Here is a 144,179-nt window from a genome sequence, read left to right as displayed (position 1 = left end):
TAAAGAGGAATTCCACAGAGTGGTAGGTTTGTCCTTTGTAGTAAAATCTATGATGTATATTTAATATGTAGTCATACTATTTATATCTATACATGTATTCATCCTGCACACACACACACTTGATACTTCCATATATGACTTTCTGTTTCAGGGTTTCCAAATGTAATTTGGAATACATGTAATACATGTATAGTGACAATAAAAGGCATTCATTCATTCATAATTGGGTGCATTGATGACACCTACATTCCTATTAAAGCTCCTTCAATAAATGAGGGAGACTATGTTACAGTTTTTTACAATCACTTTTGCACTAATAACAGAACCTTCATGTCATTTTTCAAAACTTTAGACACATAAATCACAATCAATGATCAAAATGCACATTTTTCAAAACACTTAACTCTTTTTTTCAGATGCTTGGATACAATACATATAAACCAAAGATCATTTGTTCATTGAACTAAAATCACTGGTTCAAAATGACACAACTTAACATCAAAGTATTACTATTTCAAAATGCAAATCACACATCACATCTGAGTTTGGTGTGTATTCATTTCATTATAAAGATCCAACTATCAATTGATACAACTGCTTAAAATGATAAGTAACTGTTGCATTACTCTTGAAGCATAGCTTTTATGAAAATTTAGTAATAATAGTCTATGTTTAGATTATGACAGTTTCAGGAAGGATCATTTGATACCAATTAGCACAGAATATGACCCCAGGTGGACTACATTATCTATGAATGTCATATTTCATTCTTTACCAGATATAGTGTCTATGGTCCCATGTACCACTTTTACAGAAGACATTTTCATATTCAACATTACTGTATGCAAGATGTCACTTTTTTACATACTTGCTTTTGTGGTTTTAATGAGTTAATGGCCACTCATTACTGCTGATTGATTTCACATATTTGTATGTATATATAAGTAAGATGAGAGGTATCCCACTGTAGTAGCCTACTCAACATAGTGAGGACATGGAGCCAGAAGTGGAAGGTGAAAGGCTAGGAATACATAGTGGTCAAAGGAATAGAAGGGGACAAGCACCCCTTTTGAGAGGTGGCCGTGGGCCTCGTCATAGAGGAGGGCTTAGGCCTCACCAGAGAGTTGGCTGTGGGCCTCGTTTGAGAGGGTGAACGTGGTAGAGGACAAGACCATAGACCTAGACACCGGCAGCAGCAGCAAAGGGTGTCGAATGAAATCAGGGCTATGGTTGTAGACTATGTCATAAATCATGGCATTACGATGACAGCGTGTAACATAATAGTCATAACACCATCACCGACAGGGCAACTTGAGAGAAGAGTCAGCTGTCAAGTCACGGTCGCTTGTAAACGCAACAAAACTGTCATTACCTGTGACACGTGCAAGCGTCCTGTTTGCGGCAAATGCTTGGCCAAAATATGCATGAGTTGTCAAACGAAAGCTAACTGAATGTTATTACATAAGTAGTTGACTGTAGTTGATTTATTGTGACTTGGTTATGTAGCTTGTTATGACTATTATGTTGTTATGTTATGTACTTGTTATGACTATTATGTTGTTATGTTATGTACTTGTTATGACTATTATGTTATTATGTTATTGTTATTATGACTTGGTTATCTAATTCATTTGCATGACATTACGTCAATTGACCCAGTCAGTCTTTCTAGGTATATACTGCTGTAAAATACTAATTTCACCAGCAACTTCATTTGTGTTACCATGTTCTGTTCAAGAATGATAAAAAAATAAAAGTCAGATTTTTTCAGATTTTTGTAGCAAGAACTTCAATGAGAAATAGCACTGATTTTGTTTGATTTGGGTCAATTGACCCAGTCAGTCTTTCTAGTGTTAATAAAGGTGTCTGTAACCTTATTAAAACCATTCTACATGGTGTCAGAAGTGGTATGTAATGGCTCAGGGACTTCGGCGAATTGATCCGCTTGTTTTTGACGAGCATATTGCTGACAACTGGCGCAAATTCGAAAAAGAATGGCACATCTACTGCTGTGCTGGGCTATCGGACAAACCGAAAAAGGTGCAGGCTTACACGCTCCTCAACCTGGCTGATCCCGATGCAGTGGAGAAGTCCGAAGCGTTTGTCTATGAGGAGGGAGAGGATAAAGAAGATCCAGAAGTCCTAGTAAAAAAGTTTCAGGATTTATGTCTGCCCGCGAAAAACGTAATCATGGACAGACACACATTCAACACCGCTTGCCAAAAGCCCGGTGAGTCGATTCAGTCGTACGTCTCCAATTTGAAAATTTTGGCAACAAAATGTAATTTTGGCAAAAAAAAATAATTTTGGCGTACTGCAAAGCGAACTCATTCGAGACCGTATTGTCTGTGGTATCGAAAATGACAGCGTTCGTAAACAGCTGCTACGTGAACAACACCTTACGTTTGAATCAGCTATTAATATATGCATGCTCAACGAGCAATCTGAAAGAAGCACAAGGGAATTAAAAAGAGAAGCTGAAGTTTGTGCCATACAAAGACGACGTTATGCTAATTGTAATGCGCAACATTCCCCTGTGAGGCATAAGTGCCTCGCATTTAATAAACGGTGCAACAGCTGCGGCAAGCTGAATCACTTCGCACGATGTTGTCGGTCTGCCCCAGTGCAGAGTACTGTCCAGTTCAGCAATAGGTCCAGAGGGCAGCCTGCAGGCAAAGTTGACCTCACCACTGAGAAGGATGAAATTTTCACCACCCTGACACTCATGAATGGTAGGGGGTATCTGAAAGTAAAAGTTGACACTGGTGCGAGGTGTAATGTCATTTCTAAACAAATTCTGGACAAACTTGCTCCTGAAATTTCTGTCAATGCTGCAGAGAAGGTACATCTAGTAGCTTATGGCGGCCAGCAAATCCATACAGAGGGTACTGCAGTTCTGAATTGTACCCATGGCCAATTCAAATTTCATGTGGTTAACCGTGATGTTAAGCCACTACTGGGTTTACGGGACAGTGTTGCTGTTGGTCTCATACGACTGGGACCTGACGTCCATGTGCTACAGCCTCAAGTACCAGAACTGATTGAGTATAGTGACCTTTTTGACTGTGTCACCATCGGGAAATTGCCAGTTGTGTACCACATGAGATTGGACAGTACTGTGCTTCCCACCACATACATGCCTAGGAAAGTGCCCATAGCCATGAAGGAGAAAGTGAAGGCAGAGCTTGACCGCATGACTGAATTAGGTGTCATCATACCAGAAAACGAAGCAACTGAGTGGGTGTCTGCTATGGTTGCTGCCAAGAAGCGTGATGGTTCTGTCAGAATCTGCATAGACCCAGTCCACCTGAACCAGGCTTTACTCCGTCCTCGTCACCCCCTGAAAACCATTGATCAGATCATTGCGGATATGCCAGGTGCAAAAGTGTTCAGTACTCTTGACGCAAAGTGTGGCTTCTGGCAAATTCCTTTAGATGAAGCACCATCTAAACTGACCACCTTTATGACCCCTTATGGACGATACCGGTTCTTAAGGATGCCATATGGCATCTCGACAGGAAGTGAAGTTTTTCAGCGTTGCATGGAGCAATTGTTCGCTGGACAACCCTGCGAAATAGTGGTGGACGATATTCTCATCTGGTGCCGCACACATGCTGAACACGATGTACGCCTGCGGCAGGTTCTCAACAGAGTACGGGTCTTGAACATGAAATTGAATCGAGAGAAGTGTAAATTCCGGGTCAGTTCAGTTCGATATGTTGGGCATCTTCTCACTGCTGATGGTGTGAAACCGGACCCTGACAAAACTGAGGCAGTCTGCCATATGCCACAAGCTGGGCCTTCAGCAGTTCCTTGGTATGTCAAATTATTTGTCCAAGTTCATTCCCCACTACAGTGAACTTACCGGCCCTTTACGACACCTGCTTCACCGGGATGTTGAATGGCATTGGCACGATGCCCATGACCTGGCATTTGAGAAGTTGAAACTTGCCATAGCAAACCTACCGGTACTTCGGTACTTCAATGTGACCAAGCCCGTGGTTCTCTCGGCTGATGCTTCTCAACATGGCCTGGGTGCTGTGTGTCTCCAACACGGCCATCCAGTTGCTTTTGCCTCACGCGCCCTCACGCCCACGGAGTCACGCTATGCTCAGATCGAAAAAGAAATGCTGGCCTTAGTATTTGCAGCACGAAAATTTCATGACTTCATCTACGCCCGCACTGTCACCGTAGAGACTGATCATCAGCCCCTGATCACCATACTGCGGAAGCCTTTGCATTCCGCCTCACCACGCTTACAGGGCATGATGTTGAAACTCCATCGTTACAGCCTGGATGTGACCTACAAACGTGGCAAAGATTTGCACGTGGCTGATACTCTCTCTCGTGCTCACCTCTCCACATCAGACCCCACTGCAGCTGATGACCTCTTGGAGGTCATGACAGTCCATATACTGTCGTCTCGTCGCACTGATGAGCTGAGAGATGCTACCAACAAGGATGTTACCTGCCGGCAGCTCATGGACATTATCCAGACTGGTTGGCCACCTTCTTCAAAAGAGCTCCCCCACAGTCTTCGGCACTTCTTTGCCATGAGGGAAGAGTTAACAGTCCAAGATGGGCTCATACTTCGAGGTCAAAGGTTGCTCATTCCACCCGCTCTGCAGAAATTCTATACTCAGCAGCTTCACCAGGGCCATCCAGGCCTTGAGGCAACAAAACGCAGGGCAAAGGAAACGATGTATTGGCCTTCTATATATGCTGATTTAGAAAGAGAACTTTCCTGCTGCGCACCCTGCAATGCACTGAGACCCCATCAGACAAAGGAACCTCTGCAGCTGCATGACGTTTCAGACCTTCCCTGGTCTATAACGGCAGCGGACATATTTGAGTGGAGGGGCAGAATGTATTTGGTTCTCGTTGACTCCTATTCTGGCTGGTATGAGCTGGATTACCTCCGTGACATGACAAGCCTCACGGTTATTGCGAAACTCAACAGGCACTTTGCCACCCATGGGGTTCCCTCCACTCTGATGACGGACAACGCTACCCAGTTTGTTTGCAAGGACTTCTTTGACTTCACCCACTCATGGGACTTCAAACATATCCGCAGCAGTCCCCACTATCCTCAGTCCAATGGCTTAGCGGAACGGGCGGTTCGATCCGCGAAACATCTGCTGGAGAAATGCCACCGTGATAAGACGGACATTCAGGCTGCTCTTCTGCATACCCGCAATCTGCCCCGTGATGCCCTTCCCTCTCCAGCTCAGAGACTTCTCTCCAGACAGACTAGAACCTTCATTCCTGTGTGCAAGGCTGCCCTGACACCAGTCGTCCACACCCAGGTGAATGCTGTCATCCTGCGCAAGCGACTTCAAGCTAAAGCTTATTATGACAGGTCTGCGCACCAGCTCCCAGCTTTGGAAGCAGGGCAGACAGTCCGGATGCAGACTCCCTGTGGATATGACCGGTTAGCAGTAGTGCATGGCCCTGCACCTCAGCCTAACAGTTATATTGTAGCCTCGCGTGGTACTGCCTATGTCAGAAACAGGCGACAACTCCTCCAGGTGCCGGAGCCTGCTCCTGCGGAGGAGGAAGACACACTGCCAACTCCTTCCCAAGACACATCTGCAGCTGCTACTGTTTCTGAACCTCAACTTCCATCATCTACCCCTTCAGCACATACTACTGTGTGCCCAGCAGGTCCAGTGAACAGAGAGAATAGCATGGAGAATCAGTCATCCCAACCAACGCTATAAGGACTACATAGTATCATAAGTTAACATATTAAGCCTCTCATCAATAAATGAATGAATATGTCAACATTTGATGTAATTAACCTACCAGTTCTTTGGCATTCCTGGTAATTGTTAAACTGTGAATTCCTGTCATGTATTACATCATCATTGTTGGGTTAATGTTATCTTTTAAGAGTTTCTTTTCTTTCTAACCCTCCCTTTACAGTAATGCTTGGTTCTCTGTTCTACAAAAGAGGGGATGTAGAGTTGTTAGGTTTGTCCTTACGGTTAATAAATATGACGTAGAGGTGTGCGACAGGAGGGTGGGAGTTAGAGGATAACGAGTCATTAAGAAGCTACTGGTCGCTCTTAATAAAGGTGTCTGTAACCTTATTAAAACCATTCTACACTTCTCCAGGCCATGGATGATGCATGCAATGACATCACAGCAGATCAGTGTCAGGCCTGGATTCGCCATGCCAGAAGATTCTTTCCCAGATGATTGGCGAATGAAAACATCCATTGTGATGTAGATGAGAACCTGTGGCCAAATCCACAAGACCGGGTTAATGGAAACATAGATCCATAGTGCAGTGAAGAACACTTCCGTTTACAGTATACTGTATTGTTTTTTGTTGTTTTTGGTTTTTTAAGTAATCTACAAATCTTATGTTGTGATTTGATCAGTAAATTCCACATTACAGGATTTCAATGATGCCACTGTGTCTGTACTATTCTCTCTAGTCTTCAATAAAATAATGAAACCTGAATCACATATTTTGTACACCTATATTTAATGATTGTACTAACAAATACACAATGAAGCTATGGGTATCTTGTGTAAGGGTGATCTAAAGTAATGTTCCTATGATATTTCATAATAAATTTGATTTTTAGAAACAATGCTTCTGCAAAAGCAAGGCTTCTCTAAAGATATGAATGCAATATGCCAAGTTTTGAACACTGGACAGCCTGTGTTAAAAATAATGACTGTTTTGAGTTTTGTGTCTAGAATTTTGAAAACTGACATGAAGGTTCTGTTATTAGTGCAAAAGTGATTGTAAAAAACTGTAATAGGAAATCTATTCATAGTATCAATGTGCAGGTAACTTGATTTTGTATCCTTAATTTTTTGCCTTGTTAAAATCATCAAACTCATTACTTTTTTCCACTAACTATACACTGTAAACCCGGATAAGTTGGTTGTACTTAAACCATTTTCGTCAAGTGATTGCCTCAAATGGTTTAAGTTATTGATAGTAGAAAAAATTAATTTCTTCAAGTATAGTCAACTTAAATGTACAATGGTCAGAATTTAAAAAATTGTTATATACACTTAAATGTTTTAAGTAATCAGCAATAGAAAAGAAAATTGGAGGCTACTTAAAAGTACAATAGTCAGAACTTAATATAATAAGTCAAATACACTTAAAATCCTAGTCTATTAAAATACAATAAATAAAATATTTGGGATAAGAAAATCCCAATTAAATTCTTTTGTCAATGACCACACAATGCAGCACTTTTAATTTATTTTATTGAAACACACAACAAACCAACAAATGCATTACCAATGATGCTCTGTATAAAAGACCAGATGAAAATCCAAAATAACAGTGATTAATGGTTTTTCCCACAGATATTACTTTACTACAGTACCTTTTTATAATGCAACAAATAGAACATGTGTATTGAAATATTAAACGATTTCAATCCAAATACAATCAGAGCACAGAATTTTAATTGTTTGCTCTATGAACAATTTTTAAGCTTGAAAAAAAAAAAACACAAAAAACCCACTGACCATGTAGCAGCATATACTGCATGTGCAAAAGAAAAAACACTGTAGGCTTTGTGTGCCACACAACAAAGCAGGCATTAAGAACATCAGCTTTAAGAACAACTATGCAGTAAGGATCAGAGTTGGTAAAAATAAACTTAATAATAAAATAATTAAAAAAATACAATACTAGACACATCTAGCACAAGAAAAATCAGATAGAAAATGAACAACTGCAAGACTATATGCTCTAATCAGTGCAAAGTAATTGTGCAACAATCCAGACACAGACATGAATAGCTGTGCCATAAGCATAATTGTGTCTTACCCTGCTAGCTCATTCTTCAGCTTCTGAACCTTTGGAGGTAGCTCACTTAGACCTAAATTTAGCATTACCTGCTGAATGAAGGTAAAAGTGTTTTTCAAGCACTTCGGGTACTGCAGATGGAGTGCATAGGTAAACCCAAACAAGAGGCACATTGCTTGAGGTAGGTTGGTGAGTGCTTCCATTGCAAGGTTGCCCTCTAGGATGATGCCCACTCTTGAGGGATTGAGTTGTGGCAATGCTGGACTTGCAGCACTGCTGTCCTCATAGCAGAGGATTCCCACTGGGATGTCCACGGAGTCTCCCTCAGTAAGACACTACAAAGTGCAAGAAACAAGACAAAAAGAGAATATTCAGGTTAACAGCAATTTGTCTGTATAGAATTATTTAATATTATGATTTTTATAATTCAATGTGATTTTATTTTAGGTACTGTAAACAAGCTATTAGAGCCATTTTGTGTGTGTTTATATATAGGTGTCTTTCATGTTGTGACAGTAGGTGGTATATTGCACAATTTGATATTTGAATGGTACAAATGGAGAAAGGGTTTACTCACCGAACTGCTCTTGAAGAACATAGATGCGTCATCTCCAAGAATGACTGGAAGTCCTCTCAGGACAAGGCATCTAATGGCTGTTGGCTCTGTGCTCTGCAAGGAGGTATAAAATACACTTGAATGTAGAACAAAGGAAATATATCTTATATCAGTTTATTTGTCCATACAGAGAAATACCACAAGGGAAGGTGGGAGAACAAGTTTATGTATTGAACTAACCATCAATACCATTACAAGAAGAAAAGAGAAATATCAACCCACCGTTGTGTGTTGTAGCAGGTCAGCTAATTGCTTTCCTATCCGACCTGTCTTCCTCTTGAAGATTTCCATCAAACTTGGACACAACCCATCAAGAACACCAAAGAACTCTTCTTTAAGATTTCTGCCAACAATCCTGTTGAACTCCAGGTAAATAGGGTTGCAAAGGGCTGGAAAATTTCTGGAAATTTTCCTGAAACTTTCCGTTCCATGGGAAGTTAAGCTGGGGAATTCTGGAAATATTCCACATTAGAAACTTTCCATGGGAATTAACGGGAAAGTATGGGAATTAACAAGAATATTCCTAGAATTTTGCAACCCTACAGGTAAACCTGAAAAATATAAAATATGCTCAGTTTTGATATTCAGGCAGAGTTATTTATAACACAAATAAACCTCTCTGAACATGATGTATGTAAAACAAATAAGAAAAAAAAAACATTAAAGGACACATTCACAAACCTGGCTTTCAGTGAAAAGCGCTGGCCAGCGTTGGATCATCTGTCTGATGTCAGGCTCATCCTTTACAACCTCCTCTCGTCTAAGGGCAAATGTGATGTCCATGTTCTTTCTAATAAGAGAATCATTTGGGTTTTTCCTCTGCATTTCATTGACCATGGCCTCTCGAATAGCTTCAAGGCTAGCAACATCCATTCCCTCAGGACATTCTGGAAGGTAATTAATCTCCCCCTTTCTTGGCTTCTTTATGTTTTTGTGTGAAGGCTCACCATCAGCATTGTTTTTTCCACGTTTACCGCCATTAACTGTTACATCAGACCGTCCCAGCTGGCACATTTTCGTTCTGTAATTCCCCATTTTGAATTTAAGACTGTTTATCCATCCCTGACAGCCAGATGATGAGCCTTGTTCTTTAAGACAGGGGTGTTCTGCTACCAAGGCTATTGCAACAACTTTAAACTCCTCTTTTGTTGGATAGGCTTTGTAGCCATAGATCGTTTCCGCCAGTTTTTCAAGAATGCTATGCTTCATATCCCTTGCCACTTTCAGATAAGTACCATCATGAAGATACTTCAGGTTTCCTTGGCGTAATCTGTATTCCACATCTACAGAAAACTTTGGAATGTCAAATACATCAGGCCACTGTTTGCGACCATCCACAGATGAGGTAGACAAGATCTCTGTTTCAACCTGGCTGCACCCCTCACTGCTTATTTCACTTTGTGGCACTGGGATCAGGTCAAGCACAGGAATAAGTCGGATGGTAGGTTTCTCGGGGAGGTCAGAAATGTCTGTTAGGTTACAGGGTGCATTGTTGAATTCAGGGTCCTTGTACTGTACAGTGAAGTTGTACTCAGGTTCAACTGATCTCTTGAGCCAGTTTATTAAATCATCAACTGTATTTGGACCAGGAGTCATTGTCATTTTTCGTATGTCCCCCTCACAAAAAATAACTCTCATGGTGAGTTTCTGTTGTGTAGCCATCTGAGGAAAAAAAAGAAACATTAACAGTTTTAGCAAATAACAAATCTCTTGAGAGTTACCATAAGCTTCCCTTGTACATTGTATGCTGAAAGTGGAAAGACATCATATACTGTAAATCAGACATGTTAACCACAGAAGGTTCTTCAGTGTAGCATAGCTGGTAGGACCGAAAGTGCTCTTGGTACCATGCTGTCATTTTTTTGCAGACAAACAAAATGTCTGGGTTAGCTGCAACAATCTGTGTAATCTGACCAAATTCAGGGAGACCTGAACAAGAACCAATACAGAGCATCATATCTATGTGATACTTGATTCGATCAATGCAGACAGATAATGCAACAAGCACTGACCCAGAAGTGGTTATGTTTTGAGGGAGTACTCTCTGAACATCACTGGGAAGAGAGGTGACCAAGACCATTGCAACCTTGGTCATATCAACTGCTGGCTTGAAAAATTAGTGCTTTCTGGTGTTTAGTAGCAAGTGTCATGGCCACATTTTTGAAATTCTGGGACTCTCTGACTACTTTTTTGAAGAACTTATGCTTACCCTCAAAGCGCATAGTCCAAACATCAGTCAAAGGACCAAATTTCTTTATCAGGTGAGGATAATGTTCCACATAGTGATGTTTTGGTTGCAACCTGAAATTTGGAAAGGTTGACTGCAGCAGCTCTCTGTGCTCTGCCAACTTGCATTCCAAAAAATGCAGAGTCTCATCAGTATGCTTAGGTGCCACAACAAGCTCCACGATATCTTTCAGAAGCATGAGAATTTCCCAAGAGTTATTTCCTTCAGGGACACAGTGACCAATAAAGAGTGGAAGAAGCCTAATGACAGACCAGTTCTCATGACCATTTCCACCAATGGTCCCTTTGGTTGAAAATCCTTTGCCAATTGTCTGAGGCTGATCAGTCTTGTCAGTAAACATGTAATTAAAGGATCTGGGGGGTATTCCAGAAAGCAGGTTATGTGACATACCCGGGTAAGTTTAAGGGTAAGTTAGTGGATAACCTCAACTTTCGGTTCCAAAAACGGAGGTTAACTTTCTGGGTATGTACGTAACCATAGCAGCTTACTCTCTGAAGATAACCTGCTACTGAGCAGGTTATGTTCCAGGGTAAGTTTGTTGCAGAAGGTTACTGAGCATGGCGTGCCCTTTTGATGACGATCCTGTGGACGTGGAGGCATAAATTATACAAGGTTTTTTTCGCCGGGAGAGAGTTATAAGACCGCGTATTGATGTCTTGTCATTTCCTAATGATTATTTGAAAAAGCGTTATCAGTTTTCAAAAGAATCGTTCATTTACTTAACATCTCTTGAAACCGCATATTGCAAATGTCACAAACCCAAACCGCGGGTCTGCGCTTAGCACAGAAAACATTCTGTGCATAGCACTTCGGTTTTTTGCGTCAGGGCATTTTTTGTACAATATGGGCGACGCAGAGCATATAGGAAAGGCAACTGTGTGTAGAGCCGTTCGCACAGTATGTCTGGTACTTAACGCTTCTTACACACGTTTATACAGTTCCCTGTCCATAAAGCTCTGCGTGTTATTAAAGAGGAATTCCACAGAGTGGTAGGTTTGTCCTTTGTAGTAAAATCTATGATGCATATTTAATATATAGTCATACTATTTATATCTATAGCCTACATGTATTCATCCTGCACACACACACACTTGATACTATCCCTATATGACTTTCTATTTCAGGGTTTCCAAATGTAATTTGGAATACATGTAATACATGTATAGTGACAATAAAAGGCATTCATTCATTCATTCATAATTGGGTGCATTGATGGCACCTACATTCCTATTAAAGCTCCTTCAATAAATGAGGGAGACTATGTTAATAGATAGATAGATAGATAGATAGATAGATAGATAGATAGATAGATAGATAGATAGATGTCTTTATTGTCACTATACAAGTACAGCGAGATAGCGGAGGAAATCTATTCATAGTATCAATGTGCAGGTAACTTGATTTTGTATCCTTAATTTTTTGCCTTGTTAAAATCATCAAACTCATTACTTTTTTCCACTAACTATAGGTAATCATTACAGGACAGTACAATGCTGGTTACCACTGGTTGCCCTCAGATGGGGTGAGGGGAGGTGGTGGTGGGCTCCCGCCAGTTAGACGGGCTTCAGCCTTTTTTCTATTAGCTACATGACAGAAAGAATATACTAAATCGTGTTTAATAAATAGTTAAGTGATCGTGTAATCAATTACCTTTTTGCAGAATGTTTTTGTGTTTCATTTTGACTTGGCTCAAAGTTCTTCTGTCTCCAGAAGGATTACACCTTATTAAATAAGAAACCATATATTCCTAGTCGATACACATTGTTATTTTAACCTAAAGAAATGAAAGGCAGGAAAAGTAAATGCTTTCATAGTGATTTAACAGTCAAAAGGATGCGGAAGCGGTGTTTAATTATTTTGCATTATAATAAAAGAGGAGGCGATGTCAAATTTGCAATTTAATACACACGCATTTACTCTGTCCGTTATTTTTTGCCAAGCCAACTCTCTTTCTTTAGCCGATGCAGCCGTATTGCTTTTTTTCATTATTATTGGCTTGAATTCTTCATATGCGTGCATTAAAACTTCCAACTCCGCCTCTGTGAAGTATGCCGCTCTCTTTTTTTCACTTTGATTTTCCATTTTGACTCGTGAAATCGGCGATCAATTGAAAATGTCTTTATGTATGCACGGTGCACGCGCATTAACTCTGGGTAACCAATAGAAGGTTGATTGAACTTACTCTTCTCAGGTGTTTTGGAACCGACATACTCATGGTATGCGGGTTTGGGGTATATCAACCCAGAGGTTATGATTTACCAAATGGTAAGTTAACCAAGCTTTCTGGAATACCCCCCAGAACAGAAGCAGGGACTTAAATACAGAAACCAAAACTGGGTAATAAGACTAACACAGGACAGGTGAGACTAATTAACAGAGACCAGGAAAACTGGGCACAGGTGAAACTAATAAACTCAAAGGAACAAAACAGGGAAACTAAGAACTAACCAAGGAAACAGGGAAATAGAAACCAACACTAGGGAATTATAAACAGGTAAAGACACAAGCAGGGGCACAAGGAGTAAAACAAAAACCAACTACAAACTAGAGAAACTTAAATGAAACACTAGGGAGCAAAATACAAAAAACAGGGGAGGTAGGATTCAAACACAGGACAAGGATCACAAGCAACCACATGCTCAACACATTGAACCATGTGGCCAGACAGGAAACAGGGGAGAACAAAAGACCAACATGAAGAACGGGATGACCAGCAATGCCTGCTGGCCAAACAGGGAAGGGACACAGGGTGGGACAACAGGGGCTGACCCTGACATGATGTGCACAAATGTTTGCTCCCAGTGGCTAATGTTTCTATTAATGGAAATTGGTATTTGTGAACAAGTGTCTAACTATGCTGTACATGCTTCCCCCCCCTTTATTTCTGTCTTTTTCCTGCTTTTCCTACCTCAGGATCCCATGTTCTGACTCTAAGTTTGTATGTGTTGCTGTACAGTGGTACCTGTTTGTGTGTGTTCCCACTAGGCTAGCCATGAACAACCCGACTTTCTCTTTGTGGTGTCTCACCCAAGGACTGGGACAAGGAAGCGTGATTTAACTGGGTGAATTGGATGCGAGACTGAAAGTATTGCAACATGAGGTGACAGTGTTGAGTAACTATTTAAATGATTCTTTTCATCTACAAGCTGACTTATCTAGATGCCGGCAAGAGCGGTGCGTTTAGCAGAGTGGTGATTCATGAATGCTTGTACTACAATCACTAGCTAATTCTAGAAACAAATATATCAAAATCATTAGGAGGCACGCCTCTGAGGGATATACGGTGGTTCTCTATAATGCCCAGGTGTCTTTTGTTTCTGATTTACTCCTTGGGGTGCATGAGCTTCATGCTGTTCTGGGCCTCCCCATGCCTGATAAACCGGGAAATAGGAACCGAGATGGGTTAAACAGCTCCGTTCATTGTTTCGGTTGCTTGCATCCCGGGGTTACGAAACAAACATGCCCTAAATGTAGTCCTGCACCAAGCCAGTCTGGTGAAAGGGTTTCACCTCCCACTAGCCCTGTGGTAGTTACTCTGCAGGCTTTCCGACCCACCCGCCTGAGTTTCAGTGGCGACCAGAGGGTGCGCAGTTGTAGAAGTTTCACCAAGCTTTCTTCTCAGGCCGCGGTGTTGTTTAATGCTCGGTCTTTTCCCAAGATATCAGATAACTGCTCGACTGCTTCATGGAACATTCCTTACAGGCAACCCTGGATATAGGGGCGTCGATCTCGGCAGTACACCCAAGAGTCCTCACGTACTCTGGTTTCGCCCACTGGCGGATTCTGCTCCGTGCTTTCTGCAGGGCATTCTATGGATTTCATTCTCATTTAGGGGCAAATCTTTCTACCACCGATTTGTAGTCATTCCTGGTCTGACTTCTCCTGTCTTCCTTGATATGGATTTTATGATCAGAGTTTCACTGAGTATCCACATTCCGTCTAGTTCTGTTACATTCGGTGAAGGTGTGAGCTCACCTGCTTTAGAGGAGGAGGCGTCTGCCGTGGGTGTTGACGACCTAGTGGATGCTGAGACTTTGGACAGTCCCGTTGTGGTCTCTCTCTCACCCTCATCTCCAGTGCCAGGGTGTAGCATGCCGGATACCGATAATTTAAAGTAAAATGTTTGCTTAGGGAGTTTGCCAACCTGTTCTCGGGCCAGCTTGGGCGCACTGACTTAGTAGAGTACGTCTTTGAGATGACCTCCACGAAGCTTAGAAATTTCCCCTATATGGCACTTCGCCAGTAAAACATGCAATCATTGAAGAGCAGATTCTGAACATACTCCATGACAAAGTTATTGAGCCATGTTTTAGCCACTGGGCTTCCCCCATTGTCATCGTTTAGAAGGTTAATGGTGAGCCTTGCTTCTGTGTAGAATAACATTACGGTGTGAAATCATTCCTGCTCCTGAGAATCGACAAAACACTTGATTTCCTCGTACATGGCAGATTAATTTCCACCTTGGACCTATCCAGAGACATTTGTCAAGTAGCTGTGGCCCCTGACTCCCAACCCAAGACTGTTTCAGTTTAGGGTTTTCCCTTTTGGCCTCTGTAATGCTCCAGCCACCTTTCAGCAGCTGATGCGTAAAGTTTGTTTGTAAATGAACTTGAACAGGCAACTGCAAACATGGAAAAATCCCTTCATAGCACACTAGATCTTGTAGCTCCACTTAAGAAGATAAAGCATAGAGATAAGAAACCTGCCCCCTGGTACTCTGATCATACACATGAACTGAAACAGGCATCACGCAAGCTAGAGTGCAAATGGCGCTCAACTAAACTAGAAGTTTTCAAATCTGCATGGAAAGAGAGCCTCTCTAAATACAGACAAGCACTAGTGACTGCTAGGTCTGTGTATCTCTCCAGATTAATAAACGTGAACAAAACCAATCCTAAATTCTTAGGTTAACACAGAATTCTTCATTAAACTTGCAAGTCCCGCAAGCTCTTAAGAGTGATGACCTTATTTGATTTTTTAATGGTAAAATAACTAAGATTAGACAGACCATCCAGTGCACTTCCTTTTCTACTTAAGCCTGCCAGCCTACTGCTAGTCTTATGCCTACCAAACAAACAACAACAAACAAATTTATTTTTGTATAGCGCATTATCACAACCTTACATCGTCTCAAAGCACTTTACAGCATCCCCACCCAAAGCCCACAGTAAGTAAGCCATAGGTGACAGTGGCAAGGAAAAACTCCCGAGAAGGAAGAAACCTTGGGAGGTACCAGACTCAAAGGGGGAGCCCATCCTCCAGGGGCCGGCAGGGAGAGTCAAATACAGGAAAATTTGAGACACAAACGGGGAGCAGGGGGGAGATGACCTCCCTCCAGTCGCCAGGCAACCAGAAGTAAGGCCGCACGTTATACATGGAAGATGACACAAGCAGGGGGATAAGTTAGGCAAAGTTAGCTGAGATAAGGGAATTTAATGCGTGGCTAAAATGGTGGTGTAGGAAAGAGGGGTTCAGGTTTATGGGGCACTGGAAGACCTTCTGGAACAGGTGGGACCTGTTCAAGCCGGACGGGTTGCACCTGAACCATAGGGGAACCAGTGTATTGGGGAGGCGTATGTGCAGAATAGTTGAGGAATGTTTAAACTAGGGACTGGGGGGGCAGGGAGGTCAGTTAAGAATTTATGTGGGGAGAGACGGAAAGCCCAAATAAATATTAAAAGTAGACACTGTAAAAGGCCTACCATTAGTGGTCTGTGTTTGAATGCTAGGAGTATTAGAAACAAAATTAATGACTTGGAGGCTTTGATTTCTTCAGACAATTACGACATTATAGGAATAACTGAAACATGGATGAGTGACAATGATGGTGATGAATATAATATGAATGGTTATACGTTGTTCCGTAGAGACCGGATAGGCAAGAAGGGAGGTGGTGTTGCAGTATACGTAAAAGAAAACTTGCAGGCAAGGGATCTCACTGATAAAAATAAAAATTCAGAAGCTGTATGGATAAAACTTGATGCTAAAGATTCAAATGGCCTAATTGTCGGGGTTTGTTATAGAGCACCTGATGTAGCTGTAGAGGAAAGCAGAATATTATATGATGATATCAGGATTATGAGTAATAAAAATGATGTGGTGGTTATGGGTGATTTTAATTTTCCTGGGATACAGTGGGACACAGTCTCTGGCTCTTCTGTAAATGAACTTGAGATGGTGGAATTAGTACAGGATTGTTTTTTTACTCAGTTTGTTAATACTCCTACCAGGGGAGAAGCCCTTCTTGATCTCGTTTTCTGTAATAACCAGGATAGGATTGGAAAATTAGAGGTTTTAGACCCATTGTACGGTAGTGATCATAACATGGTTAAATTCGAGGTTAATTTTAGTGTCCGAAGAGCAAAGTTGAAATTAAAAGTATACAATGTTAGGAAGGCTAACTTTAATGGTATGAGACGGAAATTAGAAACTGTAAACTGGACAGAGTTAAATAGCAAAACAGTTGAAGAGGCATGGGAATTTTTCAAAAGCACATTGTTGCAAGTGCAAGAGGACTTCATACCTGTTTCCAGCAAAACTAAATCTAGGAAACGACAACCAAGGTGGTTTACTAAGGAAATTAGGAATAAAGTCAGGAGGAAAAGGGCTCTGTTCCACAATTGGAAAATAACTAATGATTTCAAAATTAAGCAGGAGTATCTAAGTCTACAGGCAGAGTTAAAAAATGACATTAGGCTATCCAAGAGGGATGTAGAAAGAAAAATTGCATTGGAGGCTAAGCATGACAGTAAAGGTTTCTTCCAATATTTTAACTCCAAGAGAGCACTAAAAGCTGAAATCACTCATTTGCAGGATAGTAAGGGACTTATAATTGATAATGAAATTGATATGGTAAATGAGTTCAATGATTATTTTTCAAGGGTGTTCACAATAGAGAACACAAGTAACTTACCACCAATTAATACGAATACAGCATCGTCTATGACCAATATATGTATAACTGAGGTTGATGTGATACTAAGCCTAGCTAAACTCAAAATAAATAAATCACAGGGGCCTGATGGCATCTTACCTATAGTTTTAAAAGAGATGAGGGATATTATTAGCCAACCTTTAACTTTAATATTCAAGAAATCGTTATCTGCGGGTGTGGTACCATCAGATTGGAAGCATGCTAATATAACACCCATATTCAAAAAAGGGGATAGAAGTAATCCATCAAACTATAGGCCAATCAGTTTAACTAGCATTACTGGAAAAATAATGGAAGCTATAATTCAAGTGAAAATGGTAGATTACCTAGATGCAAATAACATCATAAAGGATAGCCAACATGGATTTAGGAGAGGTAGATCCTGCTTAACGAATCTACTTGAGTTCTTTGAGGAAGCTACAAGTGAAATTGATCACAAAAAGGCCTATGATGTGATTTACTTAGATTTCCAGAAGGCCTTTGATGTTGTCCCCCACAAACGGCTCTTACTAAAGCTTAAAGCTGCAGGGATTTTAGGAACTGTGGCAGCTTGGATCAAAAACTGGCTAACTGACAGGAAGCAGCGAGCAGTTATTAGAGGCACAATGTCACAGTGGGCCTCCGTTCATAGTGGGGTACCGCAGGGTTCAATTTTAGGACCACTATTGTTCCTAATTTACATTAATGATATTGACACAAATACATACAGTAAACTGGTTAAATTTGCAGACGACACCAAGGTGGGCGGGGTGGCAGATACTAATCTAGCAGCTGAGAGGCTTCCACGGGATCTGGATTTAATTAGCGACTGGGCTGATACTTGGCAGATGAAATTTAACACAGATAAATGCAAGGTAATCCATGCAGGGAGCAGAAATATAAAGTACAGATATTTTATGGGTTCCACTGAAATAAAGGTAGCTGATTACGAGAAAGATCTCGGTATGTATGTTGATGCTTCCATGTCCCACTCTCGCCAGTGTGGGGAAGCAATAAAAAAGGCGAACAGAATGTTGGGTTATATCTCTAGAAGTGTGGAGTTTAAGTCAAGGGAGGTGATGTTACACTTATATAATTCCTTGGTAAGACCCCACCTAGAATACTGTGTGCAGGTTTGGTCACCATACCTCAAGAAGGACATTGCTGCCTTAGAAAAGGTGCAAGGGAAGAGCTACGAGAATGATTCCTGGTCTTAGAGGAATGTCTTATGAGGAGAGGTTAGCGGAACTGAATCTGTTTAGCCTTGAGCAAAGGAGACTAAGGGGGGATATGATTCAGGTCTATAAGATTCTAACGGGTCTGGATGCTGTTCAGCCAAATGACTATTTCAATATTAGTCTAAATACTAGAACTCGTGGCCATAAGTGGAAATTAGCGGGAGAACATTTTAAAACAAATTTGAGGAAGCACTTCTTTACACAGCGTGTAGTTAGAGTATGGAATAGTCTTCCTGCTAGTGTAGTGGAAGCTAAAACCCTGGGTTCCTTTAAATCAGAGCTAGATAAGATTTTAACAACTTTGAGCTATTAGTTAAGTTCTCCCCAAACGAGCTTGATGGGCCGAATGGCCTCCTCTCGTTTGTAAATTTCTTATGTTCTTATGTAGAACGGTGAGCTGGATGCAAGGACGTCATGGGTAGTGGCGATGTCACATGTAGCAGGGTGTGCTGGACATCTTGATAGATTGAGGTCTCCAGGCAGCACCCCCCAGGAGGAGTAGGGGAAATAAAATGTGCAATTAGTCAAAGTAGGGGAGACTGTAGGCAGTGCTAACAGTTAGGTGAGTGCAATATGTAAGTGCAATGTATATGGTTATGGCAGCATAATAGGAGGGAGAGGCAAGTGGAAATGCAGGCATGGCGAGTCCCTGAAATGTCAGCACTCCAATCCAACAAGCGATTGTGAAGCTAGAGTGACAGCTCTACACCTCACACTATAGGACTAACTGGTAGTGAGGAGTAAGTTAAGAGCTAGAATTAGTGTTCCTATAAGCTAAACTAAACAGGTAACAGAACCAAGAGAGTGCTGTCCCCGTAGTGCCAACTACACCTTCTAAAAAGTCCAAGAGGATATTATGGTCCACAGTATCGAATGCTGCAGTTAAATCTAGTAATACTAACAGAGATATACAGCCACAGTCAGAAGCCATAAGTAAATTGTTCATTACTTTGACTAGAGCAGTTTCTGTGCTATGGTTTGGTCTAAAGCCAGACTGATAAGATATAGGGTTAGGGTTAGGAGATAGGTCTATAGTTTCCTAAAACACTAGGTTCAAGATTTGGTTTCTTTAGGACGGGTCTAATAACAGTCATTTTAAAAGGTTTTGGAACATATCCAAGCCTAAGAGATGAGTTTAACACATTTAACAGGGTAATGCTAACCTGCGGTGCAATTTCCTTGAAGAATTTTGTAGAAATTGGGTCTACGAGGTTAGTAGAGGATTTACAGGAGAAAATTAAGCTCAAAAGTTCTGAGTGTTTTATAGGAATGAAAGATTCAAAGGTCTCATTATTGGTACTGCTCAGTTGGCTATAACATCTGTAGGATCACACATGCACATATCACAGGGCCTAAATTCCAGGTGGCCTGAGACAAGGCCGAGCCTGGCACGAGAGGCACCAAAGGGGGGTTACACACACAAACACACACACACAGATAACCAGGGAGGCTAGCACTCCAACTTTTATTGCCCAAAGATTTAGGGACCTACAGACAAGCAGAGTGGACTTCACGGACAGGGGTCCCTCGACTTGGCACACAACCCCCTCCACATACACTCTGCCTTACATCTCACTCACCCAACAGACGAACACCCTAAAGGAAATTTCATTTAAGTTTGGCTTTTGTATACCCTGTATATTGATTTACTCACGACTACTAGTCTCAATATACAGATACGTTATGTTTGTATGTGTCCTAACTTTTAGAGAGTCTTCTGTGTTAAAACTCCCCCTTTTCTTCCAACATTCCTTTGTGGTCCTTATCTGATCTTGGTGGACGGTTACCAAGTTTCTTTGTTTCTACCATGCTATGTTAAAAGAACTGAATTAAGGTGTATTTTATCCATTCTGGAGAAGATGAATTGGCATAAGCCACACCAAACAAATTATGTTGTTTCCAGATGTGCAACTTATATTGATATTACCACAAACTAACGGCCACGCCTATCTATGGATAAGATGTGCTGTTTGTAATATGAATATTTGATGTAATATCTGCACAAGGGCACACAGTCAGACGGAGATGGTGGTGGCGTGTGGAGAGAGCACGCGGGAGACCAGTGGAAGGGAGGAAGGAGAAAGGGAGCGCATTTGTGTGTTGTGCACATTTACCTGAAAAAAAGGCTATTGTTGAGTGGAGTCGACTGCAGACACACCTGTAGATGGGTGAGGTAACCCTCAGAAGGAATCCTCCGAGGCTGCACACACAGCCTCAGCTAAAACCCCAAGCTTATTACAAAAAGCCATCACAGACTGGACCCTCAGACTTCATAGCATTTTGGAACTTTGTCTCCATCTGCAGGCAACATTTAGTTTAAGCTCTTTCATATTAGGAAACTGATATTGTATGTGACAGAGAAACATCCATCAAACTGTCCCATTTTCATAGCTACAACTTGTTCCTTGAAGCACAAGGCATGGTAAACTATACAAAATTAATCACTAGCAGGTTAAGCTTCACTACAGGCAGGCAAAGTTTTTAGCTCCCCTTTCACTCACAGGCCCTTAGAATCATCTTAACTCCCCCTTCATTGTGTTGTAAGCAGATTTGCAGTATTTGTTTTGCATGTGCTTTCAGGATTTGCATCACATCTGTCAGTTTACAGCATTTCGAAAATCTAGTGTGGGTATCATCATTTTGACTAAAGTGTTGTCTGAATTTTCAGCACATCTAATAAATTACCACATGTTTTGTTAATGTAGAGCATATGTGTGATTTGATTTAAAGATTTTAAGCACATTGACACTAATCGGTCACCATATATTATTGACCTTGCTTCTAAACAGTGTTGGGGAAGCTACTCTTAAATGGTAGCTTTTCAAGCTGAAAGCTATTTATGATTAAAAGCAGCTAAGCTACAGCCAAGCTACTGTTTTAATACAGTAGTTAGCTACACTACAACCTACAGAGAAAAAGTAGCTAACTACATCAAAGCTATTTCATCTGGTAATACTTAATATTTATGCTGTAGGATACTCTTAAAGCAGATTAAGAAAAAAAGTGAAAAGTGATCTTTTTATTAACAGTGTAATGTCAAATCACAATAAGATTTTAAAGAAAGTTTCTTTGGTGTAAACCAAGAGTACTTCACAATTGCTGTGTGAAAATTAGAAGGGCTACAACAAAAAAAGACAATAAAAGATTTTATTAAACAGCGATCTGTTCCAAATGACCAGTCGTAAGTTGATTTCGTTGGAAGTTGGCCCTTTATTTTAATATGAAAAAATCTTGTGCAAAATTATCATATGTATATTATACTGTATAATGAAAATATGTTATATTTTAGTAATACTGTTGTATTGTGGTGCAGTCGTGGCCACATAAATGGCATTGGTCGTCATTCGACAAAGTTGTGTTGTATTTTTTAAAGATGTAGCTTATAGCCACTAATAATAATTGATCCTTTATTGTCCCTGTGGGGAAATTCTTTTTCAGGCTTCCTTCAACTTGCTCTTTGTAGAGCAAACTGTCCACAAAGGGCAGCCACCTGTTGGGGTGCCCAGGGAGCTGGGGATTAAGGGCCTTGCTGAAGTACCCACAGATATGCTGAGGCTGGGTTTGAACTGGTGAGCTTGTGATTAGAGGCACACAGGCTTAGCCCATAGAGCCACTTGCTGCCCTGCTACAGCACTATTAAAAAATAAAAAGTTGGTTTCTGCAAATGCTACAGCGTTTTAAAAGAAGCTACACTACTGATAAGATACTGAAAAAAGCAGTTAAGTTAGCGTCGCTTATTGTAGTAAGATACTCCCCAACACTGCTTCCACCCCATCATTCAGCATGAGACAAAAAATACACATTGTAATGTTACAGTTGTTTGGATTTTGTTCTGTATGTGAAAAACTCTTTGTATTTCAAATGAAACTTGGATTACAAATTTTAAAAAGTCTCAATTTAAAAATGCCAGCAGCAGAATTTTGTCAAAGAAATTCCACATGTACATCATAAACATTGTTTTCTAATTATGAGTGAGACTTCTGGGTCGTAAAAATGAAACTGAAATAATTGCTTTTTATGCCAGCTTTCTTCAGAAATAAAATTCAGGCAATTTGTTCTAGTAGTCATGATTTGACTTAGTCTCACTTCCACTCTAGAATTTCAATAAACAAGTCCCAAGTAATTCAAGGTATTATTTAATATGCTAAATGGCTGAACATGAAGGTACAGTGACAATGAAAAATTCTTCTCAATATACAATTCAATTCAATTCAATTTTATTTATATAGCGCATTATCACAACATTACATTGTCTCAATGCACTTTACATTTCTGCCTCGTAAGGACCCCCCATTGAGTAAGCCAAAGGCAACGGTGGCAAGGAAAAACTCCCTAAGAGGAAGAAACCTTGGGAGGAACCAGACCCAAAGGGGGAGCCCATCCTCCAGGGGCCGGCAGATGAGTCAAACAAACAAGATGATATGACTAAGCTAATACAGGGGTTGAAATATATGTCTCAATGCAGCGGCCGACCGGTGCAGGCACGGGGTGCTTGATGCACGATGGCAGGATTAATAGAGGCACAGCCGCAGGGAAGGATGGCGAGGCATCGTGTTGAGCCAAGGGCAGGCAGGTTGGAGGGTAGTTGCCGGAGGTGGAGGTAGTTGTCTTGCAGGCAGCAGAGGCATAAATTCTTCAATATACAGGCTCAAGTTACAACAAATCTCTAAATATTTTTTTTCTGTTAACTATGTAAATACATATGTATGTTTGAATTTATGTATAATCTTGCAAGCATGTGCATGTGTGTTCTGCCATCCTACCCCCTGGAACCTGCACTGAACAAGCACCATCCTTCCCTCACTCGTGAACAAGACCCCGAGATACTTAAACTCCTCCACTTGGGGAAGGACCCCCTCCCCGACCCGGAGAGAGCACTCCACCCTTTTCCGGCTGAGGACCATGGTCTCCGATTTTTAGGTGCTGATTTTCATCCCAGCCGCTTTACACTCGGCTGCGAAATGCTCCAGTTAGAGCTGAAGGTCACGGTCTGATGAGGCCAACAGAACCACATCATCTGCAAAAAGCAGAGTCCTAATCCTGAGGTCACCAAACCGGACACCTTCAACGCCCTGGCTGCGCCTAAAAATTCTGTTCATAAAAGTTATGAACAGAATTGGTGACAAAGGGCAGCCCTGGCGTAGTCCAACCCTCACCGGGAACGAGTCCGACTTACTGCCGACAATGCGGACTAAGCTGTGTTGCTGGTTGTACAGGGACCGAACAGCCCTTATTAGGCAGCCTGGCACTGCATACTCCCGGAGCACTCCACACAAGGCTCCCCGAGGGACGCGATCGAATGCCTTTTCCAAGTCCACAAAACACATGTAGACTGGTTGGGCAAACTCCCATGCACCCTCCAGGACCCTGCCGAGAGTATCGAGCTGGTCCACTGTTCCACAGCCAGGGCGAAAACCACACTGCTTCTCCTGAATCCGAGGTTCGACTATCCGACGGACCTTCCTCACCAGCACCCCCAAATAGACCTTACCAAGGAGGCTGAGGAGTGTGATCCCCCTCAAGTTGGAACACACCCTCCGGTGCCCCTTCTTGAAGAGGGAGACCACCACCCCAGTCTGCCAATCCAGAGGCACCGCCCCCGATGTCCACGCGATGCCGCAGATGTGTGTTAACCAAGACAACCCTGCAACATCCAGAGCCTTGAGGAACTCCGGGCGGATCTCATCCACCCCCGGGGCCTGGCCACCGAGGAGCTTTTTAACCACCTCAGCGACCTTTGCCCCAGAGATAGGTGAGTCCACCCCCAAGTCCCCAGACTCTGCTTCCTCATTGGAAAGCATGTGGGTGGGATTGAGGAGGTCTTTGAAGTATTCCTTCCACCGACCCACAACGTCCCGAGCTGAGGTCAGCAGCGCACCATGCCCACCATAAACAGTGTTGATGCTGCACCGCTTTCCCACCCTGAGATGCTGGATGGTGGACCAGAATCTCCTCGAAACCGTCCGGAAGTCATTCTCCATGGCCTCGCCAAACTCCTTCCATACCCAAGTTTTTGCCTCAGCAACCGCCGAAGCCGCGTTCTGCTTGGCCCGCCAGTATTCATCAAATACTTTACAAAAAGGCCTGATAGGACTCCTTCTTCAACTTGACGGCATCCATCACCGCTTGTGTCCACCAGCGGGTTCGGGGATTGCCGCCATGACAGGCACCGACCACCTTACGGCCACAGCTCGGGTCAGCCGCCTCCACGATGGAGGCACGGAACATGGCCCATTCAGACTCAATGTCCCCCGCCTCACCCGGGACATGGGCGGAGGTAGGAGTTGAAGCTCCTCCTGACAGAGGATTCCGCCAGGTGTTCCCAGCAGACCCTCACTATACGCTTGGGTTTGCCAGGTCTGACCGGCTTCCTCCCCCACCAGCGGAGCCAACCCACCACCAGGTAGTGATCAGTTGACAGCTCCGCCCCTCTCCTCACCCGAGTGTCCAATGACAGTCCGATGACACGACCACAAAGTTGATCATTGAACTAAGGCCTAGGGTGTCCTGGTGCCAAGTGCACATATGGACACCCTTATGCTTGAACATGGTGGTGTTCATTATGGACAATCCATGACAAGCACAGAAGTCCAATAACAAAACACCATTCGGGTTCAGATCGGGGGGGGCGTTCCTCCTAATCACGCCACTCCAGGTCTCACTGTCATTGCCCACATGAGCATTGAATTCCTCCAGCAGAACAAGAGAGCCCCATGAGGAGCACAGCAGTTAATATACCTATATTTTTACTTCTCACTCCCTTTAATAATAAATAATTTTATCTTATTCAGCAGGAAATATATTCTGCCTAAAGGTCGAGTGTCTATAACTGTCACTGTCACAAACTCTTCATTCTCAGCTAACCTGGATGTAGCACAGGGGTAGTCGATCCTACAGGCGACAAAGGCGGCCACTTAGGGCACCAGCTTCTGAGGGGGGACTTGTCAGCCAGTTTCACTTTGCCCTGGATGGGGGGTGCAGGTGGTGATACTCACCTAAAGTGCCGCATCAGCTAGGACCAGCTCTGATGTAGCCTGTACCGTATCGCAGAAATTCACACACACATACTCACAATAATATTTAACCTTGTGCTTTACAGATGAGGACGTAACATGTGATTGATGATTTTTTTCCTCACAAACAGAATTTTAAAAAACTCAAAGGTAACTTATTATATTCCAATATGTGCCTGTGACTTTATTTCTGTGTCTCTGTGTTCCAAATTCTTGTCTGCAACAAGGTCCTTTGATTTACATGATTTCATGACTCATGTCTGTTCCATTTTAAACTTATATTGTGTCATGTGAAATGGTGTTTCACTAGCATTCAGTGTTGTTTCACACCCCCAGGGTTGCAAAACGTTTTGAATTTTCCACCAGTTTCTCTGTCTTCCCTCACAGTCCAGTGGTTAGGTGAAATGCCATATCAAACTTGCCCACAGTGTATGTACCATGCACTGGACTGCCATCCATTGCCAAGGGTCTCTTGCACTGTGCCATGGGCTTCCTGGGATGAGCTTAGTAGAACTGTGAGCTGGATGAGTGGTTGGAAGATGGATTAAAACTGTGTCCGATAAGTAGGTTCAATAACCTAAATGTACAATCATGTTTTGAAGCAATTACTTCCAACTAAATAGAAGTAGTAATTTAATTTTTAGTATAGAGATATTTCACTCTGATCTTAAAATCAAATACAGTTCAATGAAATACACATAAAGGAAATATCAGTGTTTCCATTTTAAAAAGAATTTTAACAAGTGAATACATTCCAGCTATATGGATTTCTATCAGTGGAGCCTAAGGCCACTTAAAATTAATAAATTGTTTTACATGGCCGCCCGCCTCAATTTTTTGGTGCCGCCTCGATTTTTTTTATATTTTATATTTTTCAAAAAATCCGTTTTTTTCACCTCAAAAACTGTGGGTGAAAAATCTTGAATGTCAGCCTCGGATTTTTCAATTTGACGCTTCTCGGACAATGGTTTTTATCATTTGTCAGATTGTGTGTGGGCCCACGGTATTAAAATCTTGGCAGGGCATCAAAATACCGGGTAATATTACCCTTCGCGAGCTGTTTGAGAACTTTTCTAGTTTTAGTATATCTCTGTTGCCGTTCGTCTTTTCGCTAAAAATATAAAATATAAAATCCCCTACTCACCAATATTTTAGAAGTTTGAGTCATGTAAAACAATTTATTAATTTCAAGTGGCCTAAGATATACTGCCGAGTAGCTGCTTATTATGTATTTGTTGTAGCACCTTAAGTTGAGGGAAAATCTGTACAGTGCATGGATTTCTTGTATTTCGTTTTATCATGTCAATCAGACAATTCATTGACTGAAAAAAATATTAAACGAATATAACGAAGCCAAATAATCCAAAAACATGAGAGGTGTCACACCCCGATCGTGCTGATCCACCTGTGCCACGCCCCCCTCGTTAACCTCATGTCGATTCCCAGTGTTTCACGACTGTTTTCAATTGTCTGTATTAGTTCGATGTATTTAAGTCCACGTCAGAGTTTGTTTCCCTAGTTCTGTCATTGTAGTGTCGTGCATTGTTATAGTCGTTTAGTTCCGTGTTGTTGTTTTCCCTGTTATGCCCCTTCGTTCTCCGATTAAATCCTTTTATTTAACCCCATTCCTGCTTTCGTCCGCCTGTTTCCCTGGTCCGTGTTTTACGTGCGATGACAGAATGACAGAACTCGAAAAGAAGACGCCGACCTTGACCGAGGATCAATACCTCGATCTGGTTAATGAGACTCTGCATTGGCTTGAGCGGTCGGAGGTAAGGGAGGACCCCCTGCTGCAAGCCCTTGCTATCCGGGCGAGGGATACCCGGTGCGTGAGGACCTGCGGCGGCTGAGACGTGGGGTTGCAGAGGCTAATATGAGGCAAGTAGCCACCGACTGCGGCATGCCTTTTGGTCTCCTGTCCCCACTTCCTGAGGTGCCTCAGACTGTGCAACCCGTGGCAGCAAGCAGAAGGAAGAGGCGGAGGAGCCGGAAAAAGAAAGACGCGACAGAGTCTTCCTGGGGACAGTTTTGCTCTCCACCGCCTGCTTTGCTGCGTGTCGGGAGGACCCGCCCCCGATTCTGAACCCGACGGTGTTCGCTCCAGAGATGACCGTTGCCACCATCTCACAGCAGCCGCTCGCTGCTTCGCTGCCCTCAATAGCAGCGCACCCCTTCTCCGGGACTCGCCTGGCCCTTAAAGGGGCCAGGTCCATTTGGGACGCTATACCGCGGATTCCGCGGTTTCGGAGGCGGGCGGTGCCCCCCGTGGTTCTCGTGCCTGCAGCTGCTTCTCCAGTGACTCTTGTGCCTGCAGCTCCGCCCGCCGAGGCGCCCCCTGCTGTCGCCACCACGCCCGAGGTGCACGCAGAGGCGCCTCCTGCTGGCCGCACGCCCGAGGCCCTGGTCTGCCAGACTGACGCCAGACTGACGCTCCTCTCTCCATAGTGGAGACTGAGGAGGAACTAGAGTAGGATCCCTCGGATCTTCTTGACTCCTCCCATGATATTCCCTGTGACTCCTTCCGTGCTTTCCCCAGTGACTTCCCCCTTGACCTCTCCAGTGACTCCTCCACCCTTGCCCCAGAGCAGCAAGTCCCGGCCAGGTCCACCCGAAAAGGGAGAGGACACCGGTGCCGTGGTCGGGTCCCGCCCGCCCTACCCCCTGGCTCGCCTTTGGTTCCCCTAGCCGTGGCTCGGCTCTCGCCTGCGGGTCCTCGGGCTCCTGCTCGGCAGTCGCCTGTGGGCCCCCTGGCTTCGGCTCGAAGGTCGCCTCCGGTTCCGCCTTCGGTGCCCCGTCGGCTGGCTGCTGTCCCGCCTCCGGTGCTTCGTCGGTCGCCTGCGGGTCCCCCATCTCCGGTTCGGCGGTCGCCTGCGCCTTCGTCTGCCGCGGCTGCTGCTCCCTTCTCCCCTTTGCCTGGGTCCCCTTCTCCCTCCTTGCCCCGTCCGTCCGTCCCTCTGCCCTCCTCCTCGCCACCTGTGGCGTTTCCTCCGGCTCCCCCCTCACGCTCGCCTAGGGTCCCTTCGGCTTCGGCCTCGCGGTCGCCTGCTGCCCCTGCGGCTTCCGCCCCTCGCCTGCCTGGGTTCCCTGCGGCTCCCCATTTCCCCCTGCCCTTCTCCTCTGTGCCCCCTGCCTTTGTGCCTCCTGTGTTTGTCCCCGGTCCCTCTGTGCCTTTCGGTCCTTTTGTGTCCCCTGTGTCTGCTCCTTGTCCTCCTGTTTCTCCTTCGTTCGCTTCTGGCCCCTTTGTTCCTCCCGTTGGTGTTCCCCCTGTGTCTCCTGTGTTGTTGCCCCTGTGCTTGTTGGCTTTTCCTGTGGTTTGTCGTTTGTTGTCTGAGTTCCTGTCTTTATGTCTGTTCTGTGTGTCTGTCTTGTGCCCTGTGTCTGGTTGAATTTTTTTTTGCTTTTTGTTTTCCAGGTCCTGTGTCCCAGGTTCTGCCGCTCCCCTGGGGCACGCCCGGTATGCGCGCCTTTGGGGGGGGGGTTCTGTCACACCCCGATCGTGCTGATCCACCTGTGCCACGCCCCCATCGTTAACCTCATGTCGATTCCCAGTGTTTCACGACTGTTTTCAATTGTCTGTATTAGTTCGATGTATTTAAGTCCACGTCAGAGTTTGTTTCCCTAGTTCTGTCATTGTAGTGTAGTCGTTTAGTTCCGTGTTGTTGTTTTCCCTGTTATGCCCCTTCGTTCTCCGATTAAATCCTTTTATTTAACCCCATTCCTGCTTTCGTCCGCCTGTTTCCCTGGTCCGTGTTTTACGTGCGATGACAAGAGGAAAAAGGAATAATGAGACAATAAATACTAATTCTTTGCATTTCAGGAAAACGCTGAGGTATGTTTATAGTGTAAAAAAAACGGCGAATACAGTGAGAAACGAAACACTGTGTATACATTTAGAGTTTTCATCCTTTTCACAATTAGCACTGACGGATTAGTTACCATGGCAACCGTTTGTGAATCGTTTATACAATTTTTAAGGTTTTAACCAAGTGTTCATACTTTAGGATTCGTTTTGCATTTTAAAGCAAATGAAATTAAAGGTCCGTCAGGTAAGTTATAGAAACAAAACGTGAAGTATTGCGTCTCCTGATATTTAATCCTGATATAAGGCGTTTTCTTGATACAGCCTGCACATGAAGTGAGATATATGCGCATGTGTGTTACTGTATCAGTGTGTCTTTATGTCTGAATTAATCACTGTTCCATATTTCCCCCTTAAACGAATGTCTCCACAGAAATGTTCTAAGTAGCAATAAAAGCCCGTTTTAGTTGGCTAGTCCTGTCTTTGCAGTTAAAATTATGGTGCTGGTAACAGTGAAGGCCAATCAACTAACGAGTAATGCACGAAGCGGACCGTCAGGAGACAGCAATCGCACTATTCTTTATATAATTTGACAGAGAACGCTGACATGTGTGGAGGGACGATAAATCAAGAAGGCACTTTAAGATACTGTAAATTCTTATGCAGAATTTCACTCTAGAAAAATAATTTCATCCCGTTTTAATAAAACAGATGATATCGATCGCTCCGTATACCATTATTTCTTTACACGATATACCCCACAAATGCGGGCGTGTTTAAATTACTATAGTAATGTAAACGTCAAGTGGTAAATCGTTAACATAATCCAAAAACAGACATTAAAGACAAATTATTTTCGCATATATCCACTTTTACTTCTATACTAAAAATGCTCTTTTATTTTTTTCTTCTTTCAGCGTAGGCAAGGTAGTTACCAGCGTCAGTGACCCGACTCAGCGAAGAGAAAAGAATGCTTGTGTGAAGCAGAAATATGGAATTAAAAATGAATAAGAGCCGTATTAATGTTTTCGGTGTTTTTTTTTTTTTTTTTTTTTTTTTTGAGGATGTGAAAGAGTGAGACTGAGGCGCATATAGCATGGAGTGGGAACGTTGCTGCGTTCTGTCAAACCATATTTGACAGCACGGTGCGTTTCACGATTGACCACGGAAAATCTTAAAGATTAATTATACAATTTTGTTATTAGTGTTATTCTTAATACTGAGAAATGTGCGTTCACCATCTATAATTCACACAAAGAATACAGAAGGCAACATCCAGGTAAGACCTCACTTTTACATTCTTGGGTTCTTTGCTGCGACACAATGAAACGAAATGAAATCTATTTCTGTTATAGAGAATAACATTTTTATTTCCCCACGATACCGCAGAAAATGAAAACGGGTGCTACCACAGTTGTACACATCTGACGTTAACTTGATTGTACATGGATACTCATATTTATACACAGCTAATATACTGCTTAAACGCCATATGCGGTTTTTTTTTAAATAAATCTAATTCTTTGTTTCCGTAAACGATCAGGTTACTACAGACAGAAAATTTTACTTAGAAAATCCTTTTGGGTATCTCTATTATGAGTGCTTGATTGATTTCCCGAAGGTTCATGATTGTACTGAATGTCCACTGTAGACACACTGACATGTAATGCCTTATTGACTATTAATGAACAAGGCTATGATTTAACAACAAATGCACTAATGCAGAACACTTAATGCACCGTTATGATGCATTACCACGACGAAATTACACCACTACGTCCAACCACATGCAAATGTATAAAAAATGATAATTTTTCAGTAATTTCATCCACATTAATAAGACGCAATGACCTGTCCATTTACATACTGCTATAAAGGACGCAAACCCTGTCGATTGTTTATTACCAATTGCATCTGTATAATATTTTGTGATTAATGCTGTTGTATCTCAGATATCTGGGATTTGCAAATTTATGCAAGATATCATAGATCTTCGTCCTGCTTCTGTGTTTTTTCCATCCCACTCCTAACCTAATATTTTTTTTACTCAATTTTTTTTTTGTGGCCTCTTCTTTATTAAAAATGTTCCTTGCTCCTATCTCACAGTATGGAGTTATGGGCACTTTCAGTGCAGGATTATTATTTTGTTAGAAGCTATCTTTGTAGTCAGAGCTTAAAAAATCATATTTTTTTCTGCAGAACCTAAGAAATACAGTTGACAGGCATAGTGTAACAAGAGTACCCAACCTTTGCAATCCCTTAACCACCAACGCTAATTTGGATTATTTATAAGGATTTTCAGTTCTGCTTCTTAAAGACAACTGGATGGAAATGGAGAAGGAATCAGAGAGGTGGTGAGATGGATAAAGATGATAGGGCGTTATATTATGAGGTAAAGGGAATGGTTTTCAAGAGACGATGAAATGGTGAAACTTGACAGAACAAGAAAAATGTGTTTTAGAGGGAAACAGTGATCGGAAAAATGGATGATTCTTTCTCAGTGCTGCATTGCTATTCCAAGAGAGCTGCTACCACCCACGCACAGACGGGGGGGGGGGGGGGGGGGACCAATTCTATGTAGTGCAAACAGTGAGTGACACAGTAGGTGCCATTTTTTAAAGCCACACCATAAGTGCCAGAAACATGCTAAGATAAATGAAATATTTTCATGTGTGTCCCACTTATGTATAATACTTTTCCCATTATAACACAGCACTGTTTTGCAAAATTTTATCCAGTCAATCAACAAGAAAACAATGGTGCATCTTTGAATGAGAAAGATATATAAACTGCAGTGAAACACAACACTGTGCTATACAAAAGTGAACAGGCATACATCTACAAGGTAAAAGGATTTGTACTGATAGCTGAAACTACAGAGGATTTGGAGAACTTTTTATGAGACATACAGCAACGGGATCATTGAAACCTGTAAATTTAAAGCCCCAAGGCATGGACTTTTTTGATAAGTTGCTGACTGACATTAAATAGTGTCTGAATCAGAAGGTGGGGAAAACGGATTATTGAAGCATAACCTAGATGAGATGAAGGACTGAAATAATTAAAGAAAAAGCCTAGGGCCAGAAACAGCAGAGTACTGGCCTGGTATGTGAATCTGTGCATGAGCTCAGCAATGCAGAGCACCTCAAGTGGCTTCTGTCATAATAGATGATTTTATAATGCTGGGTCCCAACAAAACACAGCAACTCCTGCGAGTTTCAAAATGGCTTCAAAGGCTAACGCATCGGTCATGACACATCCAGCAACAATAATCTTGCCAAGGAACCACAACTGAGGAGTGTTGTGAATAAAAAAAGCCCAGGAGTGAACAGTGATCATGTGATTCTGATACTTCTTACATGCAGTAGTGTCTTTGGTTACTGTTAACCAACGACACATCAAACAGACCCAAGAGGTCATTGTGAACGATGAAGTTCACATCTTGGGGGGGTGGGGGAGGGGGGGCCTGTAGTGATACTGAATATGAGTTGTGTACAGCTGCTTCCCAATGATAAAAAAACACAGACAAGGATGATTTGTGTGGATTTAAAGGAGATACATAAAAATTATAGAACTTAACTTGGACAGTTGGGATGATCTACTGCCAAGATCTACTACCCGGGAGCAGAGTATTCTGCTGTTTAGATGCTAGAGCCAGATTTTGGCAGATTTCCTTGGAAGGATGCATGACTGGCCTGCCTTCTCACCCCTGTTATATAACACTGAATGGCAGTCTTTAAAACATGATGTATGCTCTTCAGATGTGTCAATGCAAAATCTCTGACATTCCACATGGATATTATGTAAAACACAGTGCCAGGAAACACATAGTGAGATTTTGTGGACTATGGACTATGGAAAAGGTTGAAAACAATAGAGGACAGCAAAATGTCCTTTGTGGCAATGGAATTCAGGGGAACCAGTTTTACAAGGACACAATTAAAAATGGGTTGGAACCCACAACCTTCAGCAAGGTAGACAATCCATTACTAAGATTAATGGGTTTTGGAGAAACCTGCACATTTTGAAAACCACAGGGTTTCTTTTGCACATGTATACTTAATATGTTAAAGCTGGTGATGTCTTTGGGTAAGCTGGGATGATTAATGTGAAACAGCAATCCAACTCTAGAAGGTTCTTCATTTATTTGAAGGAAGAGTGGAATTACTGTTAAAGTTTGCACAAGTGTAGATATTTTGAATTTATAAGTGTAGATATATTGAATTTATGCCTCTGCTGCCTACAAGACAATTACCTCCACCACCGGCAACTACCCTCCAACCTGCCTGCCCTTGGCTCAACACGATGCCTCGCCATCCTTCCCTGCGGCTGTGCCTCTATTAATCCTGCCATCGTGCATCAAGCACCACGTGCCTGCACCGGTCGGCCGCTGCATTGAAACATATATTTCAACCCCTGTATTAGCTTAGTCATTTCATCTTGTTTGTTTGACTCATCTGCCGGCCCCTGGAGGATGGGCTCCCCCTTTGGGTCTGGTTCCTCCCAAGGTTTCTCCCTCTTAGGGAGTTTTTCCTTGCCACCGTTGCCTTTGGCTTACTCAATGGGGGGTCCTTACGAGGCAGAAATGTAAAGCGCATTGAGACAATGTAATGTTGTGATAATGCGCTATATAAATAAAATTGTATTGAATTGAATATTTCTCATTTATAAATTGTGGAATTATTAGGTAAAAGGGTGCATTCAGGCCTAATAACTGAATGAAAGATCACTTCATTCACCTGGGTTTGTAGGTTTTACTCCTACTATGAAAAAGACATTGCTACCTTTGAATGGGTTCAACATAGGGCTGCAAGAATGATTCCAGGTCTTAGAGGAATGTCTTATGAGGAGAGGTTAGCAGAGCTGAATCTGTTCAGCCTCAAGCAAAGGAAATTAAGGGGGAACGTGATCCATGTATATAAGATTGTAACAGGTCTGGATACTGTTCAACCTTCAATATTAGTTAAAATACAAGAACTCATGGCCATAGCTGGAAATTTGTCTTCCTGTTGGTGTAGTGCAAACTAACCAGCTTGGGTTCCTTTAAATCAGAGCTAATATTATGACAGCTTTAAGCTGTTAAGTTGAATTCTCCCCAAACAAGCTTGATGGGCTGATTGGCCCCCTCTCGTTAGTAAATTTCTTATGTTCTTATGTTCTAAGTTCTCATTAATTAATCTTGATTAAACTATTACTGGAAAACTCAGATCATTTAAGAATTGGGACTACCTTCTCTTTATGGGAAATATCATGCATTTATATTTTTTTTTTCCAGAAAAAATTGTACCAAATAAGTTAATTGAATTTATTTTCTTTGTACTGAATACTTTGTAGCTTAATAATGTAACATCCTTCAGGTACTTAACTGTTATTAAATGAAACTAATAATTAGAAGAAGCAACTAAATAATTGGCATTAAATAAGCAGCTGACCATAATTTAAAGAAACATTATTCATTTTAGTCACCAAAATTTATTTTAGAATGTTAAGAATGTCCCACCTAAAATGCATGCAGCAAAAACAGTGGGTCTGCAGGACCTGAACTGAAAAACCTTGAAGTACAGCATAGAAAATCTGGCCACATCTCTACTGGCAAAGTCATACTTCTCACAATGAGAGCTCCAGAATAAACGAGAAGGACTCATTATAACATGGAAACCTGTCACTCCTCTCAGTGTGAGGCCAGACTTAGTGGAAATGATTCACCCTAGATGCCTTTAGAGCCTTGCCAAGTGCAGAACGTAATAAACACTTTCATATGGATGCCTGGTATCACCAGTGACGGCATCTGACCTTCCGTCACGTCAGAAGTGATGAAGGCTCAATCCTGACCAGCACACAGAAGCTCTGAGCCACTACCTATGAATAAACTATTAAATTAAATCTAATCAGAAGTACTCTGGATCCAAATGACACAGCTTAACAAGATGTGACACTAGCAAAATAGGCGCTCAAGCAAGTTGAACCCTGGTTTTATGTTATTAGCTTTAAGTCGACACCTACAAATACAACAGACGGTAGTCCAGCAAGAATGAGGACAAGCATGATGTACACTTGGCACCAGAATTTCAATGCTTAAGGCAAGCTAAGTGAGTAATCTGTTATAATGCATAGCAATCCAAATGCATGTATTCCTGCCACAAAGAACATGCTGCAGTACCTCTTCCATAGCTGCACTTTGTGTAGAAACAGATGGTGGAGGAAGTTCATAACCCTCTGTTGATTACTATGTCCCATACGTGTGAGAAGTATAGCAAGAAGACTGAAATAGTGCAGCAAGGTCTCAGGGACAAGTGTGTCCAGTGGTTGTCATGTCCGAATAAAGATAGCAGCATTCCATTACTATAAAAATTAAGCCAGGGGGGTCCAGTAAGGACTTTTTGAGAGTTAGACTTTATGAGTTAGCTTTGGAATAGAGATAAAATAATAAAATAATGTGTGCTTCTTCCAAGTGATTTCATTAGAGTCTATCCATAGCATCAAATGAAGAAATGCCTGATGGATTAAGGACTGAAAGAGTACACAGTCTTAAATGAACTTGGTGCTATTTTGAATGCAGAAACTGAGACACAGCATGAAGAGAAATATCTGTCATTGTCTGGCAAACCTCACTATAACTGTGAAGAAGTAAAATACTGTTCAGTTCAGTGACCAGGTTAAGTTCAAAAATACTAAACGTATGTCTCAGCAAAACATGTTTAAGTCAGCTTCTTAGTTGTAATATCCGTATCCTATTATTTATATGCAAGATAAATATTATTTCATTAATTCTCTGATGCATGGGCGTCATCGCCATTAAATCTACATTAAACATTTCATAATTATTCATTTGGACCCCCCCCCCCACACATTTAACATAAAATATTAGTTTTATGCCAGTGTGTCCCCCCCACATTCAAAATGCTTCTGATACCCCTGCTCTGATGTATGTCATAAATATAAATCAGACAATAAATATCAAACTCATACTTTCTGTATTGCTTACACCTTACAATATATCATTGAAATAATAAAACAAATACTGTACTTGGAATGTGTACAAAATTTCTAAGCTGCATTTTGAGTAATTTCTTGTAATGTTTTTAATTTTTGTTTCCTAGGACCAAGGACTTACTTTTTTCATCTGAGTGACTGAGTGGATAAAAATGGAAAGAACTGAAAGGAGAGATGTGCCCGACAAAGAAACATTCTTCTGCAAACATTTAATTTCAGGATTTGTTATCAGGCTTGTTTCATAAAAAAATATAATCAATTCATTAATTATTTTTTGCTTGGAAGCAACTGGAATTTTACTGTATTCTGGTATCCTGGACAACTATACCTCATTTTGCATTTTCCATTTTTAACTTTATTTTAATCAGGAGAAACTGAAATCTGTGAGAAAGCAAAGGAGCAGGCATTTTTCATAAAGGAGTTATCACTGAACTTTAAATACTTAAGGTGACTTGAATTCCATAATATTCCCTGCTGCTGTACCCTAGCACTCGATGTGATGATGAAGCCCACCATGCTGGGTTGCCATAGTTACCTGTACTTACTAAACAGGTTCCCTCTGAATTTCTTAAAGAGAAACACTGGCCAGTAAAGAAAAGGTAGCTGTATAGAAAGCCATCGTTATTAAACAGTTACTTACATTTCATATTTTACTGCTTAGCAACACTTACAGTTAAAGTGCCATAACCATCTTCAAAGTTTACAAAAAAAAGTGACTCCTGCAACTGCCAATAAATTGTTTACACCTCATAAGAAAGTACTATTTTTCTATTTTAGTGTGATTTTGCAGAAGGTCAAATTGCTAAAGAACATTTAAGTGCCAAAAATAAAAGACATTACTGCCAAATAAAAAACAGACAGAGATAAGACCAAGTTTACAGCTGAAAGTACAAAGTTTTTAAAAAGGCTTTTTCTTAGATCTTTTGATGGATTTTTGTGTCGTTTTTGTGGAGCTGAGCAAGAGTAGTCCCAGGAGGTAAAGTATTAGTTTCTTCATTGCTTATTTGTAAAGGTTCATGCGGTTTCAATTTTCTCATGCTTATTGATCAATATTGACTAAAAGCCAGATTTGTCAGACATATCATTTTCTAAATCGGTAGAGTCATTTTAAAGTTGCGTTGCCTCGTACAGCTTTATAATGTGAAAATGTAGGTTTAAATCTACGTAACCAAATGTTTACACAGTATACTTATATTAACAGATCCACACTGAATGTAAACAAACAAAGGAATGAATGAATAAACAAACAAATAAACTGAAGAAAAACACTTTACTGTTATAGATCACCTACTGCTTGTAGCTGAAAAGGACAAGGACATATTCCTCATAAAATCTGAATAGTGCTACAATTTCATGAGATGTAGTTGTGTTGTTTCTGTGTACCATTCAAAAATTTCAGACCTTGGAGATTCTGAGCACACTGCCTGGATCATTAGGTAAAAAAACAGCTGAGCACAATGAATAAGAAGTTATCAAAAAGTATAGGGCTTGGGACAAAACAGCAGTTCTCAGATCCCAGCCCTTCCACTTGATGTTTACATGCACTCCCACATTTCCCTGTTTATTAGATAAGTGTTTTCTCAGCACTTTACAGTGTGGGCTGATGTTTCTTCAGTCTCTTTTTGCAGGTGATGGTATAGCTAACAGACTGAGTGGAGAGAGCTGCACAGCATAAAGTCAACATCTAGAACACTGGACACCTTGAACTTTGATTTACAAAAATGAAATCAATTGCCTGTCACAGGATGTGTTCTTTTGTTCTTTTTTTGATGTTTTCTCCTGTCATTGCTATGGTGACGAGCTCCACTGAGCATCAGGCAGCAAATGGGAGTCCAAGCAGTGCAACTTTTGTACTTTTTACCAGCCATGGTAACAAGCAAACAATGAAGTCTGCTGGCAATTCGGAGCTGGCCATGAAAATATCTGAGATTCCACCAAAACCTTTGCCGCAAATCATGCTCCCCAGGAACATGACAGCTGATGCTCTAAAGCCGCCACTTGGGGCTGCCCAGGTGGCTCCACCAAAAAAAGGACTTGTGGATGTGGACGTTTGCAAAGGTTACTATGATGTGATGGGCCAATATGATCTGACCTTCAATTGCACCAAAGGCACATACATATATTGCTGTGGGACCTGCCACTACCGCTTCTGCTGTGAGCACCAGAGCAGCCGCTTGGACCAGGAGTCCTGCAAGAACTACGACTCTCCTGTGTGGGCCAACACACAACCACCTGCAACCCCAGCACCAGGCCAACGATCTGACCCAAACTTTGATCCACTCCAGCAGCAGAACAACAACACCATGTACGTCATAGGAGGTGTGATTTCCTTCACGGTGGTGGTGGCGGTGGGCATTAAGGTGGCCTTCCACAAGGTGTCCCGTCGGCCCAGGCACAGGGATATAAACGTGCCAAGGTGAGAACTAATAAGCAACAAAGAGAGTTCTTTATGGCTTTATGTTCTTTATGGCTCTTTACTAGTATGAAATTGTTTCTGGTTTATATTGCTTTTTCCTATTGTTAAGCTACCACAAAGCTATGTTATACTAATAATTAGAAGAATAATTTAAAAGCTTATATAATGGCAAAATTAATTGTATATAGTGATTACTAAATGACAATCAAGCAGTTACAATGCATATCTAAGAGTGGGAAGATGTGGCTAGGGATGAAATGCTTATCTGTTTCACAGTCAACCACGGTGAAATTTCAGATTGTTAGTAATATTATTTCAAATTTTAATTATCATTACAACCATGGCTGATTACTATGCTTTAAAAAGCTCACATTTAATGCTGTTCAGCATCAACCAAAGTTAGCAACAGTCTTCCATATGTAGGTGCCCAGGCGCAGCATGCAACATGCATTTGTTTCATGTCAGAACATGGTGGAAGGCAGTGACCTTTGGGAGTGACAGCTCTCCACAGGCATTTAATGTCAATGTGCATTTGATATGGTTTTCATGTGTTTACATAAGGTATTGGCTATGTTATTATTTTAATGTTCATGCAAACAAAAAGTGCATACTGCTGCTAATTTTATTTATGGTGTTCAAGATAAAACTAGGTGAAATAATTTCAGTTTGTGTATTAGTACATTTTGAACATTTCAGCAAATTTTAACAATACCGCAATAATACTGATAACTGTGATAATTTTGGTCACTATAATTGTGATTTTCATGCCATTTCATCTCTAGATCTGGCCATAATGGATGTGCCCATTAAAGTCTCAGGAGAGGTACTTTTAGACCCTGCTTGCACTTGGTTGTAAAATGCGGCTTGCTTAATCAGATCACAGTTGAACAGCACTAAATACAAGTGTAAATGACCACCAACACACATTGTGATCTATTCATTCAAACCAGTTGCAGAGGTGGTCTGGGATGCATTTGACCACAAATCTTTTGTAATGTAAAGGTGAATTAATATTTCCTCTTGCGATTTCAGGCTGGGGACGATCGTGAGCATGGCAGCTTGTGTTCCTACTACATTTCTTTGATGCAGATCGTTGCAGTCAGTGCATGCGTACAGTGGTTATTCCACCAGATCAGAGAAACCAAATGTATTGCAACAGTGCAACAGTTTTAAAGTTATTAGTCTAGACTTGGATGGTATATTGAAATACTTTTTTGGGAACTTCCTAAGTTTCCCAGTTTGAGAAAAAGTAATGAGTCCTTGAACCAGTGGGAGGCCTTAGGCGGGTGTTACCGGGCACATAGCACATGGGAGAATGAGACTTCCGTGGAAGAACTTTTATTATCGGAGGGGGCGATCTGAAGACGTAATCGGGGCACGGAGCAAGGGGTCGGAGAAGCCGGTGAAGTCAAGCCGAGGGGGTACACAGGACATGGGACGGGCGGACACAGGTGGGAGTCGGGGAAGCGGGGAGTAACGGGACCAATACGGGAGGACTGGGCTAGGGCTGCAGAGAAGACAAAGAGAGAAACGCTCAGTAAGTCGCATGGAAATCAACAATACCTCACGCCGAGGAGAGCGAGGTGACTCCTTTTAAAGCCACAGGTACAGGTGGACAAGATTCTGCAGATTAGGGAGTGCACTCCATCCATCGGGGGCGTGGTCGGGACGTGACAGCGGGTTTTCCAACTTTCGATTTAACAAAATTCTTCTCTGAGCTAAAAGTGAAGCAAAGGCACTGTATTGGCATAAATACTTATGACAAAATTAGCTGGGTACCCCACCCAAGATGCATTTTAAAACCAAGTGTGAACTAGACCAAAAAGTACCCTTCTGTGTGTATACAGTCTATGCTGATTTGTCGCGTTCATCAGGGTTGGAGGGTATTCCACAAAGCAGGATTAAGGGAAAGTCTGACTTATTTCAATAAGTCTGGCTCATTTAAGTGGGAGTTCCGTTCCATCAACATGTATTAAATGAATCCCCGCTGAGCTACCATGGTAACTTAGGTGAGTGAACAAGTCTGCTCCGGACCAGGTTAACTGTATTGCTTAGTTAAGCGTTGTCTCAAAGAACGTCCGACGTGTGGGAACAGATTCCCAAAAGTTCATTCCGTTCCGCTCTCACTCCTCTTGTCGTGTAATAAATATAATAAAGCCTATAAAAATCACGTCGCAGCATTCCAATTCATTCTAAAATAATTAAAATAAAAGCGTACCAATATTACAAAGGTCAAGCATGAAATGCAATGACTGAAATTGAAAAAAGAAATCTGTTAAAATAATATGAACAGGAAGATATTATTTTGTTTAGTCACAGTCTACTGTGTTAGTGGAAAGACATGAGACTAAATTTAGAGATGGCGTTAGTTTGAGTCTGACTTTTTCGGGAAAGTCTGGGTTTCTTTAGCTACTTTCTTGGAATACCCCCCTGCTCCGTGATGCAGGCCCCCAGTTGTCAATTGCAACAACAACAGTGTTCGTGACAAAGATAAAGGATCCTTTATGATTCCAAAGATTATTAAAAAACTTAATAGTATTTTATTGGTTGTGCAAAAACAATAAAAGAGCAGTCATACGGATTAAATAAGTTTAACTATATGTCACACTACGCGGTGGTCAGTGAAAGTTAGGACAGCTTATCTGTTATCCTAGGAGAGCTTACTGACGATTTTGGGAAGTTAGGATATTATACAGCACCATAACAGAACAGACAAATGCTGTCATAAATGGGAATTAAATCGACTAGGCAAGATCGATCTGTTGTGACTTAGTTTGCAATGTAACCATTTAGATTAAGTTTTGTTTAAAGTCTGCCCACTGAGTGTGGTGAGTGACTTTGACAGAATTTTAATGATTATTGGTATAATTTAAATCGTAATTTAAACAACAATATAACAATTTAAATAACAATTAATTTGCTTTTAAAATATTTAAATGACAATTTAAATGACATATTAATTTATTGACTATTGTCACTAAACACCCTCCATATTACTGTGTTCATTTCCATAGATAACAGTACTGGGATTCATTAGTTGATAAACATTGGCTTACATTTGTTAGCATGCTAACGCTACTGCATTTCATGATCCCCATTCTGTTTATGGTTGTGGTGCCTGATGTAACCAAATGTGAATACAAGCAATTTGCCATTTAAATTAGAACAAGTAAGCTGACATAAACAACTTTGGTTTTAAAACAAAACAAAACAAAAACAGCATGTCCTAAAGGCCATTCTTATCCTTTCACGTTAGGCAAACCATCCACTATGTATGACAGAGGCAACACTGACTGGGCACCAATAATGAACTTGGGACAGAGCAATTTAAAGAGTCTGACATCATCACAGGCATCAAGAGAGGAATGCAAAAAGAAACAAGACAGTCTCTTCAGCAAAATGAAAGCAGCACATACTAGGATAAAATAAATCAATCAGCAGTTTACCTTTACAACACATTCATTTATGTGCGATCAGATTTGTTGTAATAACAACAATTGACACAAGCCTGTAATGTTAACGTTACAACACAGAACAACATAACTGTTTACCAGTACATGACGCAAATAACGATAAACAATATACAGTAGTTTGCAAACCCCCTCGAAGGTCATCATAATTTTAGAACATTCACCTTTTTGTTTTTGAGCCATCCCAGTGTCACTTTGGCCTTATGCTTAGGGTCATTTTCAAGTTGAAAAAAGAATCTTCTGGACTGCAACAAGTTCTCTTGCAATATTGTCTGGTATTTGTGTCCAACCATTGTCCCTTCAACTCTGACAAGATTCCCAGTCCCAGCACAGTATCCCCATAGCATGATACTGCCACCATATTTCACTGTAGGTATGGTGTTTCTTGAGGCATGGGCCGTGTTAGTTTTACACCACACATCTTTGAAGTTGGCCAAAAACTGGGTCTTTCTCATGCTTTGTAGTAAATGCCATATGTGCGTTTATGTGGATATTCTTAAAGAATGGCTTCTGGCTACCCTCCCATTGTGGCCTGTTTCATGGAGCACTCCAGTTTCAGCCAATGAGCACTGCAGCCTTCTGAGAGTGAAAGTTGGATTTTTAGTAGCCTCTCTCACCAGTCGACATCTTGGTCTTATGCTTGGTTTTGAGGGATGGCCCGTTCTAGTAACTGAGTGCTGTGATGAACCTTCCACTTGCAGATGATGGATTCAACAGTGCTTAATGGGGCATCCAAACTCCTCAATATTTTTGTAGTCATTTCCTGCCTTGTGCATTTCAATGATATTGTTTATCTGATATCAGCAGAATGTTCCTTTGTCTTAATTTTTGCAGTGATCGTCCAACAAAAACAATGGCCCTTCCAAAGGCTACTTTTATATCCAGAGAGAAACATCAGGACTAAGTAGTACCTAATTATGTTTAATTATGGTCTATTAACTGTCACCTTTGTGTCATTTGTGATTAATTTGTCATTTATGTAAACCTGGAGCTTCCAAAGCACTGACCTATTCTGCCATTTAAAAATATACTGGAGCAAAAGAATTTCCAAAATAAATATGGTTTGAGAAAACTGTGTATATATATTTCATACAATTGTCATGACTTTCAAGGGGGTTGAATACTTTTGCAGGCCACTGTCTGCATAGATAAACACACACACAAGCACACATACATACATACATACATATATGCTATATATGCATATACATACATATACTGTATATCTGAGGCTCCTTCAGCAAGGCCCTTAACCCATAGCTCCCTGGGTGCTGCTATATGTGGCTGCCCTTCACAGTCAGCTTGTTCTCACCTACAGAGAGCAAGTTGGGGGAGGCATAAAAGAGAAATTCCCCACGGGGATCAATAAAGTATCTATTATTATTATAATTACTCCATTACCAATGCACCAAGATGGCATGCATTACTATTGCAACCCTCCTAGTGCTCCCCTACTGGTCTGGCATCCCCGGGTTACACACACACCTGCACAGAGTTACGTTGTGATGTTATGTTTCTTTTCCCTCTTTTTCATGTCTCCCTCAGGGCTCTGGTAGACATCTTGCGTCACCAGTCTAGTCCAGTACAGCAAGCAGAGCGGAACAACAGTGTTGCTCTAGGTCCTGGGGGGAACGAGGGGACCCTGGGACGACCCCCCAAAAACCTGTATACACCTGTACCTCAGGGCAAAGAGAACCGAAGTGAGTGACAGTTAAGCATGGTGGACGTGATGGAACGTTGGATGATCACATATATATCTCAAAGAGAGAGATTAAAAGCAGGTCGATGTAAAAGGAGATTGGAAAGAGGACAGAACAAAGGAGATAAACAGTTCATGTTTATACCATATATACCATTACAGAGCTTCATGTACTCCAGGAAGCTAATACTCAGGCACCCACAAAAACTCACAGGAGATGACAACACATGACAGCTATGCTCTGTCTTGCAGTTGGGAATTTGCACCACAATTTCATCTACCTGTCTGATTCCAGTCCCAAACACAATGCTACAATCGGTAAGGAAATCCATGCAGATAGTATGCCTGTAGAATTGAATTTGTTTGTCTTTGCGCTGAAATGGCTGGCAGTGTGCGTGTGGTGCAATTGTCTATGACACACAGGTCCTAAGTATCAAGCTATGTTGCGCTTCTGCGTGGCATTTTAACCAAGTTTAATACAGTTTCTGTAGCATTATACGTAGTTTATATAATACATAAGCTACTTATTATATCAGGTTTGCTTTCAGTTTTAGTGGAATTTATGTGCTGATCAAATGCATGTCAGACTAAAGATGACATTATTTATACTGTACTACTTTTCACAGACACTATCCAAAGTATTTGTACTGTATTGTAATACTTCCATTAACCTGTAATTTATCTGTTTTTTTTTTCTTTTTGCAAAAGTAGCACAGTGTTTATTATTCAAATTGGAGGAGGATAATATTTGCAAAACTTCATTAATCACTTTATACCTTACAAGTTTTCCAAACTGGGTAAAAGATAAATCTATTGTTTCTGTTCAGAGAACAGATTTGTAATAGAGATTACAAATCTAGAGATACAATAGACCTAAATTACAATACTAAAACAAAGTGAAGAAAGAATTACCCTGGAAGCATGTGTGCAAATAGAAAGAACTTTATAATTCATACAAATTTAAAATTGATTTTAACTGAACTTTTTTTTTAATCACATTTTAAACATCATTTTAATAATAGCTATGGCTACAGACTCTGCTGTACCTTTCACTTCAACTTTCCCTTTATAGACATAAACAATTCTGTGACAGTTCAGGTTGACTACCACGTCAAACTAATAACAAAAAAATGTAATTCTGAAAAACTTTGTTCACAAATGAATGCTGGACATGCATCTCTTTTTGGGCCACACTGTAGTGGCTGTTATGACAAGTCTTTGTCTTAAATGTGATTACAGTCAAACAGTCCTTTTCTTTTGGACTTTTCTCTAGTTTTAATCATAATTTCATATGACAGCTAATCATATGGCACAGACTCTTGGCAATTCATACTGCAAGGAATTAGAATTATTCAATTAATATGACTATTCTAGGTATTGCTTTTGTCTGGTCTTGGGCCTTGTCCTCTGGTCGAATCCTGCAGAATGTGAGATAACATCTAGGACCGCTCTGGAGAAGATGGTCATTGCCTCAGCTCAGGAGTAGTTTTTACTGAAGCACAAAACTTTGAAACTGTAAAACATATTTACTGGCTTACAGACACAGGCATTGATTCATGAAGGAAAGTTTTCAATTCATGAATTTAGCTGAAAGAACTTAAGTCAGACCCAGGTATCATCATGACAGATGCCAGTTCTACAGGACTGGATGTTAGTAAAGGTTAAAGTAGTGGCTTTCTGATTCACTGATATTTATTTGGGGCTGATTTGACCTTGACAATCCTTACTTTTCAGGCAATGGTTTATTTGCTTGAAAAGCTCACCTGCATGTGTCATTGCATCACGGCTAACTGTAACCTTGAGGAGTATCTGTAATGCAAAGTTCAACTGCTAGATATTTATTGCACTTCAGTCAAGTTTAACAAAGTTTAACAAATTAGTTCCCATCATTTCATGAGTTAAAATAGTAAATCTTAGAACATAAGAACATAAGAAATTTACAAACGAGAGGAGGCTATTCGGCCCATCAAGCTCGTTTGGGGAGAACTTAACTAATAGCTCAGAGTTGTTAAAATCTTATCTAGCTCTGATTTAAAGGAACCCATGGTTTTAGCTTCCGCTACACTAGCAGGAAGACTATTCCATACTCTAACTACACGCTGTGTAAAGAAGTGCTTCCTCAAATTTGTTTTAAAATATTCTCCCGCTAATTTCCACTTATGGCCACGAGTTCTAGTATTTAGACTAATATTGAAATAGTCATTTGGCTGAACAGCATCCAGACCCGTTAGAATCTTATAGACCTGAATCATATCCCCCCTTAGTCTCCTTTGCTCAAGGCTGAACAGATTCAGTTCCGCTAACCTGAATCTGTTCAGCCTTGAGCAAAGGAGACTAAGGGGGGATATGATTCAGGTCTATAAGATTCTAACGGGTCTTACTTATGTTTGAGATTATTTTTAGCAAAGGTTGATTAAAGATGGTATTTAAAGCATTCAAAACAAGTTAGTACACTTAATGTGAACTTCCTGTTTTTGCACTTATTAACTTCCAGTTAGGTCACATTTTATATCATTTTATTGTCCTGCTTTCCTACATCGTTAACTGCCACAATCCGAGTGCCATAATATCATGCTCACTAAAAGAAAGTTATGAAGATGTGATGAAATTTTACTATTAAAAAGGTCACATGATTTTAGATAGACAGAAAAAAATCTTGAAAGCAATCAGTAAAAATTTTTGTTCACAAAGGAAAATGTCAGAACTATTATACACCAAACTCTGTATTTTATTTCCAAACTATCAGCCTGATAGGAGGCTGTACCTAAACACCTCCAGATCATGCGTGATAACTCAGACATTTCACCAGGATACATTCTTTATAGACCACAAACTTTCTGTGGATCATGTTCATATTTTGACTATGGGTTACATTCTGATTATTAAATAGATATTTCCTGTTTTCGCAGAGCGCCCACCGCATATGAACAACACCACGCTTGCCTCCACTGGAACACTGCTCTCCAGCAAACACAGCAATGCCTCTGCCCCCCACCCCTCTCTCTCGCACTCTTTTCACAACCTGGCCCAGCTGCCCCCATCCTATGAGACAAGCACCAAATCTGAGATGAATAGGTACAGCTCGCTGAAGAGGCTGGGTAAGTGATCCTGGAAAATGGATTGGGTCTCCAGGAGATATTTGAGTTGATTTGGGAAATATGTAGAACTTCCTGGTAAGAGTTGTAGTGAATATGAATATGTCATGAATATGTCAGAACGAGATGCAGATGATGTCCTACTTCTGGAAAATGTTTCTCACCTTGAATTGCTTCTCTTTTTCCAAAATGAAAACAGAAAAGGATCTGGATGACTACTCTGGATATTATACCACCAAACGGCGGCCAAACAATGCTCCTCCTTCCTTTCACTCATCTCAGCACCACCTCCACTGGGGTGGGGACTATACACTGGGGGCCAGGGGCACGCTCCCTCTGCACACGTCACGCCCGAGAATTCACGTGCCACCGGGGCCATCTCCAACACCAAACCCTTATCCTTTACAGCCGCCTCAGTCACAGTACAACCCCAACTTTGACACACTGTCCAAGCCTCCGCGAAGAGTGATGTCTCAGGACCAGCTGCTTAATCTGGGAGATGGCAATACTACATTGTCCAGACTAACTAAAAACCAACAGCACCAGTATTATAAAGCTGTGGCAGCAGCAAAAAGCTCGAACTCACAAACCCTCCGGAAGTCACACGAAAGGCTCCTTGTGTCCCCTGATCAGTTGGGGGAAAGAGTTAGTGGAGGAGTGGGTACTGGAGAGTTTGGGGGGATGGTCCCCACGCTGCCACGGCTTACCCCCAGCCAGAAAGCGCAATCCCAACAAAATGTTTGTGCTACCCCCTCGCTTGACCGACATCACATGATCAAAATGAACTCCCACCCCACCTCCGGCAGGGAGCAGGAGCGCAGCGCACCAATGCCTACCCACACGGGAGGGGCCGTGGGCTGGGGGGAGTTACCTGGAGGGGGCACAGGAACACTAGGGGGCCACAATGCCAGAAGATTAGCTTTTGCAGCCAAGAGGCAGAACACCATCGAGCAGTTACACTTTATTCCTGGTGGGGGGGGTGTGGGTGTAGCGGCAATTGGGAATCAGGGCTTGAGGACAGGGAGCAAGAATGAAGTGACAGTGTAGGGGAAAAGGCGACGAGGAGCAGGACAGGCTGGGGATAGACTTTGGTGTTCATGTGAGAAAGGAGCAGGTGATGGACAGAGGAAATGGGAACAGGAAGACTGGCAGCTAAGTGCAGCATATAGGGTTTTAAGGATGGCTATTATAAAGACAGGAAGTGTTATAAAAAATACTTTTTCAAACTCTTGAAATGTCAGGTCAATTTTTAAATCAAGGTTTCCTGCAATTGAGCGTCAAAACAGAAAAGACAAAGATAAAGACGATAAATAAATAGGAAGTTACTTCGGAACAGGAGAGGCAGTGATTTGAACTTCAATACACTTTACAGTGATAATTTTCAAAAAAACAAAAAACAAACAAAAAAATTTCAGCCATATTTTGAAGGAAAGAGGGTGGGCACAGAGTAGCCTTTACAAAAGTGGGCAAGTAGATTTCCTCTGTTAAGTCTCCATGCATTCGCTTCTGCTATGGCTGTGCGTGTTGGTCCATAACACACATAGGGGGGCGCACACTGCTTCCCCTGTGAAGTCACATGTTCTCCTGTGATGGAATGACTGGACAAAAGAGGAACATAGTTATATCATAATGCTATAATGGTTATTAAAAGCTGCGTTTACTGGATTGTATGTTTGCAATGACAGTAAAATATATCTGCCTGTTCAAACATAGAATGACTTATAAGAATACTTATAAGAATACTTAAGAAAATTTCCTTGATTTTCTCCCAAATTTGGCCAGTTTGTAGTGAACCACTTCATTATTCTGTTGACACACTCCCTGGCATGCCCACCAGTACATGGGCTATTTATCAGTGTAATGGAGCCACTTACACACTGGTCAACCATTACAAACCAAAGCAACTTTCACAAAAGAAGAGTGATTTTACAAGGCTACTTAGCCACCACTAACAGCTAGCAAACAAAATAGTTCCGGCATGAGCAAGAAGACTGAGTAATGGGACTTAAGCATTGCTCACAGAGAGCAACTTTACTGTCCATGGCACTGCTGAGTCTTATATTCTGGGTAAAAAACACAGTCAGTATTTGGTTCCACTATTCTAATCTGTAAATGATCTTTGGTGCTCGGAAGCATAGACTGCAATGGCAGGTAGGGAATGCTTACAATCCATTTGCACACTGGTGAGAGGCAATTCCTCCATGTCATTATCAGGAAGTGTGTCAAATGTAGCGTGCTGTTTTGTCCAGTCATATTTGCCACGGCTGCAATATGTAAACTGTAATCATGGAGAAGCAGGAGATTCAGCTTATCACTACTGACCATGAATCAACGTGAAATGAAAGCTCTCCTGACAATCAGCACTTGAGAAAAAAAAATCATTTGACAAATATTTTTTTGGTGTTGTGTAATAAAGGCACATTGATTCGTTTGTGTCAGTTTTCAGCAATATTTGTATTGTATGTATCTGATACTAACAAGTCAGCCTCACAAGTTGTGTTGGGCTGCATGTCATTTAGGTCTGATTACATTTTGAGCAAAATGGTCAGAACTATTATCTGCATTTATGATTTTTATGAACTGCAGTTGTTAGCTCTAACTCATTTCATTAATTTAATATATTTGAAAAAATGATATTATGGACAATTACATTAAGGGCTATTTTAGAAATTGTTTCTGTATCTAAAATCTGTATTCTAATCTGTAATCTATTTAAAGCTTAGAATAATTTTGAGTCAATGTGCAATGTTTAGCATATAAAACACAGTAATGAATCTAGGTGTAAAAGTTAGAAAATGTATGAAACACAAGGCTTCTACTATCTAGTGTGACGTGCTGCAGAAAACCTGTAGCATGACACAAATCCAATAACATTTACAAAACCAATGTCAGCATGGTATGTTTTGTGAATTATATTCTGCTAAATCATTTGAAAGTATTTCATTTTATGGTATGAGGCCATGTGTTAATTAAATCTGTCTAGCTGTTGATTTGATTGAATACTTTCCTCACATCTCGTTTGTGATTGGCTGAAGGGGATAAAATTGGGTTACAGTGTGTTTACATTAGCAGTGTCTGTAGGTTTTTCCACTTTCCTACATTTGAAGGAACATAACTATTCAACATTATATGAACTGAGTGTTCAGTCAGACAATGTTTATTCACTCTGTGGTACATCTGTCATTATAGTATTTAATCAATACTTTCATACTTCTTGATTGCTGATTGTTATTATTGTTCTTTGCATTCTCCTTTGTGGGTTTTTAATGTGTCTGAACTTTTGAATTTTTAATTTTAAATCATTATGTTACTGGAAGCAATGCACAAACTGAAAGAAAGAGCAAGAAAAGAATGTGGATATTACACTGAAGGATAAGGTCATGAAGCTAACATGTTTAATTGTGTGTGTGCATGTGAGAAAGAGAGGGAGAATGAGATACAATCAAAAAACCTTCAGTATTTTTTTTAATTATCAGTTATTTTTTTAATTATTGCAAATACATTCAGATATGGTTTTAATCATTTTATAATGTTACTTAAAGTTGAATTAATAGATTCCAAGATGTTTTCACTCTATTTAAACTTTGAGTAAATGGTTTGTAATAGTGCTTTGTAATTTAGTTAAATTGTAGCTGTGCTGTGCACTTGTAAATGTACTATTTGAAAATGTGTGAGTGCGTTAGAGTGTGTGCGAGCGCATGTGTTTGTGGATTGAGCTGGAAGGGGGGGCAGGAGGATCTGTCAAATGATTCATTTTCTAGAGAAGAGTATTTGTTGTTGGTTTTATTCCTAGCTTTAGGGAAACACAACGGGAGACAGTACAGTAATTGATTTACCAACAGGCAACCCAACATTCTTGTCCAGAAGATTAAGTGAAAATCCTTATTTTCCATGCATGCAACTCTTCCTTGATTACTATGAGAAAATCTCACATTTGTGAAAAAAATTAAGTTAATAAAAAAGTACAACTCAAGTCATGTTTTTTTAATGAAACGAGCACTTTAAAATGATAGATTGCATCAATACTACAGTAATTATAGGGAAACCTATACTTAACCTATTCTTAAGAATTTAACATATGTACTTAATTATGAAGAGGGAAAGAATGAATGCAAAAAACAAGAGAGAAGAAGAACCAAAATAGAGATACTTTTATTCATTCCCATGGGGGAATTCTCTTTTTGGCTGCCCCATTTTGCTCTCCATGAGACACATAGACTGGTAAAAGCAATCTTGGGGATCACAGCACAGGGTCAGCCTGTGTATCACCCCTTGAGCAATTGGGGGTTAAGGGCCTTGCTCAGGGGCCCAAATGTGGTATTAATCTGCCAGTCCTATGATTGGAACTGGTGACCTTATGATCATAGGAACATAACATGCTAAGCCACACACTACCCCTCAAAGGGAGAAAAAATGCCTCTGGGGGTTCATGGTTAGCTAGCTGCCAAGCACCTGGGCATGCAAACATTATAGAACACAGAGAAAAATAAGCTATTTTACTAAAAGCAAGATGCAAATTGTCATCACAGTCAAAGATCATCAGTAAGTTAGTTCTCCCAATAAGATATATTGAAGAAACCTACATTTTTTAAGGGTCCAAAGCACATAGTGCTATGGGCCATTATTGTTTTTCTTAGGATAATAATAATAATAATAATAATAATAATAATAATTATTATTATTATTATTATTATTATTATTATTATTATTGTTTTGGGTTGTAATCAACTCCATTCCAAACTGAGAAGCAGAGATTATTAACTATTATAATTTTCTCAAAGGCACTTAAATCAACATGACATCACATACAGTACTGTATAAGGCCTTCCCAAAAGTGAAGTTCCACGTAACACTGAACACTCCAACGGCAAAGAAATAACCAGTTCATTACAAGAACACCTACAACTTCCTGTATTCCCCTTTATATTTCTTCCACAGTGTCGTAATACTCCGATTTTCATTGGTTAGCCCTAGGAACATACATAAGAAGGTAACCATGAAACACTCTACGATGGATCAACAAAGCCCTTTTCAGCATACACAGGCTGTACATTTAGAAAAGCCATGTTTTATGTGCTGATGGAGATTCATGATTTTTCATGGGTAGGTACTTTGACTGCCTATTTAGAGCAGAGCCCACTCATCCCATTAGTCTCAGCAGTTTGAAGAAATCTTGTTCAGAGGAAATTTTCATCCAAAGGAGCTTTATTTTCCATCTGCATAAATTGTTTTTTTTCTCTCCATATAGGATGTCTTAGATGCACCTTGGACAGTTTTTCAAAAAACTTCTGCGTAGTTCATTGGGCTATTAACAGTAGACTTTACCTGTTATGAAAATTGTCAGACTTCTGTCAGCGGATGCATTTAAAATGTGAAAGCAATACCTGTATATTGCATCGCTCATGATCGCTGTTCAATTCCAATGTTAAAGGGTATACTCCAGAAAAATATAGATGCTACCTCTGTAACGTTGGAATAGAAAATGAGCAAAGTAAATCTGGAAAAAAACTTACCTACCAATATACAAAATTTTATATAGTCCCCTATGACGTCACACTTAATTTAGTTACATTTGCGTAGGCACAAACTAATCAAAAAGATCATCTATAACCCTCTTGGATTTCTGGTCGTCTCCCACACTCAATAGATATGTAATTGCTGTTGGACAGGTTACTCAAATCGGACTTTGTGCGAGTCCCGTCAATGGCAATGCAGTGACGCCAATCGGGTAACTTTTTCAGTCATTTACACATTTTCCAGTTAAAAACTTCTCGCTTAGATAAGGGCGATCTGATAAATGTTGAAATGATAAATTATTGGTAAAATATAAAAAAATAAAGCGAATACATGCCAAAATACTGTCAAACTAAAATAAAGAGAAATAACTCATCAATAAATTAATGTTTAACTTGGTAATTAAATAATATATTCCAAGACCATGGGCGTAAATTACGGGGGGGATGGGGGGTTGTAGCCCCACCCAATACATCAAAACAGCTAATACAAACCCCCCTCGTAATCATGTTTCCCCCGTAATGGGTGGAGACCTCAACCCCCCTAATGTTCCAGCCAAAGTTACGCCCTTGTCCAAGGCCAATTTCATGTTGCATATTGTACAGTAAGTAAATAAATGAGTACTGTGATGTTTCATTGGCGATGGCTCACGGCTGGCAGCTGGAAATTTCATACAATTCCCAGTGAACATTACACTATTATGTCGACAACCGTTGCACCTTAATATAACCAAGGACTCGTGAGGAATACAATTTGGAAAGTAGCCGGGGAAGCGTTCAGCTTTAATATCCATATAAAGATACAGAAACGTTAACACGGGATGAAGACGCGTATTTTTTAGTTTATTACTCGTAAAATGTTTATGACGTACTTTACTGTTTATAACGTAATTTACTGACAAATTGACAAATTTATCATTTTCGGATATTATCCAGGTCACCGCCCCCACGACCCTGACCTATAGAAGGTTTTCGGAGGTGGGTGAAGGTACTATAATGTTTGACACCTGACACACAGTTAACACTCCTTGAATCATTGTGTAGTTTAAGTATGTTACTCGACGGATGACTGTTTGCGATGTTACAATTCAGGTATAAATTATTCTGTATAACAATAAGGATATTGTAACAGAACCATTCACATGACCATCATTGTCAGCACGTTTCTAGCAATAACGCAAGACATACAGCCACACACACAGGAAATACGGTAATTATGCTATTTCCGGCTGGAAACGTGCCTCTTCAAGGGCATCCGCCATTTTGAGGGGCAGCGTCAAAGGATTGCGGGTCTGATGGGGAGTTTGAATGTAATAAAATGGCCTCAAAAGTCCCTGAAACGTAGTCATTTTATCTAGATATGTTGTTCCTCTACGAATGCACAATAATAATTGTCCACGTAATATACTTAGTCTGGCTAACGTACCAGAAAAACTCTAAAAATTAAAAATAATTGTCTAGAATTCACTCCTGTTTAACGATGATATTTGTAAATAAGACCGGAAAACAAAATGCAATATAAATAGAAAATACATCTACAAACAGTGCAGTATGACAGGAATTTCAACAAACTGTGATCAAACTGCATGGCGAGCAAAATGAATTAATAGCGAAACATAAGAGGTTTCTGTATAGACAGCTGTAAAAAGAATTGGTGCCTTATTTTTAGGATATGAGCTTTTTCACTATAAGTAGCAATAAAGATGAATTATTCCTTATACAAAACTGTCATCTTATATCATTATATTCTTTAATTACTTGAGTTTTACAAAAATAAAGTTCTATTTTGTGTCTTATAAATCTGTCCAGTAGTTTACCCATTCCGTAGAGAAGCTTGTTGAACGCCATAATTTGATGGAACTAGAATAGCACCCGGAACTATTCTAAAGACGGGAAACACGACCATAGGGACACATGAACCTGTACCATACGGAAGTATTCTAATGTCCGGAAATAGCTGAAGGGATGCGAATACATAAATGCATACTGAGGTTTAGAGACTCTTCAGATCCAAATGGTTAGCAAAGTATTTTTCCCTCATAGAATAAAAAACACTACCGTATAACCTGAGAGAGAAAAGGAAAATAAGGAAATTATTGTACGCGCGGCATTTTGCTTATTTGCGCGGACGAACTATCCGCTAGCCGATTTGCAATCCCAACGGAAATTGCGTTTTGTTAACGGCTTGAAAATAGTGCAGGAGAGGCTGCTGAAAGAGGGCCTTGGTTTTGGAACTACTTTTCACTTAATGTGAAACACGGACCTGGGGAATTTTCTGCTTCCCCATGCTCTGAATTATTATTTTAAAAGTGTTCTTCTTGTTGTTGGTTTTTCTTCTAACGGGGATTTGAGCACTAAACGCACAAGATTAGATGTTTGTCCAGCTAACGTGCCACGTATTTTGACAAGCTTGTTTGGTAGTTGTATTTTTTTTCTTCCAGGTAGCTTGTGACTGACTTTACTGTGTAATTTTCTTTTAAGACAGTATATGATTTTTTATATATTAATAGAACGTATAAGTACTGAGTTATCTGTATATGTTACGCACTTTGTATACGTAGTTTAGCGAGCAGCAAGCTACAGGGAGATGTGAATGCAAATAGTCTCTCCCTCCCTTTCCCTTCTCCCCGTTTTTCGCACTGCACAAAAAGTACAGCATATAATTGTTGAAAAACACGTGATATGAAGGTGAGTAATCTTTTTTCAATATGCCAAGTTTTGTCTTGTTTCACATAGGATGTTGGCGTTAAGTTCTAGTTGGTATTCTTTTCTTACTAGTCATTTTTATGTACTGGTGAAATTTGATCAGTACAGTGCAGACAATGCAACGGTTAAGTCTGATTTGTTAACTTTGAAAAAAGTGAGATCTTGTACATGCATGCATGCTGCTGTTCTAGTAACCGAACCTGGTTATGAAATGTACCTTTTGAAATATCTCCTTGGAATTCAAAACTACAACGTATAACCATTGCCATTTCTACTTTCTCATTATTTACAATTGCATCGAGACGTCAAATCAAAATATCCGCTGAACTAATTCAGTTTGCTGCCATGAAAATTAAGATTCTCGAAAGTAAAAATCCTCGGCTGACCTTTTCCATGGAAATTTGAATTAAACGTTAAATGGAATGCATTTCAAAAGCACCAGGGTGTTTAAAAATTATGGTTATATGTAGCTGGTATAACCAACTAATTGGCAACATTTTTGGTGAAATACCTGCAAAGTTTATTTCGAATAAAGGACTCGGTTGGTTAGGAAATTGGAAAAGTACTGCAATTACAATTTTCCAATGAGAGTAATTACATGTAGTAGTCTCCGACGTGAATTTCATAGTATTTTCCCAAAAACGAGCAAATATTTTAAAGCATCCTTAATGCTGGAGTAGGTCTGTTGAGGAAATTGCTGAGAAGAAATTGAGTCACCAGATATTTTGCAATTCTAGTTTCTCTAAGTTTAACATTTCTTGTGTGTCCCTATAGCATCGATCAAGTATCCCACTTATACAAAACAGCGCATTCTTTTTCCATTGACTTTTTAAAAGAATTTGTTTTAAAACGGTGATCTTGATCTCTGCAATGCAGAGCCACACTTGAATCTGTTGATGAGCACTCAGTTTCTAACAAAAAAACTAAATGATGAAATTATTTTTTAATGTAATAATCTTAGTTTAAATAGCAAGCAGTAATTTATGACATTAGTGTTTTTATGCTTTTGTGAAAATATTTTAAGCCTTATTGTTTTAGCAATTAAATGCATATAGTGTTCTAGGGCATCAACTAACAGTATCTTGATATCATTAAGTTGCAAAACCTAATATAAAGAACCCATATGGTTTTCATGTGAGTCTATATGAAATCACTAAGGCCAGGTTCATACTTCCTGTGAATGCAGTGCTGTGGTGCTCATGTTGTAGTGCTGGACCATTCACAATTGTGAATGTTCAAACTTCTTGCACCAGGCAGTTGTGTACTTTTGCTGTGTGCCATTTTAACTTGGAAGTCAGAATTTCCATGTCCCTAGTTGAAAATTTCAACTGAAACGCCCCTCTGTAGTTGGAGTTCCGATTCCGAAAGTTAGAGGAACCTCTACAACCAAGACCTCAGAATTCAAGATGGCTGCACCCTTCATCAACAAAAGTGAAAGCTGTAGTTATATATTGTTTATTATAGGGATGTTAACCGATGACCGTTTGACCGGTGGTTGACCGTATCAACGTTAACCGGTCAAAGTTGTCGGTAGTCGGTTAAAAAAAAAAGTGATATCTAAATTAGGCTATTATAGACAGTGGACTATACGCTACTACAGTTAGCCATCTCATTCCTCATCTTTTTGTGTTAAGTGAACAAATTATCCCTCACACTCAATTTTTCATAACTCGCCTGTTTGTACTTAATAAACCAATAAAAACATTTGGCGCGAGGTCACAGCGTTTGGGTTCGCGCGCTCACAAGGTTTGCGAAAAGTAAAGGCAACAGGCTAGACACTTGTCTTTTTGAAAAATAAAAAAATAATATTAATTATACAATAGAGTTGTCCTGTCCGTTATTAGAAGGCACACAGTGAGTTAGACCTGCCTTGGCCGGTGCGTCTTTTACGCATTCTGAAGGTGCCTGTTTTATCCATTGGTTTTATCATGTTGCAGTCTATTAGGCAACATTCCGCATAAGATGGGCTTAGATTTGGAAATACATTACATCTACATTTCAGTGGTAACCGATAAGGTGATGATGATCATCATCTTTCTTTATTATGGTTAGCACTACCTCAACTAAAGCGGCGTCTCTTCGGAGCTGTCATTTTCTTAAATGAGCCGTGGCAATGTTTCAAATGAGCTTCTAACCTAGACAAACGCCTTTATTTTCAAAGCGATCACCTTGTACCCAAACCATTTGAAACTAAGGAGCCATTTGTCCTACGATTACATACAACAAGCTCTTCGGCGCCGCGTTTGCGGGACTCATGTTTCGCGCTGTAGGGGATTTTAAAAAAGTGACATGAGTGGCAGTGTGTGTGTGTGTGTGTGTGCGGGAGGCAGAGCGGCAGAGAGATGCGACAGAGTTGCGAAATTGCAGGCGCGGCTCGAAATGGCTGTTATTTCAAATAGCGTACCATATTTTAAACTAATCGGTTAACCGGTTTCAACCGGCTACTGAGGCTCGGTGGTCGGTCAAGAATTTTTTTAGTTTTCGCCATCCCTAGTTTATTACCACTTGTGTCTTATCTCTGTCTAATTAAGTTGGTCGTACACACAGTACTAACCATTATCTGTGGGTATTTTGCTGTAGTATTTGTATCTGCAAAATACCATGTAATGCTGTGTTATCAACTGGTATTGCTAACAGTGGCTAACAAAAACCTGGCTAGAACTGGTACTGCTAAAGGACTTACAGACTTGTTATGGAACATGGTTAACTCGGGTGTGACATCATTCCCTGCTCTGACTTCCAAGGTAAATGAAACGCAGTATTTGAAGCCACACCTGGATTAGTGCTGTCGAGCAAATCTGCTCTTAAGTCATGTCTATGGGTGTTGTATTAAAAATAGGAATCTTGCTAATTGTGTATCATGTTCTTACAGTACACAAGGAATGGTTATTGTTGTCTAAAACATTTCCGTAAACTGAAATGATCTGAAAATAAAATGAAAAACCTAAATAAAAACTTTAAATATTGTTCATAGAGGTGCACTGATTCCGCTTCTTCGGTGCCAATCTGATTCCTATTCCTGTACCTGAACAATGGTATTTGATGTCCTTGTACTGCAGAAGGTATGCACATGACATCACAGCTGGCAGAAAACACTGTGCACTTGTAAAAAACTGAGTTGCAGAGTTAGTGTTCAGCTTGAATGCTGCAAAAAACAGCTAACATGCAATTGATTGTACAAATCTTTTTAACAAGAAATAGATTCTTTTTCATAGATTGCTGAAAACTAAATAAAGTATTAGTTGTGGGTCAGTTACATATGGCCGATAACCAATCCATCTAAATAGGTATGGTTTGGTGCCGATACTGATCCTGAATTTTGGATCGGTGCCCCTCTAATTGCTTACCAAAGTAATCTAATTAAATAAACATCAAATAGTTTTCGTTACTGGTTTTATATACTGTTTAGCTAAAGTAATGATTTTTTGTCTTTGGGTTTCTATTATTCAATGCAATTGAACCATAGAAACAGCTAACAGCACTGCATTGTGACATTTTGTAACAATGTCCTTCAACTTTCTGTCTATCCACACTCATTGAACCATGGCAGAGAGGTGATCCACAGTCCAGGAGGTGTGAAATAACAGTACTAACTACTGGTCCTTTTTCATTGCCATATAGGAACTGGGCCATACTGCAAAGAGTTTCAGCTCAATTAGTTTTTCCACTTCATAAGGGTTGCCTCAGTAAAGGCGTTGCTGAGTTTGGAGTAGGGATGACGCAGTACCAGAAATTTAATAGTTGGTACCAATACCAGTAGAATTACATGATTCTCCATACCCAGTTCGATACCATGTAGTTAAACTTTTTAATTAAAACTTTGAACATTATGAAAATTTTATTTTTGTAAATGCAGAACAGAATACAGTACTGTGATTTATGTGTTCGTAATGCAACATTTTTTGTAGTGCATCAGTGAAAGGCATCACTTTTCATGGCTTTTTGAACATTTAAAATCTGTTTTGAACGGTTTATTAGCACTTGCATCTTATTTGTGGCTCATTAAGTTGATCATACACACAGTACTGTCCAACTGCTATCTGTGGGCTAGTGTTTTTACGCACAAAATACTGCGTAATGTGTTGTAATCAACTGATATGGCTAACAATTAACCGGGCAACAGCTGTCATACAGCAAGAGTTGTCATGCAGCAAGAGTTCACACCAATTAAATAGATTTACAGATATAAATAAAAAAGTGTGTTCTTATTAATCATTATTAAGAAAACAACTTGTGCATTTAGCTTGAAAGTACAACCAACCTCTTATTAGATTAACTGCAGCAGTACAGGGTGAAACACATCACTATCGAGCTAAATGTGTATTAACAATATAATAAAACATTGATTGTACCATCAAGCTAAATGTAAACGATTAGCCTAGTGTTGGGCGGTATAACATTTTTATTATTGTTATATGAATTTTTCTTATACCACAATACTGGTTTAAATAGCCAACATAACGTTTGGAAAGTGGAAACTGTTTAAGGGGGGACCTTTTTCCACTGCTGCACCACTAAAAATGTACCGCGAAAGATCAGAAATGGAAGATATATCTGACGCTGGAGTTGAAAATGATGACACTGGGGTTGTCAAAAAAATTGATTCTCAGATACTAATTGATATTAAAAATTAGTACCTGATTCAATAATACTTTTCAGCATTATTGATACCAACAGTGCAGTTTTCGCCACACTTCACACAGCCCCACTACAGTGCAGGGGCACGTGCACGCATACACTCGCGTAGCCCCTCCCCTCCTCTCAATAGCTGCTGAACGCATTTGCGCTGGTTAACACACACATTGAGTTGGCCGAACATGGCATATGCTGCTGTTGAAGGCACTTCACAAGCTGCTTTAGTAAAAAAAAAAAAAAGGCAAAAGTACCATTTGGAAGTATTTTGCAGATGAGCATGGTGTCGATAAGCCTCTATGCAAACAGTGCTACAGAGTTGTGGCGGCGAAGTCAAGTAGCACGTCAAACTTGGCAAAGCATCTTAAAGACCGACATCGGTCATGAGAAGTTTCACGAGGTCAGTAAAGCTTGTGTTCCAGCAGCACTGAACTATTAAACACATCAAAAATGTTAACTTGGCTGGCGCACACCTTACCATTAGCAGTTTATCTATAAACAGTTAGCCAATAAACACATTAGCCGTATGTTATCATTAAAGTAATGGATAGGAACAATGGCTAATAATAAAATAATATAGTTAATGTTGGAACAATGCAAATACATAAAGCAAATATGTGTCTTGTAAAATGTGGTAAACGCCCAGTCATACTTTAAAAAAAAACGTTGTATACCGTGAAACCGATATAACTTTGAAAAATACCGTGATATAAATTTTTGGTCATACTACCCAGCTCTAGATTAGCCATGTGTAGTTTTTCTTGTGCTTATGGGCATCCATCATGTAAGGATAGGCTAGAACACTTTCAGATGTATCTTTTGCCCCCATCAGTTCTGGATGAATTGCAGCCTTAGTACATAGGCTGGTTATTGTACCTACAATACTCCAAAAAAACAAGTACTGTTGTGTTTTCAGAATTTTGGTATCAAAAGGTATTCTATGTATCTGTTCTGATGACATCCTCAGTTTGGAGAGCGACAATGTAAAACCGCTTATGCTTATTTACTGTTCACATGGTTTTCATTATGGTTTACTATGTGCAGTCTATTATTATTATTATTATTATTATTATTATTATTGTTGTTATTGCTAATGTTTTATGATGTGCTAATTTCTGCTGGAACTGTCTGCGAGATTTGCCATGTTATGTTAGCATAATTAGCATTCCCTTGCATATATTTGTATGATGAATCCATTGTGTTCAGTTGTTCTATAGTATTTTTTTATGCGCAGAACACCAGAATATCTATGCATTTCGACTAATCAGTGTAGAAATTGTTAAACTGGATGGAGTTCAAAAACAAAACTGTTGAAGAGGCATGGGAATTTTTTAAAAGCAACTTACTGCAAGCACAAGGGGACTTCATATCTGTTTCCAGCAAAACTAAATCTAGGAAACTGCACCTAAGGTGAAATAAAAAACTTTGAAGTTTAAGTAGGATAGAATAGGACTTTATTGATCCCACAGTGGAGAAATTTGTGCGTTACCACAAAAGTAGGACATACAGCAAAAATACAAAAGTAGGAGCTGTTTGTGGGGGACAAACACTTCTGAAAATGTCATTATTATATAAAGGAGGAAAAGGGCCTTATCTGAAATGGGAAAATAACTAGAGATGCACCGATCCGATATCCAGATCTATCTGACGGATCGGGTATTGGCCATGCGTGTCCGATCCACGTCCTATACTTAGTTTTTGGCAATCTCTAAAAATATAGCTCCTATTTCGTGTTAAATCTATTTGTACAATCAATCGCACGACAGCTCTTTCCCATTTTACATGTTTTTTGTGGCATTCGAATCGAACGCTAACGCAGCCCCTCAGTCTTTTTTGCTACTTAGTGGGTGTGAGTACAGTGACTTCCGCCTGCTATGGCATCATGCGCATACCCTTCGCAGTACGAGGAGCGTAAGATGAGACGTGACAATCTGAGAGTGTCTCTAAAAATAACTAATGATGTTGGAATAAAGCATGAGTATGTATGTCTACAGATTTAGTAAAAAAAAATATTAGACTCTCTAAGAGCAATGTCAAAAGGAAGGTTGCATTAGAGGCTTTAAAATAAGTTTCTTCCAATATTTTAACTCCAAAAGCTGAAGTCACTAATCTACAGAACAGTATGGGTCTTATAATTGAAATTGATATAGTTGTTTCAATGGGTTTCATGATTTGTTTTCACAGGTATTAATTGTAGAGGACATGAGTCCTTTAGTTGAGCATAAGAACATAAAAAATTTACAAACAAGAGGAGGCCATTCGGCCCATCAAGCTCGTTTGGGGAGAACTTAACTAATAGCTCAGAGAAGAAGCAGTGGACAACTTTACAATGCTGTACATTTCGTAGGTGCTGTACATCCTCTGCTATGCTCCGTGCTTCTTCTGTTACTTCCCTGGTCAAAGCCCTTGGGGAACTGTGGAGCATGCGCAGAGAAAGTAGGCAAGTTCGAGTCTGATTGAACGTATAAAAGCAGTAAATCGACTCCCAGTCACATTATCTGGGTGTCTTAGTCTGATTTTCAGAAATTCGATTTAGTGATTCGATTTATTTCATTCAGACTAGGGCTGTGCGATATGGCATAAAATTCATATTGCGGTATAATTTGAACCAAAGACGGTAGACGGTATATATTGCGGTATATGATTTGATTTGTAAATTTCAATATAACTTTTTGAAAGGGTAACAAATGTCCATAGTAAAGGTATTGCAGCAGGAAGTTGTATAATAAGCTGTTAACACATTTCAAAGTAGTCGTGAATGTAGAATATTTATTGTGCAAATCTGTAATTATAGAAAAAATATGAAAACAGTTCAGGTAACTTCCCTGGTTTTATCTTATATTAAAAACACAGGTTGGTTTCGTAAACTGTATAGGTAAGCAGAAAACAAGACACAGAACTAGACTAGTGCAGGGCTAGACATAAGGATTTAGGAGGGCACAGCCACTTTGGCCTTGGCTATTCATATTTTTTCTAGGGCACAAGGCCATTAAGCCTGGGCACAAGGCCAAAATCTGGAGTAAATCCAGGGCACCAAGGCCACATATCCGAGGCTCGCAGACTATGTAGTAATTTGACAATTTCCAAAGCTTACATTAATTAAGTATTTGGACCACCTATCTAATTTCTTGGTACAAAGAAATATGAGTCACTGGGTATCTTTTCCTAGTGCATGCAAGGCTCCAGCTGGACCAAAAGTAAATGTACATTATGTCCATATCAGCAAGTGGCTTAGTTAGTAGCCCAAATAACTGGAATTCCTGGTCACAAAGAAGAATAATTGTAGCCAATGACCACTCTATAAGGAAGGATTGATTTTCTCTGCTGGTGGTTGGCTAATCTCTGCTCAGGAGTTGATGCAACTAAATCAGCAGGTACAGCGACTCTGTAAAAAATATCGACCAATTCAAATTAGAGCTTTGGTCATAAATCTTTTTCTCGAATTTTGATCATAAATTTTATTAGCTAGTGTGCAGTGGTATTGTTTTTTGTGAAGTCATTGACAAATTAAAAATTTTAATTTGAAAAAATGTTTTTTTCATTTATTTAAATTTCATAGGACACCTCGGGCCTTGTGGAGGAATTTTATTTCCATAAAGGATGCATTTTTTTATTTTCAAAAAAGCAGAAACTTTCCAAAAAGGCATTGGGCCAATACTGAGTCACTAATTACCAATTACTGTAATTACCAAGTTTAGACAACCTACGCAATACGACCTTCGATTTGAGACAGAAAATATATATATATATATATATATATATAGCTATAGCTTTATTTCAAAAAACAAAATCCAACAATAAAGGAGCCGTCAATATTTTTGTATTTGTTTGCTCAGAACACCCGTATTCTTTTAGTGTACATCACAATTGACTTGACGTTCGTTTTTTGCACACTGCACGCTACCAGTCCTATATCCTCCCAGCAGAGCTTGGTACTTCTGAGTCATATCTGCTCTGCCTCGGCAAATGTTTTTTTACAACACCATCTGACATTTACCTGAACAAAGTAGATAATTTGCAACATTTTGCGGCAGTAGCCGCGAGTTCAGCTTGCTTTCTTTTACTTTCTCGATCTTTGCGAGGCATGGTGACAGCATAAGCAGCAGACGACAACTACACGATGATTACCGAAGAGGACACCTATCTGTTATTCGGAAACCGTCGGATGGCTTTTCCAATCAAAAACGTAACCCCCGATGATGCACCATTGTCATTGCTGTGGCTCCATAGTAGGCTGGACGATACATGTATACCGTACCAGCCAATCATGCGACGAACACATGATCGTATTAGTCCAGAATTCATTGCGGTTCATTCAGTAGTTGGGAATTACGAGATGTGCGGGTCGACCTCGTTTCTTGTATCGAAGGTTGGGTTCGGGTTCAGTACAGATGCATCGATTGTTGACGAGGTAAAGTGGACCGTGTCGTGTGCAAGTCTTTTGTGTAATGAACGTTACTTTCGGTAAAAAGGGGGCATACGGCCAGACAAACATTAAAGGCAGGCCAATCTTGGCCGTAAGGTACTTCAATTTTGAGGAGGCGTGCGGCCAATTTTGAAAGGCACGACTGCCATTGGCCGCGGTGCCGCGGCTTATGTCTAGCCCTGCTAGTGTCATAAGTCCATCTTTATTAGTATGACCATTTCTCCCATAAAGGTCCTGCACAGGTTCGGGTACCTGACGGGTGACCCGCAAATTTTGATGAAACGGGTGAAAAATATTCTACTGTGTCGGATACGGGTTTAGGTCGGGTCGGATGCAGGAGAGCTAAATTGCAGTTTTCAAAACATCTTGTGCCAAAAAAAATACCCTAGGGCTATATTTTAGTGACACGATCCCTGCATTCAAGATGATAAAATGTAAAATCCATATCAGTTTATGCCTGCACGCGCTTTCATTTCAAAAAACGCTTGCGATCAGTTCTCTAGTTGTTCGAAATGGATGCTGAAGTAGTCAGCTGAGGCCATCAACTGTAGACGATATCCTTTTTTTACACAGTAATACAAAGCACTGCACCAAACTCTAGTCTTCACCTTCGTGTAGGAATTCCAGTCGGGTAATCAAAGGAAAATGGACAGTGCATGTAGATAGCCTATAAAACCCAATACTGTGCAGGGTAGCCTAATGTGCATTTTATATAATATTAGTTTTATTAACACATTTAAATGTAAGCTGGTAAGGCTATGTGTGGGCATGGCAGTATCAAACATTATTTGAGTTTGGAGGTAGGCTATTACCATTTGTTTCGCCTATTATTAGGCTGTTATTAACCCTTTAGCATCGAGTGCATTGTCGGTGACGCAGCATACTTTTTTAGTCTATTTCAGTTTTATATCTCGCTGAAATCTTAATGTAGAATCATGAAAAAAACACTGGATAAATCAGTAATCTGTCTTTTTAAAACGTCTATTGTCGGAAGTATTAAAGTTTTAAAAATTAGGTTAAATCGGCAAAAAAGTAAACCATGTTACCTTACGTTGTTTTACTTGCATCGGGGGCGTGTAGTACCGCTCTCACCCGAAGATCACTATTCACATTCTAAATAGCCGCATTAGCACGTATTCAGATCGCATTCGCATGGTAATTTGATGAACAACATAACGGTGAAACGCGATCCAGGTAAATCCCCATCAAAACCATAAAAGGGGGTGGGGGACGTGACCAGGTGTCAATGGCTCATTCATGCACATGAAAGTTGCTACATATTTAATGAAAGGAGCCAGAAATAGTGACATGAGTTCGGTTTTTCTTATTTATTTATCCAACTGAATATTGCAACTACACCATTTAGTCATATTCATGTAGCCAAGACTTTGGTTATCAGATAGTAGAGAGGGCTGCTGGGATTGCTGTACTGTGCGGGAATGGTGTAGTCGCTGTGTGCACTTGTGTTGTGCGCCTGTTGAAGCGGTTGATTTGATTTGAATTATCTGTAAAGTATATTTGAGTGTTTGTGTGCCAGCACAGTTACGTGGGTGGTTGTTGTTGTTGTTTCATTTTTAACTTTTATTTTTACATGTCTACTTGTCTGTCCTTGTCAATTGACAGCGTGAGTGTTACCGACAGCTGCGGGCGCGAGCGGCGTTTCTGTCTGCGTCCTTCGCATCAAACACCCGCGGGTAATATTATCGAACATCGGTAACATTAACTCGGAAAGGACAGTTGCTCCTGAGCTTTGCTCGGTCGCCAGTCGGGGCCGGGAGGACATTTTCCACTTTTTTTCCCGCTCCGGCAGTAGCCTGCTTTGAGAGGGGTTTTTTTTTGTGGTTTTTTGGCCTCTCTAGAGCAATTTCGCTTTAGTTTAGCTAAACGTGGTTCAGCAGGAAGTTAGTCTCGGGTAAGTAATTGTTAATTTGGCTATTTTAAAAGTTTAATTTAAAGGTTGTTATCGCTGACGCTGCCGGATAATTTATAATAAAGTAGTGATTTAACGCAAGTGTTAATTTTAGTGTTTTAGTGTACTCGGCACTTTGTTTTAACTATACGTTGATTAGATCAACTAAAAGTTTAAATACTCTATATTAATATACTGGGCTGGGAGTAAAGGACGGGGACATAGTGAGTTAGGTAATTATGGGGCCAGCTCAGTGTTGTGTTTGCAAGATGTTTGCCCTTCTGGATGCTTGCGTCCAGTCGGACTTCGTCTGCGAACGATGTAGGTTAGTTGACTCACTCATGGTCCAGGTTCGTGACCTAGAGGAGCGACTGGCTCTCATCCAACATAACAATGAGTTAAAGGAGAGAGTTAATACGCCTTCTAGGGAGACTGTGTGTACGTCACAAGTGGGGAGGGGGGAGAATGATGAACAGGTAGGTCGAGAGAGCTGGGTGAACGTAGGTCGTAGACGTAGAAAAGGGCGTACACAATTCACAGAGGCGGCATCACCTGAAGTAACGGTGTCTAACCGCTTTCAGGTGCTTCCAGCTTTAGAGCCGGAAGAGACTGGGGAGGCAGGTGGGCCCTTGGGCACCAAGGAGCCGCCTAACCCCAGTAGGAGGGAGGTTGTGATAGTAGGGGATTCAATTATCAGAGGTGTAGATAGTTATGCGTGCACCCGTGATAGAGGGTCCCCTACGGTGTCTTGCCTGCCTGGTGCCCAGGTAGGGGACCTTCCAGATCGAGTGGACAGGCTTTTGGCCCCAGCCGGGGTGGATCCAGTGGTCGTGGTGCATGTTGGCATGAATGACATAGGAAAGGGCAGGAGGGCTGTTCTGCAAGATAAATTTATAGAAGTCGCGGATAAGCTTAGACGCAGAACATCCACGGTGGTATTCTCTGGAATACTTCCGGTGCCATGTGCAAGTCAGGCTAAGTTAGCTGAGATAAGGGGATTAAATGCGTGACTAAAATAGTGGTGTAGGAAAGAGGGGTTCAGGTTTATGGGGCACTGGAAGACCTTCTGGAACAGGTGGGACCTGTTCAAGCCGGACGGGTTGCATCTGAACCATAGGGGAACCAGTGTATTGGGGAGGCGTATGAGCAGAATAGTTGAGGAATGTTTAAACTAGGGACTGGGGGGGCAGGGAGGTCAGTTAAGAATTTATGTGGGGAGAGACGGAAAGCCCAAATAAATATTAAAAGTAGACACTGTAAAAGGCCTACCATTAGTGGTCTGTATTTGAATGCTAGGAGTATTAGAAACAAAATTAATGACTTCGAGGCTTTAATTTCTTCAGACAATTACGACATTAGAGGAATAACTGAAACATGGATGAGTGACAATGATGGTGATGAATATAATATGGATGGTTATACGTTGTTCCGTAGAGACTGGATAGGCAAGAAGGGAGGTGGTGTTGCAGTATACGTAAAAGAAAACTTGCAGGCAAGGGAACTCACTGATAAAAATAAAAATTCAGAAGCTGTATGGATAAAACTTGATGCTGAAGATTCAAATGGCATAATTGTCGGGGTTTGTTATAGAGCACCTAATGTAGCTGTAGAGGAAAGCAGAATGTTATATGATGATATCAGGATTATGAGTAATAAAAATGATGTGGTGGTTATGGGTGATTTTAATTTACCTGGGATACAGTGGGACACAGTCTCTGGCTCTTCTGTAAATGAACTTGAGATGATGGAATTAGTACAGGATTGTTTGTTTACTCAGTTTGTTAATACCCCTACCAGGGGAGAAGCCCTTCTTGATCTTGTTTTCTGTAATAACCAGGATAGGATTGGAAAATTAGAGGTTTTAGACCCATTGTACAGTAGTGATCATAACATGGTTAAATTCGAGGTTAATTTCATTGTCCGAAGAGCAAAGTCGAAATTAAAAGTATACAATGTTAGGAAGGCTAACTTTAATGGAATGAGACGGAAATTAGAAACTGTAAACTGGACAGAGTTAAATTGCAAAACAGTTGAGGCATGGGAATTTTTTAAAAGCACATTGTTGCAAGTGCAAGAGGACTTCATACCTGTTTCCAGCAAAACTAAATCTAGGAAACGACAACCAAGGTGGTTTACTAAGGAAATTAAGAATAAAGTCAGGAGGAAAAGGGCTCTGTTCCACAATTGGAAAATAACTAATCATTTCAAAATTAAGCAGGAGTATCTAAGTCTACAGGCAGAGTTAAAAAATAACATTAGCCTATCCAAGAGGGATGTAGAAAGAAAAATTGTGTTGGAGGCTAAGGATGACAGTAAAGGTTTCTTCTAATATTTTAACTCCAAGAGAGCTCTAAAAGCTGAAATCACTAATTTGCAGGATAGTAAGGGATAATTGATAACGAAATTGATATAGTAAATGAGTTTAATGATTATTTTTCACGGGTGTTCACAGTAGAGAACACAAGTAACTTACCACCAATTAATACGAATACAGCATCGTCTATGACCAATATATGTATAACTGAGGTTGATGTGATACTAAGGCTAGCTAAACTCAAAATAAATAAATCGCAGGGCCCTGATGGCATCTTACCTATAGTCTTAAAAGAGGTAAGGGAAATTATTAGCCAACCTTTAACTTTAATATTCCAAAAATCGTTATCTGCGGGTGTGGTACCATCAGATTGGAAGCATGCTAATATAACACCCATATTCAAAAAAGGGGATAGAAGTAATCCAGCAAACTATAGGCCAATCAGTTTAACTAGCATTACTGGAAAAATAATTGAAGCTATAATTCAAGTGAAAATGGTAGATTACCTAGATGCAAATAACATTATAAAGGATAGCCAACATGGATTTAGGAGAGGTAGATCCTGCTTAACGAATCTACTTGAGTTCTTTGAGGAAGCTACAAGTGAAATTGATCACAAAAAGGCCTATGTGTGATTTACTTAGATTTCCAGAAGGCCTTTGATGTTGTCCCCCACAAATGGCTCTTGCTAAAGATTAAAGCTGCAGGGATTTTAGGAACTGTGGCAGCTTGGATCGAAAACTGACTAACTGACAGGAAGCAGCGAGTAGTTATTAGAGGCACAATGTCACAGTGGGCCTCCGTTCATAGTGGGGTACCGCAGGGTTCAATTTTAGGACCACTATTGTTCCTAATTTACATTAATGATATTGACACAAATACATACAGTAAACTGGTTAACCCTTTGGGGTCTAGGGGTAGGAAACACACTTTCACTGACTGGGGCATGATCACACATTTCTTCAAATATCATAAACTTAATTCATGGCAAATAAATTATTTCTTATATATTTGTTTTGCCATTACACTCATCTTTATTTTAATATATATTGTAAATATGTCAGATTTTTGTTAAGTTTGAAATTTGACATCAAAGTATAGACATTGCAAAATGCAGTTTGGAACACTTGCAGAAACATTATAAAAGTACATAGTAAGCAATGCTGGCAGTTTGTTTTGATCCCAGATATCTGATCACCAAAGTCTTGGCTACATGAAGATGACTAAATGGTGTAGATGCAACATTCATTTTGATAAATAAATAAGAAAAACCTAACTCATGTCACTATTTCTGGCTCCTTTCATTGAATATGTAGCAACTTTCATGTGTATGAATGAGCCATTGTCACCTGGCCACGTCCCTAACCCCCTTTTATGGCACTGAAGGGGATGTATCTGGAACGCATTTCACTGTTGCGCTGTTAATCAAATTACCATGCGAATGCGATTTGAATACACGCTAATGCGGCTATTTAGAATGTGAATAGCGATCTTCAGGTGAGAGCGGCACTACACGCCCCCGATGCAGGTAAAACAAAGTAAGATAACATGGTTTATTTTCTGCCGATTTAACTTAATTAAAAAAACTTTAATACTTCCGACAATGGACGTTTTGAAAAGAAGACAGATTACGGATTTAGCCAGCGTTTTTTTCATGATTCTACATTAAGATTTCAGCGAGATATAAACTGAAATAGACGCGAAAAGTACGCGATGTCGCCGACAACATACTCGACCCCAGAGAGTTAAATTTGCAGACGACACCAAGGTGAGTGGTGTAGCAGATACTGATCTAGCAGCAGAGAGGCTTCAACGGGATCTGGATTTAATTAGCGAATGGGCTGATACTTGGCAGATGAAATTTAACACAGATAAATGTAAGGTAATCCATGCAGGGAGCAGAAATATAAAGTACAGATATTTTATGGGTTCCACTGAAATAAAGGTAGCTGATTGCGAGAAAGATCTCGGTATGTATGTTGATGCTTCCATGTCCCACTCTCGCCAGTGTGGGGAAGCAATAAAAAAGGCCAAAAGAATGTTGGGTTATATCTCTAGATGTGTGGAGTTTAAGTCAAGGGTGGTGATGTTACACTTGTATAATTCCTTGGTAAGACCCCACCTAGAATACTGTGTGCAGGTTTGGTCACCATACCTCAAGAAGGACAGGTGCAACGAAGATCTACGAGAATGCTTTCTGGTCTTAGAGGAATGTCTTATGAGGAGAGGTTAGCGAAACTGAATCTGTTTAGCCTTGAGCAAAGGAGACTAAGGGGGGATATGATTCAGGTCTATAAGATTCTAACGGGTCTGGATGCTGTTCAGCCAAATGACTATTTCAATATTAGTCTAAATACTCGAACTCGTGGCCATAAGTGGAAATTAGCAGGAGAATATTTTAAAACAAATTTGAGGAAGCACTTCTTTACACAGCGTGTAGTTAGAGTATGGAATAGTCTTCCTGCTAGTGTAGCGGAAGCTAAAACCATGGGTTCCTTTAAATCAGAGCTAGATAAGATTTTAACAACTCTGAGCTATTAGTTAAGTTCTCCCCAAACGAGCTTGATGGGCCGAATGGCCTCCTCTCGTTTGTAATTTTCTTATGTTCTTATCTGGGTGATTCTCATGAAATGCAGATTTAAAAGGAATCCAACTTGAAAATTTTCAAAAGGCATTTGAAAACAAATTTCCTTTGGAGCATTTAAGGTTAAGGTCTGAACTTGGTAAAAACATAATTTTCTGGTTTTTTTTGGAATATTTTCTATGTATTTATTGGTATTTTAGACATAGAGTCCAGAAAAAAATATCATTACCGCAACATGACATTATATCAAATATATGGTTTAAAATGTATATTTTTTTGTAATTTTTAAAGTAGATTATTAACCCTCTTGCTCAGGTATATATAACTCAGGAGACATTACTTTTTTATATTTATGTTTTATCATTTTCTTCATTTCTCTCTTTACCGCAACATACTTGATGATTTACATCTTGTTTTTTTTAGGATATTTTCCTGAAAACTGACATGTATATTTTTTCTGTAACAGAGATTAAAATAAGTGCTATAAATTGTGTAAATACAATTACAAACTATCATTTTCTAGTAATTGAATAATTTGCTAATAAACACATATTGTGGTAATGAGAATGAATTTTAATCTCCGAAACACCAATGTTTCAGAAATTAGATTTAGTGCTGTATATTCATAGTTTAGTAAGGATTCTGAGCTTAGCTGACATATTTAACACAATACCACAATTTAAAGAATATATTTATTTTATGAAAAAGTTCATACAATCATTTGTCCATAAAATTACAGCACTAACAAACTTTTGTGAAGCATTTCCAGGCTGCCTGTTCACCATCTTCTTCAACTTTTGAGCCTGGAGTCTTTTAATTTTTCTGTTCAGATTATGTAGTTCTTTGGTCTCTTTAGTTTTTCCTTGGTATACTTCAGTTTGGCTCTGTTTGCTTGTAAGTTTTGATGTCCGCTCTTTTAAAAAAAAAAAAAAAAAATTATTGCTAGATGTGTTCTCCTGGAGGTGGATACTTCTACTGGCCCTGTCAGGTCTATCCTTTCATTTAGTCTATCCTTTAATCATACTTAAATATCAGAAAATAGTTAATTTACTGTTTTGTAATAGTAAGTATACATTAGAGTTGAGCCGGATACTCGGCTGAAACGAGTATCCGGTACGGATAAAGCACTTTTGACGAGTACGAGTATCATACGAGTAATACAAGTCAATATCTGTGCTCGGATTGAATAAAAATTCTCATTGGGTAGCTGACTGTGTCTGCGTTCTGTGATAGACTAGTCACAGCGCCCCTCCCCTACACACATACAGATTTATTGTGTTGCTGTGTCCCGCTCTGCTCACTCACACACAGAACACTGAGAAGAGAAGAGAACAGCGCTCTCTCTCTCTCTGTCGCTCCCTCAGTCACTCAGGATCGCGGGTTTTTTTCCGTTAACGTTTAGGGTTTCTTCAGCTTCAGGTTTGTTTGTAGAATGCGACTCGCGTCTCTGCCTGTCGGAGTTTTTTTTTTCTTTTTTAAACCGTCAGCTGGCTCTAGCCAGTTTTTTTTTACTTCACGCACTGAGTGTCTGACACTTTCTTGCTGTATTTTATAAAAAAAAAATAAAGGTAGTTGTGGTATAATTAATATTACAAATTAAGCTACACACACAAACACACACACACACACACACACTCCCCCCCCCCTCTCTTTCTCTCTCTCTCTGTCTCTCTCTTACTCACTCACTCACTCACACACACTCACACATACCTGGTGTGGAAATAAAAAAAATAAAGAACCAAAAAAAAAGAAATCACACTGATCATAAAAAAATTAAGTTAAAAAAAGAAAGTTATGTTGAGATGAAAACTCTTGTTCATTACATTTTACTTCATAATTGCAACCGCATGTGTTGTATTCATTGTTGCAAAACTTGTTCTGTATATAGTTCGTTTGTTATCGTGATCAAAACCACTGATCTGAAGCTCAATGCTGATGCTGTCATGTAAATAGTTTTCTAATCAGCAATAAATATAACAATTTCTGATCAACCCATATCAATTGCATGCTTAAAATAACATACCGGTTAAAGCCCCACCCATTTAAAGACAACCCGACCCACTTCCAGGTCAAACCCCGCCCACTTCCGGGTTAGGCCCCGCCCATTCCGAGTACAGATACAGATACAGATAATGCTGTACTCGCTCATCCCTAGTATACATTAATGTAAATTCAACGCACAAAAATTATAAATTTCTTGAAAGGTGCTAATGTTTACGTACATAGCAAATGCGTCCTGGGTTTTCCCTCTTGAAACGCATTTACTATAAACACTGAAATGGTTCGTTTACTCATATTACCTTACTGTGAATTCAAAAGAAAACTGCAGCCAATGCCGTGTTCTATGAATTAGTAGGGGTAACATTAGTATACTGTACTGTAAATGTGCTAGTGTAACAAATATCCTTTAGACGATACTGTACTCTATTTTTACATTAAACATTTGTTTTTTTTTCCCCCCCAAAGGTAATGTATTAAGCTAACTTTTAAATGAAAGTGTTTTGGGAGCATATTTAGGGTTTAAACTAGAAATAAGCACATTACCATTTTTAGTGACTCTACCAAACATCCACGAATCCTCCTGGAACGTTCTGGAACCTAACCTCATGAATGTCTGAGGTCTTACTGTACTTGTTTATTCCTTTGATCGTATTTTGCTGAACTTTTCCTCCATTGCAGTTTCTTTTTCTCATGCTGTCTTTTAGTTAGATCCTGAACTGTCTTTATTTTACCATTCTCCTTACATTTTTGATACCTAAAAATGGAAAAAAAAGAATTGAAGGTAAAATGCATTTTTGAGCATAGACATAGTAATGAAAGTAATGCTTGAACTAGAACAAACTTTTGTACTATCTCCATGTTTGAAGTGTGTGTGTGTGTGTGTGTGTGTGTGTGAATTTTTTTGTCCTCTGTGGAGGCACCATGAGGCCTAGCTAAACTTTCACTGACTTTTTATATTTAGACATTAATGAGGTAAATAATCAAAAAAAATTAAATTTCAATTTTTTAAATGTTAAAAACTTTGCCTATCAGTAATGAGAAACAAAAAGTTGTGTAGGCACTGTGATGAGCAAACTTTTAACTTTTATCTGGAGAAATAAAAAATGAACTGCTTACCTAGTACCCATCTTGAGTATCACAGCCAGTAGTGTCCCCCCTTCAAATTTCCTTGATTATGTAAGTTCCTTGTGGACTTAAACAATGATTGAAAATTATTGCGGTGGATGAGAAAATTCGTCTTTGACAAATATCTTTTCCCTAATATTTTCACTTCTTTTATCGATGAATGCCAAATACCACATATTTATTTACTGTAACCATTAGTAGTTTTACTTGCACTGAAGCTTTTTCTTTATTTATTTTAAACATTAAAATTTGTATTTCAAAGAACCCAAACTCAGTAATGGACACGTTGCGGTAATGAGAATCTTACTCTTAAATGTGAAAAAAAACAGAAAATATATTTATGATGTTCACTTTAAAACATATGCAAGATAGTCTATGATGAGATGTTTATAACTGTATGCTTCTCTTTTTGATAGCATTTACTTTTTCATCAAAATGCTTCATGCCACCTCCTAAATCTGATTTCGCGAGAATCACCCATCTCGGATCAAAACAAACTGCTAGTCTTGCTTACTATGTACTTTTATAATGTTTCTGCAAGTGTTCCAAACTGCATTTTGCAATGTCTATACTTTGATGTCAAATTACTAACTTAACAAAAATCTGACATACAGTAAAACCGGTCTAAGTCGACACTCGCGGGACCAGCTTAAAAGTGACGACTTAGGTGTATCTTGTCAATTCTCTAAGTCGACACTTAGACATAAGTTGCCAATCTCGCCGTTTTGCCGACTAGTAAATATAACACCATACCTCTACTACACCGCACTATACACGCGAGACTTAAGACCAGAGAGCGACTAGTGCGATAGGTGGGGATTCCCCGTTTCTACATTGCCGTGGTGACAAGCAGGCGGTGTGAAGCAGGTGGCGGGAATGCAGCGATTAGGGTGTCGACTTACAGGTAGGAAAATCCATTCATTTGTGTTGTTTGGGACTGGGATTTAGGTGACGACTAAGGGAATTTGACGACTTACAAGCGACGATTTATACAAGGAATTTTAAAGGAAACATCATTAGGAAAAATCGGGACTTTTGCTTGAGCGTCGACTTGTTCACATTGACGAGTTACAAGCCAGCGACTTAGACCAGTTTTACTGTATTTACAATATACATTAAAATAAAGACTATTGTAATGGCAAAACAAATATATAAGAAATAATTTATTTGCCATGAATTAAATTTGTGAAATTTGAAGAAATGTGTGATCATGCCCCAGTCAGTGAAAGTGTGTTTCCTACCCCTAGACCCCAGAGGGTTAAGCAACATAAACATTTGGCTATGCCTTTTCAACTGATGTTGTGTGCGGAATTTTATTTTATTTGTATCGGATAACGGTTCGGATACGGGTTTAAGTATGATGGGTACGGGTGGGTGCGGTTTGTCTAAATCAGACCCATGCAGGACTCTGCTGCCGGGTGCAGCAATAATCATATAAACAATTTTCATATAAATCATATAAATAATTTATTTATTATTTGAAGTGATGACTTCATTACGTCGTTTTTGCGGGTGAGGAGCAGAAATTTCTGCGGTAGGGCGGTATAATCAAAATCTCTCCCATTGGCCAAATTTATATCGTATACCGCTTATACTGTTTATACCGCACAGTACTAATTCAGACTGTTTACATGTACTTTTGTTTACATGGTTTTAGTTGGATTAACACAATAATTTGATTTTCTTAGTTTGCATGTAAACTAATTGATTGATCATAAAAAGGCCTATGATGTGATCTATTTAGATTTCCAGAAGGCCTTTGATGTTGTGCCCCACAAACAGCTCCTGCTTAAGATCAAAGCAGCAGAGATTTTAGGAATTGTAGCAGCCTGTTTTGAAAACTTGTTAACAGATAGAAAGCAGCCGGTAATTATTAGAGGCACAATGTCTCTGGCCTGCATTCATAGTGGAGTACCTCAGGGTTCAATCTTAAGAGTACTATTATTCCTAATTTACATAAATGATATCGACACTATACTTTGTACAGCAAATTGGTTCAACTTACCCAAGGATGGGTGGTGTTGCAGACCCTGAATTAGTGGCATAGAGGTTACATTGGGATCTTGATTTAATTAGTGACTTGGCAGATAACCTGGCAGGTAAATGTCAGGTAAACTGTTGACAAATGTAAGGTAATCCATGCAGGTAGCAGAAATATACAGTACAGATATTTCAGGGGTAACCATAAAATAAACGGGTCTGATTTAGACTTTGGTGTGTGTGTATGTATGTATGTATGCTTCCATATCCTACTCTCACCAGTATGTGGAAGCTATTAAAAAGGCCAATAGGATGCTGGGTTATGATACTCAAGGTGTATGGAGTTTAAATCAAGGGAGTGGTAAGACCTCTCATAGAATATTGTGTGCAGGTTTGGTCACCTTATGCTTATTGCTGCCTTAGAAAGGGTTCAACGCAGGGCTACAAGAATCATTCCTGGTCATAGTGGAATGTCTTATGAGGAGAGGTTAGCAGAGATTAATCTGTTCAACCCCGGACTAAGAGGAGACATGACCCAGGTATACAAGACTCAGGTCTGGATGCTGTTCATCAAAATAATTATTTCAATATTCGTTAAAATACAAGAACTCGGGCCATAGGTGGAAATTGGTGGGAGAACATTTTAAACTGTGTTTCAGAAAACACTACTTTACACAGTGTGTAGTTATTTGAAATATTCTTCCTGTTAGTGCAGTGTAAGCTATCACCTTGGGTTCCTTTAAATCAGAGCTAGATAAGATTTGAACAACTCTGAGCTATTTAGTTGAGTTCTCCCTAAACGAGCTTGATGGGCCAAATGACCTCCGCTCCTTTGTAAACATCTTATGGTAGTGACGCAACCAGCTTTGTTTGGTCATGCTTTCGTTGGAAGTGGAGTGAGCAGGGCCATGCCAGTGTGGTTATGATTTGCGAAAACCGCCATACTATGTCACCGTGCTACTCCATTAAAACTAAATTAAAAATTCAGGGGACAGTTGCACATAACATCTTAAATTAAGATTTACCTTAAAGTAGAACTGGGCGATATGGCCTAAAGATAAAATCTCAGATTTTTTTCACAATAAATCCGATTTTCGATTTTAATCGATTTTCCCGTCCCCTACTCAAAATCAAACTACAGATGACAAAGTTTTAATTTAATTTTGTTTTTTTACTTTATAGTTAAAGTGCAATCTGACAAGCCAAAAAAGATGCTTGTAAGTGAGATGACAGACCACGCCATTGTAAACACTTTTAGAAACGTGTAAAAACTTTTAGCATGTTAATGAATCCCGGCTTTTCCACAGTATGTATGGGCACCATGTCTTTTGCAATATACATCGCGACAGCGTCTGTTATGGCATTCCACCATGCCCCATTCTTATCATACGGCACACAGTTCGAAAACGTGTCAGGGATGGTTACTTGCTTAACTTTGGATGTTGTGCTGGTGCTGCGGGTATTTTCATTTCACTGGGAGCTGTACTTCGCTGCGTGCCTCTGCTTTAGGTGCTGGAATAAATTTGTCGTGCTGCGTCCTTTGGTTGCAACAGCTTTTAAACAGACTTTACAAAGAGGACTTGTTTGGTCTGTGTCCGATGGCGCAAAACCGAACCATTGCCATGTTTGTGAATCCGCTACAGTGTTTGGGTGCGCCGCGCTAATGTGCCCGTGAAGAATGGTGCATCGCATTAGTTCCGCTTTTGGTGCTCGCGTGTAAAATAAGTAATAAAATTGATTTCATTAAAACACATCGTCCTGAACTGTAAATTCGAATTAATCGATAAAATCAATTTATCGCCCACCTCTACCTTAAAGTCCGAGTTAAGGTTTCCTTAAAATGAAGTTGGTTGCACAAAATACCCTTAAGTATTGTCCTTAAGGTTTCCTTAACTTAAATACTTAAGTGAACATTTTTTCTCCTCATCTTGATCTTATACCTAAGGATCCCCTTAAAGTTCATTAAATGGTTGCACAGAACACCTTAACAGCTAAGGTAAGGAAAACAACTTATCGTAGCTGCATCATGGCTGAATTTATGGCCTGCACGTGTTTATATTTCATTATTAAATCTGGCTAGCAAATCGATCTTTCGAATTCACAGAATAAAAAAACAATGTAACGTTATCCCGCTAATTAAGCGCTGGCAAGTTTCACTGCTGTACCAGTTGGCAGTATTAGACAGAAGTTGATTTGGTTATCAATCAAGTTTTCTGATACAAAAATATGGAGATACAGGCAAAAATGCAAATAATGTAACTGAGGTACAACAATAATTGTCTTCTCAGTTTTTCCTCCACTACTTATTTTCCCAGTACTTTTGCTTATCTTCCAAGTTGGTACTGGTGCTTGTCATCAACCATTCAGCAAAGTTTATTGCCATATGCCCCACTCAGTAGTTCTTAGTCAAGCGAAATGTACCTACTGAACACAATACACCAGGGGAAACAGTCCACATTTTCATCAGATAAGGATGCAGTGGGGATGAAATCCAACTTTTTTTTTTATTTCAGAGGAATAATGTTACATTTCGTCACTGTCATTAACACACACTTTAGTTACATTTTTGTTGTAGTTATTTTCATGCAAAAATCCATCGTCGTGCCATATGTTTGTCAACATTTCAGTCAACGAAATTAACACTGGGGGCAATAACAAGCAGGGATGCTCCATGGAAACCACAATTTTACTGCTGCAAAATGTCTTTCAATGCAGTAAATCCCTTTGGGTTTTTCCATGACTTTGGAAACCTTTCATGGAATTCTCTACAACACCCTTAAATAAATTCCTCGGCTAAGGAGAAATTAAACCTTAAGTCTAATACTCAAGCTGTTTTGTGCAACAGACCCCAGATCTATAATAACACTGAAGCAAGGGTATAGGTGTATGGTATTTCTTCACTGTTTCCCCTGGTGTATTGTGTTCAGTAGGTACATTTCGCTTGACTAAGAACTACTGAGTGGGGCATATGGCAATAAACTTTGCTGAATGGTTGAAACTTTGCTGAATTATTACCCGAACCCCATACGTCCACCACATCACTCCTGTTCTTCAGCAGTTACACTGGCTCCCTATTCAGTTCCGTATCCAGTTTAAAGTCCTCTTGCTGACATTTAAAGCTATCCACAATCTCTTCCCCCCCTATTTATCTGACCTCCTTCATGTTTCTATTCCATCTCGTTCTCTCAGATCCTCTTCCTCATTATATTTGTCTGTTACATAAGAACATAACTTTAATTTGTGTATGCCAATGAATATTAACAGGAATGTTAAATCTGCATTTGCATAATTTCCACCTGTCCGTCTTACCACAATGGGGAGCAGAGCATTTAGCCGCTCTGCACCCCGCCTTTGGAATTCCCTCCCATCTCATCTTAGAAACATGGACTCATTTTCTCATTTCAAATCTGGACTCAAAACCTATCTGTTCAAGCGAGCCTATTCATTGTAAAATCCATTTATTTGTCATTTATATTTATTTTTTATTTTTTATTTTTTTTGCATTTTATCCTTTGTAGTGTGTATAAATTTTATGTATGCCTGTACGGTGACCTTGAGTGTCAGAAAGGCGCCTTGTAAATAAAATGTATTATTATTATTATTATTATTTCAGTTATGAACTTTTTATTTAGGTTTGTAGCCATCTTGGAGTCTTTATATTCCTGTAGCGAGGAATCGTATAAATGCTGGTATTTCCGGACTTCATCAGGCAACCTTTCTTCAAATCTGCTATACATCTTTGTTTTCAGTCTGATCAGAGAGGGCATAAAATTTGTTTGTATATTAGGGCTGCACGATTTGGGGAAAATATCGAATCGCGATTTTTCTGACAGAAATTGCGATTTGATTTACGATTTAATTTTTTTATGTCAAGCTTCAGTTCAATATTCAGTGTGTAGTAATTTTAAAACGTATGACGCAGCATGATACCATCAGTATTAACTGATCTATATTCTAATGCAAGGATGAGAATTTAAAGATGTGATGTGTGAAGTTAAATAAAGTAATAATGAAAACTATTGCAGCAAAAAGAAAAATAGCGATCTCGCTTGTAGCTGACCAAAGTTGCCAACCCTGCATTTTATTTTAAATGAGAAGTAATATGCAGTTTTCGACTGAAGCAGCTTATTACTTTGCTTTGTTACTCGGACAAATACAAAACGAATGATTTAAACATTATATGCGTCTCTTTTTGTATGTTTTCTAAATAAGACAGCGTGCCCATACCCAACTGTAATAGTGATTAAAGCGATCTATTCTTTTAGTATTTATGTTAAAGCAAGACTTTTATTTTATTACTGTTGTGGGACTTATCTTTGGAAACACTTAAATTTAATAAGCACAAAAACATATGACATAAACACGACTGTATTGTGAGTTTTACGGCTTTTTTGGAGGTCACCGACTCCGCTGATGTGAGAATTACTTAATGTCTCGTTGTTTTGATGGGTTAGCGCAGTGGTTCCCAAACTGGGGGGCACAGAGGTATTGCGGAGGGGCACACCAATGGGATAGCCGCAGGGGCATGTGGCACCCTAAAATAATCTCTTAACAGACTGGACGATTAAACAAATAAAGCAGCCCAACATTACAGTAACTAACATTAAATAAACCACTAACTTACGTGTACTATTAGAGCATTTATGTAATTTATTTAAACTTTATTTCGCCAGGTAAATTAACTGAAAACCAGTTCTCACTGCTTTACATGATATTCGGGAGGAATAGCATATAACACAACGGAACTTCCTGGGATACAAACGACACGTTTTTCAGCCAATAAGGGCAAAGTTGTGTCGTCATAGAGGCTGTTCCAGTTTGTTCAGCCGACTGAGAGGTGCTGTACCATCTGTCTTAAGTCGTCTTGCTCTTGTAAGGTTCTTGTACCATGTGACATGGTGACGCGTGACGACATTTTACAGCGCCGGACAAAAAACCATATCATGAAAAATTAGGTTTGAAATTTTCTACATGAAGTGCAGGGAGACTATGGGTATGATTTAGTGTTGTTTTGTGCTATGGTATAGGCTGAAACCTGCGGTTATCATTAAAAACAAAATGCGGTAAACGTAAGACAAACTTTAATTTGTGTATGCCAATGAATATTAACAGGAATGTTAAATCTGCATTTGCATAATTTCAAACTTATGCTGGACTTTTATTTTTAATTGATTGCTCTTTTTTCTCCCACAGTGGTGAAATTGCACCATTTGTATTTTATAATTGCATTTGTTTCGCTCGATTAGAAAAGGGAGTTGTATTTCAAATAAAGTTTGAATCTGAACCTGTGTAATTTGAATGGGGGGGGCTCAATAATGTTCCTATCTAGAAAAGGGGGGCCCTGCAGAGAAAGTTTGGGAACCACTGGGTTAGCGGTATACTAATGCTATTGTCTATTAACAAAAACCAAAGGTGTGATACGCTGAAGTATATTGCAGCTGGTGTTTAAAAGGAGCTCGCCTTTTGTTAATAGGCAATATAATATTGTTATAGATAGGACCTTTCTGAAACAATCTCGGACCATGAAATAGGAAGGCAATTCACTTATAGCTCAGTAGCGGAATCAGTATTTTTCCGCACCGTGAATGCAACATTTTCCTTGGGTTTCACGTGTTTGCTGTTTGTGGGCCTATACGCTTTCTTGGGCCACTTCTGATTGGTGAGCATGACTGGCATGCGAGAAGCACAGCGCTTGTGATTGGTGAGCATGACTGTCACACAGGGAGCACGGCATGAATTTGTAAAACTATTCTCACAGCAGTTTTAAACACTGGGTCCGACGTATAATGTATATCCTAAATCACGATTTTTGCGACTTGCTAATCGCGTTGTTTCAAATCGCGATTTCAATTTGAAATCAATAAATCGTGTGGCCCTATTGTATATAGGAATGAGATTTCTGGGATTGCTGGGCTTGCTGTACTGTGCGGGAGTGGTGTAGACGCTGTATGCACTTGTGTTGTGCGCCTGTTGAAGCGGTTGACTGGAATTATCTGGAAGTATATTTCAGTGTTTGTGTGCCAGTACGGTTACATGGGTGGTTGTTGTTTCATTTTTAACTTTTAAAAAAATTTTTCTCAGTCTACGTGAGTACTTCACTGTCCTTGTTAATTGACAGCGCAAGTGTTATCGATAGCTGCAGGTGTTGCGCGAGCGCGAGTGGACATTTTCCACTTTTTTCCCCACTCCAGCAGTAGCCTTCTCTGAGAGAGTTTTTTGTGGTTTTTCGGCCTCCTTAGAGCAACTTTGCTTTAGTTTAGCTAAACGTGTTTCAGCAGGAAGTTAGTCTCGGGTAAGTAATTGTCAATTTGGTTATTTTAAAAGTTTAACTTAAAGGTTGTTATAGCTGACACTGTCGGATAATTTATAAAAAAGTTCCGATTTAACGTAAGTGTTAATTTAGTGTTTTAGTGTACTCAGCACTTTATTGTTTTAACTATACGTTAATTAGATCAACTAAAAGTTTAAATAGGCTATATTAATATACTGGGCTGGAAGTAAAGGATGGGGTCATAGTGAGTTAGGTATTATGGGGCCAGCTCAGTGTTGTGTTTGCAAGATGTTTGCCCTTCTGGATGCTTGCGTCTACTCGGGCTTTGTCTGCGAGCGATGTAGGTTAGTTGACTCACTCATGGTCCAGGTTCGTGACCTCGAGGAGCAACTGGCTGTCATCCAACATAACAATGAGTTAAAGGAGAGAGTTAACATGCCTTTTAGGGAGGCTGTGTGTACGTCACAAGCAGGGAGGGGGGAGAATGATGAACAGGTAGGTCGAGAGAGCTGGGTGAACATAGGTCGTAGACGTAGAAAAGGGCGTACACAATTCACAGAGGCGGCATCACCTGAAGTGACGGTGTCTAACCACTTTCAGGTGCTTCCAGCTTTAGAGCCGGAAGAGACTGGGGAGGCAGGTGGGCCCTTGGGCACCAAGGAGCCGCCTAACCCCAGTAGGAGGGAGGTTGTGATAGTAGGGGATTCAATTATCAGAGGTGTAGATAGTTATGCGTGCACCCGTGATAGAGGGTCCCCTACGGTGTCTTGCCTGCCTGGTGCCCAGGTAGGGGACCTTCCAGATCGAGTGGACAGGCTTTTGGCCCCAGCCGGGGTGGATCCAGTGGTCGTGGTGCATGTTGGCATGAATGACATAGGAAAGGGCAGGAGGGCTGTTCTGCAAGATAAATTTATAGAAGTCGCGGATAAGCTTAGACGCAGAACATCCACGGTGGTATTCTCTGGAATACTTCCGGTGCCATGTGCAAGTCAGGCTAAGTTAGCTGAGATAAGGGGATTAAATGCGTGACTAAAATAGTGGTGTAGGAAAGAGGGGTTCAGGTTTATGGGGCACTGGAAGACCTTCTGGAACAGGTGGGACCTGTTCAAGCCGGACGGGTTGCATCTGAACCATAGGGGAACCAGTGTATTGGGGAGGCGTATGAGCAGAATAGTTGAGGAATGTTTAAACTAGGGACTGGGGGGGCAGGGAGGTCAGTTAAGAATTTATGTGGGGAGAGACGGAAAGCCCAAATAAATATTAAAAGTAGACACTGTAAAAGGCCTACCATTAGTGGTCTGTATTTGAATGCTAGGAGTATTAGAAACAAAATTAATGACTTCGAGGCTTTAATTTCTTCAGACAATTACGACATTAGAGGAATAACTGAAACATGGATGAGTGACAATGATGGTGAAGAATATATTATGGATGGTTATACGTTGTTCCGTAGAGACCGGATAGGCAAGAAGGCAGGTGGTGTTGCAGTATATGTAAAAGAAAACTTGCAGGCAAGGGAGCTCACTGATTAAAATAAAAATACAGAAGCTGTATGGATAAAACTGGATGCTAAAGACTCAAATGGCTTAATTGTCGGGGTTTGTTATAGAGCACCTAATGTAGCTACAGAGGAAAGCAGAATGTTGTATGACGATATCAGGATTATGAGTAATAAAAATGATGTGGTGGTTATGGGTGATTTTAATTTACCTAGGATACAGTCTCTGGCTCTTCTGTAAATGAACTTGGAAACGTGGAAATGAGTTGTGTTGTGAATCTGCGGTCGATTACTTTTTCTCAAGGACCTGGATGTGTGTCACACTAGATTGAAATTGAATTCGTGAACTGAATTTTTCGAGGTAGGATAAATGCTATTTCTAGTTACTGGAATTCAGATTCAAACTTTTAAATTCAGATTCAGTTTTGTAATGTGGATAACTGCAGATTCAAATATACAAAATTCATATTCAGTTTCTAGTGGCACAAATATCAGCCCATAGAATTAGTACAGGATTGTTCTTTTACTCAGTTTAATACCCCTACCAGGGGAGAAGCCCTTCTTGATCTTTGTTTTCTCTAATAACCAGGATAGGATTGGAGAATTAGAGGTTTTAGAACCATTGGACGGTAGTGATCATAACATGGTTAAATTCGAGGTTAATTTTAGTGTCAGAAGAGCAAAGTTGAAATTAAAAGTATACAGTGTTAGAAAGGCTAACTTTAATGGTATGAGACAGAAACTGTAAACTGGAAGGAGTTAAATAGCAAAACAGTTGAAGAGGCATGGGAATTTTTTAAAAGCACATTGTTGCAAGTGCAAGAGGACTTTATACCTGTTTCCAGCAAAACGAGATCTAGGAAACGACAACCAAGGTGGTTGGGGGCTAGGTTGTCGGGGGCAATAGCCCCTGGTAGGGTCTCCCAAGGCAAAAAGGTCCCAGGGGAGGGGCCAGACAAAGAGCAATCCGAAAGAACCCCATGAAAAAGTTACAAATCAACGTCCCGTTTCCCTCGCCCGGACTAGGGTCACCGGGGCCCCACCCTGGAGCCAGGCCTGGGGGAGGGACCCGTTGGCGAGCGCCTGGTGGCCGGGCCTTGGCCCGTGGGGCCCGGCTGGGCACAGCCCGAAAGAGGCACGCGGGACTGTCCCCAGGTGGGCCCACCACCCGCAAGGGGAATGTCAGGGGTTCGGTGCATTGTGGATCGGGTGGCGGCCAAGGGAGGCCCTAGCGGTCCGATCCCCGGCTGACAAAACTGGCTTTCGGGACATGGAATGTCACCTCTCTGGTGGGGAAGGAGCCTGAGCTTGTGCGTGAGGTTGAGAGGTATTGACTAGATATAGTCGGACTCACCTCAACGCATAGCTTGGGTTCTGGAACCAATCTCCTGGAGAGGGGCTAGACGCTCTTTTACTCTGGAGTTGCGGCGGGTGAGCGACGCCGGGCTGGGGTAGGGCTATTGGTGGCCCCACAGCTCGGTGCATTAACACCGGAGTTTACCCCGGTGAACGAGAGGGCTGTTTCCCTGCGCCTTCGGGTCGGGGATAGGTCTCTGACTGTCATCTGCGCTTATGCGCCGAATGTCAGTTTGGAGTACCCGGCCTTCTTGGATTCCCTTAGCGGTATGCTATTTGGCGTGCCGCGGGGGGATTCCATCGTTTTGCTGGGGGACTTCAACGCTCACGTGGGCAATGACAGTGTGACCTGGAAGGGGGTGATTGGGAGGAACGGCCTCCCTGATCTGAATCCGAGTGGTGTTCTGTTATTGGACTTCTGTGCAATGCATGGTTTGTCCATAACGAACACCATGTTCGAGCATAAGGGTGTCCATAAGTGGACATGGTACGAACATGCCCGGGGCTACAGGTCGATGATCGATTTTATAATCATATCAACTAATCTGCGGCCCTCCGTCTTGGACACTCGGGTAAAGAGAGGGGCAGAGCTGTCAACTGATCACCACCTGGTGATGAGTTGGCTCAGGTGGCGGGGGAGGAAGCCGGTCAGACCTGGTAGGCCCAAGCGCATAGTGAGGGTCTGCTGGGAACGTCTGGCAGAGGCTCCTGTTCGCTGGAGCTTTAACTCGTGCCTCCGGCAGAATTCCGACTGCATGCCGGGGGAGGTAGGGGACATTGAGTCCGAATGGACACTGTTCCGGACCTCCATTGTGGAAGCGGCCGTACGGAGCTGTGGCTGCAGGGTGGTCGGTGCCTGTCGTGGCGGTAACCCCCGTACCCGATGGTGGACACCAGAGGTGAGGGGGGCCGTGAAGCTGAAGAAGGAGGCTTACCGGGAATTATTAGCCCGGGGGTCTCCGGAGGCAGCTGACGGGTACCGGCGGGCCAGGCGGAACGCGGCTCGGGCGGTCGCAGAAGCAAAAACCCGGGCGTGGGAGGAGTTCGGTGAGGTCATGGAAAGTGACTTTCGGTCGGCCTCAAAAAGGTTCTGGCAAACCATACGGAGTATCAGGAGGGGGAAGCAGTTCCTGGTTCCTACTATTTATAGTGGGGGGGGGGGGCTGTTGACCTCACCTGGGGACATCATCCGAAAGTGGAAGGAATACTTTGAGGACCTCCTCAACCCTGCCTCAGATACATCTACGCATACTGCCTTTGAGACATCGGACACAGCCCGAGGGTGCTGGGGGGGGCTTGCCCATCACTGAGGCTGAGGTGGCCGCGGCGGTTAAACAACTCCGTGGTGGCCGGGCCCCGGGGGTGGACGAGATCCGCCCGGAGTACCTGAAGGCTCTAGATGTTGTGGGGCTGTCGTGGCTGACACGCCTTCTCAACAGTGCGTGGAGGTCAGGGACAGTGCCGCTGGATTGGCAGACCGGGGTGGTGGTCCCCTTATTTAAGAAAGGGGACCGGAGGGTGTGTTCCAACTACAGGGGGATCACACTTCTCAGCCTCCCTGGGAAGGTCTATTCCAGGGTACTGGAGAGGAGGGTGAGATCGATAGTCGAATCTCGGATTCAGGAGGAACAATGCGGTTTTCGTCCTGGTCGTGGAACACTGGACCAGCTTTATACCCTTGCAGGGGTACTGGAGGGGGCCTGGGAGTTTGCCTATCCATTCTACATTAAATTCAATTCAATTCAATTTTATTTATATAGCGCATTATCACAACATTACATTGTCTCAATGCACTTTACATTTCTGCCTCGTAAGGACCCCCCATTGAGTAAGCCAAAGGCAACGGTGGCAAGGAAAATCTCCCTAAGAGGAAGAAACCTTGGGAGGAACCAGACCCAAAGGGGGAGTCCATCCTCCAGGGGCCGGCAGATGAGTCAAACAAACAAGATGAAATGACTAAGCTAATACAGGGGTTGAAATATATGTCTCAATGCAGCGGCTGACTGGTGCAGGCACGTGGTGCTTGATGCACAATGGCAGGATTAATAGAGGCACAGCCGCAGGGAAGGATGGCGAGGCATCGTGTTGAGCCAAGGGCAGGCAGGTTGGAGGGTAGTTGCCGGTGGTGGAGGCAAGTGTCTTGTAGGCAGCAGAGGCATAAATTCTTCAACGACATTGTGCTCCATGGAGCACACCCCAGAAGGGGTGAGGGAGGAAGTAAGAAAAAATTGTGTATTAGTCTCAGTTGAGGAAACCAGAGGCAGTGCAAGCAAACTGATCGAGTGCAATATTCGTCTAGGCTCCGGCAGATCTGGGTATAGCAGCATGAGAAAGAGGGAGAGACAGGCGGGAACACAGGCATGGGGACTCCCTGAACATCAGCACTCTAGTGTAGAGCTAGAGTGACAGCACTGACGCCTCAGTTTATCCAAAGCCAATGACACCGATCCCCACCCAGCTCATCACCTCATACTGTTAGTCTGACTGGGAGTGAGGGACTAGCTCGAACCAGAACTAGGTTTCCTATACGCTAAGCTATACAAGTGCGTTTTTAATCTAGACTTGAAAAGCGAGAGTGTGCCTGAATCCCGCACATCCGCCGGGAGACCATTCCACAGCTGCGGAGCTCTGTAGGAGAATGCTCTGCAGCCTGCCGTAGCCCTGTCTACTTTAGGAACTAATAGATATCCTGCTCCTTGTGAACGAAGCAGGCGAGAAGGGTTGTAAGGGACCAGAAGATCATTAAGATATTGTGGTGCAAGGCCATTCTGAGTTTTGTAGGTCAATAGCAATAATTTGTAATCAATCCTAAACTTGACCGGTAGCCAGTGCAGGGAAGACAGGATAGGGCTAATGTGATCAAATTTTTTAGTTTTTGTGAGAACTCTGGCAGCTGCATTTTGTACTAACTGAAGTTTATGTAGGGATCCAGATGGACAACCCGAAAGGAGGGCATTGCAGTAGTCCAATCTAGAAGTTATAAAGGCATGTATTAGTTTTTCTGCATCTTGAAAGGAAAGCATCTTCCGAAGCTTGGCTATGTTCCGTAGATGGTAAAATGCCGTACTGGTAATGCTATTTATGTGAGCACTGAAGCAGAGGTCGGAGTCTACCAGGACACTAAGATTTCTGACCACTGTTTTAAATTGAGTAGGGAGGCCACTAGGGTTGGGGTTTACAAACTTATTGTGGGCCTCCTTAGGACCGATTAAAAGAACCTCAGTTTTTTCGGTATTTAACATGAGGAAATTCCTTGCCATCCAACAACGGATGTCTAGCAGACAGTCGGCTAAAGAAGAGAGTTGGGATGCGTCACTAGGTTTGACAGATAGATACAATTGTGTATCATCAGCATAACAATGAAAATTAACACTGTAATTTCTAATTATGTTACCAAGTGGTAGCATATATAGATTGAACAGTAGTGGGCCCAACACTGATCCCTGCGGGACACCATATCTTACTTTAGTGGCTATGGATGACTCATTGTTTACATGGACAAACTGGTAACGATCAGTTAAATACGAACGAAACCACAGTAGTGCTGTCCCTTTAATGCCAATCAATGTTTCCAACCGGTCCAAAAGAATATTATGGTCTACAGTATCGAATGCTGCAGTTAGATCCAGTAAGAATAATAGCGATATAAAGCCACGGTCGGAAGCCATAAGCAAGTCGTTTATCACTTTGACTAAGGCCGTTTCTGTGCTATGATTGGGTCTGAAACCAGACTGATATAGCTCGTTAGCATTATTATCTTGGAGAAAGGAAGACAGCTGGTGAGCAACAACTTTCTCTAGAATTTTAGAAATGAAGGGAAGATTTGAGATGGGTCTATAGTTTCCTAAGTCACTAGGTTCAAGATTTGGTTTCTTTAAGATAGGTCTAATAACAGCCATTTTAAAAGATTTAGGAACATATCCAAGACTAAGAGATGAGTTTAACAAATTTAACAATGTAGTGCTAATCAGTGGTGCAATTTCCTTAAGTAGATTGGTGGGTATTGGGTCAACAAGGCTAGTAGTGGGTTTGCAAGAGGAAATTAACTGAAGGAGTTCTGTCTGCACTACAGGAGTGAAACATTCAAAGGTGTTATCATTAGTACTAATAACACTAGCGCTAGCAGAGGATTGTTTTGTGGATTTGGAAAAGGCTTACGACCGGGTTCCCCGAGGTGCTCTGTGGGGGGTGCTTCGAGAGTATGGGGTCTGGGGTCCACTGTTGTGGGCGATCCGGTCCCTGTACGAACGGAGCAGAAGCTTGGTCTGCATTGCTGGCAATAAGTCAGACGTGTTCCAGGTGCGTGTTGGGCTCCGCCAGGGCTGCCCTTTGTCATCGGTCCTGTTTATCATATTTATGGACAGGATTTCTAGGCGCAGCCAAGGCGTCGAGGGTGTCCAGTTTGGTGACCTCAGGATTGCCTCGCTGCTTTTTGCAGACGATGTCGTCCTGTTGGCTTCATCTGCTGGGGAACTCCAGCAGGCACTGGGGCGGTTCGCAGCCGAGTGCGAAGCGGCAGGGATGAGGATTAGCACCTCCAAGTCCGAGACCATGGTTCTCAGCCGGAAACGGGTGGTTTGCCCTCTTCGGGTTGGGGAAGACGTACTGCCTCAAGTGGAAGAGTTTAAGTATCTCGGGGTCTTGTTCACGAGTGAGGGTAGGCGAGATCGGGAGCTGGATAGACGGATCGGAGCGGCATCTGCAGTTCTGCAGGCGCTTAACCGGTCCGTCGTGGCTAAGAAAGAACTGAGCCAAAAAGCCAAGCTCGCGATCTATTGGTCCATCTTTGTCCCTACCCTCACCTATGGTCATGAGCTATGGGTAATGACCGAAAGAACGAGATCGCGAATACAAGCGGCCGAAATAAGGGTTAGGGTTAGGGTTAGGGAGGAGGCCCCGAGGCAGGCCCAGGACTCGCTGGAGGGATTATATCTCTTGGCTGGCCTGGGAACGCCTCGGTGTCCCCCCCGAGGAGCTGGTGGGGTTAGCTGGGGAGAGGGAGGTCTGGGTGCCTCTACTGAAGCTGCTACCCCCGCGACCCGAACCCCGGACAAGCGGCAGATGATGGATGGATGGATGGAGTAAATGAGTTTAATGATTATTTTTTCCCGGGTGTTCACAGTAGAGAACATGAGTAACTTCCCACTAGGGGTGGCACGGTTCACAAAACCCACGGTTCGGTTTGTATCACGGTTTTAGGGTCACGGTTTTCGGTTCTGTAGGGTTCTTATTTTTTCTTTTAATCTTTAACACTCCAGAAATGTACTTCAGCATATGATATATATATAGCTTAATTATCCACAATTAAAAAAGTTATATCATGTAATCATGCATAAACTGAATTTGACTTGACTTAAAGCACATTATTAAAATTATTAAACATTATTAATCCCAGATCAGTAATAAAATAAAAGTCTTGCCTTAACATAAATGCTAAAAGAATATATCGCTTTAATCGCTATAACAGTTGGGTATGGGCACGCGGTCTTATTTAGAAAACATACAAAAAGAGACGCATATAATGTTTAATCATTCGTTTTGTATTTGTCCGGTCCACGGGGTTAATTTAATTGGGGATCGTTAAAATGACAGATCACCTATCTTGATTAAGCATGATTCGGTTTGTTTTATATATATATATATATATATATATATATATAACATGAAAAAAATTGGTATTATATTGAATGTTCTTGAGTAATCGATAAAATCAGTTTCTGTGTATGTACAAGACATCAATCTGTAATAGTGCAAAATATGTCCAGTTGATATGTCTAGTAGGATCATCTGGCAATAGCCTGTAGGTCTGTGTGGTAAATAAACAGAATTTTTAGGAACATGGCAAATGTTCACATTGCAGCATGGAAGCAGGCTCACTGTTACAATGCTGACCGGGGAAGCAGAGGCGAGGAGACCTAGGATTGGGGGAATGCGGGGTTTAATGAGCAAAAGGAACACAGACGAGCGGTAAAGCAGAATTACAATATAATGACCGGACTGGAGAAAGAAACGGAAACGCGGACTAAATACAATGGAGTAATGACAAATTTGACAACAATCAGGAACAGCTGGTAAACACGGGGAATCCACACAGGGTTAACGATGGGGCGTGGCACACGGAAAGAGCGGACGATCGAGGCATGACACTCACTGGAGTGCTTTGTCACAGATAACTTAACTTAATTTTCTTTAACAAAGTGCTTAACCGCACATTAAATAAAGTCGCACAACAAAGGCGCACAACAGTGTTCAGATGTTGTGTTATCGGTTGGCTGAAATTTAAACGTTTTCTTCAGAGACAGGGTGGTAACGCCGAAAACACGAGCTAAACGCAGCAAACGAAAGGCTACCGGAAATTACTTAGCTGGCTGAACTTTTACCGGAACTACGTCACACCGCTCTGTGCATATAGCCTATTCTTTCACACGAAAGGGAAACACACTGACGTCACATACGGGGCACGAGGCTACATTGCGCATGTCATGAACCGTCGAACCGTGCGACGCATGCATGCTCCGAACCGAGACAAGCGAACCGAACGGTTCGGTTTATTTCTATGAACCGTGCCATCCCTAACACACACACACACACACACACACACACACACACACACACACACACAGGCTTTAATATAGAGTCGGCCCACCCTTTGCAGCTATAACAGCTTCATTTCTCCTAGGAAGGTTGTCCACAAGACTTAGGAGTGTGTTTATGGGAGTTTTTGACCATGAGAGCATTTGTGAGGTCAGGCACTAATGTTGGATAAGAAAGCCTGGCTCGCAGTCTCCGCTCCAATTCATCCCAAAGGTGTTCTACTGGGTTGAGGACAGGGCTCTGTGCAGGCCAGTCAATTTCCTCCACACCAGACTCACCTTGCTTTGTGCAATGATGTGCAGTCATGTTGGAACAGGAAGGGGCCATCACAAACTGTTCCCACAAAATTGGGAGCAAGAAATTGTCCAAAATGGCTCAGAATGCTGCAGCATTACGAGTTCATTTCACTGGAACTAAGGGGCCACACCCAACCCCTGAAAAACAACCCACACCATATCCCCCCCTCCACCAAACTTTACACTTAGCACAATGCAGTCAGGCAAGTACCGTTCTCCTGGCAACTGCCAGACCCATCGATCAGATTGCCAGACAAAGAAGCGCAATTAATCACTCCAGAGAACACATCTCCATTGCTCTAGAGTACAGCGGCAGCGTGCTTTACACCGCTGCATTCAACGCTTTGCATTGCACTTGGTGATGAAAGGCTTTGATGCAGCTGCTCGGCCATGGAAACCCATTCCATGAAGTTCTCTGCGCACTGTTCTTGAGCTGATTTGAAGGCCACACAAGGTTTGGAGGTCTGTAGCTATCGACTCTGCAGACATTTGGCAACTTCTGCACACATAGAAGGGCTGAATACACCACTCTGATATTCAAACAATGTAATGATGATCCACTCAATAATGTAAACATGCCTAGATCATTCATTAGCCAAGGAAAAAGTAGCAGAAAGTCAGAAGAGATTGAACTACAGATTACATAAGAACATAAGAAATTTAGAAACGAGAGGGGGCCATTCAGGCCATCAAGCTCATTTGGGGAGAACTTAACTAATAGCTCAGAGTTGTTAAAATCTTATCTATCTCTGATTTTAACTCTTTCACTGTCGCCGCCTAGTGGTTCGGACGCATACGTCCAAATTTTCAATAACAAAAAAAAATGACATTCAATAAAAGAAACAAATGTATCAAATCAACCAAAAACGGCTTGTTACACTACAAAAAACCTTTCAGATAATATTTGTAGAAAGTTGCGCAATTTTTGTGCCATGGTTTTTTTGTAACAAGTAAAAATAAAATGACCATGGTAGCCATCTTTAAACGGGTCGAGTGTCAGGAAGTAAAATATAAGTGTTAATAAAATGAAAACTAAGCACTTCAAACTATTTCTTTCACGGCCAATACTTCATAAACCGTCACAGTATTAAGACAAAACACGCATTTTTCCATAAATATGACTGTAATGTTCTCAAATAGCTTGCTCACTCATCGCGGAAAAATGTCAGTCGGCATTCTGTACATTCGTGCAATGTTTTTTATCTTCGGAGTTTTAGAAGAAAACCAATGAATAAAATGACAGTTACCCTCGTTTGAAAGCTTGATCTCTTATGTACATAAATCAATCACTGTAATCCTTCATTGTCAAGTATTTTTTCAGATATATGCCCTGCTTCCCTGCTAGCACATTATTTTTTACGCACTGAACCTTTGCCCATGGTTATGTTTCACCATAATAAACTTTTTACATGAACATCAAATTACAGTGTCATTTGCTTCATCCAATAGAGGTGTGTCTAAGGTTTGCAAAATGGTATGGGATGTGATGATTGGGCATTGTTTTTCGCGCTGGGGACATGAATGCGCAACTTATTCTCTGCAGGTGCAGTATTTGTGGGAGTGTCTCGAGTACGCATTGCGCACGTAGTCTCCGTGAGTTTACCCAGTTATTTTCGGACAACAACTTTTTTGACTGAAGAAAAATGGCTCGGATGACTTTCACTGTTGAGAAAGCACAGAAGATGATTTTGAAGAGTGGTTCGGGGGAAGAAAGTGTCGCTTTTATCCATTGATTTGATGGAGGAGGACGCTTTTTTGCGCGGAGAGGATGCAACGCTCGACATAAGTACATTTATTTACAGTTTACATTTTACTCTTTTATTCTATAGATTTTTATAATTCCGTGATTCAGCAAATTACAATTAACATTTGCTTTGGTAACACTTGTATTGTGGTACATTGGGAAAAGTTCCGCATCGCCTTTGTCAAGCTTTGAAGTGTGCAAAGTAATGCAGCGCTTTTGGCTTTCACTTGGGCAAAGTTACGCGGGGCTTTGTTTGGGCAAAGTTATGCGGGGCACTTGTCGGCCTTGTTTGAGCAAAATTATGTACAGTACTTGTCGGCTTTGTTTGGGCAACATTATGTACGGTACTTGTCGGCTTTGTTTGGGCAAAGTTATGCGGGGCACTTGTCGGCTTTGTTTGGGCAAAGTTATGCGGGGCACTTGTCGGCTTTGTTTGGGCAAAGTTATGCGGGGCACTTGTCGGGCTTTGTTTGGGCACAGTTATGCGGGGCACTTGTCGGGCTTTGTTTGGGCACAGTTATGCAGGGTTATGGTTAGAAACAAAATGTTTCTTATGACCCATAAGTGGTAATGCATTTAGAAAGAAAGACGCTATCCCAAAACACTGCTAGTTACACTGCGGCCATTTTGGATAGGTTTTGGATAGGTTTGGCACAAGTCGTGTGAATAAAATATAGATTTTCCTACAAATGTGTGGTGATTTTGTGTGACAAAATGTTACTTATGACCCATAAGTGGTAATGCATTTAGAAAGAAAGACGCTACCCCAAAAAATACTGCTAGTTACACTGTGGCCAGTTTGGATAGGTTTTGGATAAGTTTGCCACAAGTCGTGTGAATAAAATATATATTTTCCTACAAATGTGTGGTGATGATGTGTGACAAATTGTTACTTATGACCTATAAGTGGTAATGCATTTAGAAAGAAAGTTGCTACCCCAAAAAACACTGCTAGTTACACTATTGCCATTTTGGATAAGTTTCAGATTAGTTTAGGTTAGGTTTTGGATAGGAAAGGCTCCCAGTTGCACCATTTGCTCTTTCCTCCGTAAAACCTGTTGGGCTGCATCAAATGATATGAAATTGGGCACACATGTAGAAAACAAGTTTGGGAACCAGAACCTATTCCATCATGTAGTTTTTGAAATATTTACAAAAATCCAAGACACAAAGACAGGTTTTTGTATTTTCCAGCTGTTTTTGTTATATTCGCATGTCCATAAATTATACACAGGTTATTCATTTCGTTATTGAACTTCCTACAATCAATTGTAAAGGGGTCTACTTTGCTTTTAGGTATCAGGCATGTGTCTGTGACTTTTATATCTGAAGTTATAAGGTAATTATTCCAAAGAGGGAAGAAATGCCCCCCCATGCAAGGGGCCCCTGGTTCACTCCATAGGGTTAAAGGAACCCAAGGATTCAGCTTGCACTACGTTATCAGGAAGACTATTCCATACTCTGACTACACGCTGTGTAAAGAAGTGCTTCCTTAAATCCAGTTTGAAATGTTCTCCCGCTAATTTCCACCTATGGCCACGAGTTCTTGTATTTGAACTAATGCTGAAATAACTATTCGGTTGAACAGCATCCAAACCTGTTAGAATCTTATAGACCTGGATCATGTCCCCCCTTAGTCTCCTTTGCTCAAGGCTAAACAGATTCAGCTCAGCTAACCTCTCCTCATAAGACATTCCTCTAAGACCAGGAATCGTTCTCGTAGCCTTATGTTGCACCTTTTCCAAGGCAGCAATGTCCTTCTTAAGGTATGGTGACCAAACCTGCACACAATATTCTAGGTGGGGTCTTACCAAGGAATTATATAAATGTAACATCACCTCCCTTGACTTAAACTTCACACACCTAGAGATATAACCCAACATTCTATTGGCCTTTTTTATTGCTTCCCCACACTGGCGAGAGTGGTACATGGAAGCATCAACATACATACCGAGATCTTTCTCGTAATCAGCTACCTTTATTTCAGTGGAACCCATAAAATATCTGTACTTTATATTTCTGCTCCCTGCATGGATTACCTTACATTTATCTGTGTTAAATTTCATCTGCCAAGTATCAGCCCAGTCGCTAATTAAATCCAGATCCCGTTGTAGCCTCTCTGCTGCTAGATCAGTATCTGCTACACCACCCACCTTTGGTGTCGTCTGCAAATTTAACTAGTTTACTGAATGTATTGGTGTCAATATTATTAATATAAATTAGGAACAATAGTGGTCCTAAAATTGAACCCTGCGGTACCCCACTATGAACGCAGGCCCACTGTGACATTGTGCCTCTAATAACTACTTGCTGCTTCCTGTCAGTTAACCAGTTTTCGATCCAAGCTGCCACAGTTCCTAAAATCCCTGCAGCTTTGAAGCAAGAGCCGTTTGTGGGGGACAACATCAAAGGCCTTCTGGAAATCTAAGTAGATCACATCCATGTTGGCTATCCCTCAGAATGTTATTTGCATCCAGGTAATCTACCATTTTCACTTGGATTATAGCTTCCATTATTTTTCCAGTAATGCTAGTTAAACTGATTGGCCTGTAGTTTGCTGGATTACTTCTATCCCCTTTTTTGAATATGGGTGTTATATTAGCATTCTTCCAATCTGAAGGTACCACACCCACAGATAATGATTTCTGGAACATTAAAGTTAAAGGTTGGCTAATAATATCCCTCATCTCTTTTAAAACTATAGGTAAGATGCCATTCAGGGCCCTGCGATTTATTAAGGGTCCAAAGCACGTAGTGCTATGGAACCTTATTGTGTTTGTTAGGATTATTAAGGGTCCAAAGAATTTGGACCATTATTGTTTTTCTTAGGATTATTATTATTTTTTTTTTCCTGCCCTAAAACTGAATGTACAGCCTAAACCGTAAGTGCTAGACCAACCAAACTTGGTCAGATGATGTCAATTCCTACCCGCTACTCAGATTCTCCGACCCAGGCCTGTCAGCCAGATGGGGGCGCCGTAGCACCCCCGAACACGTTTCGGTCGATATCTCCTGTCCATCGAAATTCTTTTTTCTACATATACAGACAGCCTTGCCCTACCAACTTGCCATTTGGACAATGGAGCTCCGCCTACTTAGATTTTTTGCTAATTTGCATAATTTGCAAATCATACTTTTTCTTTAACCTCCTAGCTTTTCCTACCAAATCAGACACATGAGGTGTCAAACAAATCGGAACTCTGAGCTGATTAAGAATTATTAAAAAAATTCGGACATTTGTGTATTCTACGGCCATTAGCCATGCCCAAACTAAATCCAAACTTGGCCCATTTTGGTCTGACTGCCATAACTTGGCTATGCCTTGGCCTACCTTGACCAAATTTTACATCCTACCTCCCTACACTATTCTGGGGACACTGTCCAAAGCGGGCCGCAATTCGTCAATAGGGGGCGCTACAAATTACAAATTCTCATATCTCCTGACTGCCTTGGCCAATCCAACTAAAATTTGGCAGACATATACTAGGACCCAGCCTGAGGACAGACACATACAATGGCAGTCATAAATCATAAAAGATTGGCCGCCATTAGCCAATCAAAATCAAGCAGCCATTTGACAGGCTTAACAATGACCAATCAAACCAAAATTTGGCTGGTACATTCGTCCTCTGACTCTCTGCAAACCCTGTAAAGAACAACTCACTCGGCCAGATGGGGGCGCTACAGTGGCCCCATTTGCATTTCTGCCTATTTCTACAGAACTATCAAGCCTACAGTTGAAATTGATTGCCAGTCCAATTCAATATGTCGTGCCAAATCCAACCACATATGGAACTTGGTTATACATTGTTGCGTTTTTGCATTATTTATATTTGTCTGAAAACAGACTTTTTCGTTAACCTCCTAGGATTTTTGCCCCACTTACATAAATCTGGTGTCATTCAAATCAGGAGACAGTCCTTTAAAGGTTTAGAGAAAAAACTTAAACTTTCAGGTAGGTACAGCTAATTGCCAAACCATGACCATACTGGTGCCACGTCCATTTCAATCAGACAGCTATATCTCAGGCATGCTTCAGCCAATCATTACCAAATTTCTCTGACTAATGTACGGCTGTTACCCAGACAGACCCTCCAAATTTCCTGTCGATCGGTCAAAAGGGAGCACTACAGCCACTGGTTATATATGTCTAAGACCAACTTAGGCTAATTCAGCTAAAATGAGTTACTAGATCAGGTAGGAAGGTGTCTACTGATCTCAACCCTCTTACCGTGTGGTGTAGCAGGTTAAGCCTGTGTGTCTGTAATCAAAGGGTCGCTGGTTCAAACCCAGCTTCGGTCGGTTCTTGAGACAGCCTACTCTCCGTAAAACAAGTTCAGGGAGACAGAAAGGCATTTCCCCCACAATGATCAATGAAGCTTCTTTTTTATTATTATTAAAACAGACATTAAGACAAGCATTGGCACTACACCAGAGGGTTCTACATTCTGTCCAACATCTACAGACGTGTTACACCTACACTAAAAGCATCTCATCAAAATTTCTACCTACTACTACGACCATCTCACCAAAATCAGTCCTGCTCTGTCCTACATCTACTATCACATTAGACCTACACTGAATCTCCATCCTGTTATGAGAGTATTGCTCTGCCTGATTTTCGACTACCTTTGCCGCCAGTGACAGTCCTCCAGTATTCCGCCGTTATTTCTCTATTTCTTGTCCTATCTGTCCTACTTGTCCGAGCTTTGGACCCGTTCGTAACTGCCTGCAGTTTCTAGTTATTATTTTTATTTTTCTTCCCTAAAACTGAATGCCCAGCCTAAACCGTAAGTCCTAGGCCGACCAAATTTGGTAGGATGATTGGTATTCCTACCTCAGGTATTCCAAATTTAGGTATTCCTACTCAGATTGTCCGACCCGTCCGACTCAGCGGCGCCCCCCAACACGTTTCAGTCGATATCTCCTGTCCTGTTTGTCCTACAATTGAAATTCTTTTTTTCTGCTGATAGACAGCCATGCCCTACCAAAAAGTCAATGGGACCATGAAGCTCCGCCTACTTAGATTTTTTGCTAATTTGCATTTTTTGCAAATACTTCTTATCTCTTAAAGTCCTAGCTTGTACTACCAAATCAGACAAATGAGGTGTCAAATGAATCAGATCTCTGAGCTGTTTAAGAATTAATAAAAAAAATTCAGACATTTGTGTATCCTACGGCCATTAGCCACGCCCAAACAATGTACAAATTTGGCCAGTTTTGGTCTGACTGCTATAAATTGGCCGTGCCTTGGCCTACCTCTACCAAATTTGAAATCCCATCTCAAGACACCATTCAGGGGACACGGTCCAAGGCGGGCCGCATTTCGTCCATAGGGGGCGCTAGAACTAAAAACTGCCAATATCTCCTGACTGCGTTGGCCAATCCAACTGAAATTTGGCAGATATGTACTAGGTCCCAGCCTGAGGTCAGTCACCTACAATGGCAGTCAAAAGTCCTGAAACAGTGGCTGTCATCGGCCAATCAAAATCAAGCAGGAATTTGACTGGCTTAATGATGACCAATCCAAATCAAATTTAGCTGGTACATTTGTCCTCTGACCCTCAGCCCACCCTGTAAAGGACATCTCATTTGGCCAGATGGGGGCATGACAGCACCCCCATCTGCATTTCTGCCTATTTCTCCAGAACTGCCAAGCCTACTGTTGAAATTTATTGCCAGTCCAATTCACTATTTCCTGAAGAATCCAACTGCATATAGAACTTGGTTCTCCATTTTTGCGTTTTTACATGATTTATATTTCTCTGATAACAGGTCATTTCGTTGACCTCCTAGGATTTTCGCCCCACCTACATAAGTCTGTTGTCATTCAAATCAGGAGACAGTCCTTTTAAAGATTCAGAGAAAAAAAATTAAACTTTCGGTAAGGTACTGCCAAAAGCCACACCATGACCCTACTGGTGCCACGTCCATTTCAATCAGACAGCTATATCTCAGGCATGCTTCATCAAATCATTACCAAATTTCTCTCACTAATGTAGGGCTCTACCACTGAGCGACCCTTCAAATTTTGTGTCGATCAGTCAAACGTGAGCGCTATAGCCACTGTTTATATGTTACTAAGACCAACCTAGGCCAATTCAGCTAAAATGAGTTACCAGATCAGGTAGGAAGGTGTCCACCGATCTGACCCATCTTACCAACAGCAGCGGGTGGCTCAGTGGGCTAAACTTGCATGCTTGTAATCAGAGGGTCGCCGGTTCGAACCCAGCTTCGGTGGGTACTCGAGCTAGACAGCCCGATGTGCGCAGCATGCTCTCCGTAAAGCAAGTGGGTAGACGTAAAGGTGTTTTCCCCATGAGGATCAATGAAGCTTCTATTTTAATTATTAAACCAGCCATTCAGACGTGCTCAGGCACTCCTCCTGAGGGTTGAACAATAATTATTTTTCTTCCGTAAAACTGAATGCCCAGCCTAAACTGTAAGTCCTAGGTCGACCAAATTTGGCAGTAAGATGCCTATTGCTACCCACTACTCAGCCCCTCCGACTCATCCCAATTAGTCAGAGGGGGGCGCCGTTGCGCCCCACAACAAGTTTTGGTCAATATCTCCTGTCCTACTTGTCCTACTCTTAAATTTTATTGCAAGTCAAATTCACTATGTCGAGCCAAATCCAGTAACATACCTGGTTCTGCATCTTTGAATTTTTACATGAATTATATTTGTATGAAAACAGCTTTTTTCGTTAACCTCCTATGATTTTCAGCAAACCTACATACATCTGTTGTCCTTCAAATCAGAAGATAGTCCTTTTAAAGATTTAGAGAAAAAAATGAAACTTTTGGTAAGGTATGGCCACCAGCCACACCCTGACTGTACTGGTGCCACGTCCATTTCAATCAGACAGCTAAATCTCATGCACGCTTCAGCCAATCATTTCCAAATATCTATCTCTGATGAAAGGCTGTACCGCAGAGAGACCCTCCAAATTTCGTGTCAATAGGTCAAACGGGAGCACTATAGCCACTGTCCATATATGTCTAAACCCCACCTCGTCTAATTCAGCTACACTGTAATCCCGAATAAGTTGGCAAAACTCAAAAAATTTGAGGTAATCAGTTACGTCAAATTTTTTAAGTTATGAAATTTTAATTTTAAGTAAGCAGAAAAATCTAGTTTTGAGTTTGTTGTACTCATGCAAAATAATTTGTTCTTACTTAAAATACCCAAGTTACCCTGTTTATACATTTTGAGATCAATTAACTTATTTTTTTCAATATCTCCCAACTTTAAATACTTAGTTACCCTGCTTATACATTTTGATAGCATTTAACTTAATTCTTTTAATTTCTCCCAACTTTAAATACTTAGTCACCCAGCTTATACATTTTGATTGCAATTATTTTTAATTAAATTTTCCATTTTGAGTTTCATAAATGAAATTAACCAAATTCTAAATCTGTAAACACTATAAATGTATGAAAACGCATCTGTAATTTCAAGCAAACACACAATACCATTTTTAACATTTATTTTTAAACAAAAAATGTCCAACAGGTAATACCAACATGAATGTTTACAGTAAACATGCCTTCTATAAACATACAAATTTCTCAAAACCTTTAAAACAGTTTGTCAGTAACAGATTTACAATAAACACTATTTTAAAATGAATAAAGTATGCCCAGAATGTTAATACAATGAAAAAGAATAACAATACTTTCTATGGTGTTCTATTTGATATAACAAATCAACATGACACCTGCAAAGTAACCCTTTAAAAGGGTGAAAATTCTCAGGGGAAAAAAACATTCAGGAAAAAGTAATGCACAAAACCCAGTATGACTTATAGCAAAACAAAAATATTTTTGAATTATTTTGTAAAATATTTTTTAACAGAATTTTACATGACCAACTTTGTTTAAACATGAGCTTCAAAAAAATTATTTAGTTTGACAAAATTAAATATCCTGATTTTTAAAACATACATTAAGACATATAAAACTTCATTCATAAAAAGAAATAAAAATAGTGCACATTCTAGTAAGTGACTCCTGTATAGTTTAAACTACACATACTGACATGTTTTTAAGTTACTGCCCCAGTGCCAGCCTTCATTAAACGAGAAAAAAAAGTAGCTCTACATCAACTCATTCTTTAATGTTTGCACGCTAGGAGACAGTTTTCCGTCATCCATGCCGAGTAAAACTTTTTGCACAAATTCAAAAGTTTTGGCAAGTCCTTTAGGATATTTTAAGTGAAGAGCATACATGAATCCAAACAAGACAAGAAAGGCCTCTGGAAGTTGGCTATGGGTGGTGACCACTTCATTCTCCAGGACAACTGAGACCCTCACTGGATCGTAATGGATTGGAGCAGCAGCATTTTCATGAACAACTGTAAGCAGGGACACTGGAGCATCCTCAGTCAGTACTTCAGGATTATCAATCTAAAAAATATTATTCAGGGACATGTTATATTCATGTTAGAACATTATCAATATGACTGAGTCAATATTACATGATTCATCAACTAGTGATAATTACAAATATATTAGTAAGTAAAGGTTGCCCCTCAACCTTCATCTTTGCAATAGAACATGCATAATTGTAAAAACAATGAATGAAGGCTTACCAGGGTGGTCCTAAAAAATCCTATGTCTTTGTCACGCAGCAAAACTGGAAGACCTCTGATAACGGTAGTCCGTCGTGAATTTACATCATGCAGTTCCTGCAAAGATGAAAAACAAGGAGAAAAAAAAACAACATCTAAATATCTGAAATAAAGAAAAATCTAATTACATTTTAACAAATACTTCATCTTATGACAACAACCATACCTGCTCATCATGAACTTTCAAAAGATTAGCCAGGGTATCTGCTGTCTTGGGTGCTTTTTGCCTTAAAATGGTCATCAAACAAGGTAGGAGGTAGTCCAGTTGTGCATAGAATTTGTTGGGCAAATTCTCATTTGTAACACGTTGGTACTCAGCTAAATCGGACAAAAGAGAATTTTATAAAACAAACCCACATCAGAAAATATATAAATCACTAGAAAACAATTATTATTATTATTATTATTATTTATACTACGGGACCGTTGAATGCTTGAATCTGATTGGCTGACGAACGTTCTGAGGTGTGCAATTATTTTCAGGGAAACGCACGGCAAACGTAGTTCCAGGCAGCTCTCTTGACCGCATTACAGTTCCATATCATTTCGCATAGTTAACTGTAATAACGGAAATTAGCATACAGTACCTATACAGCACACAGGACTAACAAAAACAACAACATGACAGACGATTTTCCGAAAGTAAATTTTAATATTTACGGTGAATATGAAACTTTCAACAACTGGGCTGCAGCAGTATTAGACAGTCCAGATGAAAAACAACATAAACGGAAGCGGACATCAAAGGCAGCCAGCAACAACAAAAGACATAAAACGATCAGCGAAGAACAGCTAGACATACTCGAGGGAGAAAAACACGAAGAAAACACCAAAAAAACAACAGCTAATGACGTTTTGGAACTAGCAAAAGAGTCGTTGGATGAGATGCGGAAGAAATAATCCTACTCACAATAGCGATTTAAGTAGAAAAACCGGACGAATCCCTTGAAATATATCATCTGATCGATGTCTTGAGATGTGGCAACCGTAGTATAAGCGGAATAATTGACTCCGGACCGTTGAATTATTAGAAAAATTATGCACACCCGAGGTGTAACGGCCACTCCACTTCGCGTCGTGGCCGCATCACCACCTCGGGTGTGCATTATTTTTCTAATAATTCAACGGCCCGTCGTCAATTATTCCTTACTTACCTCAGATGTTATACGCAGTGCAGGCCAGAGATTCAGAAACTCATTCACAGATGGGCTTCCGCTAACAATGTTCTGTCGTCGCAGTTTTCTCCATGTTCTAATGGATGAGACAAGTATTTTTTTCTGTCTTCTGGACTTCAATAGCAATTTCCTGTCTAACTGTTTCAAGAGATGCTTCATCCTCACCTTGAGGAAAGTTTGGCAAATAATTAACCTCAGAACGTCTTGGTTTCTTGATTTTAGAATGTGATGGTGGACTGACAAAAGATTATGTTTAATTCGATACAAATAGTATTAGCATGCAGTATAACCAAAAACAGTTATGCTGTAAATAAAATATTATACAGACACAATTTACAGACTATTTAAATTAGACAATAAGTCTAATTTTTAAAAAGTGTCCTGGCATCGTCACTGTGAAATCAAATATAAAATAATCTTACATTTAATTTCTTCAGAGAATCTCACTGACACTGAAATAAATGTTTTATCTCATTGGCCAGCAAGCTTCTGTGCAAGTTAAATTTGCTGATTTCAAAACACTGCAGAACATTTATGCCTTTAACGTTTAATTAGAAACATAAATATTAACACGTTGCAAATGCATGATATTTAGCGTTAACCTCCTAAAGTGGAGCACAATGCGTTTTCTGCCATGCAACATATATAGATCTAAACGCATTCTGATCACGAATACTAACGTTACATTATATTTAACGGTTGCTGACAATGTGATTATACTTAGGGATGCTCATATTGACTGTTTAACGGTTAACCGACCGAATGAATTTTGACCGATTATTACTATCAGTTAAACTCATGGGGCGTTATCACATGCAACCACACGTGCCTTCTACCGCGACGAGTGAATTTCCGCGAAGTAGGATTCTTTATTTACAAGGGAAATACTTCCATAGGTAGAGCATAGACAACATGTTTAAGACCTTCTAAATGCGGTTTTTAACATTATTAGAGCCCTTCAGACATTAAATAACAGCCTTTAGTCACGCAAACACTTACAACAGCAAAGACGGTTCCGATGTGTAATGACGTAGATGCGTGTATGAGAGAAAGCAACAAGCGTGAAACCGAGCCAATCAGTGGGCCGGATAGGAAGATGGTAGGATAGCCAGTAATTTCACACAACCAAGCGCTCAAAAAGTAGATTTTTACTGTCTCGATCAACTTTTTAATGAATATCCGCTTAAGTCGAAGCGCAAAGTGGCGAGGGTCGACTGTATATTAATTAGTTTTTGTCTGTTGTCGGAAACGCTGCAGGTGCATGAAAATTTGACGACGTGTGAATCCAGATTCTGTTTTTTATATGTTCTGTGTGTTGTTGTTCGCACATGTTAAAATAAAACTGAAAAAAAAGTTCGCATATTTAATCAGATACTCCTCAGTTCTGATTTAATTCAATTCCAATTTAATGTTCTAAACCGATCGGTTAAGGATTAATGTTCGGTTAACGAACGGCGGTTGTCGGTTGGGAAAATTAACCGAAATGAACATCCCTAGTTATACATTAACTACTTAACGTTACTGAACAGCGTGTAACGAGTCCGATCCGCCATTGAAATTAATATTATAATATATAAATAATATTACACCTTTCAGCTGAGAAGCCGCACAAACGAAGTATTTCAAAATAAAACTCCATGTTGTGGATAACGCAGTTTTAAAAATAAGTGCGGCATAAATGTTTTAATTTCAATTTTACCTGAATTTATAAACATTGTGCTGGTCAGTAACAGCTCCCAACACTGAACTAACGTTAAAAGTTTCTTATTGACCAACAAGCTACAGCGCGGAATGAGGAGCTTCCTCGCCTCAAAATTTAAACAGGGCTAAACGCGTACTCTGTAATGCAACGCATCTACATTACTTTTAAATGTTACTGTGATTATATGGATTAAAACACTTGCTTAAGATTCATTGGATTTGTATATTTGGATATTTTACTTACTGTAGTGTGAAACGAGGCCGATCCGCCATCTTGAAAAAAACGAACGAGGAATAAGCGCGGGCAAGACAGTTTACGTGAACCTGGATGACGTCATACGCAAAATCACAAGGCTGAAAGATTTTGAGTTAATAAAACTTTAAAGAGACATTTTGTTTAAATTAAACCAGCAAAATTTTCCATCTTACTTGAAAGGTTTAATTTTTACAAACTCATAAATAAGAAAAAAGTTCTAAATACTCATAAAGGTTAATTAATATAAACTAATTGTAATTATTTAAGTTAATACAACTCAGTTCAATTAATTAGTTACAGCATTAGGGTTTACAGTGTATAATGAGTTACCAGATCAGGTAGGAAGGTGTCTACTGATCTCAGTCATCTTACCCACAGCAGCGGGTGGCTCAGTGTGCTAATCCTGTGTGCCTGTAATCAGAGGGTCGCCGGTTCGAACCCAGCTTAGGTTGGAATTTCAGCTAGGTATCCTGATATGCACAGTGTACTCTCTGATGTTGACTGGCCTGTTAGACCTGCACTAAAAGCATCTCCATCCTATTGTCTGCCTACTACTGAGACCGTCCTGCTCTGTCCTACATCTCCTATCGTGTTATGGCAGTCTAATTCTGTCTGACTTTCTACTACCCTGGCCGCCGGTTCTCTGCCGTTATTCCTCTACTGTCCTACCAGTCCGATCATCCTACGCTTTGGACCCTTTCGTAACTGCTTGCAGTTTCTAGTTTATTTTGAGTTTACCTAGGCTTAGTACCACATCAGCCTCAGTTATACATATATTGGTCATAGATGACGCTGAATTTGTACTAAATGGTGGGAAGTAGGGATGGCACGGTTCATGGAAAAAAAAACGAACCATTCGGTTCACTTGTCTCAGTTCAGAGCATGCATGCGTCGCACGGTTCGATGGTTCATGACATGCGCAATGTAGCCTCGTGCCCCGTATGTGACGTCAGTGTGTTCCCCTTTCGCGTGAAAGAATAGGCTATATGCACAGAGCGGTGTGACGTAGTTCCAGTAAAAGTTCAGCCAGCTAAGTAATTTCCGGTAGCCTTTCGTTTGCTGCGTTTAGCTCGTGTTTTCGGCGTTACCACCCTGTCTCTGAAGAAAACGTTTAAATTTCAGCCAACCGATAGCACAACATCTGAACACTGTTGTGCGCCTTTGTTGTGTGACTTTATTTAATGTGCGGTTAGGCACTTTGTTAAAGAAAATTAAGTTATCTGTGACAAAGCACTCCAGTGAGTGTCATGCCTCGATCGTCCGCTCTTTCCGTGTGCCACGCCCCCTCGTTAACCCTGTGTGGATTCCCCGTGTTTACCAGCTGTTCCTGATTGTTGTCAAATTTGTCATTACTCCATTGTATTTAGTCCGCGTTATATTGTAATTCTGCTTTACCGCTCGTCTGTGTTCCTTTTGCTCATTAAACCCCGCATTCCCCCGATCCTAGGTCTCCTCGCCTCTGCTTCCCCGGTCAGCGTTGTAACAGTGAGCCTGTTTCCATGCTGCAATGTGAACATTTGCCATGTTCCAAAAAATTCTGTTTATTGCACAGTGTCTGACCACACAGACCTACAGCCTATTGCCAGATGATCATACTAGACATATCAACTGGACATATTTTGCAATATTACAGATTGATGTCTTGTACATACACAGAAACTGATTTTATCGATTACTCAAGAACATTGAATATAATACCAATTTTTTTCACGTTATATATATATATATATATATCACAAACCGAATCAGGCTTAATCAAGATAGGTGATCTATCATTTTAACGATCCCCAATTAAATTAACCCCGTGGACCGGACAAATACAAAACGAATGATTAAACATTATATGCGTCTCTTTTTGTATGTTTTCTAAATAAGACCGCGTGCCCATACCCAACTGTTATAGCGATTAAAGTGATCTATTCTTTTAGCATTTATGTTAAGGCAAGACTTTTATTTTATTACTGTTCTGGGATTAATAATGTTTAATAATTTTAATAATGTGCTTTAAGATGAGTCAAATTCATGATGCATGATTACATGATATAACTTTTTTAATACTGTATCCTAAATTGTGGATAATTAAGCTATATATCATATGCTGAAGTACATTTCTGGAGTGTTAAAGATTAAAAGAAAAAATAACAAGAACCCTACAGAACCTAAAACCGTGATACAAACCGAACCGTGGGTTTTGTGAACCGTGCCACCCCTTGTGTGTGTGTGTGTGTGTGTGTGTGTGTAAAAAGTCAGGTGTCCCAATACGTTTGGCAGTATAATGTACTTCTGAGTGTTTTAAGATGATACGTCCACTTTACTTTTCAGAGAAATACTTGCTGGACTCTGATCCTTGATAATCAGAGCTGAGGAATACCTAATTAAGCATTTATGGAGATAATCCAGACTATATTTAGCTCAAAAAATTCAATGTTCTGGTTGTACAGTGTACATTTTTAGCGTGACAATAGTTAACTGCCAACAGAATTGACAGTAACTAGAATCACAAAGATTTATGCATTGTCTGAAACGTGTGGGTATTAAGCGACCAACCTACCTAATCTTTATTTCCCACAATGGTTTATAATTGTTGTTTAAGATTACTCATTAACCCTTTAATATTTACAAAATTTTGAAACTGGAAATATATATCCATTTTCAAAATTCAAATTTCAAAATTCTGTAAATATTACAGGTTTAATGGGTAGGTGTTGTAAATCATCACAGTGTACATGATTTTCTTTTGTTTGTTTGTTTTTTTTTTTAATGCTGTCATATATCATTATTGGTCTTGAAGACCTCCATGATCTACTTTTTATGTGAATGGTAGGGATCGTAAAGTTTTGTCCTCTTACTAATATTTCCAAATTTTACATAAGACCTTGACCAGTAAAAATGTGTCACTACAAAATCCATACCACACTTCCTTATTCGCCATGCCAAGGGCTCACATTGAATAGTTTTTTAAATCTGTCACGCCTGAAATATACCGTGTGATAGAGACGTGATATTATTTGGCCAATCAGTAGGATAGTCTGTTGGTTTGTGAATGTAGTACAGATCTAATGCTGTTGCCACTTCAAGAAAGTTCAGGTCTAACAGTAGAGACTCTGTGCTGCAAGATTGAGTGTATGAGCAAAGCAGCCAAGTTTCACAAACTGTAGTCTTTTTATGGCTATGTCCATATTTGGTGCATTATCCACAGTAGCAGCCACTACTTTGTCAAAAATGCCATATTCTTTCAGGATGTCACCGATCTCCTCTGCCACGGCATGTCCGGTCTGGGCTGTGTAGACAGCTTTGGTTTGCAGCACTTTTTGCTTCATTTTGCCCTCCACTAAATAGTGTGCTGTGACAGTTAGTTAGTGGTCTTGAGCAATGCTAGTCCAAGAGTCACAAGTGAGGGCAACAGAGTGGACATCAGCAAGCTCAGAGATTACATTAGATTTTTCTATCTTGTACCAAATTGGGATTAACTGGTTTGCCAAATAGTCTCTGGTAGGGGGGGTGTACTTGGGGTTGATAGAATGGATCATATGCCTGTGAACATAAAAACGCATAATGATAGGACCTAACATAGGTTGGGAAGCAAGATTTCTATCTTAACTCTTTTATTAACATTAACAGTTACCTGAACGTCGGGGATTCTACATCAGAGAAGGGATGCAGTCTTTTCACCACATATGCGGTAACTTCTGTGGCACTCTTCCACTTTCTCCGCTGGCATTTTCCTCTGCTTTGCTGCCAATGTGAATGGAGTTTCACAATGAGTCTCCACCGGTTTAGCATTAGCAGCAGTAATATTAGGACTGCTACTAGCGTGGGCAATTTGCATAACACTACATTGATCTACGAGGGAAAAAAATATTTCAGTAACGTTGTTGTTCACCAAATTTGGTCAAGTGCTTTATTGTTAAACTACAATCACTTACCTGATTGTTGTGACGAGGTAACGTTACTAACGTTGGTTAGCGCAGGGTTGCCCGAGGAGGACGAGACAGTGGACCTGCGCAGCATGTCAAACACGCTACACTCCTTAATTTGTACATCATGCAGGCGTAGGTGTTTCGTCATATTCGTAGTGCATCCTCCCGTGCAAGATATCATTTTGTCACATGTGTTGCACTGTGCCGACCCAGGCTTTTTTAGTGTGAAATAAAGCCACACTTTTGAGCGCCGCTTACCGTGCTCCATAGCTGCAACTGAACAAGCGCGCGGCAAGCACTTCCGGAAATACGGTGGCCACAATGGAAACCAAAACTTGCGTGTTTGGAACCGATGATCGGAATCGAAAACAAATTTTATAAATAATTCCAATGGCATCGTTATTTTTTTAACGGTTCCAAGTTGGAACCGGTTCTCGATGCCCAACCCTAGTTGCCGTCAAGCTGAAGGAGTCCTATCAGGCCTATTTAGCCTGTGGGACTCCAGAGGCAGCTGACGGGTACCGGCAGGCCAAGCGGAATGCAGCTTCGGCGGTCGCTGAGGCAAAAACTCGGGTTTGGGAGGAGTTTGGCGAGGCCATGGAAAACGACTTCCGGACGGCTTCGAGGCGATTCTGGTCCACCATCCGGTGGCTCCGGGTGGGAAAGTGGTGCAACATCAACACTTTATGGTGGGGAGGGGGTGCTGCTGACCTCAACCCAGGACGTTTTGGGTCGGTGGAAGGAGTACTGCGAAGACCTTCTCAATCCCACCGACACGCCTTCCGATGTGGAAGCAGAGTATGGGGACTTGGGTGTGGACTCCCCTATCTCGGGGGCGGAGGTCGCTGAGGTGGTTAAAAAGCTCCTTGGTGGCCGAGCCCTGGGGATGGATGAGATCCGCTCAGAGTTCCTTAAGGCTCTGGATGCTGTGGGGGTCTTGGTTAACACGCATCTGCAGCATCGCGTGCACATCGGGGGCAGTGCCTCTGGACTGGCAGACCGGGGTGGTGGTCCCCCTCTTTAAGAAGGGGGACCAGAGGGTGTGCTCCAACTATAGGGGGATCACACTCCTCAGCCTCCCTGGTAAGGTCTATTCGGGGGTTCTGGAGAGGAGGGTCCACCGGATTGTCTAACCTCTGATTCAGGAGGAGCAGTGTGGTTTTCGCCCCGGCCGTGGAACAGTGGACCAGCTCTATATTCTCCGCAGGGTTCTGGAGGGTTCATGGGAATTTGTCCAACCAGTCTACATGTGTTTTGTGGAGAAGGCATTTGACCGTGTCCCTCTGGGGAGTCCTGTGGGGGGTGCTCTGGGAGTATGGGGTGCCGGGCTTCCTTTTAAGGGCTGTTTGGTCCCTGTATGACCGGTGCCAGAGTCTGGTCCGCATGGGCGGCAATAAGTCGGACTTGTTTCCGGTGAGGGTTGGACTCCGTCAGGGCTGCCCTTTGTCACCGATTCTGTTCATAACTTGGACAGAATTTCTAGGCGCAGCCAGGGCGTTGAGGGTGTCTGGTTTGGTGACCTCAGGATCAGGTCTCTGCTTTTTGCAGATGATGTGGTCCTGTTTGCCTCATCGGACTGTGACCTTCGGCTCTCGCTGGGACAGTTCGCAGCCGAGTGTGAAGCGGCAGGGATGAGAATCAGCACCTCCAAATCTGAGACCATGGTCCTCAGCCGGTAAAGGGTTGAATGCTCTCTCCGGGTCGGGGATGGGATCCTTCCTGAAGTGGAGGAGTTTAAGTATCATGGGGTCTTGTTCAAGAGTGGGGGGACGATGGAGCGGGAGGTCGACAGGCGGATCGGTGCGGCGTCCACAGTGATGCGGGCGCTGCATCGGTCTGTCATGGTGAAGAAGGAGCTGAGCCAAAAGGCGAAGCTCTCGATTTACCAGTCGATCTACGTTCCTACCCTCATCTATGGTCATGAGCTGTGGATGGTGACCAAAAGAACGAGATCGCGAGTGCAAGCGGCCGAAATGAGTTTCCTTCGCAGGGTGGCTGGGCTTTCCCTTAGAGAGAGGGTGAGGAGCTCGGTCATTCGGGAGGGACTCAGAGTAGAGCCGCTGCTCCTCCGCATTGAGAGGAGTCAGATGAGGTGGCTTGGGCATCTGATTAGGATGCCTCCTGGACGCCTCCCTGGTGAGGTGTTCCGGGCATGTCCCACTGGGAGGAGGCCCTGGGGAAGACCCAGGACACGCTGGAGGGACTATGTCTCTCGGCTGGCCTGGGAACGCCTCGGGATTCCCCCAGAGGAGCTGGATGAAGTGGCCGGGGAGAGGGAAGTCTGGCTTTACGTAATGTGCTGCGATTGGTTTATCGCTGCCAGCGTACGTAGTGTACTTATTACTACGTCCCTATGTCGGCAGGAAATGGTCCGACAGTCAGTCAAGCGGAGCGCTTACTAAAATGCACGACAACATTTTTACAGATTTTCGAACTCTGTGTACATATAAGGCGCACCGAATTTAAAGGCGCACCGTGGATTTTTCTGAAAATTAAAGGCTTTTAAGTGCGCCTTATAGTGCACAAAATACGGTACCTACACACTTTAATTTTGTTTCTGTAATTTCTACAAGCACATTTCAGCAATGTTAATAAAGCATGGAGATGCTTTGACAAAAATAAGGAAGCTTCATCAAAGTGCACATTAAATATATGATCTGTGCAAATTTTAAAACGTCTTTAATAAATCACTTCTTACAGTTTTTTTCCCCACAAATTTGCACGGAACCTTAATAATGCACACTTAAATAATGTTTTCATGCGAATGGGTCATGACAGTCCGATATTAAACCTTCCCAGTAGATTCAAAGTTATTTTTTGGTGTTGTAGGGAAAAAGATGCATTGTTTTTCACATGGCAGTTTAGTACACAATGGCCCACTCTGCACTGACATACATTCTAAATCATATGTCAAATACCATTTGCGCATCTAATGAGTACATACCTACTTGCACCCACACGACATCAGCTGAGTAGGCGGTCCTTCAGTGCAGCCCGGGACACATTCACGTTCACACTGCTATAAGAATGAGGTCATATGTGTCCCAGACCACCTCTGAATGCGGTTTGAGTGATCGGATCTCGATGCGTTTTCAACGCATTTTGGGTGAGTTCACACCTGTATTTAGCACTGTCCACTTGTGATTGGATCACCAGGATGCATGTTAATACCTGGTGTGAACATGGCCATAGTTCTTTGGTCAGTTGTCATGGTAGAGATGTAATCACGGGAAATTGTACTGTATTAGTAGTGTTGTAGTTCTCGAGACCAATTTTTTGTGGTCTCGGTCTTGTCTTGGTCTCGACTCTATTTGGTCTCGGTCTTGTCTTGGTCTCGGACATAGCGGTCTCGATGGGATGGGGAAAAAAAGAGAAAACTGCACATCCTCACAGAACAGTATCATTATTTATTACGCGCCTCAATTCAAATGCAACCAGTCAGATGCATCCATTTAAAAAATGTTACATTTTATACATTTTCTTCACGGACACTGCCAGTGCTTCACAGTCCACACACATCATACACATCGTATCATACATCGGCAAAGAAATGTCCGAAAATGTCCGCGAAGTCTATAGCATAGTTATAATCCAAATAAATTAGGTATTTTACATTGATTACAAAGCACGGTCTTGGAGGTGCAAGTCAATCTGGAGGCTCATTCTCTCCATTCTCTTCAATTCAAAGCAAAGGATCATTACATAGCTGTATTCATAGCTTACCCGAGGCCTCTGTCCCTGGTATAAGAGACTTAATATGAACATCTTTCTGGTACATCCCATCTCTTTCCCTTGACGAGGTCTGATAAAATGGTTATAGGAGAGGATTGCTGAGAATATTTTCCATCAGGTCTCGTAACTATGACAAATCTGGGAGATTTTAAATGAGAGACATATGGACAATATAATTGAAAAGATAACATGAATTTGATTTAACGAGTAATGACACTTTACAACAATACCTTTTTTCTCTACAGTTGATCTGGGTAATGTGATGTCGATTCTAGCCCTAGTCTGTTTTCGGTCTTGGTCTTGGTCTCGCCTTTGTGTGTCTTGGTCTTGGTCTTGATACCCTCCGGTCTCGGCAATGTCTTGGTCTCGGTTTAGGCGGTCTTGACTACAACACTATGTATTAGTCAGGAGCAGGGCTGGATTGGCCATCTGGCGTACCGAGCAATGCCTGGTGGGCCGACGCACATTTTTGGGCCGGCCCAGAGCTTTCATAATTTACCCAAAGAAGTATATTATAAATAATTTTTATGGACTGCGACGTCCTATTGGTTGAAGGACATTAGGCTAATCCAATGAAATCTCTCAGCCTTCCTCGGCCTGCCCCTTTTGAAGGTTATCAAATTTTGCCATTTGAGCTGACCAGAGTTAGAGAGGAGTGGCTATGGACAAACAAAAAAAGCGCAAGGGGGGGCGCAGAAAAGCTCAGAGAGAAAAGGCAAAAGAACCCTTCAAGTGGACGCAGCAAAATGCACAGAACTTACCGATATGTTTGCCACCATAAGTTCTACTGCTGCAGCAGCTGGTGCAGGGCCGGACGAGGAGGCAGAATTAGCGATTCAGGGAGATATGTCGGAGGAGAAGGATGAGGAGAGAGATGTGGCCCAGGGAAAGATTGAGGAAGAAGTCAGATTAGCTACTGTCCAGCCCGGTAAAAAGTAGCTGAAATGTTAATGAAGAGGGATGTTTCATGTAGAGAGTGCAAAGGGCTGTTGTGTGTGTGTGTGTGTGTGTGTGTGATAGAGAGTGAGTTGGGGGGGGGGGGAGGTTGCCTACACGTAAGCTTGCACACAGTCAGAGTTAAAAATGACAATGTGTAGGATGTGTGTAATAATAATAATAGGAAGAATAATAGTGAATTAAAACAGAAAACGTAAAATAAGAAACAAGAAGAGTTAGACTTAATACAATTTTAAAATTATAAAAAATTATTAGACACACCTTCACTGAATAGTATCTGGGCCATGCAAATGCTCAACATAGGAAATTATTACAAGACTTATTAATTATTACAGACTTAAAACATGCATAATAATATTAGCCTATAGAGATTTCATTTGTGTACAAAAATACAGTTTTGTGCACAAACTGTGTATGAGAGAGAGAATTGCCTTCATAGCCTTAATTTTTAAATAATGCTATGAGTAGATTCAGTGTCCAACTTTTTTAGCTTTCCAGTTACAGCTTACAGTTATCATGTAATATTAGTTTGAAGTTTATCATATGTACAAAGTACAGCGTACAGAGCACAATGAAATTCTTACTTGAAAACCCCTCCCTCACAGACAAAACATAAGACATAATACACAGAGGACATAGAAGACAAAGTAGTGCAGCAGCAATAAATAATAAATAGGTAAAGTGTCAGTGCATAGTGTGGAATAAGTTGCTGTTACTGTGTGTTGAATAGCCTGATAGCACTGGGGTAAAAACTGTTCCTGAATCGGGTTGTGCGTGAGTGAATTGTCCTGAGTCTCTTGCCTTATGGCAGGAAAGTAAAACGTGCCAGTGCAGGGTGGCTGGGGTCTTTCAGGATTCTCTTAGTTTTCCAGAGACAGCGCGTGTTATAAATGTCCGTTATTGCAGGGAGTGGTGTGCCTGTGATCCTCTGAGCTGTTTTCACCACCCTCTGTAGAGCTTTCTTGTCCTGAGCAGTGCAGCTGCCATACCAAGACGCAACACTCCCTGTGAGGATAGACTCCACAGCGCACCTGTAGAAGCTGGTGAGGACAGAGGTGGAAACCCCAGCCTTCTTTAGGCGTCAGAGGAAGTGAAGTCGTTGGTGGGCTTTTTTGGTGACCGCTGCTGTATGTACTGAGGACTTGAGGTTGGCACTGAGGGTGACCCCAAGGAGCCTGAAGCTGCTGACCCTTTCCACAGCACCTCTGATGTAGATAGGGGGATGAGCTGCATCCTGCCTCCTAAAATCCAAAACCATCTCCTTGGTTTTGCTGACGTTGAGAGAGAGGTTGTTCTCCTGATACCACTCTGCCAAGAGTCTCACCTCCTCTCTGTAGGCTGTCTTGTCGTTCTTGCTGATCAGGCCCACAACGGTGGTATCATCAGCAAATTTGATGATTGTGTTGGAGCTGGGCCTGGACACACAGTCATGTGTAAACAGGGAGTACAGCATTGGGCTCAGAACGCTTCCCTGTGGCGTGCCAGTGTTGAGGATCATTGTGATTGAGGTGTTTTTGCCGATCCTCACATGCTGTGGTCTGTTGGTGAGGAAGTCCAAAACCCAGTTGCACAGAGTAGCACTGAGTAAAACTTTGCTTTGCTGAAATGGATGATTTATCATTGATAGGTAACCAGAAAAATGACACTAGCTTTATTTACAATAACGCTTTATTTTAATTTTTGAAATCACACAACGTGCACATATATCATCTGGTATGTCATGTGCTTTCGCATATCGTATAAATAATCATAGTGGGCCGCCGTGACCAAAAAATGCCAGGGCAATTTTTTGGTCCCAGTCCAGCCCTGGTCAGGAGCACATAATCAACATTGTGTATTACCTGCATTATGCTGTAATGAAGCTTTACTTTGCAGTAGCCAAACATTGACACATTTATGGAACATCATCCGTTGTAGTTCTTGAAGATGTGATCAAATGAGTAAAATGTGGGCATTTTTACTGTGTCTAGAGGGGGAAAAATGCCACGTCGCAACATTGTCTCACGGTTTAGGCCTGTTCCCTGAAGGTAGAGCTGGGCGATATGGCAAAAAAAATTATCACGATATTTTTTCCTGTATTGAGCGATATCGATAATTAGCAATATTATAGTTTCACAATGCTGTTTCATGTAATAATGTAATAATAACTTCAAGAAAGTACCAAAAGGTACTTCGAGGTGGTTTTCCACTGGCATAAAAACCGGTACCAGCTCTGAATGACAATACAGCATGAAGTGGGGTATTTTGTACTAAATTTGAAAAATGGCTGTAGTTTATTATAGGGCTGGACAGATTTGCGATATTAATACCAACATTGCATGTTGTGCACATGCAATTCTCACTTCACCAGTCAGCTAGATTAAGATAAGGCTTTTTCTTACTTTCAGTTCTGTAAATGAATATTATAGTGCTGGGAGTTTAGGTTTTGCTAAAACATTTTTACACTCATAGTAGAGCTGGGCGATATGGCCTAAAAATAAAATAAATTTTTTTTTCACAATAAATCCTATTTTCGATTTTAATCGATTTTCCCCTCCCCTATCCAAAATCAAACTACAGATGACAAATGGTTCAAAACAAGTTTTAACTTTTATTTTGTTTTGTTTTTTTACTTTACCATTAAAGTGCAATCTGACAAGCCAAAAAAGATGCTTGTGAGATGGCAGACCACGCCATTGTAAACACTTTTAGAAACTTGTAAGAACTTTTAGCATGTTAATGAATCTCGGCTTTTCCAAAGTATACATGTATGTTGACCCATGTCTTTTGCAAAATACATCGCGACAGTGTTTATCGCCTTCCACCGTGCCCCATTCTTATCATATGGCACACAGTTCGAAAATGTGTCAGGGACGGTTGCTTGCTTAACTTTGGATGTTGTGCTGGTGCTGCGGGTATTTTCATTTCGCTGGGAGCTGCACTTCTCCCACTCTGCTGTGTGCCTCTGCTTTAGGTGCTGGAATAAATTTGTCGTGCTGCTTCCTTTGGTTGCAACAGTTTTTAAACAGACTTTGCAACGAGGATTTGTTTGGTCTATGTCTGATGGCAGAAAACCAAACCATTGCCATGATCAAGTTTTGCCATTTTAATTATTATTCCTTTTCCAGATTATCTAGTGTATGTATAAAAAAAATCAGTTTATAGTTTACTTCCACTGCTTTTGCATGACCACTGCATGTGTTCTCTGAGACAATCATGATCATTTTCATCCTTGCTGTTTAAATTATGAAATTTAACTCCTTTTTTTTTTGTTTTATAAATGCCCCAATATTTATTACAACAAAATCACATTGCAATTCATAGAAATTTTCCAGTACCATGCTGTCCTGTACAAAATATTTAATTTTATCCTATCCTGATTCTTCCAACCAGATCAGTTAAAGCTTGAGTCACTTCATTTGTCCACGCACCCATTATTATATTTATTATTATTTTCTGGGTTTGTAACTGTTCTCAAGATGGCGGTTGTATTGCGTTTCAGAGGCAGGCTATTTGCATAAACGTTTGACAGAGAAAGTGTTTGAAGTCCCACCCTAAGTACCGAAGTACTAAAAAGTACCCCACTCTCACTTTTGGTATGGCAGTTTTGGTTACCCTAATGGAATGGCCAATTGTGCCTTTCCGTGCTATTGTCAGAAGTTGATATGCTGATCCTGGATTAGTAATATGTTTGGCACAGTCATGTTTTGTTGTGTTTTCTTTTGCAGTTTGAGTGCAGGAAAAAAAATCATTACAGAGAATCGCGATCTGAATTCTAAGCAAATGAATTGCGATTCACATTTTATCCAGAACTGTGCAGCCCTAAGTAGGAGAAATATCTCAGGCAGAATGGCGGGCAGGCTGGAATGAAGTCACAGGTAGCAGAGACGTGATCCGATACTCTGATCAGGGTTTTTGTGGCCAATCACTGGAATCAGAATTGACCAATACCAATCACTTCTCACTGGAATCAAAATTGGCTGATACCAATTGCCAATGACAGGGTGAACAGTACCACCCTTTCTGTATAGCCAGGGTATCCCTAGGCAGCCTACATTAGGATGCATGCGTAGTGCGTAGTGGCACGGCTTAATCCACCCCTTTCCGAATATTGCTCGGGGGAAATGCACAAGCACACAAAGTTTCTATATTTGCTGCATTCGTTCGGTACATATGACCCGTACCGAAAATTTTCATTAGATATATCTGTACCGTTACACTCCTACTTATCACAGTTATATGGTACATTATATTAAATGTCTAATGACGTCTGTGCTGTCGAATACTTTAGCAGATGATCCGGTGTTTCCGTTTTGGTTGCACTGAGCATGTTAATGGCCAAGAATTTCCCTTTGGATTAATAAAGTATCTTGATCTTATCTTAAAATTGAATTAGCGCTTCTTATGTCTAGTTTACATCAATGCAGTGTAGGGCTTTCTCACAATCCAGAACTGGTTCTGCACATTTCCACCACAAAAAAAATTGGCAACGGGCCAGAAAAGACAGCTACGGCACATTGCCAACAAGAAGCTGGTCTCAGAATTTGGAATTATAATGTCAGTGAAAGTGGGACGGGCTATCACAGCATTTATTGAATACTGTCTTGTGTAAATTTAAATATAAACTTAAATAACAAAAACAGAATACAACTTGTAAACAACTTAAACTTATAAACAATAAAAGTAGCAGCATCAGAATCTCTTTAGTGCACAATATAGCAGCAAACTCCTTCAGCTCCCAAGCTCACCAGCCTGCTGCAGATATTGCACCTGGCTTTTCCTGGTGTTGGCTTGGTGAAATGCTGCCATACAGGATTAGATTTTTGTTCTGCCTTCAGACAGTAATTACTAAAACAGAAGAAAAAATGCAAGGTTAGCATTTTTATTATAGTGCCTTCATCTTCAATTCATTGTACAATTCCAGTATTCCATGCACATTCAAGTAAATAGTTACTTCAGCATTAGTTCAAATACAAGAACTCGTGGCCATAGGTGGAAATTAGCGGGAGAACATTTCAAACTGGATTTAAGTAAGCACTTCTTTACACAGCATGTAGTCAGAGTATGGAATAGTCTTCCTGATAACATAGTGCAAGCTGAATCCTTGGGTTCCTTTAAATCAGAGCTAGATAAGATTTTAACAACTCTGAGCTATTAGTTAAGTTCTCCCCAAGCGAGCTCGATGGGCCAAATGGCCTCCTCTCGTTTGTATAGTTCTTATGTTCTTATTAAAACAATTACACTCTAATACATTTTGAAAGAAAAAAAAATACTATTAAGTGCATCACGGTATGATGAGTAGTGGACAAGGCCCAAAACCTTTCACTAACATGATGCTTATGTTGTTAGCAGACAGATAGCTTACAAGCCAAATTTACAATCAGAATCTATCAATTGCAGAAAATAAAATAAAATAACCTTGTCGTATTACACAGCCGTGTATGCAAGGACAACACAAGCCCCTAGTGATTGTGACATTGTTGACGTATAAGTCAAGTGAATGGTAACCGCGTTTTCGAACAAACTGTTTTCTCTGCCATGCATTGTTCTTAGCAGCTCTGTGTCTCTGAGAAAGGCGCTGTTTGTGATCGGGGCAGAGTAACGCAACTCACACATGCTGCAGTGTTTGAGAGAGCTGCCTGCTCCGCCCCACACACACAGAGTAAAACTCTCCGACACAAGAAGAAAAAAAAAGAACTGATAACATCGGGCTGATATGGTAATATTTAAAATATTAACAATTAAAATGATTTTTAACGGTCTGTGAGCCCACTAAGAAACGCACAAAACTAACTCTATCAGAATCAATGATCCTTAACGTTACCTGTAAGCTACAGTTGGTTGAAGGCTCATTATCATTACCCCAATTCCCGACAGCGTAATTCGCGTTCTCTTTCAAAAGCGCTCGCATTTTCTTTTAAAGCAACATTTCATAGCAAACCAGTTAAATAAATAGGTCTTTTAAAGATCAGAATTTAAGCCATACCGTTTTCTCCCAGTACTCTTCCAAAACTTCTGGCTGGGGTCCTGCACAAGGCAGCATGGGTCACGTGTTACACAGCAACAATAACACTGGGCTGCCTGCAGACGTGCCTGTCTGTAAATTGGCGTAGTGCACTCGGATATCAGGCAATGCCGATACATAAAAAATGCAAAATTTCGGCCCGAAATATCGGTGGATCTCTAATAATAATGTTACATAGTTTTTTATTCTGTGAACAACGAAAGATCGATCTCCTGGCCAAATTTAATAATTAATTATTCGACCTGCAACATGTTTAAAAAATATTGTGATTTAGTGGTGAAGAGGTCATGAGGTGCTCAGAAAAAAGTTACATTTCTTTTATTGTGTGTTCCTTGAAAGGACAGCAGTAAAACAGCGAATGAGAATAAACACAGGCTGGGGAGAAATGCAGGCTTTTAAGGAAACAAAAGTGGGTACAGACAATGGAGACAGAGGCTCAAATTTTTGGTTCAGTAGCTTATAAAAACTTAAAATCCAAAAGTGGTTGTATTAAAACTTAAAATTAACTTAGAAAAACTTAAATCTGAAAAGCGGAATATGAACCTTTACTTTACTCTCACGTCGGTCTATGTAACATTTCTGTTATATTATTTTTTTTAAACTGGTGCAAGCGTAGGCAGGTTGTCAAAAGACACCAAGCAAAAACCAGTCTGTGTTGGAGACGAGGCATTAGTGGCATCAAAGGGAAAGGTGAAAGGAGACTATTTGAACTTGTGATTGTGAAGTCAAAAAATATTTGGTGGATCTTATTATTGAGAATGAAGATATGTATGAAGATTTATACCTGGTTTAATTTTCAGACAAATTGACCCAAAAATTAAGCAACAGTGCAGTGTGGCAGCAATGGAGGGAAACTGCAGCTGTAGAGGACACTTGGCATTGCAAACACAGATATTCAGTAAAACATGAAAGTATTGTACTAATCTTTTTCAAACTTTTCAGGCACATAAGACTGACAAATTGGAAGAGCTCAGATTTTGAGATGGGTGGCTCCACAATTGAAGCAGTCACTTGTTCTTAGGGCAACAGATAAACAGCCTGACCCTGCATTCGTACCCCCAAGCTTTGCTCAGCTATGGAATGTGTGCTCAGTCGTCGAACAAGATAGTCACTTGTTAGCCAATATTTCTTGTTTTGTGGGTGTGGAATTAGTATAGTCTAAGAGAAAGAACCAAACGTCAAAATACTTTGATTTGTAAATACGGTTCTTGTTGATTTGCAGCTAATCCCTTGTACACGCTGTAAATAAGTTATTTATTTATTTTGATAGCCGTCCTCCATATTGTATAATTGCCCTGGGGGGTATTCCACGAAGCAGGATTAAGGGAAAGTCTCGCTTATTTTGATAAGTCTGTCTTATTTAAGTGAGAGTTCCGTTCCATCAACGTGTCTTAAATGAATCCCCACTGAGTTACCATGGTAATTTACAAGTTTGCTGTGGACCAGGTTAACTGTCTCGCTTAGTTAAGCGTTGTCATTTACAGGCTTTCCGACTCATTTGGTCAATCTATCGTTCATCCATTTATGTGGGCTTCTTAGTGCGCACACCCACGATATTTATGTGAGACTATGCAAGTCTGTCTTGAATGAGCCATGATTAGTTAAAACTGAACTGTGTTCGTGGAACGACATGAGGCTAAGTTTAGAGATGGAGCTAGGTTGAGTCTGACTTTTTCAGGAAAGTCTGCCTTTCTTTAGCTACTTTCATGGAATACCCCCGTTTTGAAAAATGAGATGTTTTCTTTTAAACCAATATCGGTCTCATTCTGTAACAGCGGAATTGTGAATTCAATTTAAGTATTTCGTGACCACTTTAAACTAAAGCATGATTTACTATAGTCACAACAATTCCCTAGTAGCTCAGCTTTTGCTATCAGCTTGTGGATTCAAATCCCTAGAAGCACACATGAATAGTATGTCTTCTTTATTGTGAGTCTTTTTGGATAAAAACATTGGTTACACATACAACATATAACTCATATTTGCAACCATTGATGAGGGTATGCTGCAGCGAACATGGCAAGAAATCGAGTCTCAACAGCAGAGAAACTAGTTTCTCTGCTGTTTTTTAAATTTTTTTTTTTTAAGCAGATAATCTGTGTTTTTTCTCCCTCCCTCTCTCCTTCTTTTTTTTTCTCTCTCCCTCTCCTGTTGAGAAAAAAAATAAAAATAAAATAGAGCAGTCCTCCGCAGAGGGGGGTGGTGGAGGGAATATATAAAAAAAAAAGAAATCAAGTACCGTCTTCATATGCTTTGTGCAACTAATGGTGCCCATATAGAGGTGTATTAAATGAGGCAAAAAACTTAAATATATACGTCTCATTTTGTAATAATTTCCTCCTATCTGTCTTTTCATTTGCCTTTGTAATAAATTTTTGAAATTGTAAAGAGATTTTATGGACACCCTGTATATATCAATTACATATATGAGTTGCATGTATGCACAGGGGAAATAAAACTGAGTGGCTTCTTCAGATCTCCATATACCATTAGTGTATCTCTTATAGTTCTGACTGTTATGTCACAGAAAACTTTGGTCATAGTACAAATGAGAAATAAATAGAATACATGTATATTTAAACATAAATGTAAATAATATTTTCAAATATGAACATTAAAACATACACAAATAATTACAAGTAACCATCGAACTGGTGCAGAAACATTTTGTAAATTGTCATGTATGTGGAATGTGCCCTAAATTAGAATACTTCATACCCTACATATCACAGCGGGGACTGACAGCATTCAGGTAAAAATGCATGTATCTTTCACATTTCCAAGTGATCCATTCAGTATGTATAGAAATTGTGCACGTTGGAGAGTATGGGACAAGTACAGGTTAGTTGAGAGGGGCAAGTGACAGGGCTGTCCAGGGAATACAATGCTGTCGTTTCCAGCCGCACCAATTCTGTTTAAATGGTGTTTTTAAGTAGCTGTTACTGCTGTTTCAAACAAAATAAAGCTGACTTTCATCATTTTTCCTCTCAGCAGGAGCTGTGAAAACGGAAAGGAGACTTTCCAGACCTTACCAAAAACACTGGAACCTGACGAAAAATGGTATCACTGTAAAATCCTGATACAAAAGAAGAAAATTGGGCAGTGAGAAAAGAGGCTGTTTATGAACACACCTGTACCAAAGGCTGTTGCACTTAAAATCAGACTGAAAAGGACAAGGAAATACAGATGTCTTAATAGCAAAAACTATTATAAAAATCAAGGCTGTAGCTATATAAACAGCCAAAACGTAGCAAAATTACATATTTAAAGGAAGGATTTATGGAAATTAATCATATGAATTATGGACAAGAAGTTCAATACAAACTGATGTTCAAACGATTGCAGTCCAGTAGTATGGAAAAGTTACCAGTTTTCTCTATCAAAAAGCAGGCGAAGAACTTAAGTCTTTTCTCATCAATAATGTCATTGTAGTAATCTATGACACTTTCAGGCATTTGAAAAATCACAGGAGTGAAATCTATACTGTAAACACACTGGAACGCTACAAAGAACAAAAAAAATCTTAATAAAGACCTTTAATGAGTTCTGTGCCCACTTCTCCTTAATGGAAAGTGGGGGGAATAGCAGATCACCATCCAGAGGCAGAGAGAGCAACAGTGCTTCAGGAACCGGAGGTGGCAGCAGCAGAGCAGGAGGTGGTTCTGGAGCAGGCAGTTCCCGAAGCACCATTGCTTCAGGCCGCAGTTCCTCATTGAGTGCTGGTGGTATCATTGTTGCAGCCTCTGGAGCAGGAGTTGTTCCAGCACCACCACCAAGTGCCAGTGAGTGGGAAATGTTCCAGTTTGGAAAGTATCCAGTGGACATTTTGGAGATGCTTAGTGGACATCAGGCCCACCAGTTTAAAGGCCTTGGCTTGGAAAGGCAGCTGCAACATCAGCAACAAGTTCAGCTACATCAACACCAGCAACAGCTCCAGCAGCAGCAGCAACAGCAGCAGCAGGGTGAAACCTCAGGAAGCCTCCTTTCTGGAATTGGCCTGGGATCGTTGCAAGGATCTAGAAGCAATGCTTTTGCTGATTCCTCTTCTATTTTTGCCAAAATGAGTGCCCCGCCTCCACCTGTTCCACAACAAGCTCAGTCTGCCTCTTCGCAAAGCTCACGGAAATCTAGTAAGATGGGTGTAAATAGTGGTACTGGAAGTGGGGGATCAGTGGCAGGATATCCACAGTTCTTGCGTTCTTTTCACCCAACAGAAGCAGGTCTAGCCCAGGAGCAGTTGCATCCAGGAATGGGTCGTTTTGAACACTTTGCTGGAGGGAGTGTTGGAGGAGCAACAGGTGTAATAGGAGGAGTGGTGACTTCTGCTCCTCCGCCACCACCACCACCCCCTTTACATCCAGGACTGTCTGTTCCGCAAGCTTCCCCTGGCCCCTCTTCATCATCTCCCTCACCTTCAAGCTCTACTTCCACATCTAATAACCCTCCTAGCAGCAGTGCTGTAGTTTCTCTTGGACAACAGCTGGTTGGGACCCAACCTGATGCTCGAAGTCTTCACCAGCAGTTTAGTTGCATGCTAGCTGCAAATCAATACTTTCTCTCTGGAGTGCCACCCAATGCTAGTTTGGAGCAGTTTTTGGTTCAGCAAGGAACCCACAACCATCTTAGTTTGGGTTTAGGACAGGGCAGTGCCGACACAAATTCAGGCCTAGCTCCACCCCCCGCACTTCACCCCTCTCATACCCATGGTCACCCCTCACCTCAACAGCAACAACAGCAACAACTTCCACCACACACCTTACCCCACCCTCATTCTCACCCTCATTCCCATCATCCTTTACATCCAGGAGCTCAGCCCTCCACACTGGGTGGGTTTGATTTCCAGGGAATTCCAGTCCTATCTTCTAATCAGCTGGCTTCTTTGATGCAGCAAGAAACTGGCTTGCCCCTTCCTTTACCTCTCCATTTATCACTTTCAAAGGAAGAAGGGAAAGACACAGGTGGTACAGGTGGAAATGCAGGGGGGGGTGGAGGAGGCAGAAGAAAGAAAGCTATGGCTGGGTACTTGCCTCAAAGGAAATCTGACAGCAATAATAATAGCAGTAATAACTGTCATAACAGCGGAGACCCCAGCACCAACTCTGAGGGACATGGTCATAATGCAGGCTCAGGACTTGTTGGAGGGGGAGGAGGGGTCAGTATATCAAATCTTAATGATGACCATTCCTCACTTCTCACCTCAACACCACCGTCTTCTACCTCCTCAGTCGTTTCCTCTTCTTCATCTTCAGCCCCTTCCTCAACATCTGCCTCAGTCCTGGTGACAAATGATTCTCAAATTTCTAAACCTGACACTTTAGGATCTATAGCACCAACTGTGACACAGCCTGAACCAGAGCCCCTCTATCATTGCGGAGAATGTGGGAAGACATTCACTCATCTGTCAAGTCTGCGAAGGCATCTACGCAGCCATGGGTTGCCTTCTGCAGGTGGCAACCATATTACAAACCCCAATTCAAATCACAATCAGCACCATCAGTCTGAGACCAATCTCCCCCACTCAACCCAGGATGTAACTTCTCAATCCAATCCACATCATCAGCAACCACAACAGCAGGCTCTCCAGCAACAGTCATGCTCAGTCCCCACATCCTCATCATCTTGTCCCAGCCCAGAGAAGACTCACTGTTGCACTGAATGTGGCAAGAGGTTTAAGAAAAGGGGTCATCTCCTTCAGCATGGTGTTATCCATTCTGGAGTTCGGCCTTTTTCCTGCCAAATTTGTCAGCGTTCTTTCAACCGCCGCGAGTCACTCACACGTCATGAGAAGATTCATGAAGATAAGCCTTTTCGGTGCCCAGCCTGTGGCCGATGTTTTCGTGAGAGCACATCTCTGCTGAATCATGCAGCTTCAGGTACATGTGGCAAGCCTGGACGGGGCTCGAGATCCAAGGCGAGTAATAGTGGTGACAATAGTTCTCTGACTGTTGGAGGAGAGGACTCGTTTGGGCTCAAAAGCAGTAAAACTGGAATGATAGCTCCAGGGGCATACCAAGGGGGACAACTTACAGGTGAGACGATAGTATATGATAAGACTCAGGAAGAAGAGGGAGAATGTATAATGGGGGTTGATGAGGATGAGGAGGAAGAGGAAAAGACTGCATTATCTTGTGGGAACATATTTCAACAGGGAAGAGATGGGGATGCAGACAGGAGTAAATCTGAAGGAAAGTATGATGCTGAATTTTCAAGGAATCGTTACCAAGTATCTTATCGGGGTGATGACTACCGGGCAGATTACAAGCAACATCGTTCCCATGTGAACCCATCTCCTTGTTATGCTGGGGAGTCTTCCTGTGGTAATGGAATGGCTGGGCCAGCACTCAGGAAAGCCCCACTAGCCCCTACTCTGCACCCGCACCCTCAGAGCCAAACTCAACAGCAGCAGCACCAACAGCAACCACATCTTCCTCTGTCCTCTTTGTTGGATGATTCAGAAGATGATGTTACCAGTTCTGTCAGCAGTGCAATGTCGGCTATTGCTGCAGCTGCCGCAGCCTCGTGTATTCCAGGGGAGCATAATAATGCGGGAAGTCGAGAAGAACGTAGAGATATTATTGGGGGTTTGTTAGGGGGTCTAGGCTTTGGTTCTCTTGGTGTCTCACCAGGTGGCCCCACATCTACATCTGGGGTGGATAAGATGTTCAGATCAGGTGAAAATGATGGATGCATGGGAAATGGTATGATGAGTTTAACACAGCCCAGTGAACAACACCCCCAACAGGCCCCAAACATCAAACCCAAGAGGCCTCGTAAGCCACGGCCAAAGAAAGAGCCCAGATCCGACGGTGAGGGCACTAAACGAAAACGTAACACCCAAAGTGGAGGTGGTGCTGGGAAAGATGGGACTGAACGACCATATCTGTGTAGTGTCTGTGGACGTGGCTTCAGCCGTCGTGAAACTCTTCGCCGGCATGACCGTATTCATACAGGGGAGAAGCCTCACCGCTGCCCTATTTGTGGCAAAAACTTCCGCGAGGCATTTCACCTCAGCAAACACCGCACAGTTCATTCAGGCGAGAAAAACTATAAATGTGGCTTATGTGGAAAAGATTTTGGTTATGCACAGAGCCTGAAGAGACATGGAAAACTCCATGAGAAAGGGCATTTTGGAGATGAGGCAACAGCAGCAGGAGCATGCAACAGTAACAACAGTTCTGCTCCAACCCCAGGGGCTAGCATGAGCCAAGCAAGTGATCAAGGAAATTCCTACTTTTATTCTCAGGATAAGACTCAAGGGTCCAGCAGCCAGCCACCACCCAGACTCTACACTTGCGCGGTTTGCTGGAAGGCTTTCCGACATCACTTTCACTTAACGGCTCATCATCAAGCTGTTCATGGAAGTGGGGAGAAGCTTTTTTGCTGTGAAGTGTGTGGAAAGGCTTTTGCATATGCTAACAGTTTAACAAGGCACAGACTGTCTCAACATGGTTTGCCTCGAACTAGGCAGGCTAACACACCTGGAGTTAGAGATGAATCCGGAGTACATGCAAGTAATAATTCAATACCTGAGAGTGAAGTGGCCACAAATACCCTGCTTCAGCTTGTGCCTCCTAGTGGAGCTCATAGTGGTCCTCAGACCCATTCTGCTGTCCCACAAACACAACAGCCACCCCCTCCTCAGTCTTCATCTTGCCTTTCTCCTCTGTTCTACCTTCCAGAAACAAGTCCTTTAAATACTCATGCTTCCTCACTTTCCCACATCCCCCCCAATCATTCCACTATAAACCATAACCACCAACAGGCTACAACTATTAAAGGGGAGCCCCTTCACCAAACTGCTTCAGCCAGCCTTCTCACTCCTTCGTCCCTTTTTCTGCCGCCCTCCCAGCTGCAGCAGCACCGTCATGCAGTTGATATGAAGACTTCTAATATGAATCTCCAAAACCATCAAACACAGTCTCATGTAAGAAAACAAAAGATAAAAAAAGGAAAAGATTCAAGCTTATCCAGAGAGGCAAAGGGAGAGAAGGATAATGCAATGTGCATGTCTGCCCAAAGGAAAAATCATAACAGAGCTAAACGAAAGAAGAGAAGATTCCACCAACCGCTGCTGAGGAAGAACCTGGCACAGTTTCTTCAGTTGAGGGGAATGCAGAGTTCGTGGCATGGAGGTACACTAAGCTTTGGATGTCTGTCATCTTTAGGAGTTCCCCAGAAACGCTTTCCATGCCCCTATTGTCCAAGCACCACATTTCCCCGACAGGCTGCACTGTTGGTACATTGTGCTATAAGACACCCTCCAAGATCCAGTTCCCGCCAAGCACGTTTGGTGTGCCTTGTCTGTGGGAAGCGCCATCGACGCTTATTTGCAGCACTTGGTCATCGAACATTCCATCTTGTCCAAGGGTCTTACTCTTGTTCACGATGCCCGTCGCATTTTTGGAATGGAATTCTCCTAAGGAGGCATAAGATTGCTTGCCGTGGTGCTGGGAGAGGTGGTTTGAAACTAATATCTTTGTTAAAATCAGTAGGAAGAAAGAGAGAAGAAAGGCAAAATAACAGAAGCATAGCGTTAACTGACCCTAGACTGTAAAATACACTCATAATTGAGAAGTTCAGATTTAATTGGGAAAAGGCTGTTGAGAATACATTTTGATGATTCAGGTCCATGTATTCTTACTGAATATTGTTGAGATACAAATGATTTTTATGTTAAAATGTACCTTTACATGGATTAAGAAAACACAAAAAGACTTCAGTCGAAGCATACCTGTAGACAAGGACTTCCAGAGACTTGTTTTATATATGACTGTTCTCACAACTTCAGGCCCACGGTTTTGTCCCTAATTGGTTGACAACGTATGGAAATAATAGATGTATAGCAATATCAGTGAATTTATCCTAATAGTATTGTCTGTTCTAGTTGATTTCTGTCATTATCAAATATTAATTTTATGGTCTTGTCTCTGCTGTGTGCTATGTGCAGTTTTTATACGAGTTGTTTGTTTTTTTAAAAGCGTACAACATGAAACATTTGGTTTGGAACTGTTGAACTTTTTGTTAAAACTTCATCAATATCTGTTAGATATACTCACAATGTTACCCGCTTTGTCACTTGGATTGTGATTTTACTTACTGTATTTTGGGAGGACACTTTGTAACTATAAGCATCAGAGTCAAATTACATAACACTGGCAATAAAAATAAGGGTGGTTTTAAAAAGAGGAAATAGAAAATGCATTTAACCCAACTGACTTGTGTATGGTCCTTTCCAAAAATGCATATTCAATTTTAACTAGCAAAACTGAATAACTGTAATTACATTTTTTGGACTGTCATACCAGATTGAAATGAGAAGACAGGTGGGGAAAATACAGCTTGTAGTATAAAATGTATATTAGTGTTTTAAATGTTTTAGGCTAAGCATAATTTAGATTTATTGTTTGCTTGACAAAGAGAAGGGAGGGATGTGGCAGGGGTAGGTATTTTTTATTTTTCTTAATCAAATGTAACAATGTGATTGTTCACTCTTTCCACATCCCAGTCCTCGATGTAGTTCCTGAAGTATACACATGGCCTAAAACCATGTTCATACTTGCTATTCTAGGTTTTCTTTAAATAAAACCTCAATCTATTTCAATGCTTTTAAATAACTGTTTGATATTTCAAGAAAAAAAGAAGCTTCAAAGTACTTAATGATACATTTGTATGGAAAAAAATAAAAACTGCAGTGTAAGTGGAAGCTTAGCGATGCTTTACTTGGCTGCATCAGAACTAATGAAATGTGCAGTGCCAGGTGTTCTGCAGGGGTTTCCTCCTTGCTCACATGCTGTAGCATACCGTGGGCACCACGCCAGACTCATGTACAATGAGCTCCAGTGCCTGGAGAGATGCAGTATCTGTGTCTCCAGGGTTTCTTTGTTACCAGTGTCACCTTTTATATATGGCTAAAGTTATATATTTTTTATTGAATTTCTTTTGTCAAAAACATTCTTTCATACACGTTTTTTCCAATAAAAAGCAATTACTAGTAATAGTTGTATATTCATAGCAGTTTTGCTCTTGTTTCAGTGAAATCCTAGAAATGACAGCAGATTTCAAGTGCAAATGCATCAGGTCTCCACTAGGTGGGAGTAGGATACCAAAGTTTGGCGAATTGTCACATGTCACATATGTACTTGTAATATGCATTTTTCTTTGGTAGAAATTTGATAGTGCCTCTAGTCATTTTCCAATTGTATGTAACTTGCCTATATTAATACTTTCATAATTATCTATAAACTACATCAAAGCAAAAACTATATGAGCACCATTTATGTGATAGTGTTGCTGCACTCATGCAAAATACAAATGAGGTAGAGCAGGAATGTCAAACTTCAGTCCTGGAGGGCCAAAGCCCTGCACATTTTTGGGTTTCCTCTCATGTAAAACACACCTGATTCAACTCCTTGTGCTAATTACCACATAGCTCTTGGTCCAAGTCATTTGTGGTACAACAGGGAAAGAACTAAGCTACACAGGGCTCTCGCCCTCCAGGACTGGAGTTTGACACCCCTGAGGTAGAGTGCATAGTGCTGGCTCCTGAAAAGTCATCTCCTTTGGCAGCAGGGTGTACCTTCTGACAAAATAATTTTTACAGTACATGAGTAAACTGCTTTTTTTGTCTGAATGTTTTCTCTGACATGGAACTGCTGTCTGGTAAGTAAGCATTCACTAAACGATATATAATTTCCAATGGGGTCTGGCACGTTAATGTGTCCTTTCACTGACGTAGATATGTTCCTGTTCATAATACCCTTCTTTGCCAGGGATTTCTTATCTGCTTTCTTCCGGGACATTTTGGTTTCTTTCTCAAATATATTGTGCTTTTCCCAGAACTGCAAGTGGTTTGAGGACAAAATGACTATAAAGTGTTGTAGGTAATGGGGACTTTTGTTTAGCAATTTTGAGGCATTTGTTGCACTGCGATTACATGTACTTTGTATGACTATTAGTGTGTATTCACCTTACATGACCCCTGTCATTGTAGGTAACTAATACTATTTCTCCTTAGTCTACCCTTGGGTTTCTTGGTTAGTAGGATCTATATATGTTTGTTAGCTGCAATCAGCATCTAAAAATAATAGCTTTTCCTACAAAAATATATAAACCTGGTGGAGATAAACCTAAATAACACGGAACATTTATTGATTTAAAAAAAATTTCAAATGGGGTTGTCGACTAAACACTAACGAAAATGACCGAATGCATCGCCGTAGCTATTTGTTTCTTCACAGCCTCACGCGGCCTTCGCATGGGGAAAGTTGTAGGCGGAGCAGTTGACCTACTTTTGACCAATAATATCATAGAGAAGGCAGAGAACGACCTACTTAGAACCAATCACTGCGAGGCTTGCATTTCAGTGGGCAGCACCCACGCGTGGTAGGTCCATGTGCGCTGCAGCAGCTGGTCTAAAGGTAACAGCGGTTGCTAATTGTGTCGGGAATACTGCCGGATCTTTTATTACGTTTTAGGCATTTTAAATGTGAATGTATACCGAACATACATGATTTATTACGATCTTACGTCTGCTACTATACGAATTACACATGCATACATTTTGTAATAAAGTGCAGCACTTATTTAAAAAAATACGTGTCTACGATTCGACAATAAACAATAATGTAGATGCAGATGATTACTAATTTGTATGGATATATAAAATATATGGTGTATATAATATACAAATTAGCATTTATTAAGTACTGTATGTGGTACACATAGCTTCACCACTATATTTATGCTTGCCAGCATGTTTCAACCACGTGTATAGGTACCGAAGGCAGCATCAGAATCAAAGCAGTAAGTAGTGGGTTAATTAATTGGGCAAGGCCGAAAGGAAATTAGCATTTTATTCGTTATACCATTGGCTGGATACCACGGAGTGGCGTGTACTTGTGGCTCGTGGGGCGGGGCGTGTAGGGGTGTGCTTTTCATGAATAATGATTGACGCCGCCCCCCAGCGCCGTTCCCCCGTGAGAGATGATGTCACGAGTGTGGCTCGTGTTCGTTCCAGCTGACTCCAGCCGCTGCTCGAGCAGCCTGCATGCAGAAAGGCGTTGGAGAAAGAGTGAGTGTGTGAGGGAGGGAGAGAGAGAGAGAGAGAGAATGAAAAAATAACGAGTGAAAGAGTGAGGGAGAACGAGAAAGCCATAAATCGCTCGCATTGCCATTTATTTTTACATTTTATATTTGAACGGAAACTCAGAGCTATAAAAGGACAGACTCGACTCTATAGTTTTGTTGTCGATTAACAGGATTTTGCATAGCTTAAAGTTATCATTATCAGGTTAGTTTTTGGTGCATTTACACAACGCTGTTCAGGCTCTGTCAGTCTCACGGTTTGTTTATTCTTTTTAACACTCCATGGACGCCTGTCATTATCAAACAATTTTATTTTTGGAAGACTGTTTTTGTCGCGAAGAAAATAAGCTACATTTAAATAGAAACAATAAATAAATCAGTTATTTTGGGGGAGGCGAACTCGAACAATACGGAAGAAAATCAAGCAGGAGCAATTTTAAACAACTTTGTTTACACCCGAAAGTGTGCGTGTGAGTTTGCATATCAGGAAGACGTGAGAAAATACAAAATAATATTTATATCTAGATTTTTTCAACCTGAAATCGATTTTCCTTTGCGATTGGAGCGCTTTAACATTTCTGCGCCGTTTAGATTTTGATTGACCAAATAAAAGCAATACATTTATATGCATCCAGCGTTCTTTGACGCTGCATCCGAACCCAGAGAAGATCATTTTATTGTAAGCATTTGGTGTATTAATTGCACCACGGGTAATACGTAATATTATTCCATATTTGATAAACTGCCTGTCACATATGTGCACTGGGGGCTTGAGCCATAGCGTACCAGCAATACATTTTAGAGTTTATTTGCATATTATATATACATTAATTATATTAATAGGTCGATAATCGAACGATCTGAAGGCAGTTGGTTTGGATAAGTGAACTCCCTCCTTCTTCAGCTCGGTTCAGCTCATCAGGAATCAGAAGCCGTCTAATGATGTCTAGGCCACTGTCTCAGATTCTTCCCCCTGACCTCCCTGCTGGAGCCAGCCCGCAATTCGGGAGTGGCAGCCAGGCGGGTGGTGCTCCGGGCGGGGGACACCTGAGCTCCATGGCCAGCCTGAAGTCCCTTCTGCAGCTCCCAATCAAAGCAGACCAGCGCGGGAAGGATTGCTGCGAAATGAAAGGTGGGTTCGTGCGAAATCAATGTGCATTTTTGTCGATGCGATTTATTCTTCCATTTTTTCCTGTATACTATCAAATAAGTTTAGTTATGATCTCCCCTTGCATTCGCTTTTTTTTCTCGAGCGGAGAACCGAAAGCGAGACACCGCTTCTTTGGTCGCCATTACCATTCTGGTATGCCAGTCTTTAAAGTGCCAAATTCTAAGTTATGCTTAGCTGAAATGAGAAGATTCACAAGCACGCCGTGCTTTCCTCGTCTCACGAAATAGAGGGAAATAATATAAAGCCATTTTACAAGATTTAAGATTGTGGAATGTGGAGGAAAAAGTCTGCAATGAATATTATTTCAAGATTACCATTATAGCGCCCCCTGGTGTTGCATGCTTAAAGCTGAGCGCCTTTCCCATGGTCGTCATTAAGTGCGTTGACCACTACTGTGACCACAACTGAGTTGGATCACAAAAGGTCAACTTACATCATCCTTATTGTATTGCTTTAATTAAAACGGAAGAATATGGATTTCCCTCCTTCACTGAACTTCATTTGTGTTGAAGTTAGTGAATTTCTGTCTTGTTGCAATGCAATAGTAGATGATATTTCTAATGTTAGGTGCTCTCCTGTAAAGGCAAAACATTTCCATTGGACAGTCAGCAGAACACACCAGATACTTGTATAGAAAATGCCACATTGTTAGGGTTTATTAATTTTCCTACTCAAATCTGAAGGAGATTAGTGGTACCGACTTAGTATGTGTTTGCCCCCCCAGACAAAGAGAAGCCCCTGGCCTCGGACGAGGACTCGCTGGGTGGAGCCGGCGGTGGCAGCGGCTGCACCCTGAGGCCCACTTCACAGTCAGCCTTCCTGGGTCCCCTGTTGTGGGAGCGTACCCTGCCCTGTGATGGGGGCCTCTTCCAGCTGCAGTACATGGACTTGGAGGAGTTCCTCACCGAGAACGGCATGGGCTGCATGCACAGTAGCAGCTCCAGCTCTGCCCAGATCCCCTCCCAGAGCTCCCAATCTGCTGTCCCTAGCCAGAGCTCCCAGTGCCCCCCATCCTCCCCGCCACCCTGCTCCTCATCCTCCTCCAGTTCCTCATCCTCCTCTTCCTCTTCTCTGCTGGGCCTGGAGGTGCCGCAGGCTACACAGGGGCTCCTGGGCACGCCAGAAGCCTTGCGTGGTGAGTTTGCCCTGGGCAGCCATCACGGGCGTGGTGGCAAAGCGCGACACACCTGAAGGGTGGTAGCAGCAGTGACTGAGGCATGGTAAACTGGGGGGAGAACAGATGGAGAAAGAAAGAGAACAGAGAAGGGATTTTGAGAGAGATGGTAGAATTTAGCTGGGAATGTATTTTACATGGAAGAGATGTGCATTGCTGTATGTAATATTAATTAAAATCAAATCCTGGGGGGGCATCTGTGATACAGTGTTTGTGGTTCCGTGGTTAACAGGTTTTTGATGTGGAGGATGGGGTCACTGTTATTTTCTTGTATTCTAAGTCAGACATGCACATGTGGATGGACATTTCAAGATGTGAAGAATGACCAGTGCATAGAGCATTTCATCGACACTGAGGCTGCTGTTTTTAATCTGCATTAAATTTGGTGGAGTGCGGCGGTTGGGGTGCAGGGGGTTCGTACAGTAGATTCACATGTGGTGCAGTGAGGGGCCTGACTGCCAGAGAGTGGCAGGAGCTGGAGGAATGTGACACACCATGCGTGTATAAATGTATAAATTAACAAGAGAGATAAAAAGAACAGGAGGTGGTTGGTAAGAGGTCTCGGCTCTGTGTTGTACTGTAGCTCAAGGAAAGCGAGTGGGGAGAGTGTGTATACTGCGCCTGTGTGCATGGTGCGCGTGCGTACCCGTGTGTCTCTCTCCCTTTCTTCTGCTCTCTCTCATACGCTTGGTCCATGTGCAGGCAGCTGGTCACGTGCTAATGCAGAAAGCAATGGAGCGAGAGTGTGGAGAAAGAGAGGGAGGGGGCCAGGGAGGGAAGGAGGGAGGGGTGGAAAAAAAATGGAAATAGCGAGCAAAGGGGAGCAGGGGCATTACAGGGTACTGAAATCTAAGGATGACTGGATCCTGTTGGAGGTGCACTTCAGCTCAGCCCTGGTCTGATGTGGGGGGGGGGGGCAGGGTGGGAGAATAGCCCTTTTCTTGGAGTACAGCAGAGAAGGGAAGAGGAAGGGTTGGACACGGGACTCTGTCCTGTGGTTACAATACAAAGGAAGGGGACCTATATTGTTAAAATGGGCTGGGTTCAGGGCAAAGGTTATGTAAGTAGATACCTATAGGATGTTATGTTAATGTTATATTACAGAGATGCTGGCTGTAGGTTTGCTAATTTATCCCAAGCGTCTCCCCCTGGTGGTCTCACTGTCACGCTCATAATTAACATGCAAGCCACAGAGCTTCTGCTGACTAGGTCTTGCATTTAGTGACCCTCGTTTTGTGAATATATGGATGCAGAGTTGTATGTAAAGTCCTTGCAATGTGAGAATCCCTCAGTGTAAAGATAAGGCTGTAATCTGTGGGAAAAGCTTCTTATGGACAGAACAGTAATTACTGTTTGCCAAGAGATTGCTGACAGCTTCCCTGCATATTAATATTTCAGGCAAATTTTTGAGGCCATCTCTCAGTGACAATGTTCATTCTAGCACAATAAAAAAGAAACATATTTGTAAATTTACCTCTTCATGCACTTTTTACATTTGAAAGAACAACTGATGAATCATAAGAAATGAGAAGTAGGATAAACAGGATTTAAGTGTTTGTTTTGGATCCAGCCAAACTGACCAAGGATCAGTATCAGGCAAGGGCTCTGCTTTATGAGCTTTGGCTCGTAGCTCAGCATTGCTGCCGCCTAGCGGTTGCTTTCTGCTAAAGCCTACACAAACTGACTGTAGATATAACCACTTTCTAGATCCTTGCGCTGGGCACATGGTGCTGATTCGTTTGCATTTGTCTCTCTCCTGCAGGTGGCCAGGCAGCCCCTCCTAACCCTTCAGCTTCATCGTCCTGCCCACCGCCCCCTGTGCCCCCTTCCACCAATGCTGCGGATGTAATGGTGAACTTTGATCCAGACCCTGCGGATTTGGCATTGTCAAGTGTGCCGGGCCAGGAGGCCTTCGATCCACGGAGACACCGCTTCACAGAGGAAGAACTCAAGCCACAGCCCATGATCAAGAAAGCCCGTAAGATGCTGGTGCCGGAGGAGCAGAAGGTATGGCAACTGCACAGGGCTGACTCAGCTGGGTCACCAATGAACAGTGAGCCATTTCTGCTGCCCAATGTCAATCTTCACCCAGCTGGGATGGATGTCAGTGAGCCCATATTAGCATGATGATGCAAGACAGGACATGTTCTGTCCTGCTTATAGCTGCATTATATCAAATTGATGCTGCTTTGCATTTATTTAGCAGATGTAATGTACCAGTGAGGAAAGTTGGGGGGTCAGAGAGCAGGGTCAGCTAGCATCCCTGGAGTCACTGTGGTTAAAGGCCTTCTTCAAAGGCTCAACAGTGATATGATTAATCTGACAGCTACGGGATTTGAACCTATGACCTTTCAGCTCTGGGCACAGAGGCCTAACACTGCCCTGTTTTTCCCAATTATGCTACTGATTGCCATTATGGAATATATGTAACTTTCATTTATTAGGTCTTCTTATCATCCTGAACATAAAATAATACCTCGACTTACCTAGGAATGGAAAAAGCACTTTATATAGTTTGAGTTCTCAAAATTGCTACTTAATACAAAACACAATGTTAGTTGACTAGCTTGGTGGTGCATAAATGGACAGTCTCAGCTGGAGCAGCGATCTGGGCTGCAGTCCACATTAACCCCCTTCTGCACCTTCCCCCATCTACAGGACGACAAATACTGGAGTCGGCGGTACAAGAACAACGAAGCAGCAAAGCGGTCGCGGGACGCACGCAGGCTGAAGGAGAATCAGATCTCGGTGCGGGCGGCCTTTCTGGAGCGGGAGAACGCGGCGCTGCGGCAGGAGGTGGCTGACATGCGCAAGGAGTTGGGCCGCTGCCGCAACATCCTTAACAAGTACGAGAGCCGGCACGGGGACCTGTGAACTGCAGTGTTGCCAGGGGGCCAGCGACTGGGGGCCGAGCCACCCTCCTCTTTTCTATCGCAGACCTTGTGTCTGTTTTTTTTTCCAGTGGGGGAACGCCATGTGAACAGATGGAGGGCGGTGGTGGGAGATGTGTGAAAGGCAAAGATGGTTGGGCAGGCATTTTACAGAGAGTGTGAGAGCATTTTGACATAGGAAAACTGTGTATTTTTATATCTGCAAAGAGAGAAATTTGAGAGGAGCCTTTGGAAATAATTTTGTATATTTTATATATGGGGAGGGATTGGGGCAAAGAGAGAGCAACTATACGATGTTTTAAAACCGATTTTTGTCAAATGATATATTTTAAATAATGAACAGCTGGATGACACTTTGAAAAGCGAGGACAGGAAAAAATGAAACTTTTGGGCTTAGATGGAAGAATGTAAAGTGGATGACCGGTGAGAAAAGAAGTATACTTGAGTTAATCTGAAAAACAAAATTAAAATGGTCAATTTTAATTTTGTTGTGGGTTCAGTCAAGCACTTAATTTGTTATCCTTTTTATTATTTTCTTGGAATAAATCTATGTTTGTCTATTGATAAGGTATTGGGAGAGACAAGTATACTTTAAACACTAATCCCTACAAAAAAACTATATATGCAAAGATATATGTTTGTACGTACTCAGAGAGTATTGTCATGTACATATTAAAATGGTTGACTATGTATTGATTTATATACACAAACACACAACACAAACACCTCACGCTTACACACACATGTCTGTACAAAGGCCACTGAGAGCACGCTCCTCACCATGACCTTGTATGGATAGGGTGGAAGTAAATGTGTTTTTTTTTTTTTTTTTAAACTTTGTTCATTACTTGTTCTCTCTCTGTTCAGTGTGTGAAGTGAGTGAAACTGGTTTAGAATTTCTCACCCAGGTTAAGTTGGCAGTGAGCAAGATGCCTGTTAACTTGGTGCCACCAAGTGTGTGTTATGTGCCAGTGTGAGTATCATCTTCACTGCTCATCTTGGCCCCCCCAAAACCGAACATTTTCTACAAAACCTGCCTGTTTTTTAAGAACCAATTTTTTCCTACCACACCCGATATAGTATGTTTATGACTGTTTTAACCTAATGATTTTCCCAGTAATGCACCACAATGCTAATGTAATGTATATATATTTAAGAATTATTGAATATGAAAATATATGCTTTCATATATTTTCTTGGACATGTGAACGTTGAAGACACATGCACGCATATGTAAGAGGTGTAGTTCACTACCAACTCACCTTGGGAGGAAGATTCTAGTAAAACCCAGTGTAGAACAGTGCTGAGTTTCAGAGCTCTTTGTTAAATTAGCTATAAGCATTAAATATGATTTTCAAAATTTATTGTTACTATCTTAATTATGATTGCTATTGTTGTTGATGATGTTGTTATTACTCTTACATTCTTACTTTTTTTTTTTTTTTAAAGCATTTCTTGCAATGGTTCTCAGAAGGAATGCATTTTTATCTTCTGTTTTAAATCCCTTGTATTTCAAGATCGTTTTTCTGGCTATGCTGTCTTTGGTTGTGTTCCCCTGTCTGCACCAACACTGAGATGGTGCTGAACCCTAGAGTGTATTGCTGTAGTCATGTCCTTGTATTTGAAACTGATTATAACAAAACAATGGACTTTCCTGCTGAGCGGATTTGAACCTCGCAGCCTGTACATTGTCAGCTGCAGTGACCAGGTGCTGTTTACACTCTATGGGACTCTTGGATCAATATTGTGATACTTGGGTCCATTTGTAGATTCCCATAAACACTTTACAGTACTATTTGTTATGTACATGTGTTAGCATGCTACAGTGTTCGTGGGCATTGAATGCTGAGGGGTTTGCTGCAGTACAAGCAGGGTTTCGCACAATGTCCTTATATTTCTCCCTATTGAAGTGGATTATAAATACATATTTCATCTGTATCTGAAGTAGTTCGCTACAGCGCTGCTCATTTTGGGTTTGTACACAATTAGCTTGCATTGCACTGTGTGGTAAACACAGAAGTCCAGACTTCTTTTGGCATTTTCCGAATAGTCCTCCATGTTACCCATTGTCACTAGTGGCCAGAATGGAGCTGTGTGAAACATGTGACGCGATATGATTTCCTTATTTGTGGATAAAAGGATTACTGCAAACAAGTGTCACTGACAAAATGTTACAGTGTAGAACTTGTGCCAGGCAATTGACCAGAATGTGCCTCTGTCAGTCATACCTCTAGGTACATGACTATACATGCTGACATCGAACACAAATGTTATCCAATGCTTATAGAAGACTGAATTAAATGACAGTTCAAAACCAGTACCAAAGATCCTGGTACATTATTATTGGGTCTGGTTTGCCCATGAAATTTGTGATTGCTAATATAATTATTTTGACTGCACCCTGATTTTTCCCAGTCTTATCAGATGCTACAAACAATGAGGAATGCAATGACAGGCAGGGAAATTTAGCATCTTTCCACCAGGCAGGGTTTACCCCACAGCTGCTTGTAGAACACTTAAATGCAGAAGACACTGCAGCCTTCATGAAGTATGGGAGCTGCAAATGTATCAGATTTCCCATTAGAATTGCAGAATGCTTAATAACCTTCTTGGTGTTAATGTTACGGTGCACTTTTCAATATGCGGTGAGAAACCCCATCAGACGGTTCGAGCTGATGTCGGGGAATCGCAAATAGGATGGATATTTGTGGAGTTGCCCTTTTGTAAGGAGGACTGCTTTCTGTTCATGGCCTGCCATCTGGAGGCAGTTTTTGGTACCCAGGCGAATGGCAGCATTAGCCAAATGCTACTTACACATGCAGTGCATGAGATTAATTTCACTTAGAAAAGCAGTGCACATACTGTACTGAAAGTGAGTATTAGGCACGACTGTGGATGAAAATTTCTCTAGGGTTGCTATGGTGACAAAACCTGTGGAGTGTAGTACTCACAGCTGTAGTCATAACAGAATGACTAAATTCAGCCTCTGGCTGCTCTGCCCATGAGTGTCAGTTCATACTGACAGTCCAGTGAAAGGAAAGAGTTACTGTATATATTTTCACAGTTTTGTTACTGGCTTAGAATAACAGGCAAGCAGCAATTTGACTAATGTGCCAGTTTCTGACCATTAGAAAAACTCATGAAGACACTGTCAATCTCAGCAGTGGCTTATGAAGTAGTAGATTAGTCCTCTGTAAAAGGTAATCTTATACAGAAAGTTGTTCTCTGATTATGAAATTCAAATAGCATAGATTAATAAGCATTTTTATCCATCCCAGAAAAACGCAGGTGCAGAGATAAATTCATTCATCAGGAAACGTATTTCAGCACGTTCAACTTCTGCTGCAGTATTGCCACAAGGCAGAAGCATATGTAATGATTTGCAGGAAAGTTCTGTGAAATTGGTGTGTGCAGAGTATGATGATCAGTATGGATTGTGAAGTGAGTGCCTATTCTGTTTATGTAGTATGTGTATGCTTAGCTAGTATGTTGGGAATGATAATGGTGGCTATGAGGGTGGTGCACTGGGTCAGTGGTTCTCAAACTGGGGGGCGCACCCCTAAGGGGGCGCACCGATGGAATAGCCTCAGGGGCAAAAACATCTCTTCACAGACTGGACGATTAAACAAATAAAGCAGCGCAACATTACAGTAACTAACAATATATAAACCACTACCTTACGTGTACTATTAGAGCATTTATGTAATTTATTTAAACTTTTATTTTACCAGGTAAATTAACTGAAAACCAGTTCTCACTGCTTTACGTGATATTCAGGAGAAATAGCAGATAACGCATCGAAACTGGGATACAAACGTCATACAAGGTCACGTTCTTCAGCCAATAAGGGCAAAGTTGTGTCGTCACGGAGGCAGTTCCAGTTTGTTCAGCCGGCTGAGAGGTGCTGTACGATCTTATGTTGTCTTGCTCTTGCAAGGTTTTTGTACCATGTGACATGGTGACGCGTGACAACGTTTTGCAGCGCCGGACAAAAAAAATCTAACCATATCATGAAAAACGAGGTTTAAAATTTTCTACATGAAGTGCAGGGAGACTATCAATTAATGGGTATGATTTAGTACTGTTTTGTGCTATAGTATAGGCTGAAACCTGCGGTTATCATTAAAAACAAAATGCGGTAAATGTAAGACAAACTTTACTTTGTGTACGCCAATGAATATTAACAGGAACGTTAAATCTGCATTTGCATAATTTCAAACTTATGCTGGACTTTTATTTTTAATTGATTGCTCTTTTTTCACCCACAGTGGTGAAATTGCACCATTTGTATTTTGTAATTGCATTTGTTTCGCTCAATTAGAAAAGGGAGTTGTATTTCAAATTAAGTTTGAATCTGAACCTATGTAGTTTGAATGGGGGGGGCTCAATAATGTTCCTATCTAGAAAAGGGGGGCCCTGCAGAGAAAGTTTGAGAACCACTGCACTGGGTAATGCTGCTGCCTCACACCTCCAGGACTGGAGATGAGAGTCCTGCCTCCACTCTGTGTGCAGTTTGCGTTTTTTCTCCTGGTCAGGCAGGGTTCACCCTCCCACAACCCAAAGACATGCAGTCAGGTGAACTGGTGTCTCTGAGTTGTATGTATCCCTGTCATGTGCCCTATGCTGCAGGCCCCTCTGCATCGCTGGGCAGGATTTGCAGGTGAAATATTGAAGGATAATTGTCACTATATTTTCCTGTGTGTATTGTGTAAAAAAGACACATTTTTTTAAAGGCAACAGGAGCTGATACCAGCTTATATGAAATCTAAAAGACCATTTTAAGTTTTTAAATTGGCTGCATCAAAACTATACAGTTGAAGCAGAGCCTGGTACTGACTAAATCATTTAAAAAAAAAAAAAAAGCTTTCACAGCTGTGTAGTCTGTTGCATAAACCTTCAATTTGTGGAGTTGATTAGAAGTAATTTCCTGACACCTGCTCTGTCAGGCAAGTCCAAACACATATGAACGAGAAGCACGATCCTTCTGTGATGAGAAGAAACACAGAGGGATGCAGAAATCATGTCACTGACACCTGATTCCACAGGGATGGCACTTTTCTACACAATTTAAAAAGAAACGAAAAAGTTTGTTTCTCCAGCAGTGATGAAACATGCAGAACTAATAGTGGCAGCAGATAGAACAGCGGTTAAGAACATTAGTCAGCTGAAATACCAGGAAAATTGTTCTTGTACCATTGAGTAGGCTTCTAGACCTATACAGCTGTAAAATCAATTGCAGATGGCTAAATTTAAAATGTGATGTATCAAGAAAGCAACGAAGAAATTGAGCTGGGAGTGCATGGTGTGGCATTCCAAAGTGCACGCTACAGTATAATCTTTAAATACTATCGTATCCTCAGAATTCAAAGCAGGTAACTTCTCTGTAGAATAGTAAGTGGCGACAGGGTGACCTACCTGAGCATGGTTCTCATGTTTAGTCTCAATGGTGGGTAGGTGACCTGCCGAACTGCATCTGTGTTTCTCGCAGTCTCTCTGTGTCACTCTGCCTGTATTCATGAATCAGTGTGATGTTGCAAAGTGGGAAATGTTTTAACAGTTTACTAGTGCTTGATGGTACATTTTTACTGTGGTGATAACATCCTTTTACTTTTGCTGTCCACACTAATCATCCATGAATTTTCCAAACACTAATAAGGGGTCCTGAGGACGGGGCCTGGAGTTTTCCCTAGGCAGCAGCCTAGGTTGGATGGTGAGTAAAAACACATTGTAGGAGTACATGCAAACTTGATACATAGAACAGATTATTCCCTTTTTTTCCAAACTTGGAGATGCAAATGTTATACTTTTTTGTAACAGAAATTTGGATTCTGCACATCTAGGTGGGCAGAAGTGTTTATTTCACCTAATAGGGGGTAGTGTGTGGCTCTGTGGATTAGGACTCAGTACCTGTGATTGGAAGATCATTGGTGCAAATCCAAGCCAGCAGTTGCTCTAAGGAGTGCTTACTCTATTGTATGCCGCTTAGGACAAAAGTAAGTTCTTATTGTGAACACACTCTGCAGTATACACTTTGTTTTATAACTTGCCTCTGAAGTATTAAATTATCTTCATTTTGCTCAAAATCCAAATCTGGGATCTAGATGTGTATTTCATAACGTATTTGATGGTGTACACTAGGGGTGTAACGGTACACAAACAGTTCGGTATGTACCTCAGTTTTAAGTCACGGTTTGGTACGTTTTCAGTACAGCTGAAGTAAACAAAAACAAAACATAAACTGCATC

The 144,179-nt window shown here is 41.1% G+C and overlaps 3 protein-coding genes and 3 long non-coding RNA genes across 13 annotated transcripts; 3 read left to right on the top strand and 3 right to left on the bottom strand.

The window, feature by feature from the left end:
• Positions 1–7,731: 7,731 nt before the first annotated feature.
• LOC140582010 (uncharacterized) lies at positions 7,732–8,820 on the bottom strand. The gene is made up of 3 exons (XR_011985056.1): positions 8,625–8,820; positions 8,364–8,456; positions 7,732–8,121 (listed from the first exon to the last, which is right to left on the bottom strand). It is a non-coding gene; the product is annotated as an uncharacterized lncRNA (long non-coding RNA).
• Positions 8,821–29,313: 20,493 nt separating this feature from the next.
• LOC111842650 (protein shisa-7-like) lies at positions 29,314–51,259 on the top strand. Of its 6 annotated transcripts, none has more exons than XM_072705774.1 (7): positions 29,314–29,643; positions 30,531–30,892; positions 36,714–39,022; positions 44,038–44,192; positions 44,444–44,509; positions 47,101–47,289; positions 47,486–51,259. In XM_072705774.1, the coding sequence occupies exons 3-7, from the start codon at positions 38,328–38,330 to the stop codon at positions 48,331–48,333; spliced, it is 1,953 nt and encodes a 650-aa protein (XP_072561875.1). In that variant the 5' UTR covers positions 29,314–29,643; positions 30,531–30,892; positions 36,714–38,327; the 3' UTR covers positions 48,334–51,259. The 6 variants fall into 6 exon arrangements, with proteins under 6 accessions (XP_072561875.1, XP_072561876.1, XP_023665269.2 ...); XM_072705775.1 differs by having other exon boundaries at positions 29,314–29,860; XM_023809501.2 differs by lacking the exon at positions 29,314–29,643 and having other exon boundaries at positions 29,869–30,892; positions 36,714–37,053; positions 38,222–39,022.
• LOC140581920 (uncharacterized) lies at positions 40,345–54,673 on the bottom strand. Of its 2 annotated transcripts, none has more exons than XR_011984965.1 (4): positions 54,617–54,673; positions 43,978–44,165; positions 43,706–43,804; positions 40,345–40,529 (listed from the first exon to the last, which is right to left on the bottom strand). It is a non-coding gene; the product is annotated as an uncharacterized lncRNA (long non-coding RNA). The 2 variants fall into 2 exon arrangements; XR_011984966.1 differs by lacking the exon at positions 40,345–40,529 and adding an exon at positions 40,551–40,740.
• Positions 54,674–54,723: 50 nt separating this feature from the next.
• Positions 54,724–130,311, top strand: LOC111841649 (uncharacterized). Of its 2 annotated transcripts, none has more exons than XM_072705773.1 (2): positions 54,724–55,487; positions 123,609–130,311. In XM_072705773.1, exon 2 carries the CDS (start codon positions 124,180–124,182, stop codon positions 129,166–129,168), a length of 4,989 nt encoding a protein of 1,662 aa, XP_072561874.1. In that variant the 5' UTR covers positions 54,724–55,487; positions 123,609–124,179; the 3' UTR covers positions 129,169–130,311. The 2 variants fall into 2 exon arrangements, with proteins under 2 accessions (XP_072561874.1, XP_072561873.1); XM_072705772.1 differs by having other exon boundaries at positions 123,606–130,311.
• LOC111841648 (uncharacterized) lies at positions 101,713–110,390 on the bottom strand. Its single transcript, XR_011984967.1, has 5 exons — positions 109,627–110,390; positions 104,024–104,120; positions 103,036–103,187; positions 102,831–102,926; positions 101,713–102,645 (listed from the first exon to the last, which is right to left on the bottom strand). It is a non-coding gene; the product is annotated as an uncharacterized lncRNA (long non-coding RNA).
• Positions 130,312–132,065: 1,754 nt separating the features above from the next.
• LOC111841650 (thyrotroph embryonic factor-like) lies at positions 132,066–139,726 on the top strand. Its single transcript, XM_023807540.2, has 5 exons — positions 132,066–132,684; positions 133,603–133,830; positions 134,594–135,004; positions 136,806–137,050; positions 137,702–139,726. Exons 1-5 carry the CDS (start codon positions 132,597–132,599, stop codon positions 137,915–137,917), a joined length of 1,188 nt encoding a protein of 395 aa, XP_023663308.1. The 5' UTR covers positions 132,066–132,596; the 3' UTR covers positions 137,918–139,726.
• The last annotated feature ends 4,453 nt before the right edge of the window (positions 139,727–144,179 follow it).

The sequence above is a fragment of the Paramormyrops kingsleyae genome, chromosome 23 (assembly GCF_048594095.1).
Source record: "Paramormyrops kingsleyae isolate MSU_618 chromosome 23, PKINGS_0.4, whole genome shotgun sequence".
NCBI classification, from domain to species: Eukaryota; Metazoa; Chordata; class Actinopteri; order Osteoglossiformes; family Mormyridae; genus Paramormyrops; species Paramormyrops kingsleyae.
Note: the sequence above shows the minus strand (reverse complement) of the source record. Positions and strands in the feature narration are given on the sequence as shown.

What these genes read in the sequence shown, in the direction of transcription:
- LOC111842650 (XM_072705774.1), top strand. Translation starts at nt 38,328, where the DNA reads ATGAAATCAATTGCCTGTCACAGGATGTGTTCTTTTGTTCTTTTTTTG. An exon ending in TCAGGGCAAAGAGAACCGAA is followed by an intron (nt 44,193 to 44,443) that starts GTGAGTGACAGT and finishes TCTGTCTTGCAG; the next exon opens with TTGGGAATTTGCACCACAAT. An exon ending in CAGCTCGCTGAAGAGGCTGG is followed by an intron (nt 47,290 to 47,485) that starts GTAAGTGATCCT and finishes AAATGAAAACAG; the next exon opens with AAAAGGATCTGGATGACTAC.
- LOC111841649 (XM_072705773.1), top strand. Translation starts at nt 124,180, where the DNA reads ATGGAAAGTGGGGGGAATAGCAGATCACCATCCAGAGGCAGAGAGAGC.
- LOC111841650 (XM_023807540.2), top strand. Translation starts at nt 132,597, where the DNA reads ATGATGTCACGAGTGTGGCTCGTGTTCGTTCCAGCTGACTCCAGCCGC. An exon ending in CACGCCAGAAGCCTTGCGTG is followed by an intron (nt 135,005 to 136,805) that starts GTGAGTTTGCCC and finishes TCTCTCCTGCAG; the next exon opens with GTGGCCAGGCAGCCCCTCCT. An exon ending in TGGTGCCGGAGGAGCAGAAG is followed by an intron (nt 137,051 to 137,701) that starts GTATGGCAACTG and finishes CCCCATCTACAG; the next exon opens with GACGACAAATACTGGAGTCG.